Source organism: Ursus americanus, chromosome 1, assembly GCF_024610735.1.
Source record: "Ursus americanus isolate L20-20 chromosome 1, mUrsAme1.1.p, whole genome shotgun sequence".
Taxonomy (NCBI): domain Eukaryota; kingdom Metazoa; phylum Chordata; class Mammalia; order Carnivora; family Ursidae; genus Ursus; species Ursus americanus.
In genome coordinates this window covers 44,547,472-44,668,269 of record NC_142127.1, presented here as the reverse complement: position 1 = coordinate 44,668,269, position 120,798 = coordinate 44,547,472, and the positions used below count along the sequence as shown (strand labels likewise).

The 120,798-nt window shown below is 37.9% G+C and overlaps 1 protein-coding gene and 1 pseudogene across 5 annotated transcripts; one reads left to right on the top strand and one right to left on the bottom strand.

Moving 5' to 3' along the window:
• The first annotated feature begins 18,707 nt into the window (after positions 1–18,707).
• On the top strand, positions 18,708–90,351 carry TTC21B (tetratricopeptide repeat domain 21B). Of its 5 annotated transcripts, none has more exons than XM_045780535.2 (29): positions 18,708–18,843; positions 22,762–22,891; positions 22,982–23,092; positions 26,378–26,544; positions 27,954–28,076; positions 30,750–30,907; positions 35,555–35,639; positions 36,833–36,931; positions 39,066–39,258; positions 39,940–40,037; positions 40,355–40,552; positions 44,231–44,360; positions 47,597–47,754; positions 49,243–49,467; positions 50,996–51,234; positions 52,595–52,667; positions 53,145–53,255; positions 53,978–54,116; positions 58,113–58,219; positions 64,362–64,550; positions 66,782–66,892; positions 67,907–67,988; positions 73,280–73,430; positions 73,629–73,790; positions 75,856–76,051; positions 79,654–79,821; positions 84,626–84,746; positions 88,558–88,625; positions 89,992–90,351. In XM_045780535.2, exons 1-29 carry the CDS (start codon positions 18,823–18,825, stop codon positions 90,076–90,078), a joined length of 3,900 nt encoding a protein of 1,299 aa, XP_045636491.1. In that variant the 5' UTR covers positions 18,708–18,822; the 3' UTR covers positions 90,079–90,351. The 5 variants fall into 5 exon arrangements, 4 of the variants coding, with proteins under 4 accessions (XP_045636491.1, XP_045636478.1, XP_045636485.1 ...); XM_045780522.2 differs by having other exon boundaries at positions 79,597–79,821; XM_045780529.2 differs by having other exon boundaries at positions 79,597–79,821; positions 89,804–90,351.
• A 19,691-nt stretch (positions 90,352–110,042) lies between these two features.
• On the bottom strand, positions 110,043–110,142 carry LOC123783447 (U6 spliceosomal RNA; annotated as a pseudogene).
• Between the last annotated feature and the right edge of the window lie 10,656 nt (positions 110,143–120,798).

Genomic DNA, 120,798 nt, shown 5'->3' with positions numbered 1-120,798 from the left:
AGGTACAGAAGGAAGGCCTTAAATCTGTATTTACAAAATTAAACGTTGCCTTGTGGATATTTTGTTTGCTCCTCTAGAAGCACTCTCCATGCTTTTCCATCCAGCTCTGTGGGCGGTGATTTTGTGCATTGCATCATTGGGCTCCATTACCCTCTGGCTCCCAACTGGGAAGCGCCAGCAAGGAAGCACCAGTGGGAGAGGGTGAACTTGGGCATTTACTCCTCAGATCCTTCTTTGCTGAGTCGCTCTCAGTTGGCAGTGGTGTACCCATCAACATAAAGTTATACTTCGGGTCAGACAATCCCATTCTACAACAAAAACTACTCGGGGGTCTGGTCATCACCTTAGACTTTGGGCTGGACCTCCCTATTCCTGGTAGCTTTTCCCCAATCTTGCCAACACCCTTTCAAATGGCCGCATCACGAAAACATTCTCTGTTTCATCTGTTTCCTGTCCGGATGACACAGTCATTAAATAGCTTCCGAAACAGGACAAAGGGCAAAGATTTGCTTTAGGTTAGTTTAGAAACTCGATCTAACTGGTTCCGGTAGATAAAGGAACAGGAACTGGGGAAACTACAATAAAGTCAAGCGAAGAATTCCATTCAATAGAATTCAAAGAATTCTATTCAAAGAATTCTATTCAAGAATTCTATTCAATCTCTATGAATAGAGGTTACCAGAGTGGTCCCAACAGTAATATTGAGAGTCTAAAAAACTTACCTAAATGTATGAGGAAAGAGAAGCCTTTCCGTGTCATCAGGGTAGTACAGTCTCTGTTGTGAAGCTAGAAGGGAGGACACGGGCTTGATGGGGAAAGGAGCGGTCAAGCACAGTGCTTCTCTCATCCTTCTACCCTTACTGACTCATCTCTTCATAATATCACAACAATTAATTCTGATTTATTAGTGGCTGAAAATAATTTCCCGTTTCCAACCAACACAAATAAGGATTATAGCAGAATCTCTACAGATTTTTTTTTATACTTCACATCCACACCACACACACTGGTATTTTTCCAAATACAAAAGAATTGGTGAAACATATTCATAAATTACCATATTCCTTTTGGTATCACTTTGCATACTATTTGCTGTGCCAGAAAGTAATATAATGCTCAAGGAATAATGAGTCACATCAGTGGAACAAAGCTAGTTTGAAAGGGGTTCCCACTGGCCAAAACCAGGGAAATTTAAGAATCAAAATAAATAACAATAGTATAGATTACAACCCATTTAATAAAATAAGAACCCACAAGTATATACCGATATAAATAAATAAAAACAAGCAAAACTCTCTTTCTTACAGGTGAAAGTTAACTAACAAATGTAGGAGAAATACTGGACTTAGAAAATCACCATTTGGCAACCATGATAATGACAACTGATTCGTGCAAGAGTGATGAACACAAACTCATGAATGAAAGTTTGATGGGGAATAAGAAAATTACATTGTCTCAAAGTATCTCTTTTTCATTAATTAAAAATTTTTAAGAAGAGTTTACAGTGGAGAAACCCAGCAGATGCCACCTTCAAAGATATCATCAATTAGAGGGCCAACTACACTGAAAAAGATACATCACTTCTCAGTATCCAAAAATAAAGAATTTAGCCATAAGGAAAATCAAATTGAGGACATTCTGAAAAATAACTGAATTGAATTCTTCAAAATTTTAAAGTCATGAAAAACAAAGAAAGGTCAGGAACTGCCTGAGGTTGAAGAGCTCTGAAAACTAAACACAATCTGTGGTTCTGTATCGGATACTAGACTGGGAAAGTAACATTGATTATGGATATTGTTGGGAAAACTAACTTCGAATATGGACTGTTTGTTAATTATTAGTATTATGAAAGCTGATTTTTTCATTTTATTAAGTCTAATGCAGCTATTACGTAACTATAAGTCATGTCCTTCTTGGAAAGTGCACACTAAAGTATTTAGGGGTGAATGGGATGAGGCCTGCAGCTCACTCTTGAAAGAAAACGTGTTCAAAGGAAAACGAATTATGTGTATATGTGTATATTTAGTATATAGATATAGAAATAGATGTGTATATCTTTGGGGAAGGGAAGAGGTTTTTTGCCCCTGTTGAGTTATTGAAGTGTGTATGTATGTGTGTTCAGTCTATCACTTGTTTTTTGTGTCCTAGAATTGATTATTTCTACTGTAAAAATTAGAAATCCTATCTCCAATTACTTCAAAGAATACTATATTTTAACTACAATTCTTTTTTCCTGGAAGTCATCTTTCTAAAGTCACTTAAATGATTACATTCTTGCCCTTTATAATAATTCTTATACTGTTAAAAAAAGAAGACTTAAAAAGAAATATGTGACCTAATGGTTAAGACATCTGTATTTGAAACTAGACAGACCTAAATCGGAGTTTTATGATCTAAACTCTGGTGATTTCATCCATATCATAAAAGAAAGTGGCTTATTGGCTGTCTGAGCTGGGACCCAGACATTGTAGGTATAAACTAATAGCCCGAACACAGTTCCACAGACCAGCACCCCCATGACAAGGTTTTCATATGCCTAGAGTTAAGCCAGGAAATTAAGAATAGTGTCATAAATATTTATAAAGCTTAATGTATTCAGTTTAAAGAATGTCATTGTAAAAGTGTGTCTTTTATGTTATTTTCAAAGGCTAAAATCATTTTTATGTTAAATATGGTATTTTTAGAAATTAGGGATGAACCTGGGTGGCTCAGTCAGTTGAGCACCTGACTCTTGATTTCTGCTCAGGTCATGATCTCGGGGTCATGGGATGGAGCCCAGCCTTAGACTCTGCACTAAGCATGGAGTCTGCTTGAGATTCTCTCTTTCCCTCTCTCTCTGCCCCTTCCCCTGCTTGCTCACACCTGAGCACTCTCTCTCTCAAATAAACAAATAAATTTTTTAAATCTTTAAAAAAAAAGAAATCACAGTGAGAATAAACATTAGTGGATTGTTTTAATATTTTATTTGGCCAGATTAAAAACTGGTGACTTTGTGTTGGTCCTCTCATTTGTATTTTACTGACAAATGAATTCAAAGTCTAGGAACCATTGGGGTAGACAATACTACTTAATCTCATAAATTTGTATGTTTATATGTGTGTACCAAAAAGTTCACCTTAGAACTATAGAAACTGTATTAAAGACAGCAAATATGTCCTGTAATTGCATATTTTATCATGTGTGCACTGAAATTTCATATTATTATAAGAAAAGAAATGTTCTTCAATCGCCATGAATTTATTAAAAATATTTATAACCAAAAAATATTATTGCTTCAATCAGGTGCAGCTGATAGTACTGTTCTTCCTGGCACATGGAAATATTCTTTGAGGCTATCAATGAACATTGATTCAATCAGTGTGGCAGCAAAGGCACTAGAGGAGGAAAATATTCCAGGCAATCGAGTGTGGCTGGAGAAGTTGCATCACCAAGAAATGCTATCACAGCTGAATAATCCGCAATGCCGATTGCATACTCGGGGTAGCTCGAGGGCTTTATCATCCCCTCAAAACACTCCTCATATTTGCAGATAGCTCTGCCTCTTACACACCGAGAAACACGAGGACATTTGTCATAAACTTCCTCAAATTCTTTCCTCTCCAGTGAAAAATGTCTTCCTTCCCTCCCTTGCCTTTCCCTTTCCTTTTCCTTTCTTCCCCTCCATTCCCTTCTTTGCTCCTTGTCTTTGCTTTTCTTCCTTTCTCCTTCCTTCTCTTTCCCTGCCTCTCTTCCCGTCCTTCATCTGTCTGGAGAAAATTTCCCCCCATTCATTTTTACACACTCTGATACCTTGCTCCATAAGCTATTTACCTTCTCTCATATCTTTATCCTCTCTTTTTGATTGATCCTTTCTGTCAGGCTTTGCACTTTCAAAACTGGTTCTTACAATCTTGAAAACTAACTTTGCTCAACTCTGATGCATCTTTATGCACTGTCCCATTATCTCAGTTACCTTCTAAAATCAGGGTTCTGTACTCACCACCTTCACTATTGGCTAAAATTAAATAAATATAGGGCCCAGTCATGTTGATGAGAAAACTTGGCTGTGAATAATCTTATTGGGGGCACCTGGCTGGCTCAGTCAGTAGAGCATGTGACTCTTAATCTCAGGGTTGTAAGTTTGAACCCCATGTTGGGTGAAGACATTACTTAAAAAAAGAATCTTGTTGACATAAACACGTTGAGTGTTCAAAGTGTTATGCTGGCTATTATCAATAACATTATGAGGAAAAGATGAAAATACTCACACAAGGTAGATACAGGAACAAAGAACATTACCCATGTGGAGCAAAGCTGTACATACTCTGTTTCTGGTTATCATGAATTATATCTACACGTGCCCTCCTTAATCCCCATCACCTGTTTAACCCACCCCCCCACCTCCTCTCTGGTAACCATCAGTGTGTTCTCTGTAGTTAAGAGTCTGTTTCTTGGTTTGCCTCTCTTTTCCCCCGCTATGCCCATTTGTTTAGTTTCTTAAATTTCACATATGAGTGAAATTATATGGCATTTCTCTTTCTTTGACTTATTTCACTTAGCATATACTCTCTAGCTCCAACCACATCATTGCAAATGGCAAGATTTCATTCTTTTTTATGCCTGAGTACTATATATATACATATATATATACATATATATATATGTATATATGTATATATATGTATATACACCACACCTTCTTTATCCATTCATCAGTTGATGGACATTTGGGCTTTTTCCATAATTTGGCTATTGTTGATAATGCTGCTATAAACATTGAAGTGTGTGTATCCCTTTGAATTAATATTTTTGTATCCTTTGAGTAAATACCTGGTAGTGTAATTCCTGGGGTAGTTCTATTACTAACTTACCTCCATATTATCTTCCAGAGTGGCTGTACCAGTTTGCATTCCTACCAATAGCATAAGAAGGTTCCCCTTTCTCTACATCCTTGCCAAAACCTGTTGTTTAACTGTGTTAATTTTAGCCATTCTGACAGGCATGTGGTGATACCTCATTGTAGTTTTGATTTGTATTTCTCTGATGATGAATGATGTTGAGCATCCTTTCATGTGTCTGTTGGCCATCTGGATGTCTTGTTTGGAAAAATGTCTACTCATGGTTTCTGCCCATTTTTAACTGCATTATGTGTTTTTTGGGTGTTGAGTTTTATAAGTTCTTTACAGATTTTGGATACTAACCCTTTATCAGATATGTCATTTGTAAGTATCTTCATATAGGAAATTATATTTTGAGTGTAAATTTTTCATGAAAAATATATTGTTATAGAAAGTTTAATTTCCTCATTAAGATATTAATGAGTTCGCTACCCTATGGTAAAGTTGCCAAACTCTGTGTGTGTGTGCGTTTGCGTGCGCTCATTTTGAGAAAGCATTAAGATACAGGTTTTATCTTTCTTCATCAAGCTGTTTGATATAAATTGTGACTCAAACAGTTTCAAATACCAAATCAATGCTGATCTTATTCTTCCAAAACACCTTCTTTCTCTCTTTAATGCTTTCAAATCAGGGTCCTATTCCTGCCAGGCTACAATTAGCCATACTCAGTGATCTTTATTCAGTCGTTATTATATTTGACAGATTATTAGTATTTGATGTTGGGCATCGTCAACACCTCCTTTATAAACCGCATCTTCCTTTGCCTTCCATAAAACTAACTATTCTAGGTCTCTTCCTATATTTTGGATTATTTCCCTTTACCATTTATTAACTTTTTCTCTCCTTTTGTATTTATAAAGCACCATCAGCTTTTTTGCTGAGCTGATGCTGCAATTTCAACTTTCCATTGGTCTTTTATACTTGCATATTCAACTATCATTCTCTACTTAATACAGCCAAAGTGATTTGGCTGCATTCTATTCCTCTCAGCCACCAACAAAACTACCCAGAAGTCAACCTGCTTTCCCAGTATCTGTTATTGTGTGGGTTATCCTTCTAGTTCAGCAAAAGAAGAAAGTACACGTTACGGAGTATACAGAGGGATTGATGAGTAACTCTATGGGAGGATATAGGAACAATTATGACAGTAAATCCTGGCCTGGGTTTGAAGAATAAGAGGGGCAAGGCAGCCTGAACAGCAGAAATATTATAGTATAGTGGTCAAAAAGTTAGATTCTGGAGCCAGATTGCCTGGATTCAAATATCAACTGTATTGCTTACTAGCTGAACAACCTTGAAAAGTTTCTTAACCCTTTGTTGCCTCAATTTTGTCATCTGTAAAATGGTAATAATAATTTTTATGAGGATTAAATGAGTTAATACAAATAAAGCTTTTAGATCAAAGCTTTTAGATCAAATGAGTTAATACAAATAAAGCTTTTAGTTCCAAGATCCATATAGTAATTACTATGTACATTTGCCCAGCTGATGATGACCAAGACACAGATGGAAAGGAGAAATGGCATGGCATGTTCAGAGCATTCACAATAAAATGAAAAGTGAGTATTTTTTAAAAAGATTTTATTTATTTATTTGAGAGAGAGAGTGAGCGAGAGGGAGCACAACTGGTAGGAAGGCAAGAGAGAGAGGGAGAAGCAGACTCCTCTGCTGAGCAGGAAGCCCAATGCAGGGCTTGATCCCAGGACCATGGGATCATGACCCAAGCCAAAGACAGGTACTTAACCAACTGAGCCACCCAGGCACCCTGAAAAGTATTGACAGCAATTGAGAGGCAAGCAGGAATCTGATAATAAAGGGCCCTAAGTGCATGTAGGGCTTTGGCTCCAATGTATAGTGATAAAGAATCATTAAGACATTCGTAAAATAAGTGAAGGCAGAAGTGAAGAGGTTAGAGAAGATTTTGACTTCAAGGAAAAGGAAACAGAAAGCAGAGACATAATTTAAGAAGCTACTGGGAGAATACAGGCAAGCAATGAGGAGACACCATTAGCCTTAGGTACCTTCCTCATCTCGCTTCCTCCCCACTGAAACCAAACCCAAACTTTGGGATTCAGTGATAGCTCCCTTGTATCTTATTATTGCAAGAGAATTTTCTCTCCTATGAACTTCCACGGGATTTTGATGTATATGTCCAAACCCAAACAGTTTTGCAAGTACTATTAGGAGGAGGAGGAGACTATTAACAATTATGCAGAAGCAACAGGCATAAACACAGACTCTTCCAGGCAAACCAGGACATAAGATGACCTCATATATGCCATTTGCATGGCACTTAAACTGCCAGGATGCAGTGTTTTGGAATGTGGTTGCTTCCTCTGACCACCCTCCCTCTCCACTTCTGCCATAGGAACGCACACAGTGGATAGTGTCTGATAGGCAGAGCCTGGCTTTAAATACCTTTTATCCTTTATAGTGCTTTGCACACAGAACACTTTCTGTAGGTATTTAGCAAATGAACAAATTAATTAATTTTTAGCATTGCTCAAAATAGTTCTATTTTCAAAAGTTATTTGCCCTTCTAAGATATTTTCCTCTTTATTTATATACTATAATATCAGAGAGTTATCATTATATACAAGATATATAAAGTAATAAAACATTGCAAGAGTTACAAATGAATATCAGTGCTAGTATATTTTAGTAATATTGGTTATATATAATAAATATTTAAGTGGATGAGTATTACATCCATCCGTAAGAGCACATGCACTAGCTCTCTATTACCTATAAAGAAAGAGACATAGATATAGGTATAGATGTGTACATACATAAATATTTCCAAGGTATAAGAGTTCATATATTGATTTTTAACTCTTTAGAACTTAAGGATTATATAATACTCACCCCATTCTTTGCCACGGAACTATTGAGCTTGCCATTTTAAATTTATTCCTCTAAAAGGAATTAGGGCTTCTGGACCTTGTTTTCTCTTCAACATCACTTGGCCTGATTCTCACCTGCATTATTAATGCTCATCTTTCATCAAAGATGGTGAAGAAATGTCTTGTTCAGCAGTATTTCCTGCAGTCGTAGAAAACACAAATTTCTAAAGGCAGATTGTGCCTTTGATCAACCTCAATTGTAAGTGCAGCCATTTGCCTGACCTTAGGGAAAAGTCTGTTGAGTTATACTGACTGATAACCTAAAATAGACGCAGTGCTAGAACAAACTATAGATAGTAACTATGAGATTGTGATCGTATAAATATGTAAGGTAATGGATAATAGGATTTATGGAGAATGGTGAAAGTACCTGGAAATACTTTCTTCAGAGACAAGGAGAGTAAGGAAGGAGTTCATTCAAATACAGCAGAGGTTGTATGATTCGCTAAAATAAAACTCAGAATGCAGCTAAATGCATGAAATTTAGTATACTATCCAGGTATGTCTTACAACTTCTTACATTCTTACATTCTCTCTTTCCCACACCAAAACCTCGGTATTTCCATGGCATTCTCCCTGGACTATGCCTTTGGTGTCCAATCCAATCCAAGGATAACTTCAATATGGTGGCTCCAAGTCTCTGAACCTATCACGTAACTTCCCTTACCTTTCAACAATGTTAGGGCAGTTTTCTTTTCTTTTTTTTCTTTTCTTTTCTTTTTTCTTTTCTTTCTTTTCTTTTCCTTTCTTTTCTTCTTTTTTCTTTTTTAATTTATCTAATTCTAAAAACCTACCAGGGCAATAGCTAAAATACAGTTTTAAGCCTCAGCTCAAATTACGTCAGAATCTCTAGAAAAGGACTCGAAAATATCTATTGAGTTATGCTGTTAGAATGAAGCGGGAGAAAGCTATAGTAAGCTCCCCAGGAGAGTCTTATGATTAGCAAGTCTGTGAAACCCTCGCTTAGGGGTAGGCAGCCTGGTAGAGTTCAAGAACTTCAGGAACTCATCATTAGTTGATGATAGTACTTAACGAATAAAATATTTAAAGGTCAGAATGTGCTGGCATCACCAGGGATCACCCCCGAGTTACAGTTGGATTCAGTTTGATACTTTGAGATGCCCAAAGACTTCCCAGCAATCTGGGCTGAATAAACAAAACAAAATAGTTACTCTTCAGCACATATGATAAATTCTAACATCAGGGACACAATTAGCTTATACAGACCTTTGTAAAAATTAAGAAAGATTCCCCTTTCTCCTCTGGGGAAAACAGCTGTGCACTGGGATAAAGAATTTGGCAATTGGATCAGAAAGGATGAATACATACCCACCGTTTGCATCGACATGGACGGAACTGGAGGAGCTTATGCTAAGTGAATTAAGTTAAGCAGAGAAAGACAATTATCATACAGTTTCACTCACAGGTGGAACATAAGCAATGGTACGGAGGACCATTATGATTATGATGATCAACCAATTCAGGCAACATAAAACAATGGGGAAAGGAGGGAAATCTGAAGGGGGAGAAATCAGAGAGGGAGACAAACCATTAAAGACTATGGACCCTGGGAAACAAACAGGGTTTCAGAAGGGAGGGAATGGGGGGAGGGGGTAACGGGTGATGGGTATTAAGGAGGGCACGTGTTGTGATGTGCACTGGGTGTTATATGTAACTAATGAATCATTGAACACTACATCAAAAACTAATGAATACAGTGGCTAACTGAACATAATAAAAAATAATTTGGCAATTGGGACATGGTATCTTGTTGCAGGACAATCTGAACAACTGGTGGTCATTTATTGATACAGACTACTAATACCAAGAGAGATCACACAGGAAAGATTAACTTCTAGGCCAATGACCATTCTAATATTTTAGACTATAGAACCTTTTTTTCTACTCAAATAGCATCTTATGATAAACATGAGAATTAAAAAGTTATGATAGGGATAGGGACCAGTACCTACTGGTTTTTGTAACCTTTATTGAAGTGTGATGTGGTTTTGTTTGTTTGTTTTGATTGGGCTATAAAAACAAAACATGCCTTTTATTTCAGAAAAAGAACTAAAACAGCACAGAAACGTATAAAATCTTATTTTTCCACTCTCTTGTTTGAACAGTTTCTTGAGTAATGCTCCAGGCATTGTTGTATGTGTATTGTCATATGCATATCATGTTGTATACAAAACACATTGTTCTGCAACTTCCCTTTTAATTAGTATATCTTGGGTATATTATTTATTTATTTATTTATGAGACAGAGAGAGTGTGCCTATATGAGTTGGGTGGGAGGGGCGGAGGGAGAGGGAGAAAGAGAATCCCAAGAAAACTCCCCACTAAGCTCAGAGCGTGACGTGGGGCTCCATCTTACTGCCCTGAGATGATGACCTGAGCCAAAATCAAGAGTTGGATGATTAACCAATTGAGTCACCCAGGTGCCCCGAGAATGAGGTAGATTTATATGTGCCAATTGGTATATTTCCAATTTCTCACAATATCTTGAAATTTAGGATCAAAAACAAGAAGCCAATAATACATATTTTTTTGCAGTGAACCCAACACAAAGCAACATGCTTAACAATGCCATATTTCAGATGATAGGAGCCATATATCATCACATTATTATTCAAAGAAAACGCCTATTTGAGAATTAAAATGAGGAGTTATGGAAAATACTAATAGCCCATATGATGTTATTCAATTCCTACATATCCTATGAATGATAAATAATGTAATTTAAATCAATTATCTATGAACAATTATACTTAAAATAAGCTATCTCATTCAGCAATACAGTCTTTCTTTTAAAATATTGAAAAGTACTGCTACATTTATTTCTGAAATAGAAATTATCTCCATTTCTGATTACAATAGCAAAACATGATTATTGTAACAAAATCAAGCCTATAAAATTTACACAGTAGAAAATGGGAAGCCCAAAGACAAATATTGCTAAAACTTGGTTATATTTTTTTCATAACTTATTACTACATGTAGCATTAGATCCAAACATTTACTTAACCTTTCAAACTTCCTAAGCTACTGTTTGTCAATCACTCTTCCAGAAGACCAGAGATACTGTTCTAATAAAATCTGTAATGCCTTGAACTCATCATTTAACTTTCCTTAACATTGGAATCTCATTTACAAAATGCAGGTTTGAAAAGACATGAATTTTCAAGGTCCATTCTAGTTTCAAAACATTATTTTTCTGAGAATAAAACCAATTCAGGCAACATAAAACAATAAACTACCTTAATTAACAAGGTAAATCAAGTAAACCTTACATTAGTTTTCTAGGCTTTTAAGACAATATACAGGAGAAGGGATAGCGGCTATCTACACATTGATTTTGATATAATAATTGTCTGGAGGAGAAAAAGATACAACATTATAGAAAGGCCACCAGTTCTTAGGAACCCATGAAAAATGATTTTCTTTCTGCTTTGGAAGGCTGTATTTCATGAGAGAGCTTATGTCCCAGTCTCCAATGCAACTCTGAAACAGAACCTCACCCCGGATTATCCTGCTAAATCTAGTCTCCTTGCCATTGTCTGAATTACTATTTGGAAATAAAATATCAGGTTTTAGGGTCTGTTATATTCAGGTACACAACTTGGGACATCTTCTAAACCAATTATTTGGAAATCTAGTTTTGTCTAGACCTAAGCTAATTTAGTGTCAGAAGTCATGAAGTTTTTTTATTTTAAACATCATTGCATCCACTGCACTGTACAGAACTTCAACTATATAGAAACTAGGACTTTCTAAAGTGCTCTTTCTAACTGTTGAAATACCACACAACATTCTTATGCTAGGCTAGACTAAGGCTAGTTATTCGTTTAGCATCTAGATTGTTCTCTGTGTCCATTATAATACCCTAATGATAAAGCAAATTTGATCAATAAGTAGTCCTAATGTTCTATTTTACAATTTTTACTAAAACAATCGTTTTCAAACCATGGTCCTCAGACGAGCAGCATCAGCATCATGTGAGAATGTGTTAGAAATTCATATTTTTGAGTCCCCTTTCCCCCAAATTGAAGTAAACCTTTGCAGGTGGCAACCTAGCATTCCACATTTTAACAAGCCCTCCAGGTAATTCTGATGTATGCTCAAGTTTGAGAACCACTGCTTGTCTTATGCATGGGGCAACAATGTCCCCCAGTGGCCAAAAACCCATACACTATTTAAATACATGTATATATTTTAAATAATTACCAAAGATAATGTTCACTATTTTTAGTGGGCTTGAAATTCAGTCCCAAAATTCATGTGTGCAGAAAATTTCTATTTCTTTTTCTTCTTTTAAGTCTAATAAAAGCCAAAGTTTAGCATCAGTCCATTGGATTGCCAGGAAATAAATCCCACTCGGTATTAACATCCTCCTCTCCCCGGACTCAACCAGAATCCAAAAGGAGGCCCATATGGTGTTCAGAAAATGGAAGAAGTTTCTTGACCCTCTGGTCTGTGACAGCTTCTGATGACATCCTTAATGTCCAAACCAAAGTGGATCCCCGAGGTCAGTATTATCGAATCAGCTCTACTGGGTACACCATGCCACCATTCATCTGAAGTTTCATCTCCCTCTGGGTGCACTGCCACAGATCAGGGGTGGATGCCTGAAATTACAGGACCCTCTTGCCTTATGTCTCTGTCTCTGTTTCTGGAAAGTGCTCCTCCTTCTCTTGCCTGAGTGGCGCTTCTCTGGCCCCTTCTATGGACCAAGAAACCCAGATCTTTTACAAAAGATCTTTTACTTTATGAAACATCCCAAAGTCTTCTAAAGTGCTGTAAAATCAAATTTCCTGAGATGACGAAATTGTTCTCTCTGTGTGCTGTCCACTACACACATGGCTCCTGAGCATCTGAAATGTGTCTAGAGCAACTGATGAATTTAATTTTTATTTTAACTACGTAAATTTATTTAAAAAATTTTTTTCTCTGACATTTAAAAGCTTTATTTAAATACATTTCAAACATTTAGATGCGTGTAATGCAGAAAATGCAATTGTTCTCTCAATCCCTCTCCCCACACCCCAAGAAATACCCTGCTAATGGGTTCTACTTTTCTGTGTACACTGTTCGAATATGTATTCACTTACAGATTTTAGCTCATCCATCATCAGTTTCTTTTTCTTTTTTCATATATATATATTCATTCATTTAATTTTTTATTTTTTTAATTATATTCAGTTAGCCAACATATTGTACATCATTAGTTTTTGATGTCGTGTTTAACGCTAACTATGCAAATTTAAACAGCTGCATGTGGCCAGTGGCTACTTCATTGGGCAGCACATTTCTAAAGACTTTTGCTTCCATCCTGCTAGAAAATACTAATGGCCTAGTCATCTCCATAAATCAAAGAGAATGGGAAATCTGGAGAGCAATACAAAAGAGCATCTCAGGAAAGTTCTCTGGGGATGAATGTAGGAGTGTTCATTATATTGTTCAACTTTTCGCATGTTTGAAAATTCTCCAAGTAAAGATTTGGGGGGAAAATATACTGCCACAAATTAAAGCTCAAGTATGAATGGATTCATGAGCAGGGATCCCGTGGTGTGAGCTCCAGCTGTTCGAATTCAGCTAATTCAGATAAGTGGTAGGGGCCCATGGGGAGGGCCCTGTGAAGGAGAAGCCAGGAGCTGGATGTGAAAAGAGAAAACCTAGGTGCTTTGAGGTGAGGGGGAAAAAAATCTCCTCAGCTGTCAGAGGGAAACATAAGCTCTGCTTCCAGGCATCACTCTGAACGGGAGACGTGCTCTACCTGAGGGAGATGGGACTCAGATGCCTTCATGGTGGAGCGAAGGCCCTGTGCCTCAGGGTAAGCTGACACTCTAATGAGCTTCTGGCCTAATTTCTGGTAGATGAAGAAGTCAAGGTTGGAGGAATAAGAGGTATTTAGGGCAAGCCTATTGGAAAGACAAGCTGGGAGAGGCAGTTCAGGGGAGCAGAGCTATCATACAGTGGCTGTGGACACAGATGCCGAAATGGATGCAGGGAAGAGAGAGACCGATGGGAAAGGCAAAGGAAGGAAGGTCGGTGAGAAAAATTATCTCCGACGTACTCAAAGACAATCACAATAGAGCGTAGAATCCTTCGTGACTTCATGTACTGGGCTGAAGCCACTGTTCCCTCACTTATTTTTGCAAACTCAACATTTCACATTAGCATATATTGCCTCTAAGGAATGTTGGTGACTAGCAGGAAACACCGCTATAAACAAAGTTATCAAGAGACACCTACAAAGCTAAGGCTTGATTCTTCTCAACCTTAGGATAAAAAGTAGAACAGACCTCTGGTTATCTCACATCCAGAAATAATAGAGCGTCTAGGAAGACAGCAGTGTGAATCTGATGTTGGGTAAGATTTTTCAGATATGAACTTGGACCTAAGTGAGTAAATTCTAGGCTGATGGGGGAGTTATCACTATTCTTCGTTCTTATCAACCAGATAAAGATTCTTGAAAGGAGTAGAAAGCCAAATGGCATCTCGTGAAGTTGTTCTGTATATCGTGCTTGTAAACATTTAAATAATTCATTATTTCTATTTCAAAATACCAGACTCTTCTGAAAAACATTTTTCTGTATCTTCTTTCTCCTGCTTTTGCATAGATGAAATGTCAAGATGTAATTAAGAAAACCAAGAAAAAAAATAACTTTCCTGGTAAGTCTTCATCATGGTATTTTGAGTAGAAACAGTCACTACATATGATAGGTGAGCAAGAAGCAAATTTTCCTGTCATCAGCAAGTTCTTAGCTCTCAGGTATCCCAGCTGCTTTGGTATTTTCAAAGAAAAACAAAGTATGAGTGGTTGAAAGGAAGTCAATCATAGGAACTGAATAGGAGTCTCTGGACTGTAACAAGTGATGTTAATTTCACTTCCTTCCTAATACATTAATCCCTGAAGTTGTGAAGAAACCAATTTAGTCTCTTGTTTAACTGCACTTCTTAAAACAGCTATTAAAGCTGTCGCTACTTGTAATTTATTCATTTTCTTTGTGACTACCTATTCAATGTCTGTCTACCTTTACTAGATTTGAAAGTATAAGTGGGCGGGAACAAGAATTTTGTTCTCGGTCATAGGCACTTGCCAAATGTTTGGTGAATGAAATGAATGAATGATTAAACACTACATCGCCAGAAGTTAGATCACTTCTTCAACTTCCTCCACAGTGTAATTAAGCAAAAGAAATGTGAAAGGCATGTGCCTGACCATTACTGTCTTCTCCCTAACTTAAATGAATAAAATTGTAGAATTTTAAATGGATGAGTTATGACAATCATATTTTTTATGTCAGCAGATACCAAGCTTCATACATGATTCAAAAATACGGTACTTTTGTACTGTGTTATTTGGAAAAGAAAAGAGCACTAGACAGCATACGAAAGGTTGGATCCTAATCTCAGAGAGGTAAGGTGGTTGCTCCCTAGTCAAACAGCTCATTAGTTAAGGAGTTTTCCTGTAACTGTGCTATGAAGTTTTCCTATAAATGTGCTATGAACTTTTACACAGTTTCAATTTTTCAAAGACCTTACTATAATCTCATTTAGTCTATACATTGACAAAGGAAATACTATAATCCTATTTCCAATTACTCATTATAAATGTATCAACCAAAACAGAGAAAGGTTAACAACTTTCCCAGAGTTGCAGAGTTATTAAGGGTCAGAGCTATAACTCAAATTCCTGACTTCAGTTAACCTGTAACTTTTCCATGATGTCACCTCTGAGACTGAACTGTGTGCCAGTTTATTTGGATTTCATACATTTTTAACCTTTTATCTCCTGTTTCAACTTTATAGTAATAGTCTTAAGAGGAAAAGAAAGACAAACACTTCCTCTTGTCCATTACTCATAACTGCTTCTACATTGGAAGTAGAAAACTGTGAGATCTTGGGTGGATGATTTCATATCTTTGGACTTCATTCTACTCCTTAGTAAAATAAAGAGGTTAGACAATAGTCTCTAAAGTTCTTACCAGATTCCAAATTCCATAACTCTGTTTTATTTTTTTCTTACTTTTACTTTTTGTCTTCACCAGAACCACTTCTTTTTCCTAAATGTTTTCCTTTAACTTCTAGAATATATAACGAAATAACATAGATAAAAGTAGCTTAGTTTAAGAACAGGGGAGAAGAAAGCCAAACAGAGACACGATTGAAGGGCTCCAATAGTCCTATTATATTTATTAAATGCTTACAGAATCAATAGTATATCCTATATTTGGAGAAGTTGGGAGTACAAATAATTATAGGTTAAAGTTATTCAATGCTTACCGTATACCTAATACTGCTGTGTCCATTAAATATTAACTCATTTAATCTTCTTAACAATTTTCTGAGGTATTAGTCTCAGTTTACAGCTGAAACACAGAGGTTAAGTAATTTTTCCAAATGAACAACTAGTGAATAATAGTATTAGGATATGCTCTCAGATGATCTCTCTCTAGGGACTAAGCTCTTACCCACTACACTACATGCATGGCCTTAAGGTGCTCACCATATAACAGACAAGATTAAATGAACAAACAGCACACCAAAACCATAATACAAAGAATATACAAGTGCCGTAGGTCTTGCAGGACACTATATGTTTAATGGAAATTACCCGTTGTAGAATGCCTATTGTATGTCAGGAACTTTCCATATATGTTAGGTGATTAGTTTCTTTGGTAAATAAGGAAATTAAGGCTCAGGAAATTACTTCTTCCCAAGTCACAAAAGTAAACAGAAAAGAGCTCTACCCTAGGTCTGGGAAACTATATTCTTGCTCCTATACCATGCAATCTCTCACATCCATCCTGTTTTGGTGATCCTAAAGTCTTCCTACAGAATGAGATTTGAGATGAACTCTGAAGAAAGAGTCGATTTTCTCAGATGAAGAAAGAGCTCAGAGTAGGGGAAAGCATTCCCAGAAAGAAGAATGGTTGTCCCATTTGCCTGGAATAAAGGCTCTGGGAAGGGTGAAGCAGGTTTGAAAAGACAATGAGGTGAAGTGTCTTAGATGCCACACTCAAATGTTGGTAGGCAAAAGTGGGCCAATAAAAATGTTTGAGCAGAGGAACACATTCCTTGGTTCTTCAGGGAAGACAGTTTTTCCTGGCCTGAGATCCAAAAGACACTTCTTACCTTATGCAGAAAACATCAAGTTGCCAGGAGTGTCAAAGCAAATTCCCAAAGTAGATTTAATCCAACAAATACTCATGGAGTGCCAGGCATGGTGTTTTGTGTTAAATAATTTAACTTTAGAACAAAATTCAATGAAGGAAATTCTATAAAGGGCTAAATTAATATGGTCCAAGCATGCAGCCTTCCAATGGTCTGACAGTCGAAGTTTAGATTTTAAAGTTCTCAGAAAGGTAGCTGGGCCACCTGTTCCTTTAACCACATCCTTATATTTTCTTTCAGTTGGAACCAAAAACAAAGAGTTCAAGATTATATACTTTGATGAGCACCACGGTTTATGGTATTTTCTGCTGCATACCAAGTGCAGATTATGCCACATGCTTTGAAAATCAGACCAGCACTTACAAGTTGCCCATCACCACAACTGTTTAGCTTGACTATGAATATGGAAAACAAAACAAAACAATAATCCTCATGAAAACAATATTTTTGGGTGGAGAACTCTATAAGAGGAAACCAATAAAAAATATTACCTAGCCTTGAAGTCTGGGAAAATAACCACTTTTTCCTTCTAGGTTGTCATTACCTGACCTACTAGCATGGAAAAAAGCTAATGCTCATTGCCTCCTCAACAATTTTTTTAAAGATTTATTTATTTATTTGAGAGAGAGAGAGAGAGAGAGAGAGAGCAGGAGCTAGTACAGAGGTAAACGCTGGCCTGGATCTCACCACCCTGAGATCATGACCTGAGCCCAAGCCCAGAATCAGAAACTCAACCAATGGAGCCACCTAGGCGCCCCTCCTCCTCAACAAATTTAAAATTTGATTATGGCAGCTTCCAAGTATATCAACTAAAATAAGATAATTAACAATGGGATGGAAATCTGAAATCTACAAAGAACACTTAAACCTCAAATCTTCACCACTATTTTTAAAGTATCTTGAAGCAGAAATAGGAAATCTCTTACTTCATTATATTTCAATTTAATTCTCCGACCTGAAGAAATCTATGAGCAGCTGGCAGAGTTGCCTTATGGGTGAAAACATAAAAGTTTGCATAGGTATTATTTTATTTTATTTTTTAAGAAAGTCCTACACCCAACGTGGGTCTAGAACTCAGGAGTAGCAGACCAAGAGTCACATACTCTACGACTGAGCCAGCTGGGCCTCCCATGTACAGCAATTAATTTTACTGTCAACTTAAAATCCTGGAAAAACTGCTTCTGTCATTATCAGAGCTCATAGAAAAAAAAGGACTAATGTAATGCGTATTCTAACAACAAACACAGGATTGCAGCAATGCCTGTAAAGAGTTCAAAAAACTTATCAAGAACTGTGACTTTTCAGCGCCACCTTGCGGCGGTAATACAACTACTACACGTAAAAGTTAAAGCTTTTTCTCTGTGGTGGTCAGTCCTCCAAACAGCCGCATTGCGGAAACCGGCCTCTACACAAAACGGCAGAAAATGGTGTCTTTCTTTGTAGCCAGTGATGGGAAACAGTGCTCTTTTTCCTACTTCCTCCCCTATTTCCTTTATTCCCTCATTCCAAATACTCGGGCCCGCCCACCCGCTGTCCTCCTAGGGCCGTTCCCACTTCTGAAACCCCTTCGCCTTCCGCACCATCAGGTCGCTCCCCCTTTCCCACCCGCAGCCCTTCCTCCGGGTCCTCGCAGCGCCTCCTCCCCCGCAGCACCTCCTCCGCACAAATCCCGGCGTTGAGAGCCCGCCCCCTGCCGCCGGCAGCCAATGGCAGCGCGGCCCCGCCCCGCCCCGCCCCTCCCGCCGCGTCCCGGAGCGCGAGCGGGATTTGGGCCTGGGCTGCGGGGCCGGTAGCCCTTGGCTCTTCTGCTGGGCTGCGGCTAGCGCTCCTCCAGGAGGCCTAGACCCAGCCCGGTGGGAGCCATGGATTCGCAGGGGCTGAAGGTGAGCGGGCCGCGAGCCTGGACGCGAGCTGCCTTTGCGGGTGGCATGGGGCCGGGGAGCCTGGGGAGGGGCAGAATCCGCGAGAGCGTCGTTACCCTTCTGTGCTTTTGCTGCCCCAGTTCGCCAGGTGCCCCAGCGTGGCGTGTGGGCCTGTAGCCACATCACCTGGGCCACCTCCGTGGGCCCTGCTTTGAAATCTTGAGGTGCAGGGCAGCCCGCGCGCCAGGCTGCTAACGAATTGCCGTTAGGGTGCTTATCCCACCCCGTTTGTGGTGTTTACTTTTACTTTGTATCCCGTTGGCTCAGAAAGCTTGGTCAATGAGTAACACCTACTGCACCTCCCGGTGCGATCTTTAAGAACTTAATTAAGCTAGCAAGTGTCAGTAAACCGGTTGGACAGAAAGGAGCACGGAAAGATTACATGATAACAAAGACCTAGGCTTGGAAATGGAAGAGTCTTTATTTTGGGGTGATGGTCTTCCTTATCTGCCACTGATTCATCTATTAAGCAAATATTTTATGACGGACCACTTAAGTGATGATCTAAAAACAGGGGCATGAGGTTTGAGAATTAGGTTTCTTCGTAGGATGATAGTCTTCTCCGTTTGTTCACTATTTCACTCCTTAAGCGATGGAGGGCTCACTGTGTGTCCACTAGAACCTGGAATAGTGATGAGCGGAGCTGAACAGCCCCTTCCTTCACAGATTTTACAGTCTCATGCTGGACAAAAATTAACTTAAATTAACTCAATAAATACTTATTGAGCGCACGCTATTTTGCTGGCACTATTCTAAGCCTGACGATAATAAACCCTGCAATATTAAAACTAAGAAAAATGTACAATGTTAGGTAGTGGTAAGTGGTAAGTGGATGAAGGACAGTTTGGCAGCGAGAGGGAGTGCTGGAAGGTCTTTTGCTTTTTTTTTTTTTTTGCCTGAGCTACATTATTTTCTGAAACCTTTCCCCATCTCCTTATTTTTTCCCCCATCATTTTAATTTATCCTTTCCACTACCACCCAGATGAACTCTTTAATAAAAACACTTTCATGCTGAAATACAGTTATGTGATTCCTCATTACTTAGACTAGAGGAGCAAATCCAAGTCCTTAATATGAGCCCCTGCTAGACCCCACCTTTCTCTCCAATCTCCTCGTCCTATAATCTGTGTCTTACTTAAGACTCTAAAACAGGGAATGGCAAAGTTTTCCTACAAAGGGTCAAATAGTACATTATCTTGGGTTTTCCAGGCCAGAGTGTCTCCATCATCTAACCTGTCATTTTGTAGCTTGAAAGCATTCATAGACATAATTAAATGAGCACAGCTCTGTTCCAATAAAACTTTACTTATGGGCACTGAAATTTGAATATCTTAAAATTTTCATGTATGAGTATTTTTTCTTTTGGTTTTTTTTTTTTCCCCTCAACTGTTTGAAAATGTACTAACCATTCTTAGTTTGCTGACCATACAAAGAGAGGCAGGAGGCCATAGTTCGCCAATCCCTCCTCTACAATATAGAATGACTTTCAGTCCTCTCCCTACCCCACCTCATCCCCACCCCATCCTTATGTATCATTGCTGATTTCTTTTTTTTTTTTTAAGATTTTATTTATTTATTCGACAGAGATAGAGACAGCCAGCGAGAGAGGGAACACAAGCAGGGGGAGTGGGAGAGGAAGAAGCAGGCTCATAGCGGGGGAGTCTGATGTGGGGCTCGATCCCAGAACGCCAGGATCACGCCCTGAGCCGAAGGCAGACGCTTAACTGCTGTGCCACCCAGGCGCCCCTCATTGCCGATTTCTTATGTCTGTTGTTGCAGTTGCCCTGACTGGCTAAGTCCTCTGTCTTCCTCAAGGTTCTCAAAGGGAAATAGTGTATGTGTAGAGGGAGAGTGAAGAGTTCATGAGTCAAGAGGCAGTTCTGAACTCCTCTCGAAGAATCTTTCCCTTAATTTTGTTCTTCCATCCTCCCACACGGCAACCTCATTCTTGGACATCCCTAAAGCACTTTATAAGCTCTTTTCTTGCTTCCATTTACCACATTGTATTTGTTAGTCTTTAGATTCTAGTCTCAGTTGGAGAATTTAAGCTTTTCTGGGTCAGGAACCATATCTTACTCATCTTCACATTCACAGCATCTAGCCCAGTGCCTGGCATTAGTAGGCAGTAAACGTTTGTTGGACTGAACAAACCAAGGAGTGATAAGGTATGGAGAGTAGGAAGTAGACTAGAGAAACAGTAGAGCCTTACTGACTAGTTAGAATCAGGGGAATTGGGCAAACTGGAATGAGGATGCCATGACTTGATTTTGGGCTTGGGTAGCAGGGGCAAATGGAAGGATGAATCTGGAGCTTAGATGAGAGGTCTTGGCTGGATACTGCATTTTTTATTTCATCAATGTATGGGGTTCAGAGGAACTTAATTTTTTTAGGAGTTTTACGGTATAATATTATAACTAATCCTTGCAATGATCTGTAAATAATTAACAGTGTTTTACAGATGAGCAAACTAAGGTGCTGTAAGATGAACCAGAAATTTAAAAACAGGTCTTTTCACCTTTAAATACATGTCCTTTTTATGATACCTTTCAGGAGGGTTACAAGTGCTTAAATGCTGAACAGGAAGTCCTTAGTTGTGGTAAAGGAAGAGGTCATCTGCGATCTTAGGGAAGGGCACTGGAGCAAAACTGCACTTTACTGAAGTGTGCTGTGGGGGGCACGGGAGCTAGAGAGCAGTAACCACAAGGAGGAAAGAGGAGGAAAAGTTATGGAGAATATTTGCCTAACTGCTCTAGAGAAGCAGGTGGACTGTAGCCCTCCAGAAACAGCAGATTGTAAAAGCAGAGCAGTGTAGACACTCGTGTTTCAATTCTGTCAATTGCTGCTTCATCCTTATTTCTTGCCCCTGGTGTACCAGCTGCAGAGTCAGAGTAGCTGAGTAGGAGATGACCCACATTGGTTAAGGGAGGTGAATCAGGTGTATCACAGCGATCGTGAATCTGGCTTCCCTCTTTGATTAGGTTAGTAACTAAGGCTTACGTATGATCCTGAGAAAAAGGTGTAAAGCATAGACCCAATTAATCAGAACTTAGTAACTCCCTATATTAGTTTTCTGCCATGTAAATCTAAATAATACAGTTTTGAAATGAGTTTGAAGAGTTATTTCCATTGAAAAACAGTTTATTTAGAGCACTTGTTCTTATTTGTTGCAGGACTCAGAAAACAAGACAACATTTGACAATTGCTGAATTCAATTTGTCATTACTTTGTAATGCTATAAAAACAAAAGAGTTTTTTTTTTTTTTAAAGAATCCAGTGATCTGGCAATGGAAGGCTCTTATTATTCCTGTTTTTTGTCTGTTTTCCCATTTTCTAAAACCTTTAAGAAAATGTGGGCAAAGGAAAGGAAAGAGGAAAGTAGCCCAATTTCAGTATTGTTAACAAATAATTTAGAAAAAGAAGACTGAGGGGCGCCTGGGTGGCACAGCGGTTAAGCGTCTGCCTTCGGCTCAGGGCGTGATCCCGGCGTTCTGGGATCGAGCCCCACATCAGACTCCTCTGCTAGGAGCCTGCTTCTTCCTCTCCCACTCCCCCTGCTTGTGTTCCCTCTCTCGCTGGCTGTCTCTATCTCTGTCGAATAAATAAATAAAATCTTTAAAAAAAAAAAAAAAGAAAGAAAAAAGAAAAAGAAGACTGAAATTATTTAAAAACATTGAGTTTTTTCAAAAATTTTGTGTTTGTTGTGTTTTGCATTCCTTACTGTTAAGTGCTAGCCTTTAATAATATTTTCAGGAACTTGGAAGAAAAAAAAATCACATTACCTATTTTTAGATTATTCAAGATTTTAGATTAATATCTGTTTCTTACAGTGGGTCAGGACAGCAAAATCTCTTTTAACGTTTAGTACTTATTTCCTTTTAGACTTTGATTAATTACTATTGTCAAGAGAAATATTTCCATCATGTATTACTTACTGCCAGTGAAGGAGTTAAGAGGTATGGCAATGACCCAGTGTTCAGGTTTTATCATGCCTATGGTACATTAATGGAAGGTACGTGCTAATTATCAAACATGTTCCATATATTTTAAATTCCTGTTTTGTACTATGAACAATTTGTCACATTATAATTTTGATTTTCAGGTAAAACTCAAGAAGCTCTTCGTGAATTTGAGGCTATTAAAAATAAACAAGATGTGTCACTTTGCTCTCTAATTGCACTGATATATGCACATAAAATGAGTCCTAATCCAGGTATAGTATTTAAGTATAATGCTTAGGACAATTTTTTCTACTCAATTCATTTTCATTTTTCTCAATTACCATTGCACTTAGTCTGATAATACTGTATTATAATTTTCTGTAGATACTGTTGTATTAATTTGTTTTATCTTCCTGACAAAGTTATAAATTTATCAAGCACAAAAAAATGTGTCTTATGTCCCTTTCATATTCCTTTATCTTATGACAGAAGTTTCATTAATATCTAGGGATCACTTGAATTAATATCAAGTTGAATGTTTATTAACAATTATTAAGCAGAGGACAGCCCAAAAGAGGTATATACATAAATGGCTCTGCGTCAGCCAACTCTATAGCTTGTTATGTGCAAATCAGAGCTACATGCAGTTTATCTCTTCTGCTGTATGTTAAGCTTCTTAAAGGCCTGTACACATCCCCACAGAATTGCTAGCTCTTGGAAGATACTCAGTAAATTTTTACCCAGTGGTAGGTTGGGAAATATAGGTAGATTGTAGAGAGAATTTTGTGCATCAACCAGCAATTAAAATTGTGTGACCTGTCAATATATGGTGGGTCTTAATGGTGGAAGCATAATATCATAATTATAGGTAATAAAGAGGAAATAGTACTGTATTTTATATACATTCAGTAACAGCTAATAACATTATAAATATAGATCATGTTTCAAATAATTAGACAATAATCAGATGTCACAGAATGTTTTAATATTAGGAGATTTCTTTCCTAAGCAAAGTATCACATACCTCTTTCACCCCACATGCACTTGCTCAGATCAACAAAAAGCTATTTAGAACATTGATATGTTTAACAACTAAACAGATCTAATGACGAGGTGCTTACTTTCTGCAAGGGACTATGTCAAATATAGTTAGAGAATACAAAAGAATTGTAAAAAGTGATCCCTGACATCAAGTTTGTAGTCTAGTGAAGAAAAGAAAATGTAAAACCCACAAAGGTTAAATTCTAATGTTACTATTAAATAAAATTGTGAGAAAACAAATGAGTCCATAATTAACTGAAAATGATATGTACTATTAATCCATAGGAGAAGGCTGTGGAGGTTTTGTGGAAGATGAGGACTTAATCTGGTCTTTGAAGAACAAGTAGGATTTGAATATAAAGCATATTTGTTAGACAGGCTAAATCGATGGGCAAATATGTGGAAGTGGTTCAGGATTAGGTTCTTGTATGGGTCTCGTGCCAGCAGGAGTGTGTTAAGTGGAGCAGAGAATTTGCATAGAGAGATATAGCCAGTAAATCTAAAAAAAAAAAATAGTACAAAATATTTTCCTCTTAGAATCAAGTTTTCATTAAATTAGTTATTTTCAAGGGTGTTGGTTCTGTTGGGAAATGTGATTTCCAGGACACTAAAAAGATGGAGGCAGAAATACTGTTTAGAAACACCTGAGTACTGACTCTACTTTCTACCGTAGCTGATTCTGAGTGGGCTTAAGCTCAGGAGGGACCCAGATGTCCATCAGTATTGTCTAGGAAGGCCCTCGACTGTTCATGTTCCTTCTTCCTAATGCTGACGTAAGCCCTGATTATAAAAGGACTGTCGTGCATTAAGAACTTGAGCTGATATCTGGTAAGAGCCAGCTTTGTGCAAGTGGTGTCACAGCTAACAGATGCCCCACTTGGGACTTGATGAACATCTGGCAGAAAAGTACAAATCCTGCCCCTGCCCTGATGAGTTCTCTTTCTATATCATGACTACTTAATGAAAATTTATGAAGGTGTTCAAGTGGGTGTGTTGGAGGGTCTTCTTGCCAGGAAACCAGTAGCCTTCCAGAAATAATTTTGTTTCATGAACTCATAAAGTTGTTCCTTGGTGGTTCCACATGTAAGTTTACATTGGTACCATTAGAGATAAAAGGAAGAGAGTATTCCGTTTTCTGGATGGCCATTTCCAGAAAGGTAGTTGGTTAGAATCACAGCCTACAACTTTGACATTTCTTGTAACTTACCGCGTAGCTGATCCATATTCTGATTCAATTCAGGATTTGGATTGACACTGGTGTCCTAAGCACACATGTAATAGATTTAATGGTTAGAGTTATTAGAGGTAGACCATCTTTTTAAGGGAGCCACTGAGCAGTCGGTATTAAACCATGCAAATAACAGCCAGGAATGTTTACATATTTTAGAATTGTATTAGAGAGTTGGGTAATTTGAGTGCTAGTCTTGGCTTTGCCCTAATAATTTTAGAATGATTACTAATTTTTTCAAGTCTTTATTTAGCCTTTTGATCTTGAGAATGACATAAACAACTGTAGTATACATTACAGTGGTCATTAACCACATGTGGCTGCTGAGTACTTGAAATGTATCTAGTTTGAAAAACTGAATTTTAAGTTAAACTTCTAATTAAATTTAAATTTAAAACTGATACTTGATTCAATTATTTGAAAAGTTATGTTTGGAACAGTGAATATATGAATCTGCTGTTTTTGGCTATAAATTTTATGGAATCTAAGTACAAATCAAGTATTTTTTTATTAAAGATTTTTTTTTATTATTGAGAGATAGAGAGAGAGCATGAGCAGGACGGGAAGGAGGGGCAGAGAGAGAGAAGCAGACTCCTGCTGAGCAGGGTGCCTGACATAGGGCTCGATCCTAGGACCCTGAGATCATAAGCGGAGCTGAAGGCAGATGCTTAATGGACCAAGCCACCCAGGCACTCCAAATCGAGTATTCTTTTTTTTTTTTTAATTTTTTTTTTAAAGATTTTATTTATTTATTTGACAGACAGAGAGACAGCCAGCGAGAGAGGGAAAACAAGCAGGGGGAGTGGGAGAGGAAGAAGCAGGCTTCCAGCGGAGGAGCCTGATGTGGGGCTCGATCCCAGAATGCTGGGATCACGCCCTGAGCCGAGGGCAGACACTTAACGACTGCGCCACCCAGGCGCCCCCAAATCGAGTATTCTTGAAGAAAATTTAGCATGATAATTGAAATATACTTTGTATAAGACACATATCAGATTTTAAAACTTTAATAATAAAAATAGTATCTCAATTTTCATGTCAATTTTGTGTTGGAATGATAACTCAGATATATTAGGTTAAATAAAATATATTATTGAAATCAATTTTACTTGTTTCTTTTTACTTCTTTGGTGACTAGGAAATCTTAAATTACAAACACGGCTTGTATTTTATTTCTATTACACAGTGGTGCTATAGAGAGAAGAACTATATTCTGTGCTCTGTTAATTGACCCCTTATGAACACTTGATCTAGAATTTAATTTTCATTTAATGCCTTTTTGCCCTCCTAGATAGAGAAGCAATTCTGGAATCAGATGCCAGAGTGAAGGAGCAACGTAAAGGAGCTGGGCCGAAAGCTTTGTACCATGCAGGCTTGTTTCTATGGCATGTTGGCCGTCATGACAAGGCGAGAGAATATATTGACAGAATGATCAAAATGTCAAATGGCAGTAAAGAGGTAGCTGGGTTTCTTATTTTGAAACATACATTTCTAAGAGAAGCTTATATTTGCAGTAGTATTCCTTGTTATTCTACTCTATTCTCATTTTAGAAATAGCAACTTTATTTTAATATTTTATTATTTTGTAAAATTGTGGTTGTCTAAGGTTGTTTATTTTTATGCTGTTTATTAACTCTTGAAAAGATCTGTCTCTGGTTCCTTTCCTCCCTTATCTCTTTCCTTTCCTCTCACTTTCCTTATTGAACTCTAGAGTCAAGGCACCGATATTTGCACTGTTAACAATACAAAGATCAGGAATAAATAAACTTTATTTACGTGGATGGATCAGTCTAGTAGTGTCGTAGAGCACATACCCCGCTGATATTATGAGAACATTTATATGTGGCACGAGAGACATGTGATTAAAGTATAAAATAATAGTTAACAGTTATTGCTTACCTACTTTGTGCGAGGCACTATTCTAAGGATTTAAGGAGAGATTGCTATAAACGTTAGGAGATGAGGAAGAATTTCTTGAAGGAAGTAGCATTTGAGCTGAAACCTGAAAGATGGATACAGTTTCCAAATGCAAAGTTGATGGAAAAGGGAAGCAGATACTCCCAAGGTGGGAAATAATAAATGGAAATAAGAAAAACAAGGCAATGTGCTGGTTCTGGGTACAATGAAGCTCACATTTAACAGAAACACTGGGTGCATAGTTAAAAAGGGTGGAAAAAAAAGCTTAGAGAGGTGGATTGGGACAAAGTGAAGGGCCTTGACAGATAAGTACACATCTTTATATCTAATTTGATAGGCATGGAGAGGTCATTGAGGTTTTTAATCATGGCAGTGGTATTATTAGAGTGCAAATTCACAAAACTGATTTAATGATGGTTTATAGGATGAACTTGCCTGGGGAGAAACTAGAGTGCAGCCCCCAGAATGGTAGTACATGCTTTCTGGCAGAAGGTTTTGAGGGCCTACACTAAAATATTGTACCATGGGTATGAATTTGAGAATTGCTAAATACGCACAAGTCCTGTCAACTGATTATAAATGGCAAGGGCAAGATTTCGAGGTGTCAGATATCAAGGATGTCTCTCTGAGGTCTTCAGCCTGGACAGTTCAGAGACTGGTTAACATGAACAGAGAATGTTGGGATGAGAAGGTAATCTTGGAGGGGTAATATATTTGGTTCTCGACATGCTGTGTTTCCATTTCTGGTGAAACAGTGAGCTGGAGATAGGCTGGAAAGGGTTTGAAAACAGTTTTACTGAACACTGTTTTATTATTCATAACATTTTTTGACAGAGGGATTTTTTTGTTACTAATCACAAAAAAGGACATTAAGTTTACCTCTTTCTTCAACATTTATTTCTTTCATTTCCAATAAAATGGAAGTATGATTAGAATTTTTCATTCTACAGGGACAGGTTTTGAGAGCATGGCTTGATATCACAAGAGGAAAAGAACCTTATACTAAAAAAGCACTGAGATATTTTGAAGAGGGATTACAAGATGGAAATGATATTTTTGCTCTGCTGGGTAAGGTGAGTTGGAGTTAGGGTAAATAAATCATGTTTTAAAATTTTTTTGTAATATTTGAAACCCAACAAAACCGATTAGCTCAAGAGAGATAATAATTGTCATGTTACTTTTATCAGCTCTCAATTATAGGAGGTACTTGGATTTTATTTGTATAGGACAGTGAACAACAAACTAGAGAAATGTCTTCCCTACCAAATTCCTGAATCTTGATTGGTTTTAATTGCTTTTGTTGGTGGTGGTGATTCCTACATTATTTACTCACTAAACATTTATAGTTTGTCTAATATGTGCAAGGTATCACTCTAGATACCAGGGATACCCTGAAGCAAAATAAAATTTCTTGCTTTTATGGAACTTACACTCTATTTTTGGAGACAGACAATAAAATAAATAAGTAAATTATGTAGTGTATTAGAAGGTGATAAGTGCAATGGAAAAATAAATCAGGTAAAGGGGGAAATACAGAGCTGGGTTATGAATTTGTAGGTTTAAATGATATGGTCAGAGAAACTGACATATGAACAAAGACTTATACAGTAGGTGGGAGTTGAAGCTCTGTGGGCTCCTGCGGGAAAGTATTACAAATAGAGGGGATAACAAGTTGAAATACCTTAAGGCATGTTCAGGGCATTGCTGGGAGGCCAGGAGATGAAAGTGGAAGAGCAAAGCAGAGGGTAGAAGTGGAGGCTAGAGGAAAAGAAGGTGGGTGTGGAGTGATTGAGGAAAGGCAGGGCTGATTGTATAAAGCCTTTGGCTTTTAATTTGAACCAGATAGATAGGCAGCCAATGAAAAGAGAAACACTATGACCTGACTTACATTGTGAAGGATGAGCACATAATTGGCAGTCATTAGAAATCATTGGTGGATAGAAATGTATATAATTCGGGCCCTTTCTTCAGTTCCATTGATGCCTTCAGAACGCCTTAAAATTTTTCAAATATTTGATTTAGCAACAGAAATTAAATTTATATGTTAGGAAAACAGATTGTTAGATAAGCAGTAATTTGGGGGGATAAAAAAGGAGAGGATTATTAGTGTCTTGGCTGTTGTTACTCTCCCCTCATCACTCTTGTCTGTTGCTGTGGCTTGTTCAGATATTCGCCTCTGGTACAACTAGCATTCCAGCTGATTGGAGTCAGGTTTTACCTAATGGCACTCCCAGAGGAATTGAGTATGTATCAAGGTTTTAAAAAGTTTTTCTTGATCATTTCTCCTCCGCCCTATTCCTTAGAGAAAAGCTACTTGATAATCTCCTAAGGTTGGGGCTATTTCAGGTGTTAATATAGTTTAGGAGGGATTTACCTTTTTCCTCTGATACTTAAGACTGGCTTAAATTCTATTTCTGATACAACCCATCCCAATTATGTATTTGTTTTTCAATTAATTCAATAGAGGATGTTTGCATTAGCCTAATTCCAACTTGGAATGATGTGAACCAAACACATAGCAAACTTAGTTTCATTTAATATGTGTGTGGCATCACGTGGGAGGTGACGGCCTAAGGAAGTAATAGATATGTGGTCTTTTAACATGATTTTCTTTTTGTACGTTAGCAGCTATTTAGGCAGATTCTAAAGAATTTATATGTAATTTGAAAAAATTCTCTGCATTAATCTTTCTCAGCTATTCAGAAATTTTAATAATAATTTATTTTGACATAGTGACATCTTTAGATGGTTCTCAGGCTTTCCTTTAATTATATGGGAATATAATTATACGAGAATATACATGAAAATACAGTCTCAAACCAATTTTAGGATTATATTGCATCTTTTGAGACTGAATGCTCATTTTGAACTGAGATATATTCCAGGACTAAATTTATTCCTAAAGGAGATCTCGAAGCAAATTTTTAAAAATCTGGTATGTGATAAATATGCCTCATATCTTTTCTTAAAGCACTAACACTGTAGCTTTATTTTTTCTGACTATGAAAGTAATACATAGACATTGTAAAAAATACAATTCGGTAATATCTGAATTAAGAGTAAATATCACCATTAGAGATAACCAGTTAAACTATTGTACTATAAATGACATCTCTTCATGTCAGTAAATATGGATCTACAAATCCACATAGCCACCTGAAATTTGATTAAATAGATAGGCTATAATTTAATCCTGTACGGACATATTGGATTATTTTTATTTTTTCCATTATATATATTAGAAATCTGCCATAAGTATAATCTATATTTTTTGTGGTCTTATTCAATTATTTCCTTAAGATGCTTCCTAGAATTGAAAATGTTGAGCTAGAAGGAGTTGTTTGAACTTTATTTTGCTTATTCTTTAAAGTCTTATCTTCTTTAGCCTGAAAGTAATTTTAAAAAAAAAAGATACAGAATCTCTTCATTTTAGATGCTATTTGCAAATATCCTGGAAATATTTTATTCTAAAAGATAGTTTTTCTGTTCTAATTATTTAAATTAGGCTTTTTTATACCTTACATAAAGTATTTTTGTTGTTCTACGATGTTTTAAATTTTTTGTTTTGTTAAAAACTTGTTTTGTATTTCTCATTATAAAAATGATAACTGTTCCTTACAGAAAAGTCAGAAAACAAAAAATAGAAAATGTTAAACACTAGTATTCTACTTATTCCAGGATAACTGTTGTGAGAACCTCAGTATATATGATCATAGTTTTGATGTTACGTTTTTTTCTCCCGTTAGGCACAATGCCTTGAGATGCGCCAGAATTATTCGGGTGCTCTGGAGACTGTGAACCAGATAATAGTGAACTTTCCAAGTTTCCTTCCTGCTTTTGTAAAGAAAATGAAACTACAACTTGCCTTACAGGATTGGGACCAGACCGTTGAAACAGCACAGAGGTTAAGTAAAAAAAGATAATATAATTACCTTTGGATCTGGTTATAATTTCCAGAAAAAAAAAAAATCTGTGTTTTTTTTAATCATATTTTAAATTTGATTTTTTCAAACAATATAGAATTGAAGAACTTAACATTGCATTGTTTTTAAAAACTGAATTTATTGATTTACATAAATATCTGAATAGCTGTTCTAAGACACTCTTTTATGCCCTTGTGAAGCTTATATTCAAATGAGAGGAAGCAGATAATAAGCAGAAGAAATAAGAGGGTATGGAGTGTGTTAGAGAGTTATTAAGTGCTATGGAGAAAAGATAAAGCGGGAAAGTGAAGTAGGGAGTGGGGGGGAGAGGGGTTCAATCTTATGGGATGGCCAGGGAAGGCCTCAGTGAGCAGATGGCATTTGAACTAAGGGAGAAAGCCGTGCAGATATCTGGAAGAAGGCTTTGCAGAAGGAGGGAAAAGCAAGTGTGAAGACCTTGAGGCAAAAGTTTGTGTCATATTTTTAAGGAGTGGGAGGGGATAAAATGACTGGACAGTGAAGTCCCAGCAGAAGGTGGAGCGGGGGAGCCAGGATGTGAATGGTCTTGGTCATCTTAAGGACTTGGATTTTTCTTCTGAAATGTGAAGTCATTGGAGGATTCCTTTTCTCCTTCCACCCCTCCTCGTTTTCCTTCTTTCTCCCTCCACCTGCCTCCCACTTCTCCCAACTCTTTTTTTTGGTGTACAAGTTAAAGAAACCAGTTTTTTATCCTGTAGGTTTTCCATAAGAATTTTATTGATTGCATGCCATATGCTGTATAACTTGTTGCTATCCTCTGAATTTCCTATAAATAGGTACTGGATATAGAGGCTTGGTTACATTCATGTTTTATTTATTTAATTTATTTATTTTGCAATGACTTCATAAGTGGTGATGTGTTCTTTCATCTAAGAGACATAATCTTTGCTTGACTTTTTGTGGTATCAGCAGATTTATTTATGTTTTTTTTTTGAGAGAGGTAGGAGAGGCAAGGGCAGAGGGAGAGAGAGAATCCCAAGCAGGCTCCACACCTGATGTGGAGCTTGATCTCACAGCCCCGAGACCATGACCTGAGCTAAAATCAAGAACTGGACATTAACTGACTGAGTCAGCCGGGTGCCCCATTAGCAGAAATTTGTGCTCAGTACCTGGGTGTTGTCGGATTACGATATGATTATATCATTCTTTCTTCATTTCTTAGCTGGAGTACTATTAAAAAAAAAAAAACCTCATCTACTGGTGGTTATCTGGTGTTATAGTTTATATAAGAAAAATCGGACAAATGCTTGAGTCTTTTATTTCTGGGTTTCAAGAAACCAAAAAAATTTTAAAAATTCCCTGGCATCCTGCAATGGTGACTGATTAGTAGTTTGGATTTGTTTATATGACATGGATTAAACTTGTGTGTTTCTAACCATTTTGGTTATTATGATTGCTCAAATTGTCTCATCTTTGACTGTTAGGAGCCTCTTCAAGTTAGTTCTTAGGTCCTTTTCATATGATCCCAGTAGTTTTTGATAGTTTCCTTGCTATTTGGTGTATAGCAAGATATACTAGGGTCATTTTGTGTTCGTACTGCCCCAAACAGGTATTAGCCATTGTGGAATGCAATCTAATCCCTTTTAGTGGGAAATGATATTTGGAGGCCACAGTTTGGACATTAGTAACTCTTTGATGTTTATATTTTTCTAGATTTCTAGGCACTGTGTGTGAGTGAGAGGGTACCAATATAATATGTCAAAAGTATATTTGAGGTGGGGGCGCCTGGGTGGCACAGCGGTTAAGTGTCTGCCTTCAGCTCAGGGCGTGATCCCGGCGTTATGGGATCGAGCCCCACATCAGGCTCTTCCGCTATGAGCCTGCTTCTTCCTCTCCCACTCCCCCTGCTTGTGTTCCCTCTCTCGCTGGCTATCTCTATCTCTGTCGAATAAATAAATAAAATCTTTAAAAAAAAAAGAAAAAGTATATTTGAGGGGATATGTGTAAAAAATAGACTTGTTATATAGTTTTTAAACTTGATTTTTCTTTTTTTTTTAAAGATTTATTTGAGAGAGAGAGGGAGAGAGAATACACACGCATGGTGGGGAGGTACAGAGGGAGAGAGAAACTCAAGCACACTCAGTGCTGAGCATGGAGCCCAGTGCAGGGCTTGATCTCACGACCCTGAAATCACTACCTGAGCTGAAACCAAGAGTGTGTCACCGAGGTGCCCCTAAACTTGATTTTTCTTTAACTTAGTATTTTGTGCATATTCTTTTATATCCATTCACACAGATATACATAATTCTTTTTTAGTAATCAAAACATCTATAAACAAACTTTTTCTCATCGATAGACATTTAGGCCTATACACACACAAACACACACACCCCTTTATACACATATAGGTGTATTTCTGGAGGATGGTTTCCCAAATGAAGAATTACTGAGTTAAAGGGAATCATATTTGTTAGGGTAGGCTAAGATCCTATTAAAAAATAGATCTAAACACTTAGAATTTTTCTTGTGATATGTAACTGTTTTGAGTGGGTCTAACTCTTGGTCAGGCAGCCTTCTTCCACACCTTCCTTAAGGGACCTAGTCCCTTTCAGTCTTGGAACTCTGCCTTGTCCTAAAACCTCATGATATTGGTATCCAGAAAGAGAGGGCATAGGAGTCATTCCACTTTTCTTAAAAGCCCAAGCCCAGAAGTGGCATATGTTGCTTTGTCTCCCATAGGCCACGTCTAATTGCAAAGGTGGCAGGAACATGTAGGCTAGTTGTGTGCCCAAGCAAACGAGGAGAGGGTGGATTCGAGGAGACGGATTGGTCTCTGCCTCGCGCATGCACGTGTGAAATTTTGGAAGGCACTACCAAATTGTTCTCCTCAGAAGTTATATTATTTTGTACTCCCATCACTAGTCTGTGGAATGCCCCCTCTCCCATCCTTATCATTTCTGGCTATTATCGGTGTGGTGTTTTTCGTTTTTGTGTTTAACAATCAGAATAAAAGTGGTAGAATCGGGTAGAATAAAATCATTTTTATTTTCATTTCTTCGAGTATGTTGAGAATGAGCATCTTTTTAATACTAAAAGCTGTTTTTTCCCCGTGTATACTGACGGGTACTTTTCTTTTTTTTTTTTTAAACTGGGCCTATTCTTTCCTATATTTCTAATGGATTTTTATATTTTGGGGGGCAAGTTCTCCATCATTTGTCTTTTTCGATAGTTTTCTTGGCTCTTCTCTTGTAATTGACTGTCAGAATTAACTTATCAAGTTAAAAAAAAAAAAACCTTATAAGATTTTGGTTTGAATTGCATTAAATCTACAGATTATTTGGGGAAAAAAATTTTTTAACCAAAAATGAGTATTATCATACGGCAGCTCTTGCAGCATAGCAAACAACTACAGATCTCAGGGCATATGATGAGAAGCACTCGTTTCTCACTTTGGTAGGGATCATCTGACCTCGACCAGGCTTGTTGGTGGTCTGCTTCAAATTTTAGATCCAGCTGGCTGGGTGTAGCACCTCATTGCAGTTTGGTCTCTGGTCAGCTCTAAGAGTGTTCTTCTCTGGGCTCAAGCCAGAGAGCAGCTGCTACGCAGAGGAAGCTCTTCTCATGGTGATGGCAGAGACGCAAGGGGACAGGCAGAAATATTCAATGCCTCTGAAACTTCGGGGTGGCACACTGCCATTCCTATTCACATTACATTGACCAATATAAGGAAAATGTCCAAGTCTGTAGCCAAGAAGCAGTAAAGTACATATCAGCGTTTATGGGAGGAACTGCTCACTTTCATGGCGGAAAGCATGTATTAATGGAAATGGTGAAGATTGAAGCTAGTAATTCAGTGTACCACACCATTCATGATAAGAAACTTAGTGTGTTAGTTACCCCATTTGTTCACTTTCTTTTTCAAATGTCCTTGAATAAAGTTTAGGAGTTTATATAGCTTTTGCATATTTTTTACTGTTTATTGCCTTTTTTGGGAAAGGGGAGTGGTTTCTATTACTAATATGATATTTTTTCATAATATTTTCTCATTTGTTTTTATCACATAGGAATCTGTTTTAATGTTGTGAATTACAGTAACAGATTTTTAAATGTTTAACCCATCTTTTCATTCATGAAATTCTTGTAATAAATCTTCCTGGTCAAGGTGAATTACTCTTTTTTTTTTTTTTTGAAAGGGAGAATGGTGGGTGGAGGGAGAGAGAGAACCTTAAGCAGGCACTACACCCTACTCAGAGCCTGATGTGGGGCTTGATCTCACAACCTTGAGATCATGACCTGAGCCAAAATCAAGAAGCAAACACTTAACCAACTGAGCCTCCAGGTGCCCCAAATTATTCTTTTAATATACTTTTGGATATGGTTAACTAATACTTTATTTAGGATTGCTGAAGAATTTAAAGAGACTGATAAAATCTATTCATATCTTTTTTAAACATATTAAAGATTAAGATTCAAAGATTTTTTTAGCTTAAATAATGAGATTGATTTTCATAAAGGATATATTATTTTACTAATTAAAATTCTTCTTTAGACAGTGGAATAGTCAGACCAGCAAACCGCCTTTTCAAACCCTCAAATAAAAGAAAGCACATTAAGTTTATTTCAACATTAAGTGAAATGTTTTTCTGCAGGTTAATACTTCAAGATAATCAAAATGTGGAAGCACTAAGAATCCTGGCTCTTTACTATTTATGTAGGGAGGGAGACATAGAGAAGGTAAGTTTTATTATACTAAAGTTTCCTGTATTAAAAAATATGTCGTTACATACACATATGCCTGTACATTAGAGCCTTGAAGAGCTCTTTCAGAATGTATGCCATGGTAGTTTTTACTTGATTCCTAGAAATACACTTTTAACACAGTGTTGAGCTTCTTATATCAACTAATAAAGCAAAAGTACTGAATAGTTAAAATATGTTGAAAATTCCTTAAACCGTTAATTACAGTATATGTGGTTTTCTACATAAAACTCGCATATAGTAATATGCATGATTAATGTAACTGGTGATGCTAGGTATGGAAGAATATATATGCAAAATATAATTCTTAGGTTTTTTTTTACAGTTTAACTAAGTTTGCATAATTTAAATGGGCTTAGGATGACATCCTATTGGACCTTATAATTAGATTATGTTTCTCTAGTAATGAGCACATTGATTATGTACTGGGTTAGAGAATGCCAAAATCTAGTCTGAAGCAAATAGTATTATAGCAAGTAGTAGATTTGAATTGTGTTTAGTCTGGTTAAATTGTTAAATGTGACAGCAACTAATAAGTTCTTCAGTAAATACCAGAGGAATTTTACTAGGGGCAACTCTTCAGTAAATTTTCCAGGTATTGAAATTACTTATAGTATATTAATGATTTTTCTGTTCTAGAGAATATTTTAAGTATAAGCCAGACTATATAGGTAATCCAAAATCCGATGTCATGTAATATTAATGTTCATAATTGTATGTTATTATTCATATCTCATGTGTGTCATGAACTAATCATTAGAGACGGAGCTTGGCATATATAATTAATTGAACATTATGGGTATCTTTACCCACCCAGAGGTTCCATTCGATAACAAATATTTTAAAAACACATTTTTTTTAAGTTTTATTCATTTGTCATTTCCATACCCAATGAGGGACTCAAACTCATGACCCTGAGGTCAAGAGTTGCATGCTGTCTAACTGAGCCAGCCAGGGACCCCTAAAGAACATGTTTTAAAACTCAATTCTTTATTCATAATTCTTGAGCTTTTTAAAAGAACTTTTAATACATTTCACAACATAGAAGATTTCACTCGACGAAAGGGAATTTGTAAAGGCAAAGATTTTTTTAATGTTTATTAGTGTATATGTTATGTATTCTTTTTTTCTTAGTTTATTTTAAAGTTATCCTGATACTTTTGTTTTAGGCTGCCACCAAGCTGGAAAACTTAGAGAATGCACTGGATGCCATGGAACCACAGAACGCTCAACTTTTTTATAAGATCACAGTAGCCTTCAGCAGAACTGTAAGAGCGCCTGCTATGGAACAGAGCTCTGTTATCTGTGGCTGGGAATATAAAATAAGTCACAAAGGTTGAGGCATCAAAGAGCATATGGCCTAGAATGAAAATGCTATATGTATATAAATATGTGATACACTCCTAAAAAAGTCTGTTCAGAGGAGATATGATTTCCAACCGTAAGAAGGCATCATGGACGCTTCATGGAAGTAGCCCTTGTGGAGCCTTTAAGGATAGGGAAGTGGGAAATTCCAAAGGCAGTGGGAAGTCATTTATTAATCAGAGCATAGGATTTATAACTAGGGTTATTCTTTATTTTGTTTTTTGAAACTACAGTTGACCCTTGAACAACACAGGTTTGAACTGAGTCCACTTAATGCTGATGTGTTCGGTCAATACAGTATTGTAAATGTATTTTCTTTATAATTTTCTTTTCTCTCACTTTATTGCAAGAATATATAACATACAAAATATGTGTTAATAGACTGTTACGTTATCAGGAAGGTGTGGTCAGTAGTAGGCTATTAATAGTTACGTGTTTGGGAAATCAAAAATTATATGCAGATTTTCAGCTGTGTGGGAGAGGCAGGGGAGAGCGTGGGTAACAGCACACTCACCCCTGCGTTATTCAAGGGTCAATTGTATTTGAAAAACAGTTTTGACATGGGTAAGAGACAATTTTGGGGGGGAAATGGCTGGGATCTTTTTTTTTTTTTAAGAATAGTAAAGAACTATTTTTATTACAACATCCACTAAGAAAAAGATAATCAGGAATGGAATAGAAAAATACTGCAGAATCTCAAAATCAATACAAGGAATGAGAGGATTGAGAAGTTCTTAATTAAACTAGGGAAAAAAAACAAGGAAAAAGGTATACACAAGTAGGTGAAATACTAGATAAAAAAATTGAAAGAAAAATCAAGGATCTTAATTATTAAAAGACATGAAGAAACTTTATTCTTTTGTTAAAAAACAGATTGTCAGGTTGTATGAAATTTAAAGGGAAAAAAATCTGTGCTATTACAAGTTAAGAAAGATACTTACCTTTTTTATTTACTTTATTGCCAGATAATTGATTTTGATTAGTTTTTAAATAAGCTTACAAAAATTCAAGCAGTTTAGTATTTTATTCTTAAAAGTTATTATGTTAGAACATTACATACTTACTTTAGCAGAGTTTCCATTTCTTGAAATATTTTTGAAGCTTTTTTAACAAAGATTCTAACGCGTGATCTTTTAAAACATTCTCCCTGGTGGCATACCTTCTCCTTAAAGGGAAAGCAAATCCTTGTCCTAAGTTTTGATTATATATATTATAATATATATATTATAATATAGATTATATATTATAATATAATATATTATTTATTATATACATTATATAATTATATAATTATATTTATATATAATTATAATATATATTATGTATGATTATATAATATATATTATAAAAATAATTATAAAATATAATTATATATAATTATAATATAATGTAATATAGATTATATTATAATTATATATAACATTAATTTATATTTATATATTTATATAAATTTATATATTTATTTATATATAAAATTTATATATTTATATTCTATTTATATATTATATATTTATATTATATATTTATATTTATATTATATAATATTATATAATATTATATATAATAATTATATATATAATCTATATTACCTTAAAGTAACAGTTTTCTTATCAAATTTATAAAACAATCATGAGACAGTTTTAAAAAGTTTGCAAAGTAGAAGAAGTTCTAAAAAATATACTTGTATAGCAACATCATTAGAGTATACTTTCTAAGAAGCTGTTGTTTAAAATAGCTCATTAGGATTTTAAGTTCTACTTGGATATAAACTCTTGTACTGTCTGGATAGTAAATAGAGAAGTTTTATTTTTCTTTGATTATTAAATACTTTTTTTTAATTTTATTTCTATGAAGTACAAATAATTTGTATCTTTGTATTCTATTTCTATGAATTTTATTTTCTTTGATTTTTAAATACTTTTTTTTTCCATTCTATTTCTATGAAGTACAAATAATTTGTATCTTAGGAAAAAATAATCCTTCCAGCTGAGTAGAAATGTTTGACTTTCTAGTCTAAAATTTCTTTGTTCTTTTTAGTGTGGGCGAAGTCAACTCATTCTTCAAAAAATTCAGACGTTACTAGAAAGAGCTTTTAGTTTAACCCCTCAGCAATCAGAAATTGCTACAGAACTTGGATACCAAATGATTCTACAAGGAAAAGTTAAAGAGGCATTGAAGTGGTATAAGACCGCCATGACACTTGACGAAACTAGTGTCCCTGCACTAATTGGTATGACAGCTGTTTCTACGTGTTCCTCAGACAGATGCAAGTGATACTTCCTTTTTTAATACCTTCTGTTAAAGAAGAAAAAAATGTATGTTGTGGTTTTCTAAAATTAAACTGTCCTCCGTTATCTACAATAGAAAAAAAAACCATAAATCTTTAAAAATGAAGTTTTTATTTCTTTTTTTTTTTTAAGATTTTTTATTTATTTATTTGACAGAGAGAGACAGCGAGAGAGGGAACACAAGCAAGGGGAGTGGGAGAGGGAGAATCGGACTTCCCGCCAAGCAGGGAGCCCGATGCGGGGCTCGATCCCAGGATTCTGGGATCATGACCTAAGCTGAAGGCAGACGCTTAATGGCTGAGCCACCCAGGCACCCCTGAAGTTTTTATTTCTTAAATAATATCTTGAGAGAATAGATTTTGATGAGGTAGTTCCTATAAATTCTGAATTTCTTAGTAACTGATTTTATTTGGGTACAAAGCTGCCCATTTTCTTTTCTTTTTCCTTTTTTTAAAAAAAAATCTGAAGTAGTATTTCTTTAGTGTATTATACTTTATTATAATGTATTAATACTTTAATATATTGTGGAGGGAAAATCGGTTTTATTAACGTTTGTGTTAGCTTGAAGTGTACATGCCTGAATTGCTGTGGACTTTGACTCTCTTTGTCCTGTTTGGTTTTAGGATTTATCCGATGCCAGTTAATTGAAGGGCAGTTGCAGGATGCGGAGCAGCAGCTGGAGTTCCTTAGGGAAATTCAGCAGTCTATTGGAAAGTCCGCGGTACCGTGTCTTATGTTATCGGATGGTAGATCCTAGCTACTGTTTAGAAAATATGAGATTTAAAATTTTAGTAATAATAATGGCTTTCAGGACTAATTTACACTAATTTTAATATATAATTGCATTTACTAACTTACCTCCACAGAGAATTAAACTTTAATATTCTTGTATAAGATTCTAAAAGTTTATCCAAGCTAACACTTAAATTTGAACAGATAATGCACATAAATAGCACGTCATAAACATTTGAAATCTAAGTAGAAATAAATGGCTTTACAACTGAATGGGATAATTAATGACAACTACTTAATTTCTAGGAATTAACCTATTTACATGCAATTCTTGCTATGAAGAAAAATAAACAAGAAGAAGTTATTAATTTGTTAAATGATGTTCTGGACACTCATTTTTCCCAGTTAGAAGATTTACCACTTGGCATACAGTATTTTGAGAACTTAAATCCTGATTTCTTGCTGGAAATTGTTACAGAATATCTGAATTTCTGTCCAATGCAGGTAAGTAATTCTGAGACTTATTTTCAACGAAAATATTTTCAACATCACTTACATGATATTTTATAAAACATGCTAATAAATTGTCTTTCACATGTTAGATTATGTCAGCATCTTACAGTGGTAGTATTTGTATCTATATTAGTTGAAATAGTTTTAAATCAGAATATTTATACCAATGACTGCTATCAAATAATAAATATATTCATTTATAAATATTCACTTCTAGTTCATAAAATCTTAAAATCTTCAGTTTAGAAGAAGTACTAGAAGTCATTTAATTCAGACATGCATGTGATATTTGAGCCTACTCCACAACATCCACATTAAGTGCCCATCTAACCCCTGGGTGCATTCAAAAATGCAGTTCTTACTGTACGACTATGACTGTTAGACTGTATTTCCTATGTTGTTAGACTCAGCTTTGTGTTAAAAAAAACTCACCCATTTCCTGGTCCGCCTCCTGCTCTCTGGAATGGCAGAGAGCAAGTCCAGTTATTTTGCCAAAGCAAGGATTATTCCTCATTCATAACACAGACCTTTGGATTCTAGAAATTAGTTTTCATGTTCCCCCTAAACAATTCCAGGTTTTTAGTCATTAATTTTTTATACGACATAGTTAGAGGCTGTGAGCCTGAGGATGGCCTTTATTTAGTTAGCAAGCTCTCAGTAAGCTCACTATTCCATATATGGCTTTGGCCTTGGCAGATCCTCTTCTCCCTAATTGTGGGTGTTCCTCCAGCTTTCTTTTGTGAATCTTATTCTATTATTGACCCCAATTGAATTAATAGTTAACCAAAGTCCTTAGACCTATTACTCACTGTAACTGAGGACCCACGTGTAGACTGTGTCTATGAAATTTTGTCTCCTCAGATTCATCTCATAATTCCAGATTGCCATATTCTTTTCGATCCTGATTGTCATCTATTTTATACGGATCTTTACTGTCATCCATTATCTGCCTTATCTACCTCCGAGTAGGACTGAAGATGGAACCTTTTATTGTATTCTCAGAGAGTTCTTTCCAAATTTATGTAGACCCATCAGTCAGCACTCCTTTTTATTACAGACAGTAAACAGACGACTTAACATTACAATACTCAGCTCACGATTCAGCACAGGAAAGTCATCAGAGGGAGTATCAGATACTTCACTGCTGAAAGGCATAGTTCTTAGCGTTCTTCCTCATGTACAGCTTCCTTGTGTTGAGGAGATGAGGTAATGAGTTTCTTTCGGGAAGCCATGCTGCTGTTTTGATCACCACAGCCTTTTCCAGACTTTCATAATCTGTTTTAAATTAACCCTTCTTAACTACAGAGAGCAGACTGAGGGTTGCTGGACAGGAGGTGGGTGGGGGATGGCTAAATGGGTGATGGGGATTACAGAGGGCACTTGTTATCATGAGCACTGGGTGTTATATGTAAGTGACGAATCACTAAATTCTACACCTGAAACCATATTGGAGTGCATATAAACTAACTAGAATTTAAATAAAAACTTGAAAAGAAAGAAGAATAAATGAACCCTTCCCAATAACACCTAGAATTGATTCCAGTCTCCCCTGTCATGATCTGTTTTCAGTTGCTTAGAGTTGGAATGCATTTTTCAGTACTTGTGCAGTATTTAGAATTCACTCAACAGATGCTTGTAGGGTACCCAGGGCTCCGCTTGGAGCTGGGAAGGTGGTTGTGTAACAATAAACCACAGCCTTTGCCCTCTTGAAGTCTATGTAACTAGCAGGAGGAGACAGATAATATAATCAAGTCAATTATGTAATAGAAAATAACAGAATAGGGTGGGGTGGTAATTTTGGGTAAGATGGTCTGGTTAGGCCTCATTGAGATGGTAGAAGTTGAACAAAAACTTGAAGTGTACATGTGGAAATGTGGTATAGATTGTTTCAGGCACAGGAAGAGTTGTGGGACACAGGAGACTAATGTGACCGGGATGGAGTGAGGCGGAGGTCACAGCAGAGGATACCAGACCACACAGGGCCTTAAAGGTTGTGGTCACTCCCCCAGCATCAACTCTGAGTACAGTGGGGAGCCAGCAGAGGGTTTCCAGCATGATCTGACTCAACAGTTTAAAAGGATTTCTCTGGCAGCTATGCTAAGAATTAATTGTAGGTGGAGCAAGAAATAATGTGTTAAGTGGTAATTGTGTCCCTAGTCCACGACATTCTGTGTTCCTGCAACATAACCTTTGTTAGCGTGATAGCACCTAATTAGCACTTATAATGCTGTTTTCATGGGGGAATATCAGAAAGACAGACTTGTCTGTTCTGTCTTTCTCGGCCTTTCTCTGTTCCTTGCCCCTTTTATATATATATATTTTTTAAATCAAACAGATGTTATCTTAGAGATTGTCCACATATGATTAACTCTGAAAGTGTTTACAGTAAAAATAATGGTGGTTCTCTAATAAATAATAATTTTTTCAGTAAGTAATTCTTAGCAGATGGCAAAGAACCTTAACGTCACTATATCACCTATACTGTCACTGTTTTCAAGTGAAAAAATACTTTTAAAGAATTTACTCTGTATTCATTACTGTTTCAAAATGCGTATAATTCCAGTCTTCAAGGCACATAAAGACCCTAGCCCTATAAAAAAAGCAAAACAAAATACGAAACTACTATGGAATCGTATAGGATAATATAGAATGCTAAATTTTATTACACAGATTATAAGTACTGTAGAAATTTAAAGAAGTTGAGGTGTTCTAGGCACTAATGGTCGTATTTTGAAATTCCTTTTGAAATTTTTGTGCATTTTTTTGTGCCGCAAGGTAGCAAAGATGTGACACTTTTCTTGTCAGTAGCAATGTCTCGTGGTAGAAGTGATTGTCAGTAAGAGACCATACTCTAACTAAGAATATATATTTGTGGGATGTAGGCGGACGATGGGAAGATTATTTTTCAAATAAAGGAAGCAGCATCAGTAGGGCAAACAGGGAGAATGAACATTTGACGATTAAATTCTAATATCACATTTGTAGCTTGTGAGTGGGTAACCACTGGATAAAGTTTGATTGGGTAGGCAGCCATTAAAACAATAAATGTTCTAGTACGGTTTTAGTTATCATATTCACTGCGTATTAATAAAAAGGGAAAAAAACCAAACCTTTGAGGACCTTCAGCATGCCAGGCAGAAAAGCAGAAAATGTGAAGGTATGAGACCTTTGGTGTAGTACACACGAGTGTGTTCTACCTTTTGATTTCTACTAGGGAAAAAAAAGGAATTTTCAGAAACTGATCTTCCAGTGCTCTAGGGGGCAATGCAAGTTACTGAACTGAATAAATCACAAGGCACGTCTAGAATTAGAATTCACATTTCCTGGACTCTCAATTCCAGCAAGAAATTCTGCCTCTCAGTTATCTTTCCTTTGAACATGTTATCTTCACAGTTTTTGAACAAATACACTCCTTTTGTGTTATCAAATCGGTAATTGTGTAATAATTTCATAACTATTTTGGTGAATATTTACATGGTCTGTTCATAAATCCCAGGGAGATAAATTAGTATTAGTCACATTATGGTAAAGATATGCAAAAGTAGAATAACAGAAATTTTGGAAAAATACATAGTTTTGCTAGTTATACTAACATTTAATACGTGTGTTCACTTTTAACTAAATACTAAAATAAACTTATAAAATGATATGCTAATTTGTTTTGTTTAGCCTGCAAGTCTTGGGCAACCTCTTTCTCCACTTCTCAGACGTTGCGCCTCAATCCTGGAGACTATAGTAAGAACTGTACCAGGTCTTCTGCAAGCTGTCTTCCTAATAGCAAAAGTGAAATATTTATCAGGTAGAATATACCTTAAAAACTTAAAATAACCTTTGTATTCTGATGTTGACAAAAACAAGGGTAAATAAACTAAGTACTCCACATATATGGAGAATAGTCACATAGAATGCATTTTACTTGTACACAAGTAATTTTAATCCAAAATAAAATTGCATAATATTCTTTACTATTTAATTCTTTAAAAATTACTATAAACTCTTGTTGGTCAAGTGAATTGCTGAGAAAATGCAGTTGTACCACTTACAAAAAAGTCCGTCAGATACTTAGATGGCAGTAAGAATTTATAGTCTTTAGTCCATAATTATTGACTCATTGGCATAGCCAGATGCAAGGTTTACCAGGTTTGGGGCTTTATGAAATGTATAGATTAATTGCTGTTTAGTTTTTGTGATTATGTATAGCTAAAAAAAATAACCCCAGATATAAAACCTTAGTTTTTTAGGACACAAACAGGTGTGTGACTATATACATAATAGACCAACCTTTGGGGCTTATATTTATGTATTGTTTCTAGATGAATGCCATGCAAAGTAAATTAGGTTTGTAAAATCATAAGGGGTAGAAACCAACTTAGAGGTATCATCCTAAACAATTATTTCTTATATATAATGGAGAGAGTTAGAAGATTGACTTTGCTAATTTTTTGGACCTCGATTTTAACTGTTAAAAAAACCAACAACAACTAGATGATCTCAAAAGCTTGTATCTCTAAAATACATGTAAAAAGTGGCTGTATAATACCTTCTTCTGGTTAAGTTCTTTTGAGCCACATGATATTTCCACTTTCCTCTCAGTTGAAATGATACTATCTACTAGGTAATTAAACTGGGACTTCGAGTTCTGTGATTAATTTATTAGACACTTATTATTTTGAAAATTGATAAAAATCAGTCTCAATATAGTAATTCTTAATTGCAAAAGTCTCTAGAAATGAAAGTCTTATATATTGACCCCATTTTTAAAAACAGCAGTCTTAAATCATTTGAAATAGTGCTGCTGTATGTCCAAATAGCAGTATCCTGATAAATTGCCAACTGCAGTTACTTCTAACCCCAGAACTACCCAGAGTTGGACCAGACTTCACAGGTTAAGGGCACAGACACAAGCCACAAGTTCCGGGTTTGCCAAGGCCACCTGAACTTCTGACTAGCTGGCTACAACTTCAGGGTTTCTATGACCTCTCAGGTTCAAATTCACTAGAACAACTTCTAGAATTCAGGAAATTGTTATACTTACGACTAGAGTTTTAGTACAGCAAAAGGATACTAATCCAAACCAGCAGAAGGGAGAGATGTGCAGGGCGAAGGTCTGGGAGGGTTCCAAATGTGAAGCTGCCATCTTTCACCATCTGTAGAGTCAGTACACATCAACTTTCCAACACATGTATGTATGACAGTACGTAGAGAGCATCAACAACCAGGGAAGCTCACCTAAGTTTAGAGTTTCTGTTAGAGTTTCATTATATAGGCATACACTGAACCATTGGGCATGTGATCGAACTTTCTCTCCAGGGTGCTGCTCCCCAGTTCAGGTAGATAACACGTAGTTCAGAGCCCCAGTTCTCTACATGGTTGGTCTTTCTGGCATGGCTCGTCCCCATTGAATCATATTCTCAGCATGAACTATCTAGGGCTTACCATTCATCTTCTCACTTACATAGATGGTCAAAGCCAACCTCAAACAACAAAGAGACTCCTCTCACTCAGGAAATTCCAAGATTTTAAGACTCTCTCCCAGGAACCTGGGACAAAAGCCAGCCAAATTCTATGTTACATAGGACCCTAACAAAGACATCCATGCAGGACAGAAATGTCTTTCATTTTTCCCTTAAGGGAAATTGGGCTGCTCTTACATAAAAATGTGATTTTGTTGTGTTCTTTGTTTATATGGCTATTTTCCACAACAGTGATTACCCATTTCTCATTTTTAAATATTTAGTGACCTTCTAAATACTAACCATGCATCTTTCTCCCCTCATCACCCTTAAAAGAAACAAAGATTCTGATCTCAGTTATTCATATAGTCCTCATATTCTTCAGTCTCTTATTTGTAAACCCTGTTTCTTTTCCTATGTCCTTGCTCCCTCAGCAGTAACCTTCAGGTTATCTCCTTAATCCTTTTCCTCCTTAAAGAACATAGGGGTGGTAATTTGCACACCAGTTTATTATACTTAACCTTCCCATTTCCTGTTTCCTTTTCTGCCTGTTCAGTTCTTGAGTGTTAGATTGTATCACAACAATAAATAATCCTATATTATTATGTTTGATGGTTGATCAACAAATTTCGATACTATGTTTAGTATGTTATTGTGTAGCCTCAGCCCTTTACTTGTTTATTAATCTTCTGTCTCTAAGAAAACTGTTTTCTGTTTCGATGGATTCTGTCATTGGTAGCTTGGGCCTTTGGGAGCTGGAAGCTCTAATTGTAAGCCTTTTTGGTCTGTTGAGGTAACAGGTAAGGTTAAGGAGCGTAATGGAACAGAGAGTAATTTAGGGTCTGTTCCTCCCCGATGCTCCTAGCAAGGTTGAATGGGGAACTGGGCTCCTGTGAGATGGCTTTAAGCGGATTGCTGTGGGTTATATCACTAGAAAGTTCTTCTAGGACCTACAGTTTATACTCTTCCTTCATTGAAGAGCCTCTTTCTACCCCGTCTACCAGCCTGAGCCTAACAGATTCCACCATTCCTGTCACTTTAATTTTGATCATTTCTTCTATCTAATACTCCTAGATGTACAGAGGACGTGTGTCCAAAACATTGGCTATTACACTTAGCATTTAAAGGCATATTAAATCAGTAGCTTCTATTTCTGAATGTCTTTTTTTGGCTATTTTATATACAGTGGTAAAATTTCTGGCCAAGGATGATTATAAGACTATATCCTCTTTGTTAATACAAATGACAGTACACAATTCTAGCTATTTAAATGTCTGTGTTTTGCAAAATTTATTGTAATGAAATTTTAAGCAAAAAGTTTTTTGATCAGGAAAATAAAGGTACATTTGTAGTCCTCTCAGAAGTAGCAATGGTGATTGACTCTGATCCTTTCACAGCTTTCCCTGGTTTGCTCCTTATGGCTGGCCTGACTTACAGGTATATTCTTTCATGAAGACTAGAAAGGGGCTACCTGGGGCAGGTAGGCGTGGAACTATCATCCATAAACTATTCATGTTCCTCTTCTCTCTCACAACTCTGTCTCTTAACCATTTGAATTCTAACTCTTTGTTTCTCTTATTAGGTGACATTGAAGCAGCTTATAATAACCTGCAGCATTGCCTAGAACACAACCCTTCTTATGCAGATGCTCATCTCCTGATAGCTCAGGTTTATTTGTCTCAGGAAAAATTCAAATTGTGTTCGCAGTCACTTGAACTTTGCCTGAGCTATAATTTTAAGGTAAGTATTCCAGATTCAGGTGGATAAAACATAGCACCCTTCTTGAACTTTTAGCAAGTGTTTACATAGTCACCTGTTTTGTATTTTTGCCTATAATGTTTTGCCAATAAATTTATTTTTAATGGAAAAAAGTTTGGATTCACAAGTAATGGGAGAAAAAGTGGAGGCAGCCGTGGTGTAATTAAAAAACTGTATGGACTTGGAGACAGAAGACCTGGGGGTCAGTGTCTGGTTTTCCCACTTCTCTCTCTCTCTCTGAACCTGTTTTCTTCTCTATAAAACTCATATAATAACATCCTACAGTTATAGTGGGCATTACATGCAGTAATGGATGTATATAAAAACAATTATAAACGATAGAGCATTATGCCAAATACTTTTATGTGTAAGAATTCTATTTTATTGCTTGTTTCTTTTTTGGATTGTGGGTTTTAATAACTTTAGAGTCATCATCAAAGAATACCTGGTCATTTTGAAAGTTCGTATGTGGTTTGAGGATATAAACACACTAGATTTCTATCCCGTATATCCTGTGTTACATCCCATAACCCTAAGCATTAGGGAAAATCATAGGTTCAGGGCTTCCTGAACTACCTGGAGTCATAGAGAAGCTCCTCAGACTTTTGCTTTGGTTCACAGGGTCTTAAACCCTATTATGTAAGGACCCTTCAGTGGACTGGAGAATTCAGGGTTTGCAGAAGACAGTGCCTGCTTCTTTGGTCAGTAGTTCTCAAGACTAGTGGTGCATTACCACCCCGGTGCCAGTACCCCATCCCAATGAATCGCAATCTCTTGAGAGAAGAACAGAAGCATGAGTACTTACACAGAGCCCCCAAGAAAATGTGATGCCTAGCTCAGGCTTACAGCCATAGCCTTAAGGATGATTGGAGCCTACCTGGACATTAGATGGCTGCCCCATCACCTCATTCTGGATCATCTCCTTCCTTTGACTGCTTCTTCGATCTTTTTGTCATTTTCTTATTTTTTCTGTATACACTTTTAGTAGCCAAAATAAAAGATAGAAGCTTCATAACTGTGCATTTCAGAGTAGTATCAAAGGGTAAAACCAAGTTTGACTAAAGTGTTCTGAGATTTTTAATCTTAAAATTAAAAAATAAAAGGGAAAAACTGTTTCTAGAAATCTAATGACTTGATATCGGCACTAGAAGTCCCAGATAAATTCCTTTCCTAAAAACTAAATTTCCTAGAATGTATTTGCTAGCCTTCTAGGCTTTTTTTGTATTTTCTCTTCTGTCATGGTAGAAGCCCTTAATCACCTTGTTTGTCATCCAGGAGGATGCTAGGTAGTGACATGTTGCCTGAATTTGATTTAACACAATCAATGATCAGAAAGTTAATAAAAGGACAGAAATAGTCACAGGTGACTGTCCTCAGAGATTCTGTCATTTTAATGTTTGGTGGATTGTAAATTATGTGTCGGCACTGGAAGCACTCCAAGGAAGTATTTCTGAATATTATTTTTTTCAGGTGAGAGAATACCCTTTATATCATTTGATAAAAGCTCAGTCACAAAAGAAAATGGGAGAAATAGCAGAAGCAATTAAAACTCTACATATGGCAATGAGTTTACCAGGAATGAGGAGAACTGGAGCTTCCGCGAAGTCAAAATACAGAAAAACCGAAGTCGATGCAAACCATCGTTTATCAATCTTTCTTGAGTTGGTAGAGGTTCACCGCTTAAATGGAGAACAGGTAAGTCAAGTTTTAATTCAGTGGTTCAGCTCTGGACTTTGTTAGACAAGTGTATATATAAGGAAATGAAAAAGCTGAAATTATTTTCTTGCTCAACTGGTCAAGTTTAGAAAATTTATTTCTCATTACTTTGAACCAAATCATACCCTTTCTGCAAGGCCCTGAAGTTGAACATAATTTGCAGCTGGATGACCTTAGATATCAGTGTTAGCTACCAGGCAGTATAGTAATAGAGTATGTGTATAATACAATACAAGTAATAATATAAATTACTATGTACCGTGAAATGTATTAATATAATATAATGAATATAGTGATATAATGTTCAATGACCTTGGCTACCATGAAAGGTAATAATATAACATGGTTATCATTCTGTGAACTCCTGAAAGGAGTCCCATACACGCACACACACGTGTCCACGCACACACAAGTACAACCGGGATCAAATGAAAGTACCAACCTCAAATTCTAATGGTTGAGAAAATGAAAGAACCACTTGATGAATACAGCTTTGGTAAATTCATAGGATGATCATGAAATCAAACTTAATACCTATAATCATAAATAGAAAGCAAGCAAGTGTGCACTTTTGAGAGAAGAGTTAAGGCCTTGTAGAAAATGAGGAACTTAACATCATTTATATCTGTTTTTCAGATCGCAACAGTTGCCCATCAGTTATTTTCATCTTTAGTAGAAATTAAGAAGGCTGTGTCTAGATACTTGCCAAATCTCAAAATAATTTCTGTTTCACTAATACATTAACCTAAATATATATTTAAGAACCAATTCTACATAGATAGTTGATTCCAAAATGCACTATTTTTTTCACATGTTAACATCTCTGAAATCAAAATGTCTTATCTCTCAAGTTGAGATGAATCCTAAAATAAATGACATTTTAGATTCATTGAGGTACGGATTTGGAACTGAGGTAATGTATTCAGCTGAGGCATAACAGAGATGAGGTCCTGGCATAGGGAATAAAGTAATCTGCGAGTTAACGAAGAGCCATTTGGTGCAGGCGAGGATTGTGGACTGGATCCTATCAAGGAGGCAGTAATGAGCATGGCTAAGAGTTTAGGCTCCTGGGTCAGGCTGCCTGAGTTTGGGTTCAGAGTCTGTCATTTGTTAACTTAACTCTCCGGATTTCACTTTCCTTCCTGCAACGTGGGGATAATGAAAGTAACTACCTCAGAGGATTTCTATGAGAATTAAAAGTGTGCATATGATGCTGGATGCAAAGTAAATGCTTAGTAAATTGCCGTAGCAGCAGCTCCCGTGTAGCAACCGCCATTGTCCTAGTCATGAAAACACTTTTCAGCTAACAATTACTTATACAGTCATCTGAATTTGATCTCTGGGTTAGTTTTAAATTTTTGTACTTTTCAAAAAATCTGTCAGTATTTCGTGAAGATCCTAACTATGCTAGCATTTACTGTTCATTCTGGATTAGGAGACAGTCTTCATTTCTAATGTAATTTGTTGAATATTTTGAAAGAGTCTTATTTTAACTTCATCTTTACAGCACGAGGCAGCTAAAGTTTTACAAGATGCCATCCATGAATTTTCTGGGACGTCTGAAGAATTACGTGTTACCATTGCTAACGCAGACCTAGCTCTGGCCCAGGGAGATGTGGAACGTGCTCTAAGCATGCTTCGGAACGTCACAGCTGAGCAGCCTTATTTCATCGAGGCCAAAGAGAAAATGGCAGATATTTATCTGAAGCACAGAAAAGAGAAAATGTTATATATTACTTGTTATAGGTAAATGGTTATTTCAACTCATTGTATTTTGACACACTTACTTCTCAAAATTAATCCCCAAATTTCTTTTTTTTCTTTCTTTTAACTGCTTTATGGTGTAGACCCCTTCCTCCAACCACAATCACAATAACAAAGTAACTCACTCTCCCTAAGACATAGACCATAGTGATTATGATTATTTCAACCTGTGGATTACTCTAGAGTCTTAGCTGTCCTCCTTCATTAGATGTGATTTCTAGACCTTCAATCTTCCTGTTGGGGATGGACAAGAGCAACAGTTACATGTATTCTAATAGCTTGAGAAAGCTGTGTAATGTAACAACAATTTGGGCCATTTTTAATGCTCAGCATAATAGCTCTAGCAATAGACACCACACCAAGGTATGGATTACAGAGTCTCCTTGTTGAAAGTCCAGGGACTTTAAAGATTATGTCATACGCTGGTGCCCTTAGGAGTTATTGGGATACACACATTCATGCACGTGCGTGTGCATGTGTATACACACAGACATACACACACACGGGTTGCTCTTACTTTTCTCCCCAAACAAAAAGATAAACATACAAGCACACATGTCATGTGAGAGAAAATCAACAGTTTTATCTGTTGAGAACATAGCAACATGTTGATGAGTTCAGTCATTGGTTCATCTATATTACGTAAATATCCAAACTCGGAGCGCTGTTCAGGTTCTTTGTAGGTGCGGAGTGATTCAGAGAAACTGAGCAGCATCCCCTGTATAGACGGAGGAACCGGAGGTCCTAGATCGTATTTCCTATGACATTTCCAAAAGATCAGCACCTAACTGTCATGTCTCATGATGGGACAGTATTTTAAAATAGGGCTGCTTTGTTTTGGATGCTCTATAATATCGTAGTTAAAATCATAGGCTTTATTTCAGGCGAATCTGACACATTAGTTGTAGACTTCAGTTCTTCAGCATCTACAGAATTATACTCTCAAATAGTTTTTGGACCACTTGGATGAGAAACCATACGTTGCAATAGCATCACATCATATTTTTGTGCCTTCACTCCCACATCATTTCAGAATTAAAGATAACAAAACCTATTTCTGTATAATGAGAATTGGTATGTTTACTGTCTGCCTGTACTCTTATTACCTGCACTTCAGGAAATGGAAAGATTGAATGAAAAAAAAAGGTCGCTCTAGCATAAACAATCTGGATGTGGGTATGGGTGGGTTGTTTCTACTTTTACAGGGTTACACTGTTGGAAATGTAGAAGGTACTCTGAAGGCGGTTGGTTAATTGAAATAAGTGAGCTTACCTTTTATTTAGTTGGTCTAGAAGAAGATGTTTGTATTCAGTATACTAAACAGAGTTGGTCTGATTTCTAGAGAAATTGCTGAGAGAATGCCCAGCCCTCGTTCTTTTCTTCTCCTTGGTGATGCATACATGAATATACAAGAGGTAAAGCTTCTGATGCTACTGAACTCAGATTTTTTTTAAAAACGGTAAAACTCTTTTTTGTGTTTAGCTTCATATTCTCTAAAAAGGAACTTTTAAGTGTTATTTAATATTTGACAATCCAGTCATCACAGTAAAAAGGAGATAGCTATTACAATAAAAAAGTTGCTTTCAAAATGAGATCCAGTAACTCAGCACTATCATTTGAAACAGAGCTGGGACCAGAAGCAAGTTAAGAGTCTCTTTGAAGTGGAAGAAGGAAGAGAGCTACTGGCCAAAATCGTGTTTACTAATGAGTTACACCTGACACTAGTGACTGTCACCTCTCTGACATTGTTAAGGTTTCTAGACTTAAGTACGTGCTTTATTAGTCTCACTGACTACTCCAGGTGTAGAGCATAATTATAGAAATGTTGCCCTCTAATGGGATCCAGCTAAGCTGTTTCTTCATTGCTTATTTTTTGTATCTGCCAACATTAGCCCGAAGAGGCCATAGTAGCATATGAACAAGCTTTAAATCAGAATCCCAAAGATGGCACACTGGCATGCAAAATTGGAAAGGCACTTGTCAAAACTCACAACTATTCGAAGGTAAGTACTTTATCTTTTTGAAATTTGTCTATTGGATTAAATGTTTCAAACCCTGCTCTATGAGAAGTCTTTAGCAAGCACTGTTTCTGTCTTGATGCTTGTAAACTCCAAATTTATATTCACAAAACTGGAATTTATGTTAAGGACTTTCTCAGTGTCTCTTCATCACTGCATTTTGCCAAGACTGGACCCTAAAGTTTCCTTCTGGTTTTGTCTTGCATCTAAACCCTGCAACCAATCAATTGCGAATAAGTTGCTGTGGTTACATCTTTTTCATTATATGACAAAGCATAATAGGTGTCCTTTCTGTTAACCAATTTTGGTAAGCTGTGTGCTTTTTTTTTTTCTCCCTCTAGTAGGGATAATGGATTTTCCTTTAGTTGTTATATTCTTGTTCTGTTCCTGGTAACTACTGAACATTTATACAACCACCAGCAGAGTATTTGCATTCCCTGAAGTTTACTGGCCTCAAATAAAACTGGTAAAAACAGTTTCACCAAGCACGTTTCGTTAGCTGCTTTTCATAAGAAATGCTAGTTGCCTTGTCTGATGTTTGATTGTCTAAGAAAAATGGCATATTTAACTGATAGGCAGGTATATGCCTATGCTTCTCCTAGGTTATTTCCAATTTATATATGCTTTAAGTCTGTAATATATAAAATATATACGCTTAACACCATTCTCATTGCCTTATTTTCCTAACTAAAACACATTTTGTTTAGGCAATCACTTATTATGAAGCTGCTCTGAAAAGTGGACAACAAAATTATCTTTGCTATGACCTGGCTGAGCTTTTATTAAAATTGAAATGGTATGACAAAGCAGAAAAAGTTCTTCAGCATGCTCTAGCTCATGAACCTGGTATGAAAGTCTTTCTGATTTGAAAAAAAAGTATAACATACCTGATATGTCGAATGTTTTATTTTTATATTATATAAATGTTTATTTGTATCCTCAGCATTATATATGTGAGGTTGATTATTTCATTTGTGAGCATGTCACTCTACTAAAATAAGATATTGGAATAATAACAGATTTATGAAACAGCTAGTTGTGTTATAGAAAGAGACTTTACTTTCCAAAATGATATAAAGGGAGTTTCCTTTACATTACAACTACATCTGATGTTTTTACACATAAACATTTTTATAATCTTTACTCCTCTTTTAAGTTTTTTTTAAAAATTCAACACTCTAAAAGAATATAATGTGTAAGTCTCCAATATCTCCTGTGAATTCTACTTGCCCTGTTCTTAAACTACCTCCCTAGAAGTAACCATTTTTGTGTTTTAGTGTATATGTAAACATGTAAGTGTAATAAGCATCATTTCTCTTTTCAATTGGATTGTTCTTCCCATCCTGTGATTTTTTTTTTTCCACAGCATGTGTGCCAGATATACTTTGATGTTAGTTCGTTCATATGATTCTAATGGCATCATAATATCCTATAACTCCATAGTTTTTTGTTTTTATAACTCCGTAGTTTTTTTAAACTTTCCTCAGTTATTGGGCATTTAGTTGGCTTTCCATTCTTTTGATATTCATAAACTACGTTACAGTAAATATCCTTGTATCTCATTAATTGGTATACACTTGCTTCTAAATGTGATATGGTATGGAAACTGGCCAAATTACAAATTTGGTAGCTTTCTCCTGTGATCAAAGAAATGACCCATTTCTGTTGTATTGGTTACCTTTCATCATCCCTACTAACTCCAACTCACCAATCAGGTTCCATCTCTGAGGAAGCACAGTGGATACATGCGTTCATGATTACATTGTTTCTAGAAACAAGTTCTGAAAAATGGGTCTTCTCAGACCCTTCTGGCCCACTTTGAACTACAGAGAGGATACTGACACGGTGATCTCAAATAAACTCTTTGCTTCCTCCCCCCTTCCCCCCCCCAAAAAAACACTACATGCATTGAAAACATAACTGGATACTATAAATTGCCTTCTTATAATTTGTACAAATTTGCTTTTTAAAGATCTTTATTTTAAATTAAAATCTAGAGCTTACTCATTGCCAAAATTTAAAGATTACAGAAGTGAATGCAAGTTGTGTTCTCCCACTCTTCAGAGAAAACCACGTTTACCTTGTGTATTATCCTAATTAGTGTCCCCACCATGCCTCTTTGTCTCTCTCTCATATTACATTCCACATTTTTCCTACCAAGGTGGGTCATATTGCACTGCACATCTGCAGTAGGCATTTTTCACTTAGTAGCTTCTCTCCATGTTGGTAAACGTAGTTCTTCTTTATTTTCTTTAGCATGGGTATTCGATGTGATGATATTATAATTTATTTGATAAGTCCCTATTGATAGACATTTAGATTAAAGAAAAGTTGGAGACAGTACTGAGACCGGGTCCTTGTTTATATACCTCTCTGTGCTTCCCAGAATTGAGTCATGCCTCATGGTTCTTTTTTAAGGCCAAAAATGTCCCATCATTGTGTAGTATCAGAGAGGGGGAAAAGCATTTTAATTTGCATTTCTTTGGTGATTGATAAGGCTAGGCATCACTTTATGTCTGTAGATGACATTTTCTTCTGGGATGTTTTTGTTCATATCCTTTGTCTTTGACCCTGAACCTCTGATTCATCATCTGTCACCTGTTACTCATTTGCAGATGTTTTCTCCCAGCCTATCCCTTTTTTTGTTTTTTCCATTGAATTTGTTTATCATTTCCTTGGTCAAATAGAATATTTAATTATTATATACACTAGTCTTTTCTTTTTTTTGAGTCCTGAATTTCCTATCATGCTCAGAAAAACTTCCCTTATCCTACATTGTAAAATATTCTTTTGTATATTTCTGGAATTTTTATAGAACTTTAATCTATGTGCTTTAATCCACATACAGTTTTTACTATATAGTTTCCCACATGGAGAACAATTTTATTTCAGTGCCATTTATTGAGATGCAACCTTTACCACTTGATAAACTTATTTATATGTATGACTGATTCTGGGAATCTTCATTTTCTTGCCCTGAGTTATTTTGCTTTTGCCAGTGTCCTATCCACTGTAAATGTCTTCGGATACATGATCAGGTCAGCCCACTTAAGTTTTCTGGTGTTTTCAAAGTGCTATTTTAATTTAGCTTTGACGAAGTTGGTGTTTAAATTCTTCTAATTTTGGATGCATTTACTATATAAAGTGTTATTAGTTCCATAAAAATATTTGCATGGGTTTGTCAGACCTTGCTTGAAACACTACAGATGGCCTTACATGTGCATATGCAGTTTTGAAAAGGGCGTAAAAGACGAGAGATTCAAGTAGCATATTCTACTTATATGGGTGTTAAGTTTATTACATTTATGTAATATAAATGCTGTCATATAATATTTGTTGAGCATTTCATTACATATTATTTCTTTAATGTCCACATTTGTTTCTGAGGTTATTATAATTATCCCCATCTCTAAATTAGCAATCTAAGGCTCAGTTTTCTTGACATATCCACCTTCACCTAGATGAAGTGCACCAGGGTTCTAATAAGCATCTTAAACTTGGTATGTCTAGCTGGAATTCCTTGTCTCCCTCCTCACATCTGTTCTGCATGCAGCCTTCTTCATCTCAATAACAGCTTCATCCCTCTTGGCCATTGCTGAAAGCCCAATCCTAGCCGTCACCCTTGTCCCTGACCATAGGAAATCCTGTTGAGTCTGCCTTGTGAATATATTCAGAACCCCACTCTGTCTCACAAGTTCCACAGCTGTCCCCTTGTACTAGCCGCCATCGTCTCAAGTGGATTCTGGCAGTGACCTCCCAGCTGGTCTCCCTAGTCCTACTTCAGCCCCACACCCCTGCTGTAGCCTCTCCCAACAGCAGCAGCATTGAGCCTTTTAAACAGAGTAGGTCTGCTCTTGTCTGCTCAAGCTCGCTGCCGTCTCCCATTTCCCTCAGAGTTAGGCTGAAGTCTTCACAGTGGAGTATGGAATCCTTCTCATGTGCGAGACATTGCTCCTCTGAGCCACTGTGACAGTCCCCTTGTTCCTTGTGCCATCTCACAGTTTCTCTTACCTGTAAAGTAGCAATAACAAAATGTGCCCCCCCTGAGACTTTAAAGAAACAATATGTATAAACCACTTTGATACATACATGGCACAGACCATGCGCTTGATAGATAGTGGAAGAAACATATTTTTGTTATTTATCTAGGGTTCTTTTATTGCTCTTAAATCACAAAATAATAATACCAAGTATTTAAATAGCACTTACCATGTACTAGACTATTTTAATTGCATATGCAAACTTGTTTCATAACTTATGAACTTTCTAAATTTTACACAACCCTATGAGATAGGTACTATTGTTTCCTCTATTTTACAGATGAAAGAGAAGCACAAAATGGATAAGTACCTTGTTCAAGGTTAAATAGCTAGTAAGTGAGAAGGCCTAGATTTGAAACTAGACAGATTGCCATCAAAGTCAGTGCTCTTAAGGACTATACTTCATCGCTTATCAAGTATCTATTATTTTAAAGACAGCAGTTATCTTCTTAACTGCCTGAAGCAACTAGTCTATATTATTTTTTAATGACTTCAATAAACAAAGATGTTTACAGACTTCAAAATGAACATTGAAATTCTTAAGTGTGTTATGTTGTTATCTCTTAATATATGTTTAAGAAAAACCTTATTGTTATCCAGTTCTTTAACTTTTCTTCCAGCTAGTTTTCATACTAAATTTTTTTTTTTTAATTTGGCCATCCTTCAGTTAACTGACTGAAAGTTTTTCAACTTTATTCACTATTGTTCAAAATCATTCTTTCTATAGACCAGTTTCAAAACTTGTAGAAAAATGTAAACATTCATTAAAATGAATATCTGTTTCCAATATCTTCTCTCATAGTAAACGAACTATCCGCTCTCATGGAAGATGGACGTTCTCATGTTCTTCTAGCAAAAGTTTATAGTAAAATGGAAAGACCCGGTGACGCAATCACTTCATTACAACAGGTTAATGCGTTTGCTTGTGAGTGGTTGTGGGATGGGAGGTGGGAGCAGAAGGCTATATGCCACATGTAAGAGGAAGACAGTTTATTTCAGCTCAACTGCCACAGAAAATAAGTCAAAATAGAAATAATGATTGAATGCCAGTGAATTGTACTACTTAAATGTGCTATTGCTAATTAATATAACAATTCAGGCAAGTTGACATTCTCAGTCTTTTATAGCTGGGGAAGCTTGGTTTAATAATTTGTGTAAAGTCACACGAATAGGGTAATAGGCAGGATGTGAACTCATTTTTTTCTCTTTTGCTTATTTATATCTTCCTTAATTTCTCTTAATATTTTGAGGTTTTCTAAGGAGAGGTTTTATATACATTTGCTTAGATGTATTCCTAAGCAACTGATGGATTTTGATGATTTTTTAATTTCTAGTTTGTTAACAGTTTTTTTATAGATGATTTAAATTTTATCTATGGCACTCTGCAGCTATCAAGGTCATCATGTGACTTTTCTCTTATTTTTTTGTTCCCTGTTACTGTGATATATTAAATTGATTGATTTTCAAATGTTAAACCACCCTTATATTTCTTAAATGTCACTTTGTGATTTTTAAAAAGATATTGCTGGAATTTAAAGATACTAGTATTTTGTTCAAAATTTGTATATCTGTGTTCGTAAGGGTTTTTGGATCTCTAAGACTAAGACTGTTTCTTTAATGTTTGGAACAATTCAGAGTTAAAACCATTTGGACCTTGAGGCTTCATTGATGGAAGGTTTTTATTAGTGGATTCAACATTTTTAGAATTCGGACTGATCATTTTTAAACTTCTTAGTTTGAACTGCTGTATTTTTTAATGTTTATTATATCTTCTTATTTTTGAATGTCTGCAAGTGCTATAAAAATGTCTCCTTTTATGGCCCTGATATTGGTGATTTTATCTTATTTTCCTTCTATTAATGATCAATTATGCCAGAAGTTTATTATCTTAATATTTTCAAAGAACTAACTTTTGCCTTTTCTGGCTTCATTAAATGTTTTCCTTTTATCTCATTAATTAGTTTCTTCTACTTTCTTTGGATTTGGTTTGCTGATCTTCGCCTAGCTTATTGAAATAGTATGTTAGTTAATGGATTAGTTAGCCTTAGTTCTGTTCTTATTCACTTAAGGTGATAATTTTTCTCTAAGCATTGCTTTAGCTACCTCGCACAAGTTTATTATTACTCAGTTCATAATATTCTTCCTTTCCACTCTGATTTCTTCTTTAACCCATGGCTTATTTCCAGGCAGTTCTGATTTTCTTGTTATCTTTTTTTTTTTTTTTTTTGGTACCTCTTAATCCCTTTCACCTATTTTGTCCATCCCTCCACCCCCTTCCTTCTGGCAACCACCAGTTTGTTCTTTGTATTTGAGTCCTTGTTATCTTTTGGATATTGATTTGTAATTTAATTCCACTGTGGTCAAAGACATACATTGAACAATTCAATCCTTTGATATTTGTTGAAGCTTGCTCTCTGTCCTATACTATAATCAGTTTTTCATCTTTAATAAAATTTAAAAAGCCATAAAATTCTTCCCAATTGTTAACATTCTCTGCATTCTGATCTCCAAAAAAGATAAATCTTGAGTTGCAGTTCAAACAGAAACGTATACATGTAATCATAGTTTTTGGTATTTTAAGCTCATTTATTCAGGAACCATTTATTGGGCCTAATCCCCACATTATAGGACTTTAGGAGTTCTATCATAGTATTTTTGCATCATTGCTAAACATTTTAGGCAGTGGCAGACTGCTACATTTAGGGAAACCACAAGTCTTACTAATTTTACTTTCTAAACACTTCAGATTTCTGAAATAACTCCACATTTTTCCACCTCTGTCAACTCTGTCACCTTTTAGTCCTGTCCAGCATTATCTCCTCCAGTAGCCTCCTAACTGATCCCTGTCCTCTTTCAATCTTGTTTCATTCCAGTTGGTTCTCCACAACACCAGCATAGTCAGTCTGAAAGGCAGACCTGATCTTGTTACTCCATTGCTTATAAACATGTAGTAGTAACTCCTCTGTAGAATAAAAAGCAAATTATTTAACAGACTTACCTGATGTAAATTTTCTCTGTATGTCTAGCCATTTTTCCTTCTGATTCTTTGGTCAAGCAATAGTATCCCTTACCTTCTTTCCTTCACCTGTAATTCCTAACATCTGTATTCCAGTTCCATCTTCTCTCTTTCTCCCAAACTCACATGGGTGTAACTACCAGTAAGTAATTCTTTAAATCTCACTTCACCTCCAAGACTAGGTTAGGTCTCATATTATGTACTCCCATGGGTAGTGGTATTTCCCAGTCATAAAACTCCTCACTATTTTCTGTAATTATTTTATTGTCTTTCTGCTGAGATTAAAATTTCCATGAGTATAGGTGTAGTCCCATGTTTTGTGACCCTAGCAAATGCTTGCCTCATTAGTTTTCTGTGCTGTGTAACAAATTACCACAAATTTTAGTCAATGAAAACAATACACATATTTATTTTTTCAGTTTCTGTGGGTCCGTATTCTGGGCACATTTTACCTGGGTCCTCTACAAGGTGTCAAGATAGTCAAGGTGTGGCCAGGGCTGGGTTCTCATCTAGAGACTTGTCTGGTAGAGGATCTACTTCCAAGATTACATAGGTTATTAGCAGAATTCATTTCCTCAAGGCTGTAAGACTTAGGGCTCCAGCTTCTTGTTTGCTTCTTGTTGCAGATCCTAGAGGTTCTCACACCCTAGAGGTTCGCTAGCGCCTTGCTTGATAGTCCAGCTAATATGACTACTTAGTTCTTCAAAGCCAGCAAGGGAGAAAGGCTGTAGAATGAGTCTGCTAACAAGACAGTCTCACGTGATGTAATCTTGGGAGTGACATTCCATCATATTTGCCATATTCTATTGGTTACAAGCAAGTTATAGGTCGCACCTCACGCAAAGAGGGGTGATTATACAAGGGAGTGAAGACCAAGAGGTGAGGATCATGGGAGTTATCTTAAAATCTGTCCACCATTATAGGTGCTTGAAATTTTAGTTGAATGACTAAAAGGAAACCATACATTATTTTAATTTTTTAATTGCAGGAAAAATTACAGGGAAAAAAATCACTTTTTGACATATTAAATTAACTATCTTTTCTGTGAAAATAAAATATAAATAAATCAGATATAAACAACCCATATACCATAAAACACTAACAATTTTATGACTTTCTAACTTTATATAGTTCTAAATAATATGAACAGATTATTTTTGCTTCTTTCGCTTAACATTCATTTGTGTGGATTTTTCCATTATGTCTGTATAGATCCGTTTACTCTTTGTTAAATAAATGCATGAATGCATTAGTGGATGTTTATCTATAACTCAAAGTTAAATTTTGTGAAGGCCTAAAATATAGGATTTCTCTGTCACTTATAATTCATCATATAAAAAGTAATGTGATATTCTGATTTTTTTTTAAAAAGATTTTATTTATGGGGCGTCTGAGTGGCTCAGTTGGTGAAGCCTCTGCCTTCAGCTCAGGTCATGATCCCAGGGTCCTGGGATCGAGTCCCAAATCGGACTCCCTGCTCATTGGGGAGCCTGCTTCTCTCTCTGCCCTCCCCCCATTCTCTCTCTCACAAAAATAAATAAAAATATTTAAAAATTTTTAAATTTATTTTACACAGTGAGAGAGAGAAAGAAAGAGAGCGCACAAGTAGGCAGAGTGGTAGGTAGGCAGAGGGAGAATCAGGCTTCCTGCTGAGCAGAGGGCAGGATGCAGGGCTCGATCCCAGGACCCTGGGATCATGACCAGAGCCGAGGGCAGATGCTTAACTGACTGAGCCACCCAGGCACCCCTGATATTCTGATTTTATTGGTATATTTTATTTCAGTGTGATCTTCTGTAAGATATGTATACAATAAAACTATTGAAATAGAAAGGAAAAATTAAGAAGTCTATGGAGTAAGATGCTTACACTTCATTTTACCCAAGGATTTTAAGGAATTTACAAAATAAGGGGGAGAGAAAAGTAAATGCATTGAAAATCAACGTTAACATAGTTTTGTAACAGATAATTAAATTTAGTTCTGATCTTTCTGGAATCCAAGGAAAAACATAGGCAATGGTATCAATTCTTTAAGAAAATTTTATTCTGTGTGAAAATGTTTTGTAATGATCATTGTATGTACTTATAATAATTGAGCATTCTTTTATGAAATGCCTTTAATAAGAAATGCAAAGAATTTTTGCTCAAAAAATCTGCTCTGATTATTTACCTTTAAGAAAATGCAAAGCATAGGGGCGCCTGGGTGGCTCAGTCGGTTAAGCGTCTGCCTTTAGCTCGAGTCATGGTCTCGGTCATGGGATTGAGCCCCACGTTGGGCTCCCTGCTCAGTGGGAGCTTCCTTCTCCCTCTGCTTCTCCCCCAACTCATGCTTGCTCTCTCTTTCTCTATCCCTTTCAAATAAATAAAATCTTTTTTTAAAAAAGAAAAAATGCAAAGAATCACAAAATCTAACTTATAAATGTGTTTCTCTAGGAAGTTAAGCTAATGAGGTCTTATCTGATTTTGTAGAGATTTAGTTGATGCAGAGATAAAAATTAGACTATCCGGAGAATGAATTGTATATCTTTTAGATCTAGGGTGGCCGTAGAATTTATCATTCAAGTCAAAATACTTTTGAAAGGGAAGAAGGCAGAATTAATAATTAAGGTGGCACAACACGTATAAAAGGTACTGTGAAACGGAAAGCTACTATCACGCTATTTAGACCAGTTGTTTCAGAGTTTTTTGTCTGAGTGTGTGTGCACCTGTGTGCAAAACCATGCACACCAATATTTACATAAAAAAACATGAAATACGCAAATGTACACATATCTCTGTATTTAAATAAAGACACATTAATATAACCAAAATAAAAGTTTCATGAAACAGTATTAACCTTTACCACATGCTACATACACCATTATTTTCTAATCTTTCCTCTTTCATTTCCAAAAGAATGCTTATTATGATGCCTTAAATTAATTTTATGACCCGTGGTTCTAAAGAATACTCAGCTTTAGACCATCTTCATCAAATACCAGTTGTCAACCAGCATTTTGACAGGAGTCCCCAGAAGGGCTCCCTGTGTGTAGCAGAATGCGTGGCAGATGGTGGGCATTACTCTTTGTTAAATGAATGCATGAATGCATTAGTGGATGTTTATCTATAGCCCAAAGTTAAATTGTATTGTGAAGGCCTAAAACATAGGATTTCTCTGTCACTTACAAAAGGAAGGTCTCAGTGTCTCAGAAATCAAACGTGTAGGTGAAAAGGCTGACACTCTTCCCGTTTAGCAGCGTACTCTACATTCTTACCTGGAGGGAGAGCCCTGCCTCTTTCCTGGGTATCTGTGCGTAGCATTGGACCTCATATACACACCGTCAATTTGATTAGTCATTTCCCTGTCCGTAGACATTTGAGTGGCTTTCAGATTTCTGGGTTTTTGTTGTTATTTCTTTTCTTCTTCTTACAGCAAATAACAGAGATTGTTTTTTCCTTAAAATAGACAACATGTTTCCTTTTTTCTTCTAAGTAATATCCATAATACCTTCCTAAAAGTGGAACTACTAAGTGCAATAGTCTGGTTAGTTTTATCAAGTTAGCATGTTTTTTTTCTGGAGGGTACTCTCCAGAAAGATTGGACTCATTCGTATGCCATCAGCAATATTTGGTGTACTTGCCCTCTGAAACCTGCCAATATTTGATTTAATGATTTTTAGATTCTAATTTATTAATTTAATAAACATTTTACATTTCCACTTATTTAATTACAGCATCTGGATTCTTTTTCAAATATGTTTCATGGTTAAATTTCCTCCTTCGTGAGCTTTCTGTACATAATCCTTGCAACAGTGGGAAAAGACTCAGTAATTTTCTTATAGTTCGGTTGGAAAGCTACGTGCACGCTGGCACATTTGCAAACAAGCGCATGTGTAAGACCGCAATTAAGACATTTTCTTCGGATCAGACTTTGTTAGATTGAGGGCCAATAATGCTTAAATAGATCTTCTGTACAATTATGCTGTGTGTGAGTTATTGAGAATTGTTTATTTTCTCTTTCTTTTTTAAATTCCTTTTTATCCTTATTTTTTTCCTAGGCTCGAGAGTTACAAGCTCGGGTACTAAAGCGCGTTCAGATGGAACAGCCAGACGCAGCTCCTGCCCAGAAGCACTTGGCGGCTGAAATTTGTGCAGGGATTGCAAAACACTCTGTTGCTCAGCGAGACTATGAAAAGGCAATTAAGTTTTATAGAGAGGCTCTTGTTCATTGTGAAACAGATAATAAGGTCAGTACCTTTATAAAATTTTCACCACCTTTTATTCCAGATGTCATCTGTTACATTGTTGCCCCAAATGTAAAATTCTTACCAGCTGATTTGTAAAAAAAGAAATGTAATAAAAATACAAGCCAAAAAATAAATACCGTTTCTAGAAATTCTTTGAAATACTTATATGATGCCTTAAATTAATAATGTTAGAGTTTAAAAATTATTATGGAACAAGTGATGTAAAGTAAATCTGTAAGCTCTTTGGTTTTGTTGATGTTACTCTGTGTTTTAATAATCACTTTAAAACAATTTCTCAATCTTGAATATCTGGATCTAGACGATTCAGTTCAGTTGACTAAACTGCTGTTGTGTACCCCTGTGTTTCAACTGCTGTTTGGTGCTGGATGGGCAAAAAAAGTGACTAGATTGGATCTCTTACCTCAGGTGGCTCAGCATGAGAATAAACGTAAGGATAATACTGGTATAGAAGACTTCTTTATGGGGGCGCCTGGGTGGCACAGCAGTTAAGCATCTGCCTTCGGCTCAGGGCGTGATCCTGGCGTTCTGGGATCGAGCCCCACATCAGGCTCCTCCGCTATGAGCCTGCTTCTTCCTCTCCCGCTCCTCCTGCTTGTGTTCCCTCTCTCGCTGGCTGTCTCTATCTCTGTCAAATAAATAAATAAAATCTTAAAAAAAAAACCAAAAAAAAAACAAGACTTCTTTATGTCCTCTGGTTATGTAAACTAAAATCCTATTACTCTCTCAGATCTTGATAGATGACTGATTTTTTAAATAAACTTATATATGGCGAAATACTTTTTTTCTTAATTTAAATTCCAGTTAGTTAACATACTGGGTAATATTAGTTATAGGTTTACAATATAGTGATTCAACATTTCCATACATCACCCGGTGCTCATCACAAGTGCCCTCCCTAGTCCCCATCACCTGTTTAACCCATCCCCCCACCCCACCTCCCATCTGGTAACCATCAGTGTGTTCTCAGTGGTTAAGAGTCTTTCTTGGTTTGCCTCTCTCTCTTCTTTTTTTCCTTTGCTTTTTTGTTTTGTTTCTTAAATTCCACGTATGAGTGAAATCATACGGTATTTGTCTTTCTCTGACTGACTTATGTCATGATGTAGAACAAAAGACAGCCATATGTTAGAATTTAAGGCACCCCAGTGTTCATAGCAGCATTGTCCACAATAGCTAAATCGTGGAAGGAGCCGAGATGCCCTTCAACAGATGACTGGATTAAGAAGCTGTGGTCCGTATATACAATGGAATATTACTCAGCCATCAAAAAGAATGATTTCTCAGCATTTGCTGCAACATGGATGGGACTGGAGGAGATAATGCTAAGCGAAATAAGTCAAGCAGAGAAGGACAATTATCATATGGTTTCACTCATTTATGGAACATAAGGGGTGGGAAGATCAGTGGGAGAAGAAAGGAAAGAAGGGGGGGTAAACACAAGGGGGAATGAACCATGAGGGACTATGGACTCTGGGAAACAAACTGGGGGCTTCAGGTGGGTGGGGGAATGGGATAGTCTGGTGATGGATATTAAGGAGGGCACATATTGCATGGTGCACTGGGTGTTATACGCAAGTGATGAATCATGGAACTTTACATCAAAAACTAGGGATGTACTGTATGGTGACGAACATAATATAATAAAAAATATTATTTAAAAAAAGCATGGGTAGTTTAAAAAAATGGAAGTATTTCTGATTGAATACCTAAAAAAAAAAAAAAGAATTTAAGGTTTTAAATTGAATATTTTAAAATGAATACAACTCAGATGTAAGGCAAAAATAACCTTTAAGGCATAACCAAACAGGTACCTTGTTTAGTGGTGGCTAAGGTAGTTGGAAACATGGTTTTAGATCTGAAGCACACCTTAGAATATCTGCCTCAAGCTTTTTATTTTTCAAATGCGAGAACAGGTGTAGAGAGGTAACAGGGACTTGGGCCCATTGTGGAGAAGCCCGGACTAGAATCTAAACTCTGATTTAAGACCAGTGTTCTTTTCACAATGCTTTGTGTCTCTCCCCCTTTCAAGTGAGTTACCACCGTTTTTCCCTTTTTTTCCAGCATAAAACACTTGCCTATAGTGTTCCTGCCTCTCATGCTTGGCATTTTTATTGCACTCACTTTTGGTCAATGGCATAATCTGTGTCCAGACATTTTCCTTACTCATGTTTTATTCCAAGCAGTTTCAGACTGATCTTGCGCTTTTTCTGTAGATAATGTTGGAGCTGGCGCGATTATACCTGGCGCAGGATGAGCCCGATGCCTGCCTGCGGCACTGTGCTATGCTTCTCCAGAGTGACCAGGACAATGAAGCTGCCACCATGGTGAGTCCACAACACCGCCGTGCCTTTACGGCACTGTGTTTGATATTCCAATGTGTTTGATAGTCCATGGGGAAGTTTCAAATTTTACCCGATAAAACTAGTACGTGGGAGACCTAGCTCGTGTTGGCTTTTGGAAAAAAATAGTACTTTTGACATTATTAGTATATTCTAGCAATAAAGACCAAGAGTCTTTTTGTTTTATAAGAATGGTAGACCTAGATCTGGCCTTTACTTGCCCTTTCGGGCCTAGCTGGTTTATCTTTATGCCTAAGAGGGTACTTGGTCAGGAGGAGTTCATGTGATAAAAGCTATAATTTGCTAAAGACTGAGTTTTAAGTACTTACCCAGACACGCTGAACTCATTTAAAAGTTTCTGTGGGACTTTTGGAGTTATAGAAAAAAACTTCGTATATCATTCTAAGATGGTGTGTTTCCGAGTCTGCTTTGCTTTCTCGTTTTTGCCCGGGTTGAGGTATTAGCTTGCGAACAGCTACGTAGATGACAGTGCGTGAGGTTCACTGAAAGTTATTATTGTAACTAAAAGGAAAAATAAAACGTATCCCTTTTAAAACACACAATAAGAAAAGCTCAGTAGATCTTGCTCATTTTAAATTCCTTTGAAATATTTAGGGCTTAAGAGTGTTTTGGTTTTTTTAAAATCTTCTCATCATTTTAGCCAAGTCCAGGGAGGCATTTTTTTCTATGATAACACATAGAGCGTGCAATTCCCTTCAAATTTCTGTTTTTAAAATAACCACTTGAAACATATTTTTTGCTAAAAATAAAGTTTTGCGAATAGGGCGATCTGTTTCACATCCTTAATTATATTCTGTTAGGCTGATATCAGTGCTAATTTGCTTAAGGTATACTTAAATTTTAAATGGCTCTTTTTTATAATCTTTGCCCTCTTTGTGTTTTTCATGTGTTTGCATAGCCCTAAATCTATTTGATTGTAAAGATGTGCTTTCTTAAAACATATGGCAATATTTTTAGAACCAACTTTTACCTTTATAGATGATGGCAGATCTCATGTTCAGAAAACAGGACTATGAACAAGCAGTGTTCCATTTACAGCAGCTTTTAGAACGCAAACCAGGTAAATATCCACGGATTATGTTTTTTCTAACACAATGACTTCTTTTTCCTCTTTTTGGCTGTTATGGGAGCCGCGGTTGAATTCTGCTATCTACTTATTCCACACTTACCCCTGAGCAGCAGAAATAGCTATAAGGAAAATGCAACACCATGGATTGGCCTCGCTTTGAATGATGACCACAGACCCCAGTGGGCCCTCAGGTGCTGCCTGGCCATCCTGCTGTATTTCTCTAATGATTTCACTCACTCCAACTACTTTTTACGCTTTCTCCTCCCTCCTCAAACCTCCAGTCCCCTTTGCCCCTTCCTTGTCTTCAGCTGAAAATGTTGCCTCCTACTTGAGTAGGAAAATATGAGCAACTGAAAGAGAACGTCTCCATTCACCTGTCACCAAGTCTGCCTGCTCCCAGCCATCTTCCTCCCCAGCTCTGCCATCCCACCCTGCAGCCAGTGTCTCCCTGTGGGCCCGGGACACCACCCCTCACCTCCTTGAGCACTTTCCTCCTGACTTCTCTATCTCCTGCACCACCATTGTTTTCCCTGTCTGCGTACAAACATGCTGTGATAGCCCCTTGCTAAATGTATGAATAAATAAAAACCGATTCTTAACTCTCCTTCCAATGATTGCTCCATTCTTCTGTTTCCCTTTCTGGCGAATTGCCTCGAAGCAGTTTCCAGCTGAGCGGCGTCCCCTTTGTCTGCCCCGCTCCTGCAGTCCAGGGAAGCGGCTCCTGCAGGGCGGCCGGCCACTTCCCAGCTGCGGGTCCACGGGTCCGCGTTCATTTCTCAGGCCTCGCATGCGCTGCCTGCCGTCGTGCTCTGCACAGCTTCTCCCTGCCCTCGCGAGGGACTGTCTCCACTTCCCTGCTGGGGTGCTAGGCTTACCTGGGTTTTCTTCTTTCTGCTGTCCCCTCCTTTGTTCGATCTGTTTTCTCTTTATGACCTGTAAATCTCAGAATGTTCTAGACCTTGGCTCTTGAACTTTTTCTCTTTTTTTATACACTCAGCCCACTGGGTGACTTCATCCAAGCCCATGGCTTTATGTCCTGTGTGTGTGCTGGTGTCTTGCAGACGTGCATCTCCAGTGCTGCCTCACACGCACCACCGTCTGTTTCTCTTCCCACTCAGCTGTCGCAGAGCATCTCCAGCTTAACATGTCCACGGAGAACGGTTGATCTTTCCCTCCCTTCAAATCCGCTCCTCCTCCGTTTCTCTCCTCAGTAAATAGCATTACCATTTCCCAGTTAGCAGCCCCAGCTCTTACAGTGACCTTTGGCTCATCTTTCTCTCTACCACATCCCACCTGTCAGCAGATCCCTGCTGGCTCTCCCTTCAAGGTCTGTCTGGAATCCCGTCACCTTTCACCTGCTGTGCTGCAGCCACCTGGGCTCAGCCGTCCGCCAGCGTCTCACGTCGATTATCACTGCTCCGTTCTCATACTGCACGCGCTTTCTCTTCCTGGCCTCTAGACAGTTTAGAAATGGTTCCAGCTGGAAGGAGATGGTGCAGAAGAAATGTTTATTGGTTGAATGGATCAATGAATGACTCAAATACGTGGTCATTTAAAAATACAAAATGTTAAGAAAATTGTTATTGTCTTTGTCATATTTTATGTATTCTTTGCTTTATTCCTAAAAGGACTCCATTCGCAGATCTGTTTTATCAGAATAACGTATCTCTACTTTCTGCATGAATTGTGGGTCAGCCTGAGCAGCACATGTTATACCTTAAGTTAATGCTGTATTTTAGCTTACCTCAGAAATGTACTGTCTAATTTGACTTAACCTAGCTAGTAGAGAATCCTTCTTATAGATAGAATTACTCTTCTCTTGACAGGTGACACTTCTCTCTCAAAATCTCCACATCATCCTGCCCCCACCCTCCGCGACATTAACTGCTGAACAAGCCCCATCAGTTCTGTGTGCCGAAGAGCCTGCTGTCCCATGCAGTCTGCCCTGTCCTAGCCCCCTGCTCGAATTAGGGCCTTTGCCCCCTCTGGCCCCGGACAGTGCAGTTTCCCCGCTCACCTTCCAGCCTCTCGGCTCTTGCTGCTCCACACCTTTATAGGACTGTCATACTACTTTCATAGATCAGAAGCTATTCCTTTGCTTAAGAATTTAGGGTGGCTCTCCAGGGTAGAGTCTAAAATCCTAGCATTGTTTTGATAATAAGATGGCCCTAAATTATTGGTCCATCTGTATTTCTTAGCCCTTGTCCTCCACCTTAATATCTAGCAACCGTGGACTTAGCACTCCCCGTGCTCCACTGCTCTCTCTCTGCAGGCACGGTCGGCCTCTTGCAATGTCTGTGTCTGTCTGGCAAGGTCCTCCTCTTAGCGTTCAGGCTGCCCATGAGTCTGATTCTGTGTGAAACCTCCTGCCTCCAGGCAAAGTGAGGAATCTGTGCATTGTAATTCATAGCACTTCATTCATGCCACGTGACATCATGCTGTAATTATTTTCATATTTTCTCACTATCCATCAATAAGTACGGGCTAAGGTTTTTTAGAATGTAATACATTTCACTTTTCAATGGGTTCCTTAAGTACAGAAATTTGCCTGCTGTCAAATTTCATGGTTAACCAAGAGACAAGTTAATGTAATTTAATCTATCAGTGGTAATTATAATTTGAACTAATAATACATTTCAGTAATATTAGAAGGTGATAATTATCACCTGGCCTCCCACAGTTAACTTTAGATAATATTAGCAATATCATACAAAAAAACTTTGGCCAGAAATTTTAACCTTTATGTCCTGCGTAATCCAATACAGCTTCTAGATTCTGTGACTTTATCACAGGTAGTTGTCCCTAGTTCCTATCAAGACTTTTAGAGTTGTAAATATTCCCAAAGACCATTGTATTTTTTTTTAAAGATTTTATTTATTTATTTGACAGAGAGAGAGAGACAGCCAGCGAGAGAGGGAACACAAGGAGGGGGAGTGGGAGAGGAAGAAGCAGGCTCCCAGCGGAGCAGGGAGTCCGATGCGGGGCTCAATCCCAGGACCCCAGGATCACTCCCTGAGCCAAAGGCAGATGCTTAACAACTGAGCCACCCAGGCAACCCAAGACCATTGTATTTTTAAAGCTCTTTCATGACCTTATTTAATTTGGTCTCAATGACATTTTGAGGGTCAATATTATAATCCTATTTTAAGAAAATAAGTAATTCTTGACTCAGAAAATTTGAATAATTTGCTTGAATTTGCATAGCTAAAAGACAAGACCGATACTCGAATCCTCTTTTTCTGAAGCTATCGTCTTACCATGCTCTGCTTTTTGTGATGCCAAATGGCAGGAAGAACAAAATCTTGAGACCCAAGATTATAGGCCAAGGAAGGCAAATGATGATGTTGTCATCATAAACTGGATTATCTTGACATCATACAATAGAGTAGATAGATACAGAGCCTACAGAGGTTCTTTTTAAAATATTTTTTATTACAATAATATGAAGTGCATAACATAAAATTTACCATTTTAGCCATTTTTAAATGTACAGTTCAAGGATATTAAGTATACAAAGGATTAAGGATACAAAGTATTTTGTAATCATCACCATTAATCTTCAGAACTTTTTCATCATTCCTCACTAAAATTCTGTACCCATTAAACACTGACTCCCCATGCTCTCCTCTCCGCATCCCCTGGCAACCACCATTCTACCTCTCTATGAATTTGACTACTATGAATACTTTATATAAAGTGGAACCACATGGTATTTGTCCTTTTGCGCCTGGCTTATTGCGCTTAGTATAATGTTTTCAAGGTTCATCTGTGTTGTAGCATGTGTCAGAATTTCCTTCCTTTTTAAGGCCAGATAATATTCCAGTGTGTGTGTGTGTGTGTGTGTGTGTGTGTGTGTGTGTGTGTACATATATATATCCAGCACATTTTTATTTATCCATTCATCTGATGACGAACATAGGGGTTCTTTCCACTTTTGGCTATTGTGAGTGATGCTACCGTGAACACTGATGTACAGATATTTGCTTGATTTCCCTGCTTTCAGTTCTTTTGAATATATACCCAGGAGTGGACTTGCTGGATTGTATGATATTTTTCTCTTCTTAGAACCTAAAATCAAAGATAAATTGCTTAAAAGGTTTTTGTTTGTGTGTTTGAATTTTAACCCTACAAACAAGATCAGCATAGCTTATATAATGAGGATTTTTGCGAATCTCCTATGAGTTCTGTGCTAACTGAAACTTGAGAGCCCAAATACCTTCAAAGGACAACTACAGAGAAATAAGATGGGAACCATCAATATAATAGACTGTTATGCAGCCATTTAAATCATGTTTTTGAAGACCATTTATTGACATTTGAGAAATGTTTACTGTACCAATGTTGAACCAAAGTTAAAACCCCAAGTGTGACTTTAGCTTTATATATATGTAAGCAAAGAAACGTGTTTTTAAATATTGATAGGATGATTTTTTACTCATAAATATATGAAAGGAAAAGTACCAAAATGTGGTCATCTTTAGTTGGTGGGACTATGAGTGATTTTTTTTTCTTCTTTATACCTTTCTTTTTCTGTGTTTTTCCAAATTTTCTAAAGTGTCTCTGCATTATTTTTACAGTCTTAAAAATATTTATTAAATTTTTCTCAAAACTTGGTATTTTAGGGATGCAAAAGAACTAGATAGAATTGGGAGAAGAAGGCTTTCTAGGAATCTGCCAGGAAATTATACCTGACACCACAAAGAACTAAATTAATTTTTTTTTCTTAGAAGATAAAATAGGATTAAAACACTGGGAGTAATTTGTTACAGTTAAATTATGGTAAGTTAGCGTCTAGTACATTAGTCACATATGCATATTAAGGAAAGTCTGGAGTAAAATTTCTAATAGCCCACCCCAGACGTTTTAATCAAAAGGTACTGTTCTCATCCCCTTCCTTGCCGCAGTAAGGAGGTCAGAGATAGACTGGCCCTGTGCAATCTCATCAATCCTCCTGAATTTTACAGTTAGAGTTTAGATGACCAGTGCAGAGACTGTTCCTAGATTTCGTTCCCAGAAACAGTTGCAAATTAAGTTACAACAAATGTACATTTTTATAGATTGGCTTGTATTTTATAGATTAGCTTCTGTCACTGTCCAGACCAACCAAAACCTTATCCAATTGCTCATATAGTCTCTTTAGGGCTTTATAACCCCTAAGGCATTCCTTTTGATTGTATTTAAATTCTACTTCATTTGAAGCAAACTATACTTTAATGAAGTAGGATTATAACCGTCAAAACAAGAGATATGATGTCTATATCACAAATATTCTTTGTTTCTAGATAATTACATGACATTATCTCGTTTAATTGATTTCCTGAGAAGATGTGGAAAACTTGAGGACGTTCCAAGATTTTTCTTAATGGCTGAAAAACGTAACTCCAGAGCAAAATTGGAGCCAGGATTTCAATACTGTAAAGGACTATATCTTTGGTAAATCTATTGGTGACTAAATCCTACATAATAGTTTTTTTTCTCATTGTGAATAAAGTAGAATAACCTTTCCTTTGTCTTAAGATAGATCTACATTTTAAGATATGTTAATAATTTTATTTACCAAAGAGATCATAAATGACTTAAAGTTTGTAGTCAACGATTGAAATAAGTGATTTTTTTTAAACACCTAACAAGGTATACTGGAGAACCAAATGATGCCCTTCGACATTTTAATAAAGCTCGGAAAGACAGTGACTGGGGCCAAAATGCTCTTTATAATATGATAGAAATCTGCCTGAATCCAGATAACGAAACTGTTGGAGGTGAAGTATTTGAAAATCTGGATGGAGACCTGGGGTGAGTTATCCTTTGACAAATTATCCCTTTTCTTGAAACACTTATTAGGGGTGATAAGCAAGGCTACCTTCTAAAAGAGGGCTCAGTTCTAGGACAGCACTAATGAAAGGTCAGATGAAAAAATCATAGCTCGAATAGCTGTTCTCTGAAACAAGCATTAGATGCTTTTAGGAGTTTTCTGAAATCAAAATAAGCATGTTACAAAGACCCTCCCCTAGTCGCTCTGTTGAGAAGAAGATAAATTGTAGAATTTGATTACTTTAGCAAAAGCTGTCCACACAATAATAGTAACCCCTTAGCAAATGGTAGTATGCCATACCCTGTGCTTCATACTTCATATGCATTGTCTTATTTGCCGCCTGCAACAGCGTTGTGAACTAAGCTCAGAGTTAACCTGTCTAATGTAGTAGTAAATGGTGGGCGCAAGATGTGGACTGAGTTCTGTGTGACTGCAAAGCTCTTGCTGGTAGCCCCTGTAGTGCACTGCGGATAAATGGTGTTACTGCTATCAACCTGTGTTTGTTGCTGTTCTTGAATTGGGCAAGGCATGACGGGGTATATGAAGATGTAAATGTATAAGGTATATAAGGTAGTTTCTGCCTTCAGGAGCATGTAATCTACCTAGGAGGCAAGACAATATCTGAAACCAGTCTCTGACAAAACAGAAATGGGCGGAATGGATAGTAAGTATTACAAGAATTCATAGAAATCCTAGCAGTGCAAAGCCATCGGGGGAAGATGAACAGAGGAGTGAGAGAAAATTAGAAACAGACTGCTGAGAGGTTTTAATGACAGATTTGAAGGCTTCGGATTATAGAGACCACTGAAAGTTTTAGAGCAAACGTAAGTTTGTGTTAGAAAGGTTAAGGTAACGTATTGTTGTGCAACTATAGGCTGTCCTCCTGGAAATCTCTAGCAAATAGTTGAAAACTATTTGAAAACGAGAACTCAAGAGGGAGGTCACAGCTAGAGATAAGAGGTTTGGGGGACGACGGATGCTCAGAGTAGACAGTTGGAGCCCAGTGAATGACCTCTTTGCAAATAGAATGCAATGACAGAAGTTTGAGAACTAAATTTTGGGCAGGCTGACGTTTGAGGGGATGGGAGGGGGAAGGGATGTCAGAAAAGGGCAATCAGTGTGGTAGAAAGAGACCCCAAACTGTGTAATGTTACGGAAGGCGAAGGAGGGGAACTTTGAAGAAGGTAGCTAACAACGTGAAGTGTTTTAGAGAAGATAAAGCCTAAAGCCTGAGAAAAAGACCAATGGCTTTAGTGATTGGGCTTTGAGAATTTAGTTTCCTTTTATTAATTGATTTAGATATTTTTTAAAATAAAATTGATATTACATATTCAAATTATTGCATTTGAAATTTATAACCTTTTGACAGATATATTGTTTCTTTTTTTTAGGATTTTATTTATTAGAGAGAGAGAGAATGTACGAGCAGGGTGGGGGGAGGGGCAGAGGGAGAAGCAGGCTCCCTGCTGAGCAGCGAGTGGATGATACCATGGTGCCAGCTCCATCCCAGTGGGATCGAGACCTGAGTGGAAGGCAGATGATTCACCGTCTGAGCCGCCCAGGCGCCCCAGATATGTAGCTTCTTTTCTGAGAGTCAGATAGGCCGCTAAAAATACTGTGGTGCTTGGCACATAGTGGGTGCTTCAGCAAGGTCAGTTACTTTTTACCCCTCCTTTCTTTCCTTTCATCTTCTGTGTAGATCTGCCACTTGGTAATTATATGATCCTATTTATCCTGAATTCTAGTTTTATATTAGCAGCAATGAACACACTTACCACACGTAGATACTGTCCAATTTTTGTCTTCAGTCTAAAGTGAAGAAATGTTTAATGGTGTTTTATTAAAGCTATATTAATTTTGTTTAAATGTAATGCATTATAACTGTGGTTCGCTTTGTATTAGAAGAGAATGAGTGCTATTCTGCGAGAGGATTACTTCAAATTAGTGACAGAAAAGAAACCAGTGTGCCCCAGGGCTCATTCTAATCTCAATGAATTTTACTTCATGAGTAATAGACATAAGAGATTAATTTTTAATTGTATCCAGTAATTCAAGTGAGAAGCAGGAGTCTGTGCAGTTAGCAGTGAGAACAGCAGAAAAGCTCCTTAAAGAACTAAAACCGCAGACCATTCAGGGTCACGTGCAGCTTCGCATCATGGAAAACTATTGCCTGGTCGCTACCAAACAGAAGTCTAACGTTGAGCAAGCATTGAATACCTTCACCGAAATAGCAACATCTGAGGTCAGTAGGTTTTGTTTTTCAGCTCTTTATTCTCTTTCCTTGGCAGTATAGATGTATGTATTTCAATTAGCTGGGTATTTTCTGAAGATTGACTTAATTACAAGGAAAAATTGCCTTGATAGCTTGGCATAATTCTACATAATATACCTTCATTTCTAGAAGATACTATTTTGTTATTTTGATATGCTGTTGATATATTTTTTCTATTAGAATGGTAAATTCTAGAGAAAGGAAATTCTTCAAAAGGGCATCAATTAACTCTCAAAGGAATGGCTTTATTGTCTGGAGAATTTCTGTGTTGTTTCACTTAAGTGACTAAGTGAAAATAAACACCTGGCTACCTTGATAGCTCACCTTTTCACTTAGGCAGACTTGAAGTGTTTCCAACTCTAAGGCTAAATGGGATCGGTACTGACAGCTTATAATTCAGTCATGCGAATAATGGTGTTTTTTAGCAACCCTGAAATAACCCCCTGCAATAATAATAGTAGAAACAACAATAATACTAATTAGAGCAAAGGCTTTCTTCTCTTTTCAACTCATTCAGATCCACCTTCTCACTCTCTGGGCGCTGTGTTTTTCCTTCCCTCACATAGTGCTGTATTTCTTCAACTGCTTGATATGAAGGCAGGGATTCTAGGCGCCCACCCCATCAGCAGTGGGTGGTAGCTGGTTCTAAACATACTCATTGGGTTTCATGTTCTTCCACTCAGTAGTGTTGCAGGCCACCGAAAATTCAAAATGTGTGTCTCTCAGAGGATATACAGAACTTTGCTGTGTTTCCTTGTGGTTCAGTGGTCACAGTGGTAGCAGTAAGCTACCAAAAACTCCCTACAGGGGCCCCTTTCCTGCCTCCCAGGACCTGGGAGAGCTTTGGGGAACCTGCAGCTCCTGTTGCCATTTGGGAACAAGTATCCTAAATGGCATTTTATTACCACTGTAAGCCACCTTGGAACTACACAGCAAGGTAGCACCAGCAGCAGTGACCTCCTAGAGCTGCGCCCTTCTGCCCGTGAAGTAGTGTTCTCAGGGGGTGGGCCACGTGGCGGCAGGTAGATGACAGTGGCTGACAAAATGGAGACCTGAAGTAGGAGAGAGAGCTTAAAGTGTGAGGTTTGAGAGAACACCAAAAGCCGTGAGTGACATCACGGCTGTTTCCTAGAAATACCAGGTTTTTATGTTGGTGAGACTGCTTTATTTTTACCATTCTTACTTACGTGATTAGTAATATGCTATCCTCAAATCTGTCTACTGACCATACCAGCCAAAGACTGATGCATGAACTGAAGTTTCAGAAACAATGAGTTTTATCCTGCATTTTTTCCTTTTAACTCATAAGCTATATATTTATTTATATATATATACATACATATATATAAATGATTTATATATATATATACATATATATATATATGTATATATAATGAATATATAATGAATATCCATTAAGCAGCCAGTGGGTACTAGGCACAGCGGGAATCACAAAGAAAAAACCAAGGACGGTCTCTTCTGTCAAGTTTATCATAATCCAGGGAAGATGAGGCAAAGCGTACTGTGTAGAAACCAAAATCTATTACATTCCATTCTAGAGCTGCAGGTAAAAGTACTGTAGGAAATAATATTAGGAGAGTGGGGAGGCTCTTTCGTGGAGAAGTATGATTTAAGAAGAACCGCAATAAACTGCATTTTCACGGGCAGAGAACAAAGGCAAGGAGGCAAGGAAGCATCCTGTATATTCACACTATGTGGCATTCAGATTGATTGAAAAAGAGTCACGTGACAGGAAGTCAGGGGAGGAAGCAGCACCAGATACATTACACCCAAGCAAAGTGTTTCCACCTGCTTTCATCCTGTCACCTTGTTGTTTATTGCATGGCTGTATTGTCCTCTGTGATCTCAAGTTGTTGCAGCTCAGAGTGACTGACAAAGACAGAGGAAAGCCAGCTGAACACCGTAGGATGTCTGCACCAGAAAAGACACGTGGGTTTAGAACTCAGGTTTATACTTTTAAAAACTATTCTTGAGTTCATTCAGTAGTGATGAAGCTGTGAGGAATTGATTAATTCTAATCAAACTCAAGGTGTGTGATTTTAAAAACAGCTTATTTTTAAATGTATAGTGTGGGATATTTTTCATGTGACTAGATCTGGACATTTTTATGAGACTCTTCTTGGCTTGGAATGTCCTAGGACCTGGCTGACAAATTCAGAGCAGGCCTTTGCTTTCTTTCCTTTCTATGGGAGGAGGCAGGGGGCAGGAGTGCTCAGTAATTGATAATAAACCCCTTGTGTCTCCAGAATCTACTACCAATTGGCTGGATTTGGCACTCAAACCTTTTTGCCATTCCTTAATTAGGAGGACAGATTACATATTGGAAGTTTGTTGGTAGGCATAGAATTACAACCAAAGAAGTTTTATCTCCCAAAAAATTATTTTCATCGAGCTCTAAGTAATTATCCTCCTCTATTCCAGGGTTATTTCTGACTTCCAACCATGTTCAGTGTTGGACAATGAACAAACCACTCTCTCCTTCTGAGTGGTCTTTATTGGTTACCCAAGCTTGCTATCTCACAGCGCCCCTTTATTATAGTCTCGATATTTTAACTCTATCACAGTTGCCCATCCTTTATTTGTATTTTAACCTGAAGCCTTTCTCTTTATAAAAACATCACAATCCCTCTGCTGAAATGTAAGAAGCCACCCTAGCTTTGTCAGGGATATACACATATTGCTTAGGTAAGTTGGTTTCCTGGGTAGATCACCAATAGCTCCCATTTTATACCAATTCTTATTAGTTTTTTGGTTTCACAGAGTTTCTGACATCGAACTCTCTCTAAAAGAACATTGTGTTTTACAGACGCTATCAAAAAGCTACAGACTCTAAGTTTAAAAGACTATTTTAAGGCATGAGTTTATTTCATATAATTTCCAAGTGATGAATTAGTCGCATGCCTTGTTTATAATATTTCATTGGTCAAACTTTATTGGGTGAAAAGACTTTTGAATAAAACAAGAAGGAAGGGAAAAGGAGCAATAGAAGTCAGTATTGATAAAAAGTCAATATAGAGAAGTCCATAGAAGGTCATGTGGGTAAGGAATATCATTTGCAGGTTAATCAATCTCATTCTTGTTTTACAAGTAAAAGAACTAAGGAGCCAAAATGCTGCATCTGAAACACAAATGTTCGATTAGGATTATATTAAAATAGAGTTTTGTTTTTTTCTGTTTCTCTATAAAACCATAATAGCTAGTCAGTCCCATTAAAGATCAAGTCGCCCTAATTGTCTGAATCGTGTGGTTATGGCATCTGCGTATTTATTGGATTATTTTGACCAGGTGGTGCCTGACCAAGTTTCTTCATGGCAGCGTGAGATTAATTGGGGTATTAAATAATGACCATATCGCAGTTACCTGTGTGGAGCCAGATACAGAGTCCACCGGCCACTTCTCCTGTTGTGGAACCTTTGCTACTAGCCGTGTTTCCTTTTAAACATAGGGCATCTTTGTTTGCTGACCTGGGGGTCTGAAGTTTTGCGTTCTTACAGAAGGATCATATCCCAGCACTTTTGGGAATGGCAACAGTTTATATGATCTTGAAACAGACACCACGAGCCAGAAACCAGCTGAAGCGGATTGCAAAAATGAACTGGAATCCAGTTGATGCCGAGGACTTTGAGAAGAGTTGGCTGCTGCTTGCTGATATTTATATTCAATCAGCAAAATACGACGTGGCAGAAGAGCTGCTGAAGCGGTGCCTGCGTCATAATAGGGTAGGAGACTGTTACCGTGCGGCGTGAAGGTTTTCTGTCGTAGGTTATTATAGAATGGGGGTCCATTTCTAAGGGTTCTTGTGTGTTTTTTGAAAATGAAATGTTTATTCTTACCACCATCAGGAAATAACATTAATAAGAAGAAAGACGCCATTTGCTCTTGAAAATAAAGGAAGATAGCGATTTATGCAGTTTCAAGTTTCAGCTGTGGTATGCCCCACTTATGGAAAGTGTTTGTGGAATGTCAAGCATTTGCCTCTGATTATCCAGCTCATCCCAGATCTAATGAAAATTGCAGAAGAACGTTAATTGCGGACGTCTGTCCCTCGTATTAAGAAATACTCTAGATGAATTTTCTGCAGCTGCATGTTGTTCTCACATTATTAGAATCCACTATGCATAATATATTTTGTGGGTAAAAGTCTTTTCGGCATTTAATTTGTTTATTAAAAAGTCCTTATCTTTAGGTATGAAATTGAAAATCTTCAAGTCTGTAGAAATCCAAGGCCTTTTAGTAACAGTGCATTTTTGTGTTTAGTCACAAAAAAAGAAGGTCTTCTTATATCATTTTTTAAGTTAAGAATTCGTTAGTATTTGTTGAGAAATAATTGTACTCAACTTAGAAACTTGAGGATATTTATCTTTACAGATTCATAGCAATTACTTCAAAATTTTAATCATAGTAAATCTGTTTTACTCTCAGCAAATTAGATTACAAAGTGGATCTTTTGTTTTTTAAAGAGTTATCATCTAATGCTATTAAATGACTTTCTTAGGAAATTTAAAAACCTAAAACATCAAGCCATTTATCAACTTATAGTCTGTACATCTAATTTTAAGTCAAATTGTCCTTGAAAAACAGATTCTCACTAATAGGTTTTGAAAAATCTAAACTTCTGGACCCCCTCAGGCAAGGGAAACAAAATGAAAATAAACTATTGGGATTACGACAAAATAAAAAGCTTGTGCCCAGAGAAGGAAACCATCAACAAACAAAAAGGCAACCTATGTGTGTGAGAAGATATTTGCAATGATATATTTAATAAGAGATTACTATCCAAAGATATAGAGAAGTCATACAACTCAACACCAAGAAACCTCCAAATCATCCAATTTCAAAATGGGCAGAGGACCTGAATAGACATTTTCCCAAAGAAGACCTACAGGTGGCTGATAGCCACACGAAAAGATGCTCAACATCAGGGAAATGCAAATCAAACCCAAGATGAAATATTACTTTATACTTGTGACAATGGCTAGAATCGAAAAGACGAGGTAACAAGTGTTGGCAAGTATGTAGAGAGAAGGAAACTCTTGTGCAGTTTGCGGGAACGTGTATTGGAGCAGTCACTATGGAAAACTGTATGGATGTTCCCCAAAATATTGAAAACAGAAATACCATATGATTCAATAATTCCACTACTGGGAATTTTTTCGTTAGGGAAAATGGAAGTACTAATTCAAAAAGACATATGCGTTCCCATGTTTATTGCAGCATTATTTACGATAGCTGAGATACAGAAGCAACCCAGATGTGGGGCACCTGGGTGGCTCAGTCAGTTAAGCATCCAGCTCTTGATTTTGGCTCAGGTCATGATCTTAGGGTCTTGAGATCAAGCCCCACGTCTGGCTCCGTGCTTAGCAGGGAGTCTGCTTCTCTCTCTCTCTCTCCCTCTAGACCCTCTGTCCCTCCCCCCACTCATGCTCTGTCTCTCTCTCTAAAATAAGTAAATCTTAAAACAAAAAAAAAAGAAGTGACCCAAGTGTACATCGATAGATGAATGAATAAAGAAGATGTGGCATATATATACAATGGAATATTTCTCAGCCATAAAACAGAATTAGTCCTTGCCATTTGTGACAACATGGATGGCCCTGGGGTTATTACGCTAAGGGAAATAAGTCAGACAGAGAAAGACACCATATGATTTCACTTACATGTGAAATCTAAACAAACAAACAAAAAACAGGCTCATAAATTCAAAGAACAAACTAATGGTGGCCAGAGGGCTGAGGAGTAGGGGGATGAGCAAAATGGGTGAAGAGAAATGGGAGATACAGACTTCTCATTATGGGATGAATAAGTCATGGGGACGAAAGGTAACAGCATAAGGAATATGTGATACTGTAAGAGCATTGTATGGTAACAGATGGTAGCTACTACACTTGTGATGAGCGTAGCATAAGGTATAGACTTGTTAAATCACTCTGTTGTACACCTAAAACTAATGTAACATTGTATGTCAACTGAACTTCAATAAAAGAAAAAAAGGAAAAAGAAAAATGTAAACTGTCAGACAGCTGACCCTTCCATGCCTAGTCTAGGATTAAGCAAGATTACGTGGGAATTAAGGCTTCAGTACAGATAGCGTTTCAGTTTGCCAGAACACTGACAGCGATATATTGCAGGTTGAACACGAGGGCTACTTTAGAAGCGCCAGTTTGGCTGATTAGACATGTCAATATTGGAAGCCTGAGATTCAGGAACTAGAGCTTAGAAACCTTGAATTGTATAATTAAAAGATGGAGATCATCCAGATCTGGGACAGAAATGTACAAGATGATACTAGACCATCTTGTCCTACCAGATGGCAAGGAAGCTATCGAAGATGATTAGAGTCATGTCAAGGACTCAGGAGCCAACTTGAAGACACTCACACTAGCCAAAGTTGGAACACATTAACTATCAGTAAGAATAGTAACTGCAGTGGATTGAAACACACCAAATAAGTTTAAATCCATGAGTTTACAAAGATCCAAAAAAGAAAAAAAAAAAAACCCTAATTGGTCACCAATGAAATATGCTGATGAACTGTTATTTCTAAAGCCAGCAAATAAAGGGAAGGCATTATGCACTTATCTGTGTGAACTATACTACTGTGTAACAGTGTAGCATAAAAGGAGACATTTCTCATGATAGATGTTTTCCAGCTAATAAATGAAGAAAGAGTGATAGACTATCACCATTTCCCATCCCTGATAAATTAATGAATGGTTATAACATCATAAAAAAAGAATCTGATATTATGTGCCTCCTGAGGGAAGAACACGCCATCTGTGACGGGGCCAGACTGGGGTGAGCAAGTCTCACACCCTCACTTGGGTCCAGAATTTAAAAGGGCACTTTAAGTGTCAGGAATTATCTTCAGCAGCTGGTGCTACTATAACAAAGTGCTATAGACAGGGTGCCTTATAATCAGAAATTGGTTTCTCCCAGTTCTAGAGACTGGAAGTCTGAGATCAGGGTGCCAGTGTGGTTCAGTGCTGGTGAGGGCTCTCTTCTGGGTTGCAGACCGCCAGCTTATTGTTGTATCCTCCCACGGTGGAAGGAGAGGGCGAAGAATTGGCTGGGGTCTCTTTCATAAGGACACTGGTCCCACTCATGAGAGCTCCATCCTCCTGACCTAATTCCTTTGCAAAGATCCCATCTCCTGGTACCATCACACTGGAGGTGAGGGTTTCAACATATGAATTTTTTAAACATTCAGTCCACTGTAGATAAAAATAATAATTTAATCAAGATTATTATAGATTATTATAATAAATTGTAATAAAAGATTATTATAAATAATTTAATGCAATATTTTTAAAACCAAAATATCAAAATGTTAAATCAATAGCATCTGCCAGTGTGGTGCTGAGCGGTATTGAAGCCTGAAACAAAAGGGAAAATGTATGCCTCCATATCTATGTTTTTATGTATTTTTCATTTTAATGAAAATATTATTGACATATTTACTTCCATTAAAGTCAGGAAAATAACATAAATTTTGTTTGGGTATAAGGAAAATATTCAAATTTAAAATGTGAGTTTCAATATCCCCACTTTTCAATCTGATTTGTAAAAATTAATGTTTGAGAAAAAATTAGCAATTAAAAAAAAATCACAAAAACATGTATACAGAGTTGTGCATTTTTCCTTTTGCCTCAGGCTCCATTGTGGCTCAGCAGGGCACTAACCCATGAACTCCTTTCACCTCTCTCCCCAGAGATCGAGATCGAATTAAACCTCTAGATCTAATTATAATTTCCAGATATCAGTGACATAGGAATACATTACATAAGCACCACAAGGATGAACTCAACTGAATCTGGGCTGTGACAAACTCGAGGATAAAAATTCTTGTTTGCTACATTTAACTGCAAGAAAAGAGACATAGAGATGGAAGGGAAACCTCTAAATCAAAAGAAAGTCGAGAGACATTTCAGCCAGTCAATGTGTGGGCCTTGTTTGGCCCATCATCCTAACAAACTAAAAACAAAACAAAATTATATTGAATCCATTTGAAATTTGAATAATGACTGGATATTTAGTAATATCAAGGAGTTGTTAAATTTTTGGTATGATAAACTGTGGTTCTGTTTAAAGGAAGTCCTTATATTTAAAGAAGCATACTAAAATATTTATGAATGAGATGGTACAATATCTGAGAATTTTTTATTTCCTAATACAGGACAAGTATGCGGGGGGTAGAGGTTAAAACAGTATTAGTCATGATTTAATTGTTGAAGATACAGGCTCATGGGGTTCATTGCACTGTTAATTTTAACTTGAAATTATTTGTAATAAAAACTGTAAAATACACATTCCCTTGCACGTCCCCCAATTCCTGACTGGGGGAATGGGAGTTAGGTTTGATCAGAATCTTTTATTAAGTCCCATAGATGATTTGATTGCATAGCTGAGGTTGAAAAACATTGTTTTATGTGCCAATTAAATGAGTTAATGTGGTTGACCTCTATAGTCCTAAGCACCCCATAAAATCAAGTTTAATCTATTGATGTATCTTCCATTTTCCTTCAGTCTTGCTGCAAAGCTTATGAATATATGGGGTACATTATGGAAAAAGAGCAAGCATATACAGACGCTGCCTTAAACTATGAGATGGCCTGGAAACATGGCAGTCAGACAAATCCAGCGGTCGGTGAGTTTAACAAATTAGATACTAGGTTTTCACTGGAAACTTGGGTTCTATTTGTAAATCTTCATTTAAATGCATTTGATTTCTTTTTAAGAAGAAAATATACATTAAGAGCCAATTTCCTTTATCAGTCTTTCTGAAAAATAAGTTTTATATTCATAATAGATTATTAACTTAATAGTTGTTAAGTATAATTTCCTGAGATTCAAACTGGTCCTCAGTCACCTTAAAGGACATCTAATCTAATTCTGCCCCTTTCTCTCCCTTAACCCTCTGCCATTTCCAAATGGTAATGCTGGGGGAGGAAAAGTGTTCCAGTGTCAGGTCAGTTAGGAAAACATTTCATTAAATCAAGGTCTGCAGGTTTCCTTACTGCAGGACTTCTCTGTGCCTTTATACACTAATGTAAATTGTCATGGATGTCACAGAGGGGACAATGTCCAATAATATGACCATGGAAATTTTTTTTTTTTCCTGAGCATCTAGAAATATCAACTTGTTCCAGTGATAGACTCAAGGAATGTGGTCTCCAACATCCCTACCAGATAGACAGCATCTGGAATATACTTAGTGACTAGCCTCCCCCCACATTGTGAGGCAGCTCATTCCTATGTTTTTCCCTTTCTTTGTACTGCGCTGGAATATGCTGCATTGAAACTGGCCAGGTCTCTTCTCTGGAGCAACCCACAGAGTCCTTTCCTTCTTACACGTGTGGCAGTCTAATTCAGCTTTCTGTCCTGTCTCTCCGAACGCGTCTCTTCAAACTATCTCAGTTACTTGCCCATTCTTCCTGAGACTTGCTTCCAAATCTTTCACCCTCCTTGTTGCCATCTCCTGGAAACGCTAAAATAGTGCTTCCCAATCTGTGCTTTGGAATACTTGGTGAGATATTAATAGTTATTTCTTTACAAAAAAGAAAAAATGAAAAGAGAGTTGAGTATGAGGAGGTTAGATTTTATGGCCAAATAAGTTTGGAAAAGGCCATTTTATTGGTCCATGCCCCTCCTGACCTGTTGTACCAGAAATGAACAAGTTCTTGAGTATAATTTAAGATGCAATTATATCTATAATCAAGTTGTTTTTTTATTAGGCATTTTTGTAGTTGTTAACTCAGCCTTAAGGTGGCATCCGTCCTTTTAGCAACCATGTCATGGTATGGACTCAGATTTAATTTGCAGTCTGATAGGTCCTCTTTACCTTAACTGCTGTTAGTTCAGGACTTCCCCCACCGTGCATTTTTCTGGGGTCTGTTATTTTACTAGACTTAGTATAGGGCACAGGAACTAATACAATACCTTTTGTTGATGGTATTTTTCCTTCTCAAGTATCATGTATCCTACAGAATCAAGTCAGCTTGTAAAATGAAAATTCCTTTAATGTCTTTAAAATATATGTAATTTTGACACTTTATTCCATAGAAGGTATACATTTAGAAGTTAAATTATTTAAACATTCTGTTCCTTGGAAGACTTCAGCAAATGTAGAGATTCCAACTCATTCGTTCTTCCATTGTGTCATCTGTGTATTTTATAGATGATTTTATCAATTTCCCCAACTTCTCATTGGTAAGTTTTCTCTGAGGCTCTCAATTCATTCTTTAGTTTCTTCCTTAAGGTCGTCATTGCATCTAACACCCGCAGTTGCCTGGCCAAGTTAACAATGCATTTCACTTTTTCAGCTGTCAGGAAATCCTTCAAATCATGGTCATGTTCATTCCGTAAGTTTCAGGCTTGAGTACTGTCACTGTGAGAAGCACCAGGAAGAAAACACATGTATGTCTGTCCCTCTGCACCCATTCTCGGGTCACATGACACGCACTAAACTGTTCACAGTGTTCATGTTCCTCTCTCCTCTCCCCTCCCCTGCTACCTTTTCCCCCCTGATTACATAGCATTGAATTTCTACAAGCTTGACAAGTGTAATGCAGCTGCAGTGCGCATTTTCTTTGCCATTTCTGGCCCTTTATTCCCTCTCTCAAATTTTTTAGACAAGATGATCTATCAAGTTTCTTCCAACACTAAAACTTTATGCTTCCAGGGGCGCCTGGGTGGCGCAGTCGTTGAGCATCTGCCTTCGGCTCAGGGCGTGATCCCGGCGTTCTGGGATCGAGCCCCACATCGGGCTCCTCTGCTAGGAGCCTGCTTCTTCCTCTCCCACTCCCCCTGCTGTGTTCCCTCTCTCGCTGGCTGTCTCTGTCAAATAAATAAATAAAATCTTTAAAAAACAAAAAAAACAAAAAAACTTTATGCTTCCAATTTAGTATTGACTAAATTGCTAATACTTGTGTGGCACTCTAAAACTTTTAAAAGCATTTCACAACAAATATTTTATTTGATCTTAAAATCGCACTGAGTTGGGGGTGGGTTCTGATGAGGAAACTTGAAATTGACAGCTCACTTGACTTGCTAAGGTCTCCAAGCTTGTCAGGAAGCCAGAAACCAAAACTTAAATCCAGGTTTTTTGGCTCTAGGTTCCATGTAAAGTATGATTGGCATGGCATGACATTTTAAATTGTTTTCCTTTTTAAATGTCACCAACTTTATTTTTAGCTCATTTTACAATTCCTTTGTGATGATACCAAGTTTAACTCTCTGAAACTTACTGTTTTCGTCTTTGACAGTTTTATAGGCATGTATGTTTATGTGTGTTTATATCAGACATTATGAATTTTAGATAATTCCTATTTCTTACTTTTTACTACCTTGTGATTACATTAGCCAGTAATTCTTTTCAAATACTTGTTTGAAATTAAAAAAAAAAATACTTTGGTACTTTTATTAGGGCCCAAGAGTGGCATTCAGATTTCCCTAATTTATATTTGTAAGAGGTAAAGTGAAATACTGAATTTATGAATTACATATTATTTTACATCATGGTATTATCATATCGCATTTGTGGAGTGCAGTGCCACTGTTACTTTCTTATCTCCTCCTGTTTGCTAACTCTCATAGCGTTCTTATAGAAAAACAGCAATCCTTTAAGAATGTCTTCAAACTTTATTTTAAATATCAATATTTGAAACATGACATTTCCTTATGGTACTTGTGATAATTGTTACTAATGGTTGATGTGGAATATCTGATGACTGCTCTACCCTCTTCTGGGCCGCTCTCCTAGCTGCTCTGCCCTGTCATGTACTCCGGGTCTCTCCGGTTCCTGTGGCTCCTACCATTGCCCTTTATCTGAGCAGTTCCCTCTGCCTAAAAGTGTTCATGCTTCTGTTCCCTTTGCCCAGTTCAGGCTTCATCCTTCAGTTTGCAAGCACTGCCTGATACCCGCCCCCTCCCCATCCAGGTTTCTTATTCCAGGTATCTTGGCCCGGACCTTTCTTTCATAGCATTTATCTCACTTTTGAAAGTGGTAACTTACTTACATAATTATTTAAATAACCTACTTTATTTCCTAATAGAATGTAAACCTCCTGCCCGCAGGGATCAGTGAGCCTGACATGTTAAGTGCTAAATAAATCTATGCTGTATAAATGGATAGCTGTGGTATTATTTACTGTCTGGTGATGAGTTTGTACTATAATCTGAAATAAATGGGCCTTTTTTAGTAAGTTGCAAAAGCCACTCTTGTAGGATGGCAGTCTTCTCAAACCCAGCAGGATATTCACTGCAGTCCTTTTTCCAGCTCCATTTTCTTTTATATCTGTTCTCCCTTCGTCCCATCACTTCTCTCTTATAGTGTGCTCACCAGCCTTCGCTTAGACTTCTCCAGTGAGTAAGCGAACAAAGGAGGAGGCAAAAAAGATAATGCTAGCCAAGTGTTCTATAAATAGTACGACATCATTGTGGTTTTTTTGTCTTAACAGGGTACAAACTGGCATTTAATTACTTAAAAGCAAAAAGATATGTGGATGCCATTGACGTATGTCACCAGGTAACACTCGATTTAGATTTCTTAAAATTTTCAGCTGCACAATTTCCTACTTCTAGTTCATCTCAAGATGTATGTGAGTAGAGGTAGAGGATGTTGTATTTTGGTTAAATGACTCATCAAATACATCTGGGAAAGATTACCACCTTTCCAAGTTGAGCAAATGATAAAGTTTATTTAAATCAAACATGTTTTTAATTGGGGCTCCAATAATAAAATGTTTCTATCATGTTAGAGACAGAGGGCTAGAGGAGAAGCATGTGAAATAAAACTGATTCTCCAAGCCATTGTTCTGAATGAAGTTCTTGTAAATGTGTCCAAGTCTGGTTAGTAGAGAATTCAGAATTAGAAATTAGAGATAAGAGGTATTTCTATTATTTAGAAGTCATTCAATTACATTTCTGTAATTGATCTCTAACTAAATGATCCCTTACTAAAGTGACAAATATTTAAGTTGCACTTTTAGAATTTGCAGTTTCTTTATATATGCATTTACATTGTCCCATTGATATATAAGGCATTGCCCCCATTGTTCCAGATAAGGCCTTATATTAAACATCGTTAGGAGCGCCAAGAAAAGCTCCTTAGAAAAGAATTATGTAATGTCTTCTAGCCCAGATTGCTGTATCAGCATCATTACAGTAAATACTTGGCTTCAGTGATTGCTATTGATTACTGAACCTTTCTGTAAGGCAGTATTTCACGTTAAGGTTAAGGTTGTGCATTAATGCAAGGTTATACATTAGAACCATTTGTGGAATTCTCTTTTAAAAATGACTCTCTCCCCACTCCTAGACTCAGTAGGCCTGGAAATTTGTATGTTTCAAAATCTGATGTGTGCTCGTGGTCAAAAATAACTCTGTAAGGGTTTTTTAAATATCATATGAATAGCTAAATTTTCTAACTACAAATCATTGATACATACTTGTTTTTTGCAACTAATCTATTAAGGAAGTAATTATATTTGTTGTATTTCTCACATGTATTTCTATTCTATTGTTGTCATCTAATTACTATTACCATGAGTTATGTCACATTTCAGATGTCACCTTTAAGAGGTGTTGTTATATTTGTACAACTGTAATGCTCATTTCCAGTAAGTTTTGTAGCTCTCCAGTTCTCAGTAATCAATTACAAGTTCTCGTGCTTTTGTTTTGTTTTTTGTTTTTTTGTTTTTGCAGGTTCTTGAAGCACATCCAGCTTATCCAAAAATCAGGAAGGATATACTTGATAAGGCCCGTACATCATTGAGGCCTTGAAAAGTATTTTAATTTAGTTTGTTGGTTAAGCAGGAAATGAATCAATTCTTAGAGTTCAGAATAGGTTTGAGCTGAAACTTTGTAACAGAAGCGTACCTTTCTTTCTCCAGCAGAGGCTGCTATTGTATATAAAGAGAAATGCTATGTCAAATGGATGGGCTTCTGATGGAGAAGGTCAATGGAGCTGGTTTATTTGAGTGACTCTCTTGATTAGGAACAGGTTTGGTGTCTCTGTGATAAAGATTATAACCCATTTCTATAAAGAATATTTTGTTAAATACAAGGTACTTAAGTATCTTATATCTTTTCTAAGGAGTATTACCTGTTTATTTCAAGAAATATATATAAAATGCTGTTGCTCTTTGTTAGAATTTTTTTGTAACGTTCTCTGTTGTTTCAAAGGTTTGAGAAAATTTTCTTGTAAATTTATGAAAAAAAAAGTATATTTTAATAAAAACGTTATAAATGTATGGTTTGTATTGCTCCTAGAACTCAAAGACATGGTAAGTTTTGCAAAATCAGGGTAAGCCCCCTAAACAATTTGCACGGTTAATGAGTAGTTGAAATATGGGACATTCCTAGAAAAATCTTTTTGGAAAGTAAAGAATGTGAGCTTCCATTCCCTTTGTTGAACTCATTCTTTCTGCTTTCGATGCCATTGTGATCTTAAGAAATAATCTGGATGTGAAATCAGTTAAAATAGGCAAATTCTTATAGGAATAGTTTACCTTAGCCTGAAGACTAGATCTCTTGATGTCACTTTAGACACTGTAACATCTGGCAGGGAAGGGCGACAGAATAGTTTTGGTCAGCAGGGCCTCACCAAACACACCCTGTGAAAGCAGCTGCTTTCTTTACTGTGCCTACCACCCTCTGGCATAGCGGCTCTCAGCCTTTTAGGTTAAAGTGAACCTAATCTTAACTCAGTTGTTAGCATTATTTCTGACTTGTTGTGTACGTCTTTTTTCAGTTGTCTTTAAAAATATCATAAATAGGGGCTCCTGGGTGGCACGGCGGTTAAGCGTCTGCCTTCGGCTCAGGGCGTGATCCCAGCGTTATGGGATCGAGCCTCACATCAGGCTCCTCTGCTATGAGCCTGCTTCTTCCTCTCCCACTCCCCCTGCTTGTGTTCCCTCTCTCGCTGGCTGTCTCTAGCTCTGTCAAATAAATAAATAAAATCTTTAAAAAAAAATACCATAAATAGGTCTATTTCATTTACATTTTCAATAAATACAGAGTATATTTTTAAGTCACTTGTTGCTACTAAGTGTCCTATGCTTATTTTTTTTTTTTTGAGCTTTATTCTCTTGTTTTTGACTACTTCTGCAATTTTCCAAAGTCCTTTTAATTCCGGTTATACGCCATAAAATTCTAATCATTCTTTTTCACCTACCTTATTTATGGCATTTCATGAAAGTATTTAAGAGCATTTATGAAGCATTTCATATCTGTTAGAACACTTTCACATGTCTTATTACAGTTGATCACCAGGACCCTAGAATATAGGTGTCATTATCCCTGTTTATGATTCTGGAACTGTGGCAGATTAGCTCTTTCTTTGTAATTCAGCCTGAATGGACGTGTTAAGGATATTATATAACATAGTACCTTACGTAGTTCCAGTGAATTTGCATCGTAGAATGCTGGAGTCCTAGAAGTTGGATAGAGAAAGTAGAACATTCTTCTCCCAGCAAAATACTCTCACATCAGTCTTCCTATCTGTAAAATGGGGAGTTTGTTTTTGTTTCTTTAGCAATCACTGAATATTTTGCACCTGCCATTTATGAGGTACTATTCTAGGAACTTTACTTATGTCTTTTAATTCACACTCAACTCTCCAAAGAAATAATACTCTTATTTTTTAGATGAAGAGGATGGAGTTTCAACTAAATGTTTTGCCCAAGGTCACAGAAAAAGTGTCAGAATCTGGATGCCATACTGACCCAGACAACTTCAAAGCTCACACCCTGTTTCCTATATTAAGACATTTTGCATCAGTAGGAGAGATTGTGTCTATAAGAAAAAATTCTCTTGGCTACATCTGGCTAGCAGAAGAAACTAAGTGTTCTGTCACAGAGATAGTCAAATAATGAGGAACAAGGTGAACTGAGTGGAATGAACAGTTCTTACAAACATGAAATTACCGAAGGCAAGTCTAATTGAGGAGTGGTGGAGTGCAGCCGTAAGTACATGGATCTGAAGTCAGACCAGCCTGGGTTTCATTTGGCTCTACCACTTACTAGATGTTTCATCTTCCTCAAGTTATGTAGGTTCTCTGAGCTTCTGTTTTCTCGCCCAGAAAGAAGCACGTAAGGATAATCTGCCTCAGGTTGTTGTAAGGATTAAATGAGAGAACATACATAAAACCTGTAATGAATCTGACTCACTTAGGCTCTTAATGAATGGTGGCTCTATTATAAGTGGAACAGGGCCAAGTAGTAACTGCAGCTGAGAAAAACCCTCACAGAAGAGAAAAATGAAGTCCAAGGTGAGATAAAGAAGACAAGTGAGTTCCCCAAGACCGCTCAGCCATATGGGATTCAGGTTCTCATTCATGCTCGCCCTCCTCCCCACCCTACCCCATCTTTTTACCCCTCCGTCCTCCCCCTCCCCCACCAAACACTGTGCTGTACTTTTTACATGCATAATCTCTTCTCCTCCATCTCTGTCTTTGCACTAGCCTCCTCTGACCTGGGATTCTCCTCTCCCTTACCCTGCTTCCTGTCTCCAAGCTTCCCGCTCTAGGCTTATTCTTTCTTTCTTTCAGGTGTTAGTGTATTGTCACCTCCTCAGAGGCCGTGTCCACGTCCAGGCCCACAGTCTAAAGTAGCCATCCTGCCATGCTGTATCATATCACCCTCTTTAAACTCTGGTTATCACTTAACCAGTCTCTGATGTTGTCTTGTTCACTGAGGCATGGTTTATGACCTAGCCTTATGTGACATACCCAAGATCACACGTCCAGGAAAGTGGGAACTCAAATTGCTCTGAACTGCTAGTTGAAGGAATCAAGTGAGATGAGAGTTTGGGGTACGCTAAAGACAGAGAGCAGAGGAGTACAACATGAAAGAATTTTCTATCCATCTGGGATCAGAATACCATCCCCTTATGGTAGGAAGCAGTTGCAAGCTTAATGCACTTTGACCTTAAGCCAGCTAGTATGATGAACTGGGTCCCAAGAAGAAACAGCTTTCTTCCCTAGAAGTCAAGAACCTAGAGCAATTCTGGAAGGGTTTTCTGCATACACAGCTGAGGAAGTTACTTTGAACTTTGCATTAGGGTACAAGTTGCTAGTAGAGTCACTGTGGAAACCAAATGACCAATTAAGACTGACAGAAACTTTTAGTTTGGGACTGGAGACGAGTGAATAGCCTTATAACCGGCTTGTATGGCAGTGCGGGTGCTGAGACAGCAGTAAATGACCAGCTTGTATAGCAGTGCGAGTGCTGAGACAGCAGTAGGTGAGGGATTGGCAGAGGTGCAGGGAAGCCAGCCCACCCATACTCCGCAGACACAGTGGAGTGCCGCCTTCCTGAAGGGCACTTCGGCAGTATGAACTTAGAGCTTGTCTTTTGGGTAATCGCACTTAGAGAAATTTTTCATAAGAGACATTCAGAAATTCTCGAAGTTTTTCAGTTAAAAAAAAAGGTAACAGCAAAAAGCTTATTTTTTGTTTTTTGGGGTTTTTTTGTTACCAAAACACTCAACACAAGGGAAGTGGTCAAATACATTAAACTTTACCCAATAATGGAGTACTATGTAATCATCAAAAACTATTTTCAAAGATGTTTTTATGTGTTTTCTAAAACTTTTTTTTAGATATTTTTAACTGCTAAAATTCTCACAAAATAATAAGCAAAATAACAGGAAACATAACTTCATATAGCATATTAACTTGGAAAAAAATAGATGCATAGATATAAATACAGACAAAACCAGATGAAACTAACCCAATTTGGGGGGGGGGGGGGGCACCTGGGTGGCTTAGTCAGTGAAGTGTCTGCCTTCGGCCCAGGTCATGATCCCACAGTCCTGCGATCGAGCCCCACGTCAGGTTCCCTGCTTAGGGGGACTTTGCTTCTCCCTCTTCCTCTGTCCCCCTCCTGCCCACATGTGCTCTCTCTCAAATAAATAAATCTTTTTTTTTTAAAGAAATTAACCCAATTTGTAACTCGTTCTGAGTGCTGAAATAATCAAAATTTCTTATTTTACAAGTTAACTGCAATGAACATATACACTAAAAAATTTTTGTGTGTTTTCTCTTTTAGAGAATAACATTCTCAAACTTGCTTCTTGCTGACTGTTTAAAGTTGTTTAGCTGAGTAAAGATGAGTAGGAAAACTAAACAAAAGTTAACATTCTTTCAACTCTTAACACCCGCGCTTTACTACCAATTGTTTATGCAAAATGTAATCTGGTTTATTTCACTTGTCAGAGGAAAAGATTCAGGATGTAGAAGATAGAAAAAGACTGCTGGGAAATGTTAACAGGAGTGGTTACAGCCGTGATAATAGGAGAACATGGGATTACTAAGGAGGCTAGAAGTTTCTCTTGTCAAAATGGGTCAAGAGCACAGTCCCGCAACTGCAGAAAAATTGAGAGCAAAGCCAGTTCTCTGCACTTTTAGCTCATATTCTAATAGAGTTTTAGTGATGAACCTACCAAATTTAATAAGAAGCCAGTGGAAATAACTGAAATCACACAGGGCCACAAAGTGTGGTTGTGTAGTTTGTGTCCAGAACGGGAAGGACCCAGCTGAGGGGGGAGTGGGTGGAGGCTGAAATCCAGCGCCCAGGTGTTATGCCCTGCAACTCCCCCCACCCTCGGAGGAAGAGGGCCCCTCTTCTAATCGGAACAAAGATTCCTTGTGGGTTAGTAACAGCCCTGTGAATGGAAGGTGAGGAGCTACAGACAGTGTAAGAAAATGTTTAGATACAGAGATGAGGGTAAGGGAGTGGGGGTGTCTGGCTGCAGAGTGATAGGACAAGTGTCTTGCTTGGTTTTTTGTTAGTTCTAAGGTAAGAGCTAATTGAGCATCTTGGAATATTTACAGAATATTTAAAGCCAACTGATATCGAAGGTGGTATAAGAAGAGGGAAAAATGGAGTAGGAAAAGGATGAGGTTCTGGGGGCGTTTAGAAGAATGAGTTTGCAGGGATGTGTGATTTTTGTAAGGAGAATATCGGAACCAAATAAGTGCAGGAAAGAGGTATGACATACAAAGGTGGCCTCGGGAGCCCTTATGCTAATTGGCTCCAGTAGTTTTGTGATAAATAAAATGGACTTTGACCTAAACGCAGTACCACTCTTTCATATGCGTGGAATATGGGGGCCTCTGTTCTCCTTGAGCTCTGAAGTATTTTTCACTTACTTCCAGGTTCCTGGTTGGGTTGCTGGAAGTCCGCCTGCCAGATTAGAGGGGGGGTTACTGTAACATAGTAAATCATAGTTATGGGCAAAAAAAGTGCTACCCACCTTTTAATACTCTTCTTAAGAACCAGATGTTTTCTAAAAAAAAGCTTCACTCTACAATCTGCCTTACAGTGCACATAAATGAATCTGGCACGATGCCCATAAAAGCAATTTGATCTCATAAATGAAAGCGGAGTAATGAGCAGGTTCTAAATGTCTTCTTCCGAGTGGTATAACCTTAGAAGCTATGGCAATCTTAAGCCAAACTGTTTTCAAATAGTGTGCATGTTATTTTTATCTTTCTTCAAACAAATTGTTTTGGCAAGGTAGAAGAAACTGTTTCAAAAAAAAAATACATAAGGATATTTTAAGAAGGTAATTACTATTTCAGTTTCCTCCAAAGGCAGGCTACTTTTATTTTTAATGGGTAAATGATGTAAGAAGCTTTAAAAAAAAATTTTTTTTTTTTGAATCACAAACAGAGCTGGGAAGTAGTACTATCCTCACTTATAATGGGTCAGGGTAATGGGTCCTGCTCCCCAGTGAGAGATTAAACTTCCTTTGAAAAACACACTAAGTTTAAAAACTTTGACGGAAAAAAATGTGCTAAAATGCTAAGCAGTTATATAAATGCTCTTTTCAAACAGTTTAACTTAAATACTTGAAATTGCTCTAGTCAATGAATAAAAACTTCTCCCCTGACATATAATTTCTTGAAAAACGTCTGGCCGATCTTTCACATTGACTTAAGTCACAAATTGCAGAGGACATTTGAAGGGGAATTTAGGAACTGGGAAAGTCCAGGATTTTGGGAACACCCAAGAGCAAAGTTAAAATGATTGAACATATGCCCCACAAAGAGACAAGAGGAAGAAATGTTGCAAACAGGGTGTGTCTGGATCCTGCTAGCACTTCTCTGTGCTAAACAGGGAACTCTATAACTCTAGTTATAGATATGTTGGGTTCTTGTTGTTTTCATAGATTTCTTAAAATGTCAAATATTCATTATTTTAGTTCCAGTACAAATTGTTTTTGTTTTCACAAAAAGAATTTTTTTTTCTTTTTTGGTTGACTTTTCATTTGGAAATCTTTTCAGATTTACAGAAGTTGCATGAATAAGGAAAGAACAAAGACTACCCACCTGCCGTTTACCCAGATATATACTAAAATATTGCCATCATCTTACCTCAACGGCTCCATCACGTGTGCCTTCTCTGTGCAGTTACATATGTTTATATATACATTTAGGCACACACACTTATATACTCATACCCATGCATAGAATTTTTTTTCTGAGCATTTTTAGAGTAATTGCATTATTATACGCACCCCTGTCCTCCTAAGTACTTTCTTGTGTATTTCTCAAGAATGGGGATCTTCTCCAATCACAGTACAGTTGTGAGCTTGAGTAAATTTAACATCGATACAATACTTTTAATCTCCCACCCTACTGCCAGTTGATCCCAGAATGTCCTTTATAGTATCCTTGTCTTCCAGTCCAGTTCCACTCTGGGATTGGGGACCGCATTGCTTGTCACGTCTCTTTAGTCTTGTTTAAAGCTGGGGAAATTCCCACAGCCTTTCTCGGTCTTTTATAACACAACCATGTCTGAAAGATACAGTCATCCAGTCCTTTTCTTTCGTAGAGTTGTTCCTCATTTGGGGATTGTCTGATATTTCTTCATGATTAGATTTACATTGAGCAAACCTGGCCATAATACTATGTAAAAGTAATGCCTTGTCCTTAGGGTAACTTCTGGAAGCACACAATGTCCATACGTCCTGGTTGGTGACATTAATTTTGATTACCCAAATTTTCCCATTCTGGAGTTGTTAGTTTTTTCCCTTGTAGCTAGTAACCAATCTGTGAGGAGATATTTTAGATCATACAAATAGCCACTCTTCAAAAATATCCCTAGATTAGCATGATTCTTGCCTGATGTCTTCTTTACCATGATGGTTTTAAAGGACAGTCTAGTCTATCATCAGCACATTCTCCACATGTGCCAACCAGTCAGCCCTCAGCATTTTACTGTAAGCAAGAGCCCCTCCCTTATTATTTTTTACTTTTTATGAATTATTCTATTATTTATGGATTCATGAATTCTTTTTCTCCCCTCAATAACTCATAAGTCATTAATGTCCTTATTTTGGTGCTCGAATTGTTTCAGATTTGGCTGGCAAGAGCTGCCTTAAGCTGGCTCCTATGGCCTTGTGACATGCCCCCATCATTTTTTTTGTTTCTTTTTGAGTACTTCCCTACTTTGAAGTATAACAAAATGTCTTAGGTTGAACTTCTGACTACCCTTCCCCAGCCTTGCAATCAGCAGTTTCTCCAAGGAGTCCTGGTTCCCTTTAGTGTGGGGATGGTGTTAGAGATCAAACTCTTACTGCTGAGGTGTTCATTGCTGCTAGGGTGAATTACTTATGAACACTCTGAGCAGGGCTGCGTTTGACTCTTGGTTTCGGCTCAGGTCACAATCTCAGGCTCAGGTCATGATCTCAGGGTCATGAGACAGAGCCCTGTGTCAGGCTCTGCGCTCAGCGGGGAGTCTGTTTGAGATTCTCTACCTCTCCCTCCACTCCTCCCCTCTCTCACTCTCTCAAATAAATAAATCTAAAAAGAAATTTATTTTTTTAAACTTTTTTTTAAGATTTTATTTATTTATTTGACAGAGAGACAGCCAGCGAGAGAGGGAACACAAGCAGGGGGAGTGGGAGAGAAAGAAGCAGGCTCCTAGCAGAGGAGCCTGATGTGGGACTCGATCCCAGAACGCTGGGATCACGCCCTGAGCCGAAGGCAGACGCTTAACGACTGCGCCACCCAGGCGCCCCTAAAAAGAAATTTAAACACTTAGAGCAAATAAAAAGCATGCATGCATATGCACATGTACACATGCACACACATGCATACGTGTGCACATACCCACGCATGCACACATATAAATACACACACACATATTTTAGAAATCACAAAATTCCATCCATTTCTCCAATTCCGCTTTATCATCTTGGGTTCTTTCTTGCTTTCCCCCAGTCTTCGTTTGTCCATCCCTTCTTCCACAGTGAGACCGTGAGCCTCAACAACTTCAACATATTCATTTCTTCATCCTATAATTCATCTAAAATAGTTTCAGAATTGCTTCACCCAATGCTCATGACAAAAAACAAACCTACTAAAAGACCTCAACATTTGTTTGCTGTCCCCCACCTTCCTCAGCACCAACTTTGATTGATTTTAATGTTGATAAATTTAACAACCTATCTTAAAGTGTTGCCATAAGCATCTTGCAGTGATATGAGGTATTTTAAAAATCGAACTAAATAATTTATTGCTGACAAGAATGTATGCTTTGCTCCATAAACCAGCTTTGCATTCTCCCTCCAAATATTCATCTACTTGCAAAATAAATGCCATCCCTTCCCACACCCACCAGTGTCATATTAATGATGTAGTGGCAGGAAGGAGAACAGGAGACTCTGGAGCCTAAGCAAAACATCACGTGCTGAGGACTGAGAGTTGAGCTTTCTGTTAAAAATACGTAGCAGATCTTATTATCATAAACTGATTTCCGTTTGCCCTCACGTATTTTCAGACCCTTTGCTATGATAGTTCACATGGCAGCTATAAACATCTCTAAAAACATAGGAAAATTTGCTTCCTAGATTATTCAAAATACAAGTTTCTAGATTTGTAGCCACTAACACCATTTCCCCTTCAACCTGCCCTTTCACACTGTTGCCTTTTTCATTGAGAGAATCCTGGTTTTTGCTGGAACAAGTTAGATGTATTTCCCTTAGTCTTTATTTTTGTATTTACATTTTATAGCTATTTTCTCGAGTCCTACGGCCTCACAAAATGGTTTTGAATAGCAGAGCTGCAGGGCTGACGGGGAGGTCAGCTATGTTAATTTCAAAGCGCCCCAGTCTTCGGTGTGAGGTTGCCTAGCAACCCATCTCTCAGGCCTCCTTTGTGGATGCGAGAAGAGGAAGCAATTCTTCTATACACTCTCAAGCCGAGATGGTTTTATAAAGTGAAAAACCTTTCGCAAAGGGTCCAACACAACCCGTCTCTGCTTTTCTGCCCACTTTGTGCACTTCACACATGATGAGAGAAATATTCCGTCCTTTGATGCCGTAGATCTGATACAGAGATAAAACAGAGCTACACACGCTATGGTCAAACAGTGGAAGTGACCTGTATCCCTATGTTAAATTGAGACACATTAATTAAACCAGTCGCCTTTCCCTTTCTCTTACATGAAAGCATACTTTCCCCTCAAGTTCTAAAAGCCAGTTATGTTAAATGAAACTGCAGCTGCCCTGCTGAGTATCAGTTACCATAGCGACGCAGGCAGGAGTAGTGGTTTTCTCCTTAGGCACAGGATGGCTGAAATGTGTTCAACCAGGAATTCGTGCAGCATGCTGACTAGAAATCAGGCGTCTGGGAGGAACCTGTTCTATTCCCTTTTCTCCACACTAGCTTGAAAAATAAATAAATAAATAACCCCTCTGCTGTTTTGCCAAAGCTATTAGGTTTTTAGAACTGAACTTAAGTGGGTGGCAGAATTGCCCTAACTTCAGGCATATCGGAGAAGGAGGGAGGAATAAGTCATGCCAGTAAAACCCACATGGACAGCTGAGACACGTAGAGAAGAGTATTCTAGAAGGTACGCAGCCCTTTCAGACATTCGGAAAATAGAAAGTAAAAATAACAGCTAGAAATGCATGTGATTTTCACTTTGTGAAAATACTGACGGGCAGTGTAACTTTGTTTTTGAGGCAGACGGTGCTATTCAGGAGAACATTACGGCTCGGATCAATATTACTTACCGGAGAGTCTTCATCCCTGCCAGTTGAATCAGGTGGAAGGCCAAATGCCTGGAACCATTCTCGCTCGCCTCCACTTAGGCTGAGCAGGGGGAGGCCCGAGAGCAGAGCGGGCTCCGGAGTCAGCCAGCCTGGCCTCACATCCTCCGCCACTTGCTAGCGGCGGGATTTGGGACAAATTGTGTAGGTTCTTGAAGTCTCTTTCCTAACATTTGAAATGGGCCTAAAAAGGAGACAGTTGACAGTGTGAAATAAGAAAATATATGTAAAGCGACCTGTTTGTCGCTATGAATCTGGCTCCGTCAATCACCCGGCACTTAAGAGAACACACGGTACGGGGCCCAGGACTATGCTTAACGGGAGAGGGATCCCGAAGCCCCAGCTGAAAAGAGGGCAGCCACGTGTGAGTGACCGCTGCAGGTTATCTCCCCTCCCCCACCCCCAGACGTTCCAATTTGGTTTGTCATTGTCACTGATATGCACTCCCTGGGGTCTGCCTCCAGGGCCAGGTCAGGGGAAAACTGCTGTTTTACAGTCAGATTTTGCCCAAACCGGTGTTACCAGCACCCTCAGTCACCTTTTCATCAGACTGGAGGTCTGCCTCTGTGGAGGGAGTTCCAATAGCGGGCGACCACCTCTGAATGCACTTCCAAAAGAGCCACCAAACTTTTCAGCAATGACACAGCATGGCGAGTGTAAGAACTTCCCAAGTGCCTATCTTGGGCACTGTTTTCTGGCAACATTATATCTTCTATACAAATCATTGGCATGATTCCTATAAAGCATTACCTTTTAAAAATTCAGATCATTTAGTCTAATCCCTTCATTTTACATATAAGGAAGAGAGTGCAGGGACACTGATTAATTGATCCGGTTCATTTGGAGATCTGTAGAGGTACATACTGTATATACATACACATGCACACACATACACTCATATAAATATACACATAGAAGAAATCTTATAGATCTTTTTTCATGTTTGTCTCAAAGGAGACTCCAAACTTCCCATTATTATTAGTGATTACCATTTGCAAATAACAGAAACCAACATAGAATGGACCGAGTCATGTGTGAGGTTCCTAGGCCCTCATGCAGGGCTACGAAGGTCAGTACTGGAGCTAGGAGGCAAGAAGGAACTGGAACCATGGACTGGAATGTGGGCAGGACTCTATCCCTTTTCCTCCACTCTTTTCTGCAGGTCTGCACTCATCCTTCCATCCAGCCATTTAACTAAGCCAAGGCATTCAACAAATGCTCACTGAAGACGTCTTCTGTGCCAGGCAAGAGGAGAACGTCAAACAGGGCAGACGTGCTCTTCTCTATTTCTCACGGACATTTCCCTGCTCCCGTGGTCCATGTTTAGCCCATGCAGGGACAGACATATAGCCCCTTGGTTCCATCTCTCTCCCACTCTGGCCACAAGAGGGGCCACCCAGTGAAACAGTCTACCCAAGTCTACCTCTTTGGATCAGAAAGCTCTGGGCAGGCAGCCCAAGGCTCCATGACAAGCATCCCCTCCGATCTTTTTGCACATCTCCCTCCACAGTATTTAATACAATATACTTTTTTAAAAGGCACACAGGCACTAGCATAGCTGACCATCTACATAAAAAAGCACACACTTCAGTCAAATAATGGGGAAAATTCCTCAAGTTTCACTGATAAAGTAGTTTTTAACATGGTAAATTATTTGCTCAAAATCATAATTCTTCCATCTGGTTTCTTTCTACCAGATGTCTAAAAAACCCAAATGAGGACCTACCAAGCTCTGCACCACTTCGGTGCTAAGTAGGAGTCCAGGGGGCCCGCCTTGCTGAGAGTCTCAGTACTCCCTAACTGTCCAGGATGATGCTTTTCCACATCAGGGGAAGAGCGGCCATATTGACAGTGCTCCTCCATAGTGATTAGTAAGCTATTTCAAAGAGTATGTTGATCTGTAACAAGATCTTTGACCTGCATGTTCCTTCTGTGCAGGATGGCCCTTATATTTATGCGTTATCTTATCATTTAAGAGGAGGCCATTAAACATTATCCCATCTCATGTGAAAGACATATTAGGGTGGGGGGTAACAAATTAGGCTGGTTCCATTTAGCTCCCAAGGATTTTTGGCTATGCCATCCCATTTCGTTATCAGGACTCCAGCCCACTTTTCTTGGGGTCACATTATGTCCTGAGGTGGTGTGAGGTAAGACCAAGTTAGGCACAAACCAAGCAAAATTTAAGGGAAGGGATACGCATCATTTCTTCAGGGAGGCTGCAAACAAGATGCTAGCTGATGGAGCAGAATCTTCCGCCGAAGCAGAGGCAAGTACAGCTAAGGGAGCCTGCAAGAGGCAGGAGACGCTTACGTGGATGAAAGCTAACACTTGCTGGTGATGACTGCTCCTGTGGGTCACCGGTGGTCCCACATCTTGCTGGGACACACTTGAGGTCAGAATGTTATTGCAATGTGGCGTGAGGTCCCACCTGCTTAGGTATCACCGCCTCCCCTTGCCCCTTTACCTCCCTGTCCCGCCCCTGATTTACACACACACGGTACTTTCCTCTCTCTTCTTGTCTGTCCCCATGACGGGACCCCTTTCTTACCTGCAGTGAAGCCCTACTGTTTTCTGTTTCTGTTCAAGATATTTTCTTGCTGCCCCAAATTCTCTTTTTTGGCTTCTAGCCGAAGTATTTTACCCTCTTTCTTATAATGAGTCTTAACAAACAAACAAAAACCTCTTTAATATTCAGCTTTTTTATAATAAAATTGATGGCCCATCAGACCCCAAATCTAATCGACAACAAGAACAACAAAAATGTCTCTTGTTGCTTCCGTGCAGGAGAAGCTTAAACTCGAAACACTTCAGGCACAGCATGGAAAGAGAAGAAAACCAAGAGTAGTTTGTCCCATGGTAAAATATTAGGAATATAATATTCACAATTCAAAGAGGATTAATGAAGAATCTGAAAAGTAAAAAGCACGCTTTAAAGAGATCTTGGATCTTGCTGGCCTTCTTATATTAATCATTTTTCTCTCTCTCCCATGTAGATGAGCCCGTCCTGGACTTCCATCTGTCGTTAGGAGAACTTGGCCATCTGGAGCCAGAACAAGATCGTCAATCCTTCCACATATCCAAGTTCTTGAAAAAAAAATTTATTTTCCCATGTAACACAACTGAGAAGTCATTGTTAAATTCCGCTGCTGGTTCCGTCTGAGTTCTGTTAGGGCTTCATTCCACCTCGGAGTGTTTTGAGCAGGGCCATGACGTGAGGGCAAAGGTGCTGCCTTTGGGATCTCTATTCCTTTCCCATTGCTGCTGTGACAAATTACCACAAACAAAGTGCCTTGAAACCACACACACACTTATTCTCTCATACTTCTGGAGGTCCAAAGTCCAAATGGGTCTTATGGGGCTAAAATCAAAGTCAAGTAGAGCCATATTTCTTTTGGAGGCTCTAGGGGAGAATGTATTCCTTGACTTTTCCAGATTCTAGAGGATGCCTGCATTGTTTGGCTCATGGTCACACTCCTCTGACCTCTGCTTCCATCATCACAACTCTTTCCCTAAAAAGGCCCCTTGTGCTGACATTGGGCCCACCTGGAAATGCAGTACAATCTGCCCATCTCAAGATCCTTAACTTAATCCCATCTGAAACATCCATTTTCCCGTGTCAGTTAACATATTCCTAGACTCTCGGGATTAGGATGTAGCTATCTTTGTTGGGGGGTGGGGCGGGTATTATTCTATCTGCTGCAGGGTCTGACATAATCAGAGGCTTACTTCCTGGAAATCAGCCTGATTTCCAGTGCACTGTTAGGGAAATGCACGGGGATTGTTGGCATCTGGGTTTGACCTTTGGCTTATTTGACTGTAGTCCCAAATTCTGGTCCTAGTCTACACGGTTTTACAAAGAGGAGCGCCAGCTTCAAATGAGACATGCTGGCTTCTCATCTCCACCACTTAGGAACTCTGAGAACCTGGGCGATTCCCACAGCTTCTCTGAGTTTTGATTTTCACCTCTCTCCTACAGGGATGTTTTAGGGGAAACACGCACAGAGACTGAGACTTGCAGGTAGGGGTGTTCTTCCGAGTAGCAGTGGGAAGGATTGGATTAATAACAGGAAGCAGGATGGGACTACAGTGAAGTCACAAGAAAGGCTTCAGCCAGTCCCACAGGGACTCTGTTGCTGGGATGGCCCTTCAATATTCTCCCTCTCTGGGGCAAATGAGCCAAGCAATGGTACCACCTGCCAGGGCTGGGACTGGGGTGAGGTAAGGGAGGCACTCTGCTCAAGGATGAAATTTAGGCGTGCCAAAAAACTCAATAATCAAGATAAATATTTTAATGCACCGTTTTTAGAAATCTAAATTAATACAACATCCACAATGAACAAAATATCGAACATATTAAATAAAGTTGGGATCAGTAAGAGTGCTGTGTGGAGTCATATTGGAGGCTCAGGCCGAAAGAGAAAGGTTATTACCGATGCTATCTTTATTTAAAATTGTGATATTTGATCATCATGGATTCTTTACATTTTTTATTTTTAAAAATAGTGCATGAAAATATTATTTCTCTTGACCACTGAGATTTGTGGCAAGGCCAGTTCCTCGCTTGCTCCACCCTCCTCTTGGCCCTGCATTGTGCGCAGGCTATCCCTCCCCCGGCTCCAGTAAGAGGTATAATGTTAGGCCAAGGATAATTCCTAAAAAAGGGCTTAGCTGTGAGCCATCAGCCGCCAACATCCTGGCAGCCAGGGGAAGGAATGCTTTGATCTTGAAGAGGAAGATGGTGCCTAACACAGAAGCCACTGGTGGGATACAATGCCTGTGTGTAAGGAGATTACTTTTTTATAGAGTTTTTCCATCACTGGGATAGAAAAATAGTCACTAAGCACTTAAAGACTTACACGGCTACTAAAGCTAATTGTTTCAGGTGTTAATCGTGCTAGTGAATGTTGTCACCGCCAAGGTTTGCCTGACCTCTTCCTTCATCTTCCTGAGACCCACACATCTGAGTGAAGGGCCCAGATCATTTACTTAAAACTGAGGTTGCCATTAATATTACTGTAAGCGTACGACTTTGATCTATGGTTTATTAGCTTTGGTTAGAATTGCTGAGCAGATAAGCCGAAGTGAAACGTCAGTCTATCCCATGGCCTGTCTATACGCTTAAACCCAGACAGCTTTCTTCTGCCGGTGACCACAATGAAGTGATGGATAGGTATAAATCTTTCATTGCTACAAGGAAAAAAAATATCTATCTATCTATATATATATCAATGTCAAAGCGCATGCCCTAGCCCTACCAAATGTGGGCTGGTGAATGACCTTGCTGAGTCCAGCGTATACACAGCATGTTTCGGAAGCTTGCTAACTGGACATGGAGAAAAAAATATAAATTCTTTACCTTCATTCAAAGATCAGTTTTTCTTAAGGGGGAAAGGAGTTTATAAGCCTTTGAGAAGATTAGTGATTCTCAAAAGGGCAAGAGGTTTACACCTCCGGCGTCCTTTCAGACGCTCCTGAGAGGGGTAGTCAAGGCTGCAGCCCCTTCTCAGCTTCCCGCTAGAGAAGATTTCTACCACTCGGCATCACCTTCTCTGAAAGGATCCACGATTACTGCGGTGATGCCTGTTACTGACAGGAGAAGAACGTTTACACCCGGTGTACCGGGACGTGAGAGGATAAGAACCACTGTTACGAATTTTGACACAAGTGTTCATGAAACGCAACAGTGGCAAGACAGTGCACAACTAACCGTGTGCCTAGCGTCATTTGCCTCATGAAAAATGTAGCTGCAGCTTTTTTTTTTTAAACTTTTTTATACTGAAGAATAGTTGGCGCACAAGGTGGTATTAGCTTCAGGTGTCCGACGTAGTAATTGGACAAGTCTATACGATGCTCACAAGGGTAGCTCCCATCTGTCACCACGCGGTGCTGTTACGATGCCATTGACTATATTCCCTGTGCTGCGCACAAGGTGGTATTAGCTTCAGGTGTCCGACGTAGTAATTGGACAAGTCTATACGATGCTCACAAGGGTAGCTCCCATCTGTCACCACGCGGTGCTGTTACGATGCCATTGACTATATTCCCTGTGCTTTTAATCCCCATGACGTTTTCATTCCCTGACTGGAAGCCTGTTCCTCCTGCTCCCTTTGCCCATTTTGTCCTCTCCTCCGGCAACTTTTTCATGCGCCAAATTTCAACAATAACTGTTGAATGGTATTTAAAAAGTGCCTCATTTACAGAAACCATCTCTTTTCAGGAGTACTGGAGATTTTTAACTTTTATATCTTAGTTGAAGGAAAAAGAAGGCACTTTATTATATTGCAAGAAGCCCTCTCCACGTTTGGAAATAAACATTGTTGACACTCCCTTTTGCTTCTTGGCTTGATACTAGTTCTCTAGCTTTCTTCCCCCCCCCCCCCCCCGCTTCTCCCCTCCTCCTCCTCCTTACAGAATAACTTCACCATCTTTTATAACCAAACCTCACATTGATTCTTATGAAAGAAGCAGTAGAATTTCTGGACACTGTGTACTTTTCAGATAATGCATCTCTACAATGAATCCGCTTCTTTTTCTAATTTTGCAGATCATTTAGCAAAGTGTGTATCCGAAAATGGATTGTGTAAATGCTTTTTCATCTGTGAGCTTATTATATTTCCTTTGGAAATTTTTCTTTGTGATTTTAACATCCTCTGGGGGAGGGTGCTGATGTTTTATATTTACTTTTGTTTTTATTTTTCTCTGGTTGCCTTTTAAATCCAACAGTCATTTCTCTTCCCTCGTGATAATCATTTCTTTTATGATCTGAAAGTACTTTGTTTTTCTTCACTGTAATCCTGGTTGATTGTACAATATCTTCATTGTTGCTCAGTGCGTAAGGCTTGAGGTTTCAGCTGCAGTGTCCAAACCATGATGAGCTGCAGGCATGGCCACTGACGGAAGCTCCAGCTTTCGGCTGGTCTTTGGAACAACCGTATTTACTGCCTTTAGTGTGATGTTGTTGGACAGTTGTTCTTCCAGGTGATGTGATGGAGGCTGCACTTCAGAGTCACTTCCTTGGAATGCCAAAGATTTCTTTTCCTCTCATTCATTAAAGAGGAAAAAAGAAAGAAAACATAAAATGAACGAATTGAAGAGTCTGCATGGCAGATATCTTTATGTGAGTATTTCCCACCACCATCCCCTCCCATTTTTAACTAAAATCGTGTGTAACTGAATGCCCACTCACATTTAATATGTTTTTTTTTTAAACAACTCCCCCTTCCAAAAAAAGTAACTCCTCCTAAACGAGGGGAAGAAAAATACCAGTATTTGCAGAAACCTAGAAGGAACTTTGAATCCCAGAATATTAAAGTTGCAGATAAGTTAACCTTGCAAGTAACAAAATAAATTATAATAACATGGATTAATTGTTGAGCTCTAAGGTGGAAAGTAAAAGAATATTCTTAAATGTAATGAACTGGAGATGTTTTGATTATTGTCATATTATGCTTTAAAAGTGGCTTTCCACTGGACATTCTTAAATCAAATTTAAAAATTACATAAAACGTTTGGTTGCCATGATAGTTCTTGTGCTTTATATGTATATCAGAAGAAAAATATTAGATACACATAAATTTTCGTTTTGCATTTGCCATGATTGGGAAGTTTTTAAAGTATTGTAGAATACATCGAGTATGGATTATTTTATTTCTGCTACAAATGGTGAACTGATTCAATTGTTTTCTATAGTTTTCTTCATTGAAAATGGTCACCTATCACTTGTTGGTAATCTTGATTTGTATGTTATTGCTCAGAAATATGCCTAAATGCTTTGCCACTTTTATAGGGAATGGAGTTCTTTCTTTGGGGACTATGCATTACATGTAAATTTGTGAAAGAATCATATTTGTGACTTGGGAGTGTAATAAAAATGTGAGATTTACACAGAATTATTATCTCAGTATGACATCAGAGTTTACTGTGCGTTATTATTTAATAATATTAAAGAAACAAAGATAGGAATTAGAAGATAATCTTCTAGCATGTTTTGTTCCTTTCAGGAAAATAGCATGTGAATCCCTGAAAAAGGACCATTCATTAATACTGATTGAAGACATTATTAAATTGGAGTGTGGCTGTGGGAGTCCAGCATATTGCAGTTTATGCTTTTTAGACCTTTTAAGTGTTGCTCTCCTGTGCACACTCTATGCTTACAGACTCAGAATTACTCGCATAGGCATTCAGTTGCCCTCACGCTGTTCTGATGGCCATTTGATTGACTTGGCGGTGCATGACATGCTACACAGCCCAGACCACCTACCCCTTGCTCAACTCAAGCAATTACAGTCCTGCAAGGAGGGATGGTGGCTGACACTTAAGGAAGCCTCTAAGTTGGAAGAATGCAGACCAATTCAGAAATAGTTTGACCACTGAGCTTCTGTAACCAGCCTGGGTAGACAGATGTACCTTCTTTCATTCTGACCAAGTAGGGCCAAGTGGTTATTATTATTTTTAATTTCCATTCTGAAAAATGAGATCGAAATGTTTACTGGTTCAGGTTATGTTAAGGCGTAAGGAAAGGGAAATGGTGCTCTACTATTTATAAATTACCTACTACGAACAGGGCGTCGTATTTAGTGTTTGAAAGGCTTATGTTTGTAGGTCATACTTTATATACTGACAGCCATACGAAAAGCTCAACTTTAGAGGGCCTCCTGTGAAAAGTTGCTCACTGAACTTTTGTTACAGTTCTGCTAAGCATACAGACATAGCTTCATTCATGAGGATGACTCTGTGTAGCTGGAGAGTAGCGTCCTAAAGAGAAAAAAGCCTGGGAAGTTTTATTCCTATCTTTTCAGCGATGCTAAATTTTGCTGTTACTATAGCTGGGACCTTATTAAGATTCAGATTTCATTAGCCTCTGGAAAATTTTGGAGTTAGCAGAAAGAGCAAAGAAAAAAACTTATTTTGAACTCACTAGTAAAAGGCAGGAGCCGCACATTAAAATAAGTACCGATAAAATGTTACGTGGTGTTTTGGTTGATCACCTTGTGGAATGAAATGAACTATAAACTCCAAATGGGACACATTTACCTATTAGTAGACAACAAATCCTAATAAAAATTGTGACGGTTTGATTTAAAATAATTTCAATCAGAAAGGACTTTCTAATCGGGTACCACCACGCTTTTAGAATTTGCCTTGGGTATTCGAGTTGGATACACACACCAGGAAGTGAGAAGAAAATGACTACTTGACGTGGTTGTCACAAAGTCCATGGATTGTTTTCCGAAGGGTGAGGATGTGAATGTGGTAGGCATGGGGATGCCCGAGAAAGAGTAGACCAGCTAAATCAATCATGGCAGGAGGAAACGACGGAAGACTGAGAAGGAAGATACCAATAAAAGGCAGACTAGATTTGTAAACATTGGAGTTCGGGACTATTTGTTTTTTGTTTTTTTTTAATGATTTTTTATTATTTTATGTTAGTCACCATACAGTACATCCCCGGTTTCCGATGTAAGGCTCGATGATTCATTAGTTGTGTATAACACCCAGTGCACCATGCAATACGTGCCCTCCTTACTACCCATCACCGGCCTATCCCATTCCCCCATCCCCCTCCCCTCTGAGGCCCTCAGTTTGTTTCTCAGAGTCCATAGTCTCTCATGTTTCATTGCCCCTTCTGATTGTATGATAGACATTACAGACATTACTGTGTTACATCAGAGGTAGTGGAGATCTTATACCTAAAGACATATCATTAATGTCTATCCACTGTACAAACTAGAAAATTCTATAGAAAGTGATTACATTAAGAAAAAGAGGTGGGTGAACTAAAAAAAGTAGTCATCAGGTTAAGTGATCAAACACTTATATAAAACATCTCATCATTCCCCAAAGGTATAGATAAATGGAGTAATTTCCTTTTTTTTTTTTAAATATGGAATGCTTCGTGAATTTGTATGCCATCCTTGCACAGGATCCATGCTAATATTCTCTGTGTCATTAAATTTCTTACTCACCTTTTCTTTAACCTCCATCTGTCTGCTACTTCTCAAAATAGGCAAAAATCACTTTCAGCCAAATTATAGCCTTTATTGTGGGACGTACTCCCTCAAATTCATAGCCAATGGTGATAATTGTATTTATAGCAAAGACGTGTACCTCGTATTTTCTATTTTTGTCTGCCTTGCTTTCATTGGTTTGTTTATTCATTCATTCATTCATTCATTCATTCATTCATTTATAATTTGTGACTTCCTAAGTGAGTTCTAAAACACTAGATTGAAAATGTATTCTGAACCACATGTCTAAACAATGTCAAATATGTGTAATGGTTTGGAAAAGACAAACATCAACTATTCCTTGTAATCTATTCCTTGTGAACTCAGATTGACTGGGATTAAAAAAAAAAAAATTCTATTGGTGTGTCCTGCCTTGTTGAGCTGGGCGTTCACATAGACCTGAGTATGATCCCACAGCCCTTGGTCAGAGAGTATATAAGTGGGATGCACCATGAAACCCAGGCTGAAAGTCTCTTTTGGCTGTTTATACATAGAGAGAGCGTTATCTATTGTAAGACTGCTCTGCTCAAGTGTAATGATTTCATCAGATTCTCTTCCATTAAGACAAGACTATGCACAAGTTCTAACACCTTGCCAAAATATTTGTCATTGTGTTTTCTCCAAGTACAAATCTAAGAAATTACCCACTCTATTTTTAGAAAAAAAAATCTCTATTCCCCTCAGCATCTGAGAGTCCATTATCCTGATGTGACTCTTCTTTCCAGTGAGAAGTTGGGTACCCGTATTTTCAAATGCAAATATCCCAGATCAATGAAAGGTCTTTAGCCAATAATAATAAACCTTCATTCCACAGCATTTTTAGTTGTCTTTTGGGGGACCTCAAATGCTGAGAGATGTGTTAATTAGTTCATAATTAACAACTACCAGTCTGGTCAAGATCCCACCTGTATTTTCCTTCATATCTTTTTGTTTTCTTTCAATCTATTTCCTGTCCCTCCCTGCCACCCACCACCTATCTCCCCCACCCATAGGCAGTCATTTTTAATGAGTTCGATATAGGTTTTGTAAATGTCTTTTAAAAATATATAAACTGGTTATATGTATGCATGTCTTAATATACATAAGTGATACCGTACAGTAGATCTCATTCTCTCATGTACTTTTCATTCATTCAATGCTCTATTTTTAAGATGATGCTATAAGTACTAACTCATTGCTTCTAGCCGCTGCATGTTATTTCATCCCAGGCATCCAACACATTTTAATCATCCGTTCCTCCAGTGATAGATCTAGGTTGACACCAGCTCCCAGCTTCTACAAACCAGGTGTCCGGCCCTCGTGTTGGGTCTTGGACCTACACATGGTGAATCTCTCCAAATGCTGCAAATTGATCTAATCAGTCACTCACCAACACTTGGTATTATTGAAAGGTTTTAACTTTTACCAACCTGATGAATATAAATACGTTTCTCTGACTGCTAGTGAGGGTGACCATCGGACTGTATACTTATGGGCCTTCTGCAGTTCTCTTCTGGGAATTGCCTTTTTCACATCTGTAGCAACCTTGGGCTTTAAATACGGCATGAAAGTTGGAAATCAGATTGTTTGGGGACATTCCCAGGTAGTGAGAACTGCTAATTATGTATTTGAATCACGCTTTCACAACTTAATTGCTGGTTGACTTGGAGTAAAACACTATCTCTCTGTGCATCTCTTTTTGTGCACATGCCAAGCACGTGAGCACACTTGTGTGCATAAAATGGGGGAAAATAAGACTCGTGGCTTATTGTGAAGGACTTATTGTTAATTAATACAGGATTACCGGTGTAACGTTCACAGTACATGAACAATTGTAAGCGCTCTGTGAAAGTCAGTTGCTTCCTTTTCTGCGTGACGTATATGAGGAGCTCAATAAATGGAGCCTCATAATATGTCATCATCAGCATTGTCACTGGACGTTTGGGAAGGTTTAGGGACAAGCTTGCCTGAAGACAAACATAAATCACCTGTCTTCTTAAGATCTTCTTCATTCCTATATGTTCACAGAATTCACCCAAAAAAATTTGCCTAAACCTCCCGGGTCAGATAGATATTTGATGTCTGCTATTTACTTAAAATCTTTTAAGGTAATTTCTTTGGACATTTTCTAACTGATTTTAAAGTAACCGAATAAATCCTTTAAAAAATCTAGAAACTTTAACTGAAGCTATATTCCTTTCTCCCTCCCTCTCTCCCTTCCTTCCCTCCTTCTTTCCAATGGGGCTAGTTATTTATGCAGCCTCTTTATAAACTAACACTTTATACTAGTTATCTCTTTCTGTGTCATGAATTACCACAAATTTGGTGGCTGAAAACAGCACACATTTATTATGGCACAATTTCTGTGAGTCTGGAGTCTAGGCATGACCTAGTTGGGTCTTTTGCTTAAGGACTTACAGAGCCCCAACAAGGTGTCAGCTGGGCTGTAGTCTTACCTGGAGTCTTAAATAGGGAAAACTCTTCTTCCAAGTTTATTCCGGTTGTTGGCAGATCTCATTTCTTCGCAGTTGTGGGACTGAAGGTCCTGGCTTTTTGTTGAGTGTCCGCTGGATGTGACCCTCAGTTCCTAGCAGATACCCCCATTTCCTAGAGGCCACCTGCAGCTCCTTGCCACACGGGCTTTCCCGTGGCATCCTTCTCTGAGCCAGCAAAGACAGCCTCTAGAATAGTCTGCTTGCCAAACAGTCTTATATAAGGTAACATAATCTCCAGAGTGACACCTCCTTACCTCTGCCATATTCATTGCTTTGAAGAAGGTCAAAGGTCCTGGCCACATGCAAGGGGAGAGAATTACAGAAAGATGTGAACCTCAGGAGGCAGAAAACATGGGGGGTGGTTGCCCACGATGGTGTCTGCCACACACCTCCAACACCCCCACATGTAAATAGGCACATGAAGGCAAAGACAGGGGACATTGCTAACGAGTGTTATGTTCTGTCCTACCTACTTAGAAATCGTAAAACGTCGTACATTAATTTTTGTAATCAGAAATTTTAAATTGTAATTATAAATTTTATAAACTTGGTAACTATTTAATTCTTTACATTTATTTGTACCTCTCTTATTTGGCTCCTTTATTTGATAGAGCTTACAGGTTATAGGGCATCACAGTTTAAATGACAGCTGTAATTTAATGTCACAAATGTTATCAGAGAGAAAGCCAAGGGGATGGGCAGGCATGTGGGAGGAATACCCAACCTATTCTGGAGAGGAAAGGAAAGATTTCTCAGAGGAGGTGACCACAACATTTTAACTGGAAATCTTGAATAGTAGTAAAATGGCGAAAGTCTATACTGAGAACCAACATTTTTTATGACCTAAACAGTAAGCAGTAAGCCTTTATTTTCACCTGTCTACTTGAAATTACAGCTTAAACCTCAATAAATACACAGTAAAGTTTTAGTGATACATTAGTAAAAATGAGACTATGAACAAACTCATTAAAGATTATATTATAATGTCCTTGAATAAAATTATTATTAGCTATCTAAACTTGGGCCAAACTCTTTTCTATGGCTCAGTTATCTCACCTATAAAATGAGTTCAGATTGGCAATTTCCAAGATATTTAACAAGTTCTAAAGGCCATGATTCTATGAGTTTAAAGGATTGAGACTGGCTTTATATAAACGGGAGTGATGGTGGTGGCAAGCACTTCCACTGAGATTCAAACCTAGGTCTCTCAGCCTGTCCGCACAAGACCTCCACCAGCAAAGACTTTGTGGGGACCATCAAAAGGCCCCCCATCCCTGGTGGATGCATTACAGAAAGTCATTCCTTTAAGACCCAGAGTTTTTCAAGAGCAGTGAGGGAGGGATTTCAGTGCCTCTAATGCTAAAGAGCAAAAAAGTATATGATGGTACTGGGTCCAGTGTTATTTCTGATCCAGTCAAGGCTCCAGCTTCACAAGAAATCAGAAATGTTCTGAAAAAAGATATACAACCTCAGATACGTATGCATTCCCGAACACTCTAGTTTTAGAAAATGAGATACTCTTGGATTTATTTTTAACATTATTTACCCGGGCACCTAACGTCTTTGAAGGCAGAACTATGTGTTTGTACAAAATAATTTGATTTCACTTTTTCCCTAATTCAGTCTCTTTTTCAGGCTCTTGTATAATTATACTTAAGACATTTGGGGAATGGCAAAATTATCAGATTTATAAGGTGAAGGCTACCATCTTTCAAGATGGATTTCTCATTTGCCTCTTCTGAGTGACAACTCCTGTCACTCTCCCTCTGCCCCAGAGCTGTCAGTCCACATCAGCTGGCCCCCTTCCTGGGAGCAGACACCTCCAGTTGGCTTCTCCCAGGGACTTGCTACCCACTGCACCCTGTGACTCATCTCCCCAGGGCAGGCTGCATCACTGGTTGACTGGTAGCTATTCAGGAGCCATTAGGCCCATTTAATCCCCACTGGCCCCAAAGGCCCAACCCAGCAGGTGTCTCCCCTTCCGACAAGGGATCATTTAGGTTCCCAAATGCCCTAGAAGCTAAATGCCTTCTTTGCTGCCTCATCAGCGGGCAGATGGGTGGACTATATTTTTTGTTCAGTTTTGTCACTGAGCTGGTTAGTCAAGGGCTGAGCAGATCCTGGAGAGAACCAACCTGAGTCTGACAGTCCTCCAGAACGTGACACCCACCTCCGCCATACAACAGAGCCCAAGCAGAGTCTAAACCGAAAATACGAGGAATATTATATATATTGAGTAATGTTTTATAGATACAGGGGATAAGAAACCTCTTCTTTGACAATAGCAATTTATTGAGATTGAGCTCAGAGAAATGGTCAACTTTAATTATCGTTATTATCAATACCATAATAACTAATATTTATACTTAGTAATCATTTACTATGTGCACACTCTAGGCAAACCGCTCTCCTGAACCATCTAATGAAATCCTCACAGTGCACAGAGTTGCTACCTACTATTATTTTGTTTCAAAGGCAATCTCCTGTGTTTCACAAATAATTTTACAATAACTCATAAGTAGAAAGTTTAAATGACTCCCTAGAAGGTGTTTAAAAATGAGATAGATGGATATGTACTAACATGGAAAGACTTTCAAGGCATATTTTAAATTGGAAAACAAGATGAAACAAAACCCAAAAGCTGTTGCAAAAGTTTCTTTTCTGCAATTTTGAACTTCCTGCAAAAATGATTGCATTTATTTTGTAAAGAGAAAATGTATATCTACGTCACTATACAAAAAAATAAATATTTACACACAAGGAATTATGAATTAAACTCTTAATATAGTTAATTCTAAAGAATGGGGTGGGGAAGAGAAGGAAGGAGATGGACTCTCCTTTTACAAGTTTTTATAATTGTACTTGATTTTAACTACAAACACTACATTGATTTTTGTAATGGAGAACTTTTTAGAGGCAAAAGTAAGTAAATAAAAGATGTCATAGTTTCGTTGGGTTCTATATATTTCTTTTATATTATTCAAATGAGTATTTCAACAAAGTTTTAAAGCATCAATAAAATGACAAACCTCTAAACATTCACAATTGACTAAAACTGAGTAAACCTAACAAAATAAAGAAGTCTGTGTCTGTTTTTTTACTGGCGTCGATAGATTGATCCAAGTAGACTGTGCTAGCCGATAGCTAATTCCTTATAATAATTTAATAACGATGATGATAATTATGAGCAACATTTAGATTTTTAGATTTACAGATTAAAAAACATATTCACTAGTATTTTTCATCTGACCCTTAGAGTAGTCTCTTATGGAGCTATTTTATCCTAATAATAATGGCGGCAAACAGATATTAACACAGACATTCCCCTGTGCCAGGAACTGTACAAAGTACTTGACATATACTATCTCATTTAATTTTTAAAACAGCCATCTGGATTAGGCATGCATTACGTTCAGCAGCCAGTAACAGAAAATAAATAACAGTACCTCCAACAAAATGGAAATATGAATTTTTTTTCTTCTCTAAGAGCCTGGGCAAATGATCTAGGGTGTTTGCGGTGATTTCATCATCGTAAGAGACCCGGGTTCCTGCTCTTGCTGTGCTGTGCTCTACACTCTGCTTACCTCTCATTTTTCAAGACCATGGATTCAGCTCCACCTGCCATATCTGAATCCCAGCCTGCAGGAGGGGAAAAAAAGGGAAGCCGAAGGGCAATCTCCTTCTTCTGTTTAGGGAAACTTCCTGGAAGTTGCAGACACCACTTCTATTTTCACCTCTTTGGGAAGAAATTAATCACATAAACACATCCAACTGCAAGGGAGCCTGGAAATGTGGACTTCGCTTCGGGCATCCTGTCTAGCTAACATTTGGGGCATCTTGGCTGATAAAGAAAAGAAGACTAGATATTGGGATAAAACTCACAGTGTCCATCATGTTATGTTGTCATTCTCATTCGACAAGTGAGGAAACTGAGATGAAGAGAAGTTAACAAATCTGTCCAAGGTCGCACAGCTCGTAAGCAATGGAGCCAAGTGGCTTGGCGGATGGCCATGCTCTTTTCACTGTGATACACTGTCTCTTGGACACTCACTTCATCTATTTCTCAAGATAGTTAGAATGAAACTTATCAGATAAAAACACTTTTAAACCAAAAGACAAACAAAGTAAAGTTTGCTTTTTAGTTTGAGTACCTGTTTGCTCGCTGCATTAGCTATTCTGTTTACCATGAACAGACAGACACGTTATACGTATTTACTCTTGGTCAGTACATAGCTTAAAAGTAGAGTTCCTAGGATGAATTATATTTCCATCTAATAGCTGTAAAACTAACATTAAGTCACTTTTTGAAATAAAGAATATATTCTCTTTATACATATATATATATCATATGTAATATAATATATATTATAAGGACTAATAAGGAAATCCTTGGATAAAGAAAAATGCCTCCCTTATATCTATCAGGAAGACTGGATTGTTCACTTACTATTAGAAACCATGACACACAGGGCGTTGGCTGGCTCGGCGCATAAAGCATGTGACTCTTGATCTCAGAGTCGTGAGTTCAAGCCCCGTGTTGGACAAGGAGCCCACTTAAAAACAAAACAAAACAAAAACTATTACACACATAAGATTGCATTAAATCAGATAAAAGGATGGAATGACACTAGTTTGAAGATAATTGCAATAACAAGGTAATGCAGTTACCTTATCAAGTGTTATGTGTCTATGTGTCTTAGGCTGTAACAGAAGTAAAGATTTGTGTTCAGCGACACCTGCACTGCTAGGCCCTTGAAATGTGACTAGTCCAAACTGAGGAGTGCTAGAAATGTCAAATAAGATTTCACAGATTTTCAAAGACTTAGTACAAAAATAAGAACATAAAATGACAATAATTATATATTGAAGAAATAACTTTATATTGACTACATGTTGAAATGATATTTTAGATATAATGGATATAAAAATATATCATTAAATTTAATTTCACCTGTTTCTCTTTACTTTTTAAAATATGGCTACTAGGAAATTTCCCTGTTCACAATTGAGGCTCATGTTCTATTTCTTTTCAACCCTGATGGTCTATATAAGCAGCAGTAAAGGAGAAGACAAGGACAGAGGGTTTCTACCATTGTCCAAGAGGAAATGAAAGTCTTGCTCTGGAGTGCACTGAATTTCCCAGTCGCTAGAGAAGTGCTCTCTGTTTCTGAATAGCAATAGTTCAATTCTAAAGACTGAGTTAACATCTTCTGGAAAACTATCCCGTAACTATCCCATTTCCTTTAAAAAGACTCCACCCTCAGAAAGGAGAAGGAGAAAGAGAAAGAGAAGGAGGAGAAAGAAAAGGGTAAATAGAAGGAGAAAGAGCAGGAGATAGCGATAGAGGTAGAGCTAGGGGTAGAGATAGGGTTAGAAACAGAGGTAGAGAGATAAGGAGATACGGAGATGGGGGGAGAACCATCTGATGACTAATCTGGTTCCCTAGATCTTCCAACATAAAAGGGGTGTCTAGAAGAGGAGATGAATGCATTTCTGGTTATAAAAGGAATTTGCTTCAGTGGAAGTAAATGCATTGATGTTGAACCACTTGCGATGCTTTTAACCACCAATAATAGAAAAACAGATTTGAGCAATAAGGAAGCACATTGTCTTAACACTAAGGCCAGAGATAAGCCCGACTCTGGGTGATAAGGCCACTGCTCCATTTCTCCGCAGATTTCTCTGGCTCTGCCTTCTCGGCATTTTCGCTTTATCTTCAAATTATGTCGAATAACATAGTAAATTAAAAGCTGCATTTCTTCTTATTATTCCGTTTAATTCTCATTCCTCGTCATTAAAAATCCCCGAAATAGACCTACACAAATCTTTTCACAGGTTTTTGCTGGCATTTATTGACTTCCTCGCTTGCTTAGTTCTTCAGAACCTGCAGTGTGCCAGGGAGGCACGAGCCTGGCTTCAACGCAACTTGCTTGTCTCTTTCTTATCGATGAAACAGACAAATGCAAACAACTCATATCCTCGATTTTGTCAGAATAGTAGGGTTCTTTAGTGTGCCTAAAGCTACCCATGACCCAAACACACATCTAGAAGTTCACGTCTTTGAGAACCAGCGGCCCAATCGCGTGGGAGAGCCAGATTGGTCAGTCCAAATGACTCCAACAAGAAACTTGTATCAACAGGTGTTTCTGCTCTTCGGTGATTTGGATCTCTCAGTGATGAATGCTGTGGAGTTCCATGGTGAGTCCGCCAGATGTCTTTCTCAAAAGAGCAGAGTGAGGCTTTAATTCTCTATGAATTCCTTTCCTCTTTCTACCCAGGAAAAAGCACATCTCTCCAGGGCATGCCGCTAGGAAAAAGCCAAGTTGGGCCACCTGATTTCACTGCCAGAGCAGCATTTCTCAAAACAAATCCGAAAGCGGGGAGCTCCACAGAGAAAGAAATCGTCCCCCCTTTGAACTGGTGAAGCATTTCGTCTGACACTCTTATATGGCATTTTAGATCCCTTGCAATTTGAAGCAGACCGCCCTGGTTCAAGTTCTTACGTTAGTGATTTTAGACGTGTTAGCTCACATTGGATGATCAAGTTCCCTGTGGAAGTTCTCTCTTTAATTCTTTGTGAAGTAGTTTTGGTTTTGTTTTAATGTCTATTTAAAACCTGGGGTTGGGGGGGGGGAATCCTAGGAAACTGAAGCCCAGAGAATGAATGGCACCCTAACGCTCTTTACCGACAGCATTTGGGAGACACAGTGACCTGTGACCCTGATTGTCTCTTCTAGACATCCAAGAATCCAGGAATTCCCTGGTCATTGAACAATAAACCTTATACCTTCGTCAGGAAGTTCAGTTGGCAGGAGGTTTCTAAACACACTAAGAGGAAACAACAACCAAGCCCCGCCTCCATTTCAATTTTCCAATTTTTCCTCGTCAGGCATTGGATTGTGAGAGTTAGGCTGCCATTCATTCTCTGCTTTAACGTCCAACAAGAAAACACGGGAATGCTGTGCCACCTCGAAGTCAGCCAGTAAATATTTCTTGAAAGAATACCTGAAGGAGTAAGCCCAGACTTTCTCATTCTGGAGATTGCCATGAAGTTCTGTCTTCAAAGACTGGTTTAATTTCAGGCCAGTCTCAGAAAGAAAAACCAGCCACTGTGATACAAGGGTGCTGACAAGGTTTCAGATGTGGGTTTTTTTCCTAAAGCCCTGATTAAGTTTCATTACCATTTCTCCATAGCAGATGATTTTATCCCAAAACAAGGAGAAAACAAAGTGTCTTTAGTGTGCCTCAATTTTTTTTTTAAAGATTTTATTTATTTGACAGACAGAGAGAGAGAGAGACAGCCAGCGAGAGAGGGAACACAGGCAGGGGGAGTGGGAGAGGAGGAAGCAGGCTCCCAGTGGAGGAGCCTGGTGTGGGGCTCGATCCCAGGACTCTGGGATCACACCCTGAGCCAAAGGCAGATGCTTAACGACTGAGCTAGAGGTAGAGATAGGGTTAGAAACAGAGGTAGAGAGATAAGGAGATACGGAGGTGGGGGGACCCCTAGTGCTCCTCAATTTTACCACTACCTTTCGCCAGAAAATGAAAAAACAGAGGGTAGTAAGGACAATTGGCCCTCTCTTTGGGTCTGGAAGGAAGGTGTTTCTTGTGATTTAGAACAGTTCTTTGGGCTCTGTGCAGATGAGTGAACCACAGGGGCATTCCTCTTGGCATCTTAAGTGGAACTGGCCATTGAAGCTGCTGATTCTGGAGTGGAAGACTTGAGGGTTTCGACCACTCAATTGAGTGTGGTTGTGTTATAGGAAGTTGACTCACCTTTGAACCTTTCATCGATCGTGGAAGTGCTCTCCTTCTGGTAGGCCGCGAGACCACCCCACTCCATTTCCCACACTCTAGGCCCTTTGCCCTGACAGACGGCTCTTACCTAGTGATACAGATAACTGCTGTTATTGATGCTTAATGTTTTTAGTGGTGAATTTATAACACACACACACAATATTTACAGCAGTGATTTCATAACACACACACATATATACATGTTGGCAGATACATAAAGACTAGGAGTAATAACTTTCTACTTTATCACTTACCACAACCCACAATTATTAATAATTTTTCCATAATACTCTTGATCCAGAGGTGGAGTCATCACAAATAAAGTGAGGGCCCTACAGCAAAAGAGGATTTCTTT

Bases quoted from the DNA above. Each gene is read 5' to 3' on its own strand.
- TTC21B (XM_045780522.2), top strand. From the start codon at position 18,823: ATGGATTCGCAGGGGCTGAAG. The intron at 53,256-53,977 runs GTAAGTACTTTA...CATTTTGTTTAG, and splicing joins AAACTCACAACTATTCGAAG to GCAATCACTTATTATGAAGC. The intron at 66,893-67,906 runs GTGAGTCCACAA...TTACCTTTATAG, and splicing joins ACAATGAAGCTGCCACCATG to ATGATGGCAGATCTCATGTT.